The sequence below is a fragment of the Talpa europaea genome (assembly GCF_964194135.1).
Source record: "Talpa europaea genome assembly, chromosome: 12".
NCBI lineage: Eukaryota > Metazoa > Chordata > Mammalia > Eulipotyphla > Talpidae > Talpa > Talpa europaea.
In genome coordinates, this window is record NC_140079.1 from 3,809,342 (window position 1) to 3,953,520 (window position 144,179).

General features: G+C 46.6%; 1 protein-coding gene across 2 annotated transcripts; it reads right to left on the reverse strand.

The window, feature by feature from the left end:
* Positions 1-32,709: 32,709 nt before the first annotated feature.
* Positions 32,710-99,626, reverse strand: TRPC6 (transient receptor potential cation channel subfamily C member 6; the record flags this gene model as incomplete). 2 transcript variants are annotated; one of them, XM_084250934.1, is made up of 13 exons in its annotated part: positions 32,710-32,861; positions 33,315-33,390; positions 34,623-34,706; positions 38,126-38,200; positions 39,636-39,839; positions 40,602-40,797; positions 41,958-42,222; positions 44,029-44,262; positions 48,554-48,770; positions 51,701-51,865; positions 53,932-54,117; positions 62,699-63,473; positions 99,460-99,626. In XM_084250934.1, 13 exons carry the CDS (start codon positions 99,624-99,626, stop codon positions 32,710-32,712), a joined length of 2,796 nt encoding a protein of 931 aa, XP_084107060.1. The 2 variants fall into 2 exon arrangements, with proteins under 2 accessions (XP_084107060.1, XP_084107061.1); XM_084250935.1 differs by lacking the exon at positions 38,126-38,200.
* Positions 99,627-144,179: the final 44,553 nt, after the last annotated feature.

The following is a 144,179-nucleotide window of genomic DNA, read 5'->3' on the forward strand; positions in this document are numbered from 1 at the left end:
GAAGAGACTCTCCTTTCCCCATTGTATATTCTTGGATCCTTCCTTATGACTTAATTGACATGTGTGCCCGTGCTTACTTCAGGGCCCTCAGTGCTGCTCCATTGATCTACGTGACGTTTCAGTGCCGATAACCATCCTGTTTCTCCTACAGGTTTGTGATAGGATTTCACGTCAGGAAGGTCATTACCTCTAACCTTTGTTCTTCTTTCTCACGGTGGCTTTGGCTATTCAGGGTCTTTGTGGTTCCACACATGATTTAGGATTGTTTGTTATATTTCTGTGAAAAAATATCTTTTCAAATTTTGGTAGGTATTGCTCTGAACCTGCCATGTCGCTTTACTCAAAATGGCCCTTTTTTTTCTTTAAAGATTTATTTATTTATTTATTTATACAAACACTGGGTACAGTCAGAAGCGCGGGAGGGTGAGAGAATTCACCAGACCCAGAGCAGGGAGCAGAACAGGCAGACTGACGAAATGCACTGCTGAGGGGAGCAGCAGGCGGCAGGTGAGGTCTGCGCACCATGTGGGACCCTCGCCAACAGCCAGGGATTGAACCGGTGCTGCAGAGGCTGTGGGCAGCTTTGCAACCCAGCACTTAACCACTGCGCCACTGGAGAGGCCCACAAAATGGCCCTTTTATTAACAATGATAATTCTGCTACATGAGCAGGGAAGCACTTGCTCATGTCTTCATGATCTTTTGTTCTATATGTTATCACAGATTTTTGTATATCGATTCTGTTTCTGTACCTATACTGAATTCTTTGATCCTAGCAGTTTTTTTTTTTTTTGTGAAATCTTTAGGGTTTTCTATAGCTAGTATTATCTGTAAATAGCGTAAATACTTCTTCCTTTCTGAAATGGTTGCCTTTATTATGTTGAATATGGCAAGAGTAAGCATCCTTATCCTGTTACTGATCTTATAGAAAAAGTGATTGGAGCACAGAGAGTAGAGTGCCCACCAGCTTCTGCGTCTGGAGAATATCTCAGTAGATCCTTAGCTGAGTATTAAATTAGATGCCAGCTCCTCAAACCAATGTTTTAAGATGCATAAGTAAACCTTTTTCACAGAAAGTCTTGGCAATTTTCAGTAGGCTGCCCCTGCACTGGCCCTGGGGTGTCTGAGTCTGTCACCCTTTAAGAACTACTTTTTAGCTTGTGGTAGCCTGTGGGACTCATGGATGCAAACCCTGTTGACTTTTGAAGCTAGATGTTTTGGGGGTTCATCTCAAATCTAGGTCTCAAATTTTGGGGTGCCATATGTGTCATTGAAATGTTCCTCAGGGAATAGCTCTGAGTTGTGAGTGTTCTGCTAAGCATGGGTCATCTTCTCAGGAGCGGGGTGGACAGTGAGGCCCCATCTTAACCTCTCCTCCTTGCTTCACTGTGGGTTTTCTCCCCTCATTTTCCTGACGTATTGGAGTTTCTCAGCTAATACTGGTGGTTTTGCTCAGAGGAAATTATTCCATATTTAGCAATAGATTTGGTGTGTTTGGAGATTCTTTTTTTCTTTCATAGCAAGTGTAGGGGTCACTCAACTAGTTTTGGGGTATTTTTCAGAGGAAACTGTTCCATTCTTTGCTATGGGTTTGGTAGTTTGTGGGAGGAGGTTAGTTTAGGATCCTCTTGAGTCACCCATGTCGAATGGGAACTGGTTTTGTTTTTAACCCCTGAATATCTGACAGTAACAAGGGAAGTTTCTGTGTCTTTAACTTTACCCTCTGTAGTCTAAATATTGCCTTTTCAAAAAATGACTTTTTAAAAATCATCTTCCTCCTATGTTCCTTGACATTTTTGATTTTATTCCAGTAACATTTGTGGTTTCACCAGAAAGAAGCAGCCATGCGTAGATAAGTACTCTTCAGAACACACGAGGCAATTTTGCTGTCCAAAACTGAAACGACAGAATAATGTATTTCTCTTCTCTTCCTTCTTCATTGTGCGCGATTAGACAGGCATGAAAGGGTTCATGACAAAGGCAGTTATTTGTGTACAGTTATTATCTGTAGGTAATTCCCTTGGCCAGTTTCGTTTTCCTCTTCAGGTCGGGCGTCTGTTCATGATGCTCCGGTCAGGGGCGCAGGGGCTGCACTCTGTGGAGCTGCCTCAGACACAGCTCACTGATGATTGTAGGTCCGAAGGTTGCCGGTCCGCCGTGATTGGGGGCATGCTACTAATGACATTTAGAATTCATGTGAACTTGACTCATTTCTTTCCGTTTTGTTGGTCTTGTGAGGAATTCAGCAAGTTATACATAAACCCACAAGCAGGACACATGGAAACCAGGGTTGTCTGCACTTAGACTCTTCTCTTTAATGTTTGGCTTACTGAGGGGTATAGTGGCATCACATTGTGGCTGTAATTTGCTTTTCCCTGATGACTTTTTTTTTTTTTTTTAAAGAAAAATCTTCCCACACAGAGGGTTTGCTTTGTTTCTATTACGCAGTTAGGGGTGGAACAGATTGTTTAGATTTACTCAGAGATTAAAACTGTTTCCAAACTGGGCTTCAGGGTTTGTATTAGTTTCTAATCCTTCCACCCTATTCGTAGAGTATGGCCCTTCAGAGCTGACAGTCTGGGTGTTAGCAGCCCCCAACTCCTTTTGGCCCCAAGTTCTGTTTTCTCATAGTCCCATGAGAAAACAACTGAAAACTGCTCAGTTTTCAGTCTCCAGCCATGCACTTGCAAGTCAGAAAAGGCTTCTAGAAGAAAAGGCACAGAGAGTGTAAAGACTGATTCTCTGCACCTGGCCTGCAGGTCCTCGCTGCTGGCTAGGGCAGTGATGCAGATTTTGTTCAGCTTTGGTTTGTTACTCAGCCTGTCTAGTTGTTTTTGGGAGAAGTACTGACCTTCAGCCATCTGACTTGCAATTACCAGAAGCATCTGGTGAGGTATTTTGGATTGTTACTTTCTTTTAACAGATACAAGATTTTATGTCGTGTTGCTATCAATAAATCAATTAATTTTCAATCTGTTATCTTCAAAAAAGTATATATTTTGTGTACTTTTAATGTATTATTTTTATGTTTGGTTTTCAGTACTTTCATTATACATACTTCAATATATGGGCTTGTTTTTCTCTTTGTGGGGAACTATAGAACTTCTTAGATTTGTGAATTGGTATCTTTGATTTGGAAAAATAGCAACAATTTTTGCTTTAAATATTGCCTCTGTCCTAGTTGGGGGAGCCTGGAATGACATGTATTGGTTCTCTTGCCTACTGGTGAGTTTGGACTTGCCATTCTCCACAATCAGGAAAAGTTACTTACAAGAAACCAGTCTGTGTGTGTGTTCATATTGATTATGTTTTCTGAAGAACCTTGACTAATACATTATCCTAAGTGGCATCCTTCTGTCTTTATACAGTTGTTCTTATAGTTTTATTCTTCTTTATTTTTTAATTGACAAAATTATATATGTTTATAGTGTGATGATTTGATGTATGTATGCATTGTGAAATGATTCCCACAATCAAGGGAAAAACATGTCACTCTCATCACCTATCACATGATGGATGTCCTTTTCAGTGCACCTGTGGCAAGAGTGCTTAAGAACTGCCCTCTTAACAAAATTCAAGTATATAATACAGTGCCGCTGACTGGTCACCGTGCTGTACACTAGATTGTCAGGACTTAATCATCTTGTCATTGAAAGTTTGTGCAATTTGACCAATATCTCCTCATTTCCCCAACCTCTCTCTATTGGCAACCATTGTTGTACGTTTTGTGGTTCTGTAAATTTGCCTTTTTCAGGTTCCACAGGTGAGTACAGTCATAAAGTATTTTGCATCTGACTTCCCTTAGCATGAGGCCCTCATGATTCATCCATGTGGTCTGCAAAAGGCAGGATTTCCTTCTTTTTTTCTGACTGAGTAATATTCCATGTGTATACATACACAGATGCACATACATACAGATACATGATCTTTCCCCATTCATTGTTGGCCGAAACTTACATTGTTTCCATATGTGGCCATTGTGACTAATGCTGCAGTGAATATGGAAGTTCAGATAATTCCTTAAAATATTGATTTCATTTTCTCCAGACACAAATCCAGACATGGGCTTGCTGGATCATATGGTAGTTCTATTTTTATTTTCTTGAGAGACCTATGTACTACTTTCCTCAATGGCTGTATCAATTTAAATTTCCACTAACAACGTGCATTTTTGTCAACACTCACTGACTTTGATAATAGCCATCCTTGTGCCTTGGGCTTCTTGGCAGTGTGAGTCATATCTTAGGTGCACCTCCTGCAACTGGCCAAGGAAGGGAGACCCTCCAGTCCTGAGGCATGTGCGAGCTTAAGGGTAATCTCGACTCCAGATGGAAGTTTACTGCTTTACCATCGCTTACTGGCTTTGGGGGCAACCCTGGTTTTTTAAAAAATGAAAGAAGTTATCTCATAGCATAGGGATTGCTGTGCCAACGGCCCTTCCAAGTTATTCCCATGAAGTAGATACTTGTCCTCTCTATTAGCATAATTTTAATTTTTACTAGGCTAAAGAATGTTCCCTTGCAAACTTGCTTTGCCTTATAAAATTTTCCTCAAGTCACTTAATCTCGAGGGCATCACACTCCTTTGCTTCTTCTGCATTACTGCCTCTGAGCTCTCGACTGAGGCAGGAGGGGCACTCTCAGCTCCTTTGGTTTTTCCCTCTCATTGATGATTTTTTTAATCAGTCGTGAGGAAACTTCATGAGTATGTAGTTTTTTTCCATAAGCTGCTTTCTGCTTTCTTTCTGCTGTAGGTGTTACTCACAGCTACACCAAAACATGTGTCACAAGGGCGACCATCTCATCAGTCACACGTTCATTTAAAAAGGTGTGTGAACATATATGTGAACGTACTTACGTATTTATTGACTGAGCAGATGCAGGGTGTCACGCGGTGTTCCAGTGACTGAAAAGAGGCAAGCTAAACGGGGCCTGGGGAGGCGGTAAAAAGTTCAAGCAAGAAAGGAGTCATGAGGTCAAAAAAGAAGGACAGAGGTTGGGGAGGGTCAAGTGCAGGTTGTGAAGAGAATTGTGACGAGATGGCACAGTGAGGGCACAGGAGAGTGGGGGGAGTTGTGACTTCACACCAGCGGTCTTAGACTACAGAGGTGGTGCCTGAAGGTGACTCGACTCCGAGGCCACAGTCAAGGCTGAGGGTGACTTCCATTGGCTGGTGTGGATACGTTGCCAGAATCTAAGGACTGGTGAGGTGTTATTCCCTGAGGCGGGCTGGTCTTCGCTGCGCCTGGGAGGGGCTGTGAGCCTGTCCTGTCAGTGTGTCCCAGACCGCCTTCCCTCGCCTCCAGGCCTCCTGCGCTGGCTCCCGTGTGCCATTTACTCCGAAGGAAACGTGTGTTCCATTTGATGTCCATGCCGTGGGCTGTGTCACGAAGAAGACTCAGTCTTCATAAATAATTAAATCGTGCATTTTGCCACCAGGTATTCCTTGTCTCGGACCCTTTTGCCATTCTTTTTTTTCTTTTTTTAAAGATTTATTTATTTTTATATAAGAACTAGGGTATCGACCAGAGGCGCAGGAGGGTGAGAGGACTCACCAGAGACAGAGTGGGGAGCAGAACAGGCAGACTGACTGAGATACACTGCTGAGGGGAGCAGCAGGGAGACAGGAGAGGTCTGCTGTGTCATGTGGGTTTCTCCCTGGCCGGCTGGGAATTGAACTGGTGCTGCAGAGGCTGCGGACAGCTTCACAGCACTGCGTTCAATCCGCTGCACCACTGGGGAGGCCCTCCTTTTGCCATTCTTGATTTTTATGTTCCTTCTGGAGTCACAGTTTTATAAGTTATCTCAGTTTGGAGATGCATTCTGACTTTCCACCCCACTTGACAGAGTCTTCTTGTAAAGCTGAACTGGAGGCACATGAAAAGCCGGCGATGCTCTCCATGAACACTTTGCATCTGGAGGTATCTGCGGTTGTATTCACTTGTCTGTGTAGACCAGCCACAAATCAGATTAGTATTTGCAATGATACATTAACAAAAAACATCCCACATTACTCAGACAGCCCTGTTTTCTTCTTGTACTGATTAAATAGAAGTGACTGCCAGATTTTGTAGCCTTGCCCCAACTTGAAATGTGATAGACAGGAACACAATGGGCTTTTATTAAATTGCTGTGCTGGCGGCAGGCTGGTTTTCTGCCAAGGAAGAGAGTGCTGCTTTCTCCACTTGCTTTATGAGCTATCAGTGAGTTAGCATAACATTCTCTCCTAAGATTGAGTGACAAATGGTGAGAAGAGCATTTGAACTATATACAGGTAGGTTACCATATAAAAAATATGCCCCTGCTCTGTTTTTTTTTTTTTTTTTAAACATGGGAAGCATAGAAGAGAAGCTGCTTCTTGAAAATAAAGAATTAAAAGAAAAAGTTGCCCTGAAATTGAGAAAAAAGTAAAATAATTACCTCCACAGACATTGTTACCTAATTTCTAGGCCTCATGCTAAGTGCGGAGAATACCAGGATAACAGCATATGAGCTCTGGCCCCAAAAAGCTCGTGGTCCATGAGAGGAGACGGGCGCTCAGCTTCATTTTCCTTGGGGCATGTTCTGGTATTGCCGCAAACATGTAATAAAAAACCAGGAGACACAGGAGCAAGGCTGAACATCTCTATGGAAGTGGGATCCAGAAGGGTGTTCCAGAAGATACCTGAACTGCTGCCGACACACTGGATTCGAGTGTCAGTCATGGTGGATGGGGGCGGCGGAACAAGCTTCCCAGGCAGAAGCTAAAGCTGCCTGGACTCAGCATCGGGGAGCATCCCGCCCGGCCTTGCTGGTGTTGGAGGTGGAACTGCAGGGACCAGTCAGACCAGAGACTCACTGGTGACACAGGAAGGGGCCTGGGTCATACGCCTTATGTTTTTTTTTTTTTTATTTTTACTATTTTTTTTACAAAAGATTTATTTATTTATATAAGCATTCAGTACAGTCAGAAGCGCGGGAGGTTGAGGGAATTCACCAGAGCCAGAGGGGAGACCAGAGCAGGCAGACTGATGAAGTACACTGCAGAGGGGAGCAGCGGGCACGGCAGGAGAGGTCTACGCGCCATGTGGGACCCTCGCCTGGCGGCCGGGGAACGAACCAGCGCTGCAGAGACTGCAGGCAGCTTCACAACCCAGCATTCAACCGCTGAGCCACTGGGGAGGCCCATATGCCTTAGGTTTTAAGGAAGAGACTTGGATTTATTTTTAGGACTATGGCTTAAGTATGGCAGCATATTAATCACCTTGGGTAGTTTGAAACATATTCTATGTCCTCATTCCAAAGATTTTTTAATTTTGTATGAGATAGACATGGGCACCAGTATTTTTGTGCTCCCCAGTGTTTTTGTTGTGATGAACCACCAGGGTTAAGAATCCAAGTCAGCAAAGGGTAGGAAGCATGCACTCACTGGCGAATCTGTAACAGCCCAATCCCGCTGGAGTCTGAGAGGGAAAGTGAATTCTAAGAATAGGGGGACAGGGCCTCCCCGGTGGCGCAGCGGTTGAGCGCTGGGTTGCGAAACTGCGCGCTGCCTCTGCGGCGCCGGTTCGATCCCCGGCTGCTCCCCGGCCACTGGAGGAGGGTCCCACATGGCGTGCAGACCTCTCCTGCCGCCCGCTGCTCCCCTCAGCAGTGTACTTCGGTCCTTCTGCCTGCTCTGCTTCCCGCTCTGGCTCTGGTGAATTCTCTCACCCTCCCGCGCTTCTGACTGTACCCAGTGCATGTATAAACAAAACAAACAAACAAACCAGCAAACAAATAAATAAAGCATGCCTCTATAAAATAAAAAAAAAAAAAAAAAAAAAGAATAGGGGGACAGTTGGCAGTTCCGCTGTCAACAGTGGTCACCTCGCTGGGCCTCGGTTCTGCATGCGGCACTGGGAATTCAGTGACGTCCCTCTGATGACCCTCCAACATGGTTGCAGAATGTGGGCAAGACTGCATTAGGGGGGGTCACTTTCCAGGTGGGCTGGTCGAGCTGGAGTTGGCGACATTCTCTGTTATTTGGCACTCGTTACACTACCTCAGCCCACCAAGGCCAAGGAGAAGGCGGTCTGGGAGGTGCTTCCTCTTCTGCCACTGAACCCTCACTGCTGGGGATGGCACTGCTGCAGCCCTTTTGCTGCTGAGAGAAGACTGTGATGACTCTGCTCTGCAGACAGCACTGAGGACAGGACAAGCAACCCTGGAGCCTGCGCTACTTCTGGGCTTATTGAGATAATTTATTTCCATATTGTTTTGCTAACTTGAGCCTTTTGCAACAAGAAGATGTGCAAACTATGGATCAAAAAATGAGTATTCATGGGGCAAATACTCAACTTGTTGAAAGCAGGTTTTTTTTTTTTTTTTTTTTTTAACTTGAGCTTGAGCAGTTTACACTGAATAAAAACAGACCTGAGGAGGGTTCCTTGAATAATCTGATTTCAACTCACGAAGAATGGAAAACTGACTTTAGTTAAAAGTTCCAAGACCGTACTGGGAGCATTCAGGAGACATGGGGAAACTGAAACCCATTTCATCCCAGCTCCCTGGAGTCAGTGTGGCTTTCCTGTGCCGTGTCCTCAGTGTCAGCCTGCAGGGGAAGCAAACGACGTGATACAAAGCAGAAATTTTGGGTTGATTACTGACTTGGCTTGACTCGACTGCTTTCTAGCTGTGTGACCCTCGCCAAGTTGCTTAACCTCTCCGAGCCTTGTTTGCTTTAATGTCGCATGAAAAAAATACCACCCATTTCAAAGAGCGAGTATTAAGTGGGGTAGTATAAAGCACTTAGTGTAGTAGATGGTGAATAATATCAGCAGAAGCAGTGTTAGTGGGAATATCCACTTGAGGAGTCCTTAGAGGAAGAGGAGACATGTTCGTCAGTAATGGCTCCACGAGGATTGTCCCAGGTTAAGCCTAGTGTCCACGGCTGTGTCTGACTGGACCAAGAGCCAAGAAGAAAAGGTTGGAATCATAAGTGCATCTCTTTGTTCAGTGTAGAACTTCTACAGGGAGCTTGAGAATGCCACTATTAAAAAAAAAAAAAAACAGAAATTGCAGTGACATAATAAAGTCATGCAGGAAAAATTTGGTACATACTTAAAATGCATAAATGATTACCTTCCAGCTCGACTGTTTGCCTCTCACACTAACAGCCTGAATTTCAGGAATTAAGGAGTTACCTTATGGTAATGAATGTCCCCCATGCTTAAAAGATATTCAGACTCTGAGAATCCAGAGATAACAGGATAAGATTTCCCTTGGGAAATGGAACATAATTTTCTTTAGGACCAAATGGCAAAATTGTACAATTTGGAAGGATGTTAGGGAAGATAATAAAAAATAAGAATACTTTTTGGAGTAAGAAAAAAATGTTGGAGCCAAGCTCTGTTACTTCAGAAGTAGGTTAGATGATAATTCTTTCAAGGGCTGCAATTGAACTCCAAATCAAAAAGAAGCAAAGTTTCATGAACAGCAAAGTCTGGAATGAAGGGTATTGATGGCCTGTTAAAAGTTGAGAGTAGCAGATTTAAGGAATGAGCTTCTTCCTTTCAAGACTGTTCCCGACCTCTTTTTCATTGTCATCAGAAATCTAATCTGGTCAAAATCCTGACTCAATTTAACTGCTGGGTCGTGCCTCTCAGCCAACTCTATAAAAATGCTCAAATTATGTTGGCCTCGTCCTCGGGGGCCCTACCCCTCCCTGCTGTGTGTGGCCGCTGCAGAAACTGCCCAGCTTCTGCTGAATGTGCTTTTAACTGTGCTGTCTAACGTGTCTCCTTATGTAAAGATGGAAGAAACCGATTTGCTGCTTTATTTTTCAAGTGGAAAGTAAAGACAGAAATACAAGAATTAGAAAAAAAATATATATATAAAATTCTGATTGTGCTACAGGTTCGGGTTTTTTGTTGTTGTTTGGTTTTTGCTGCTATACCTTTAAAGATACTGCTTTCCTCGATGGCATAAAGTTCCGGCATTCTTTACTACAATAATTATACATTTTAGGTAATAAATCACTCTGACTAGCAGAGGGATGCTGTGATCCATATGAGAACCTATTGAATAACTTTATATCAAAATAAGCCCATACGACTTAGCACAGTTTTTAAAATTACATATTTTATGGACTCTTAAGTACTATAAACCAGACCACACTGTAATTCCTCAAATTATACAGACGTAGTTCACCCCTGTCATTTTACTAGTAAGGTAGAAGACCCAGGGAATAAGAAATGACTCGAACAGGTTTGTACAGATCCTGGGTGAATCAGCGGCCCACATGCTCCGACGCTTAAAAACCTTTCTAAAGTGAAGTTCACCTTGGCGCAACGGATGTGCTCGGTCATTTCCTAGAAGCAAGCTAGGCATTAAGACTTCATTTTATTTCATTTGGTTTCTCTTTACCCAAAAGGAATGTTTTATCTAAATTTGGGTTAGGTGGTTATGGAAAGAGGCGTTAGGATCAAAATTTAGGTGAGTCCTTGAAAACTCATTAGCAGTTCTGAGTCTTTGAACCCAGCCAACTTTAATATACTTAACTCTTCTAGAATTCTCCCATGAGAGAGTTACTATTTTGTGAGGTATTGCACTATTCTCCAAAAATGGAAATGTCTTTGGGAGGTATGAAGTGGAATCTCAGTTATTTACACCTTACCATGATTCATTTTAATGAGCCACCTACCCGCTCCCGCCCCAACTTCAACCATAAACTAAAATTATGGTTTTTTTTTTGAGGGGGGGTGAGAGGAAAAAAGATAGTAATGTGGCCATTAGGAATGGATTTCAAAGTAGATTTTGAAAATTGCCTGGTGATGGTAGATGTGGGCTGGTAGCGGAGAGCGGGCAGCCACCGAGCGGGTGGGGTCATGGCCTGGAAAGGTAGCACAGAAACCAGAGGCAGAAGAGCGCTAAATTTAGGTCTAACTTGCATGATGATGCCAAGGTGATGGTCCTCTCTAGGTCCCTACTTTCCTTTTCCTGTGGGGCACGTGGACACAGGGAAGAGCTCCAGGGACAAAGGGGGGCAGCTTGGTCTCTGCTAATTGTATTGGAGCGGTCTTGGATCCTCTGGGGCAGACAGCAGTGGCCTTCCCTCCTCAGCCATTCTGGGGAGTGGGCTCGCAGTGCCCAGGCAAGGCAGCGCCACCACGTCACCAGACTTGGTGTCTGTCTGCGGTGGCAGAGCCTGGTGAGCTGACAGGGGAAGCCGCTTCAAGGGGCCAGGCCAGAGCGGAAGGGGAGGGGCGGTTCTCGCCCCAAAGTGGGCTCAAGGCAGCCCTGCCTCCCCCTGCCTGCCCTCTGGCATCTTCAGGGAAAACTGAAGGAACCTGGGTGCCCTAGAGAGACCTTTCCCCTCTGAAACCCTCAGGTCAGAGCAGCCGTCCTGGCCTGGAAGCATGAGGAGGCGGGCTCACCTGGTCTGCCAGTGAGGGAGCCAGGCCCCTGTCCAGGCCTCCCCAGATGCTGCTCACAGGGTGCTCGGGGGTTCCCCTGGTGGCAGACTCTGTCCTCCTGGGGACCTTTAACCCCGGGGCTCCCCGCCTGGCCTGCTCTTTCTTAGCCCTTCGCATTCCTGACTCTTTCTAGGCTGAAAGACCACTTTCCCTGACTGCTGCTCTTAGGAAATGTCTTCTCTTTCTCTCTCAGCCCCCATTTAATTATTTAAATAACTTAAAGGGAATAATTCTAAGCCCCATTGGTGGTTCTGTGTTCTCTGGCTGCCTCTGCCGTATGGGACCGTCAAGGCTGCGTCTGCTTTGCGACTCTTCTGGCTCCTGCCCGGGGTGTGCTGGTTTCAGTGGGAGTCAAGGGGTGGTGTTCTCAGTTCCGGAAAGGGCCAGGCTGAGGCTGTGGAAGACAGAGCAGAGTTTGTCTCGCCTTGAAAGAGGCAGGGGCTACCCTGTCCTGAGGTGGAGGGAAGCTGGAGGCAGAGCTGCAGCCCGAGGAGCTGGCTTTTTCCTCAGGAAGGAGCTTTGTCTGTTCTCCAGCGCTGGCGCAAGCTTTGTTGAGGCTCTGGAATGGCACACTGTGTGGAAATTTTGGACTCTGGTCTTAAAAGTGGAAGGAGACATGGTTTGATCTGATGTCACCTACGGGTTATTATGTTCAGGAAAAAAGCAAAAAGCCTTTTGTTCCCTGTGTGAACCGGGAATTTTTAGGAGCTGCTCTCTCAAGACTGTAACCGCCTTGAAGGCAGGGCCTGCGCGCCGATGGAGCATAGAGCTCTCCATCATTTAAAAAGCTATTAATGCTAAATTAGCTGAACACTAAGGTGAACTAAGCACTAGCTCCTCCCTCAGTGAGAGAAGGCTGCCAAGGCTGGCAGTAGTGGGGTGTAACCCCCCGGGAAGAGGCTGGCTGAATTTCAGCATAACCGACAGCCCTGTTCCTGAGGCGGTCGCCATGCTTACCACCCTCTTTCCCTTGCCTTTGTCCCCCGGACATTGAAATAGAACAGTCCTGGGGACAAAGGTGGCGGGGTAGCAGGAAACGAGTTACCAAGTGCTCCCCACAGCCACCCTGGGTCTCCATGTAACCCCCAGAGAATGATTTGAGACACATGAAACAGTCCTGCGTGCCCTTATTTATACTGTGACGCAGGTGGGGAGCAATGCAGACAGGGATCCTGTCACTTGCTTCCAATCGCAAGGCTAGAAAGTGGCAAGGCTGGAAGCCTAAATGAGATCACATTCATGTGGTGAGAAACACATTCTGTTTCCATTAAAAGACACTCATAGTAAAGTGACCTAAGAAGCTGAAGGCGTCACTCACGTTGTAGCTGGACCCGGGGTTCCCCTCCGTGAGAGCGCCCCCTTTTAGAGGAAAAGGCAGAAGAGAGTGGCCCTTAGACCTCGGAGCTTCTCTGTCCTAGTGGAACCCTAGACTTTGTTATGCCTGCCCTGGGCGGCTGGGGGAGGGACCCTGCCTTGGCCCGTGCGTGGTGCTCACACATTCCTCATCGGGCCAGCCTGGGCGCCATCTTTGCTTTCAGCCAGTCTTGTTTTACAGCTTTCCCCCTTGGGCTTGGTCATCCCACATTTCCAGTGCCTGATGGTTTTGGCAGAATCGCCTTAACATTCAAAAACTCTCAGTATCCAATTTCTTGAAATGCTACTAAGCAGCGTTAGTTTGGGTTCTTTATGCAAACACAAACCCGGCTGGCGCTCCCAGTTGCATTTACCATCTGCCTGCCCGTGACGGCGAGCCAGGCCCCGTCCTGGCCTGTGTTGTTTCCTCCTTGAGGATCAGAGTGACACACTGGCCGTGAATGCAGGCTGGCAAGCGCACGTCAACATGTTTTGTTTGAAACTCAACTATGTCACGAAATTGCATGTAACCCAAACTTGAATTTCTAAGAAAACATCAGTGCACACAAGCAGATTCAGTCCTGATAGCATCTCTCGGTGTCCACTCCCTGGCACTGCGGCCAGCTTGGCCCGCACTGCCCCGGTGGGCACTGAGAAGTGTCCAAAAGTCTAAACATTTTCACTTCCACATCCATTCTCTTTGTCTCTGTGTCTCTGTCTCTCTCCCTTCCTCCTTCCCTCCCTCTCTCTCTCCTTTATTTTCCTTTATTGAGCGGGCACTGGTTTACAATACTGTGCATGATGTGGGGGCTAGGTTCTCAGCTCCTCAGGTGTGTGTTACCACCTGCCATCAGAGCACCCACAGCCCCCCCCCAGACCACTGGCCCCCTCCCTGCCTGGTTCCCACCCCACCTCCCCCCTCTCCAGCAGCCTCTATTCTGCTGCCATATTTCTAGGATTTGCTTCGGTTTAGCTTTGTCAGTTTCTTTGTTTTGTTTCTCCACATTATACATATGAATAGAATCACCTGGAATTTGATTTTCTCTTTCTAACTTATTTCACTTTGCATGATACCCCTGCCCCAGTTCCATCCATGTTGTGGCAAATGGTACGAGTTCATCCTTTTTACAGCTAAATGGAATTACATTGTGTACTATGCCATCTCTTCTTTTAAAAATATAATTTATTTTTAACTGAGGTGACAGTGGGGCACCCCACCAGGTATTACCACCATTGGACACCCACCACGAGCTCACCCATATTCCAGCACCGTGGACCATTGTGCTTTCTCCCCCTTTCTTCTCCCTTCCCGCTCCCTCCCCTGCTTGGTGCTCAGTTCTGTTGTCAGCTTTCAAGGCTTAGTTTTTCTTTATCTGACTATAATTTAGTTACTTATATTCCACATATTAGTGACAGACACCATCTAGTATTTATCTTTCTCCTGACTTATTTCATGTAGTGTTATCCTTTCAGGCCCCACCCATGTTGCCATGAGCGGCATGCATGTCTCTTTTTTGATCACTGAGTAGTGTTCCCAGAATAGCAAAAGTGATCTTGACAAAGAAGAAAGGGAGTGGACGTATCACACTTCCCGACCGCAGGTATTATAATTATAATAATTAAACAACCTGGTATTGGAACAAAACTAGACATACAGATCGATGGAATAGAATTGAGAGCCCACAAATAAGCCCACATACATATGGATAGTTCATCTGTGACAAAGGAGCCAAAAACATGAACGAACAGACAGCCTCTCCAATAAGGACTGTGGGAAAACTGGACAGCTGCGTGCAGGAGAACGAAACAAGATCCCGGTCTCATACGTGCACCAGAGTCTGCTCAAAATGGCTCAGGCTTGGATGTAAAACCCGAACCCATAAAATACATAGAAGAGGACATTGGCAAAACATTGCAGGACATAGTCTTCATGCGGCCTTTAGGGGTCTCCAACGGCCGGGAGAATAAAGGAGAACATGCGTCAGACTGTAACGGGTCTGTACAGCGAAAGAGACCACTAAAATGAAAAGACTTCCTGTTGAGTGGAGGAAGATAATTTTCACACCATACGTCTGACAAAGGACTGATTTCAAAGATATACAAAGAATTCATAAAAACCTAGCTCCCCCGCCCCCCAAAAAAACACAATCAAGAAATGGGCAAAAGAACTAAACAGACTCTTCCCCAAAGAAGACATTCAGATGGCCTGCAGGCATATGCCGGACGTCCACAATCACTTCTTACTTGACAAATACACACCGGGCCGGCAAGGAGAGACCGCCTCACGCCTGTGAGAATGGCCCATGTTGAGAGACTGGAAGCAGCAGGACTGTGGGGAAAGGGAGCCTCCTGCCGGCGGCTGGGAGTGCAGACTGGCCCAGCCCCTGGGGAGCAGAACTGTGACCCAGTAATGCCATTCCTAGGCATCTATCCAAGAACTTCAGAAACCACTCATTTGAAAGGAAACTTGCACTGCCATGTTTATTGCCATGCTCATTACTGTCGTGAAGCCGTGGAAAGCGCCTCAGTGCCCCGGAGCAGACGAGTGGGTCGAGAAGCTGTGGCGAATGTACATCCTCTCTTTCCCACCAAGGGCCTCTCATGCTCCCCGGGATCTGGTGTAGGTGTCTTCGCCCTTTCTCCTAAGACACAGACAAGGTCAGCGTGTCTTTCTCTGAAACTGCACCTCCCAGCAAGAATGGGATTTGAGGCCATCTTTGTGCTTAGATCATGGCGAGCAGTTTCCTTGATGACTGTGAAAGTCAGGTATTAGGTTTCCTCTGGCTGCTAGGAAAGGTATATTCTTCCTTTAGCCTGTCAGAATTCCTGGAGTTAAGCCCCCTTCCGAGGCCGGAGATCCTCAACCGCAGGCGGCCACGGTCCCTGAGCATCCGCAAGGGAGAAACTCGAGGACTCATGTGGGCTGTAATCAGAGGAGCGGTGGCCACAGGCTGGCAGAGGGCGGTGGTGGGAAGGAACTTCTTTGTAGGCCCCTGAGGCAACCCGGAGGAAGGAAAGGGACCAGGCTTAGGGCAGCTGCACAGAGGTGTGTGGGGGTGCTGGCAGGAGGTGTGTGGGGGAGCTGGGGTTGTGATGGTGAGCAAGCCCTGACCGCACGGAGGCCGGTGTGCCCTGGGTGCCGCCTTCCGCCTGCTCTCAGCTCCCCGCTGCTGGAGTATCATTGTGGAGCTCCCCAAACTCACAGAGATGCCCCAGGGCGCTGAGGCCCAGCTCTGCGTGGGCTGCCTCCAGCCGGAGGAAGGAGGAACGCAGCAGGCTTGCCAAGTGGTGAGCGCCCTGCCTGGGAGAATGCGGAGAGCAGCTCTTTCTTCATTCCTTCCCCTGCGGCAAAATGAAAGTGCACCCAAGGCCACGGAGACCTGTGCTCGGGACAGCGTGACCTCTCCTGCTCAGTCTGGGCCAGGAAATGGTGCAGAGCCTGTCACTTCAGCTCTAACTCCAGTTTAGGAAGTTGTTCTGCATTCATTCTGGTCTCTAGAAAATGCTGTGTTGCACATTTGTGCTTTTTTTTTTTTTTATAAAAAAGCTTCTCCATGTTTAAGATTTGATTCATGCCAACATTTGACTACGAGATAAAGAGATTCGAAAGATGAAAATTAAAGGGCAGAATCCTCTATTTATAATGCAGTGTCATCTTCAGTGACCAGCCCCAAACACATAGCTTTCGGCTTATTCCTCTCCTTAATTCCACTTTTACGTTGTTGTCAAAACTAAAAGGTGATTAACGCCTTCGAGCAGATGTATTCAGGTTCAAGTAACAACTTTTGTCAAATGTTCACTTTGGTGGTACGAGGCGCCATCTGTGTAAGATTGAATTGTAGCTGGACGATGTCTAAATTAAAATTTGACCAAAGGGAATTATTCCATTAAAAATAATTAAGGTGATTGTTGTTATAAATAACAATGCAGAGGAAGACGTGAGCGGTCCCCACACACTCAACGTGAGCTGCTGCATTCTTTCATCCCGTGCCGTTGGCAATATTAAATAATATCACCCATTGAAATCATTCTAAAGATGAGGACTATCACGACAGTCCTGCTTTATTTCTAAGAGAAAACTTAAAAAGAAATCGTGCGCCTGTTGGCACAGTCAGCTGATGGCGGCCCCTGTGGGCCACAGTGCAGTGCTCAGCGGGCACAGCCAGGCGGGCCCTGCGGTAGAGCCGGGGAGAGACATCTGGGGAAAGGCTCAGAGGACTATGTCTAGAAGTGATGTGACGTGGCAGTCACTGCAAGGCGGCTGGAGAGGCTCACAGTGCCAGTTAGCTTCTGCTGAGCGACACCTTCCCGTGCTGCTCTGCACCAGCCAGCCTCCGCGCGCTTCCCAGGCTGTGCGTGCCAAGAAGCCTCAGCCTGCCTTGATGTTTCGTCACAAGGATGCCCACCACAGCCTTGAGAGTAGCTTTTTCCCCAGGTAGCCGGATGGGGCCGGAGGCTGCTTCTCTCTTTGGAGTCGGGTCACCTTAGACACGCCCATTGGCCGGTCTTAGACAAGGGTTTGCTGCCTCAGGGTTTGCTTCCCCCCTTCTCCTCTGCACCTTCAAATCCCAGACAGACACATGCGGTGATTCTGAACCCAGGCTGAGGTCACCCACAGGGAACAGTTGCAATGTCTAGAAGACTTCTGTGATTGACACAGTTATGGGGTGGGTGCCACTGGCATCCAGTGGGCAGAGGTCACGCCTCCACCCACCAAAGAATGTTTCCAGTGCTGAGGTTGAGAAGCCCTGAAGGGGAGAGAAGAAATTAAGTGACTAAATGAAGGAATAAGTCTTAAATTGGCAGTAGCTCTTGGTAAAAAGAACAGAAGCATTTTAAAACCCTCTATCTCAACACATCCCTTCTTCTGACAGCCCAAAATTATTCTGGGGGAAGCAATGAACACAGAGTTCCATTTATACAATATTTATTAAACATCAATTCCAGCCAGATTTTTAGGAAATTCAAACTCAGATGCGAGGAGGCTGATGGAGACTCCAGTCAGTTTTATGGCATGTGTGGTGCTGTGGTAGAGGTCTTGTTCGGGAGGTCAAGAAACCCTGTCTGGGGCAGTCGGAGAATGCTTTTAGTCATGAAAATTTTTTAAAGAAACCATTTTGAATACTTTGGGCCTTTGACTACAACTTGAGATTTATTGTACGCTGGTGGAATCTCTCTGTCTATTGGATTTTTAATGTGCTTAGTCACTATGTACTTTCTGGTGTGCTTTTAAGATTCTAGAATTCATTTCAAATTCATTGAGATGGGCTTATGCTCTTATCAGGCATGGGGAAAACTGCTGTTCTTGTGAATAGGGCCATAAATCTGAGTTAGAGTCTTTAGAACAGTGACCACCCCATTGTCACACACACCACAGAAGATCTTAGAATTCTGGCAGTGCAGTCACCACTGTCCTTGGTAATGAAAACAAGAGCCCTGGTCTGATTATTCAAATCTCTTCATTTTCTTAGCAATACTCACATCTAATAAAATTTAATGACCTTTGCTGTCTAGGTAGTAACCCACAGAAGATAAACAAGCATCTCCTCGGTGTTATCTGAGTGTGTGTGTGTCAGTGACCCAGTGACCGCCCCCAGGTCAGCGGCTACGTAGCACATGCTCGAGGCTTGCCCCGCAGAGACGTCAGAGCCCAATGAGGGAATGAGCAGGGCCCATTGCTGTGTGCAGGCCCATCCTTCCCTCCGCCTCCCGGCCTCCCATCTCGCTACTGACCTTTGCTCCGCCACTACCCGTCCAGGTCCTCAGCCTCCTTCTTGGTGTTCTCTGTAGCTTCTCCACTGTGCCGGCCTTCCCTCCAGCCCTGGGTGGGGGCGTGGCGGGTGGTGTGTGCAGTGTACATGTCTTTTTCAAAAGTAACCTCCAGGGTTTCCCTGGTGGTGCAAGGGGTTAAGATGGAACCTATGAAGCTGTCCGCAGCCTCTGCAGCACGAGTTCGATCCCCGGCCAGGGAGCTACCCGCACGGCACAACAGACCTCGCCTGTCTCCCTGCTGCTCCCCTCAGCAGTGGATTTCAGAAGATCCACCTGTTCTGCTCCCCACTCTGTCTCTGGTGAATCTCCCCCACCCCACCCCCCTGCACCTCTGGTCTGTACCCCAGCTCTTGTATGCATAAAAATAAAAGAAATCTTATAAAAAAAGTAACCTCCACCCAGCCTTCAGAGCCTCTCCCATGAAATCAACCGTTTGCCAGAATGACTTTTTGGGGTGGCACATGTTTGCTCCCCTATAGTGTCCATATGAAGTCATAAGAGATTCAGTATGAATGTTGGAAAGGGAGGAAGGACATGCAAGAGACAGGAGGCACAGGTGGTTTGGGATAAGAACTTCCCCTTGACTCCAACTTAAAGGGGAGAATTAAAGTCCTTGGAGGGTATCTCCTTAATACTCACCCATGGGCTCACTTAGGGAATCACACCCCGCTCTCCTCTCTTTTTGTCCATTAAGCAAAGAGCCATCACCTTCCTGCCTGAGGATAAAATATCTGTCTTCCCACTGACACTCATCCCCATTTAAATGTGCTTAAGTGTCTCAGGGTGCAGCGGCAGCACCTCCTACGCACAGGCGTGCCTGTGGGCCTGGCCAGGTGGCGCAGAAGACTAGCAGCCTGGAGAAGTGGGGCTGGCAGGTCCCAGCTACAGGGCAGGCAGCCCTGTCCCTTCAGCAGTGCCATCCATCTGATGGGGTCACACAGTCGGGGCAGAGGTGGAAAGATTCAGTGCGGGGTTGTGGTCAGCCCAGTGGGAGCAGCACAGTTCAGACCCTTGGCATTCTGAGCACAGCCAGGGCTTCTGGAGCTCAGAATTAATCACAAGGCTTTTGACACCAGCTTGCAGCGTGGACTCAGCCTGCACCCCACGTTGCCTGCTACAAGTTGAGTTTTCCTAAAGGCACAGCCAAGCACAGGATTGCTGCAAGGCCCTCCTCCGAGAGACTAGACTCCCACCCTGACGTCTGGCCATCCAGACCCTTCCTGCTGAGTGTGGGGGCTCCTCCCACCCAAATGTCCTTCTTTCTCATAGGGGTCTGTCTCTGACCGCCCCCTCAGTTTTGCTCCCCTTTGTCCTTCTAGGCATTTCCCCCCATGCCTCTGTGGTGCATCCAATCCTGTCTTGAGTCCGTTTTCAGGAGAGCCTGGACTGATATGGGCAGCCCCAAGGGCAAATGCCAGAAAGAGTTAAGAACCTCCGTAAAGACTTGTTTTCCTAGAGGAGTTTTTTCCCCTTGAATCCTCTGTCCCCCAAATTTCTGATAAACAACATTAACTAATGAGTTGTTTATCTCCAACGACCCCTAGACTCTCTAAGAGCCGTTTCCCAAGGCCTTGCCCCTGCACAACAGTGTTATAGGCCACAGTGCTGTCAGGGCAGGGCCAGGAATGCAAGCTCCAGCCCAGGCCTGCAGGCCAGAGGGTTCTCATACCCTTGGGGGCTCCCATTCCAAATCTGCTTTAACTAGTGATCATTAAAAGTGATCATTAAACTTGAGGGAAGGGCAGATCTGAGGCCTGTGTGGTCCCTCTCTCCCTCCCTCCCTTCCCCCACCCTCCTCCCTTCAGGTTGTAGGTGGCCCCGGAACCTGTGCCCCCGCCATCCACCCTCAGTGGTCACTGTGTGGTTCTGATGAGGCTTCAGGAGCCACCCTGTGATCTGGTGGAAATACCTGGCGGTGGGCACCCGTGTGGGGGCCTCCACCCAGTGCCCCCAGGTCCCGCCCGGAGCTTTGTGCTGCCTTACTTACCGTTTAAGTATGTGTGTTTGCTTTTGCTGTTTATTTCTTTTCTTTTTTTCATATCCCTTAATTTTTGTAGTCCAACATTAATTTTTGTCGAGTCAGCTCATTTTATCGTCTGGAGTCTGCATATTGCACATGCGTGAAATCACAGGGTATTTGACTTTCTCTACCTGCCTTACTTCACTTAGTGCACACCTGCCAGGCCCGCCTGCGTTGTCACAAATGGCAGGGCCGCATCCTTTCTTAGAGATGAGGAATCGTCCCCGGGTGTGTGCAGACTCACCTTCTTTCTCCACTCATCTGTCAGTGGCGTTGGCTTCCAGTCCTTGGCTGTTGAGGGTTGTTGCAATCAACATGGGGGTAAAGAAGCTTCAAAATAGTGTTTTTGTATTTTTCAGGTAAATATCCAGAACGGGGAGAGCAGGATTGTATGGAATTTCTGTGTTTAGTGTCTGGAGCCATCTCCCCACTGCCTTCCGTCGTGCAGGCGCGTGCTGCTATGGCACGCCTTTCCCAAAGTGTGTGCTGTGGAACACTGATTCCCAGCGGTGGTCGTAGTTGTTCTGCAAAAGTGGCTCCAGGGTGTTCGAGTCATCAAACCAGGAGGCCGCCGGGCGGGCGGCTCTCTTGTCCCGGTGGCCTGTGTCACTAACCAAGTCTCAGCCCGTCGTGCCTCAGGTCACAAAACCAAACCTAGGGGCAGCCTCCGGCACAGAGCCAGATGGGCTCCCAGCCTGCCCCTCCCGTGCTGTCTCCTTTGGCTCCTGCACCCCCCGGCCCCCGTGTGGGAGCAGCCCTGACCGCTGCAGTCTACCAGTACTTCAAGACTGCGAATCGGTTCTTGCCCAAGAATAAAAAAAAACAAAACAAAACAGAAACATGTCTCACTTGTCTTTCCTCATCGGTCAGCTGCGATTTGAAAATGCTGGACTAAAAATATAGAAAAGAATTTAAAAGTAAAAAGATTTTAACCACAGGTCTTCTTAGGTTGGGCTTATAGCTAGAGTGTGGTGAATCTTCAAGAGGGCAGTAGACAGGGCGCCCCAGCCCAGGGGTCCCTCTGGGCCCCGCGGGGGCGCTGTCACGAGTGAAGCTCAGAGCAGATGCACGGGGCACGGGAGAGGACCGGGTGGGCGCTGGGTGGTCAGGAGGGCTCAGCCAAGCCAGGCTGCCCCCCTGGCTCCTGCAGCCGGGGCAGCGGGACTGGGCATAACTAGCCCGGATGCTCCTCTGGCAGCAGAAGCGTGTTGAGCTGGCCCCGTCTTCAACTTTAAATGCTGCCAGATCAACTGGGGGCGCCGCTCATTCTTTCAGTTCCTTCTGCCCAGGTTCAGTTGCGACCCCTCAGAAAACAGAGCTCGCGGCGTCCGAGGAAAGCAGGTCACAGTCTGAACGCATTTGGCAGGGAAGGGTGTTGGGTTCTAGCCCTGAACACCTCCTTTGGCAACATTCAGACGTCAAGTTTTTGCCAGGTCAACTGTCCCTGTTTCTGAGAAACCGCGGAAGGGCCATGTCTGCACGCCCTCGTCTGAAGGGCTCCGGGTTCGCATCTGAACTGCTGCCCGTCAGCGGCTGGTGCCAGCACCCCCTCCTGGGCCCTGTGCGTGGGCTCTGGCGTGTGCTGTGGGCTCCACAGGGCTCTTATCACACCCCCCCCCCCCGAGTCTGGGTTCCTTTCCACCCAGACCAACAGGACAGACACCGGCAGGGGAGCTGTCTAGACCCAGCGGGAAGGATTTCAGAATTTCAGAGCAGGGCTGACAGTCACAGCAGCTCCAGGGGCTGGTGTGGTGGGGTGGCCTCCTGCTGGCTCAGCCAGCAGCAGACCCTGGCCCCAGGCTGAGCCCCTCAGGGCCTCTGGCAAGGGAAGGGAGCAGCTGCCACCCCGCAGCTTCTTGGCAAGGAAGATCTGATTCACTGCGTGCTTCCTTCCTTCCACTGATGATCTGAGGGCATCGATTATGCCAGAGATGAGCGATTTCTCCAGACACGCAGACTCGTTTCCATCTCTGCAGTGCTCACTGGGCACCGGGACCCCAGGCCATGGGACCCCGCTGTGAAACGTCCCTCTGCGCTTCGCGTGTGGGCGTGTAGGGGAGGCCTGTCTGTGGGGGTGTGTAACAGGAGGTGGGGAGGAGGCTGTGGGGGCCGGTGCAGGAGGGGCTGGTGATGACGGGGGACTGAGTACAGTGGAGCAGCAGGAAGGTGTCAGGGAGCTCTGGTCTGAGGGACGCGCGTTCACCTGTTCTTACCTGCGCAGAGGCTGGCGATGGCCCTGCTGACCAGCAGGACGAGAACGCTGGCGGAATGCCTCGTCCAGGATGTTTTCTAATGTCCTAAGGAAATAAAATGATCATAGTTTCTTAAGAAAAATCATGACGTGGAATGAAGTTGGGCTCACAGAACTTGGGGTTCCCCACCCTCCAGGGGTTGTGGGTGGGGCAGCTGTGGGGCCCGGGAGGCTTGGCCCTCCCTCAGCGTGGGTGTGTGGGAGCGGGATGGGAAGAGTCTGGGCTTTGCAGGCGAGACAGCCTGTCCCGGGCTCTGGTGAGGGCATGTTTGGTTGAGGGGCAGACGCCGCTGACGTTCCTTCTTCTCCTGTCCATGGACTGGCAGGTTTTCAGCAACTGCCCTTCCTCTGCGGCTGTGTACTGTGCAGCCCCCGTGCCATCCTCGCCACCCGAACTGACTGCAAGCTGCCTTCAGTGCCCAGTCAGCCCCAGCGGCCACGGCGCTGTCGGGCAGGGCGGGTGCTGGACGCGAGCTCCTCTGTGTTCGCTGGACCTGAGTGGATCGCAGCCCCGCAGTGCGAGAGGAGAGGGGAAGGAGGTGCAGCGCCCGCCTACCATTGGCACCCAGGGGGAGGTTAAGGGCAGCTCTCAGGACATGGCGCTTCTGTCCCGCTGCAGCCAGGACTCGACACCCCCAGGGAGGGCTGCGCGGGCCTGTGAGCAGGAGCCTCCTCTCTGCCCAGCCCCGAAGCCCAGGCGCGGGCCCTGCCGTTCAGTCTGAACAAGCCGGTCTGCGATTGTTCCTGCCACAGCTGCTCCTCATCCTTGTCAGACAACGAGGTGTGTGACCCACGGCTGTCACAGATTACCTGCACAGGCCGCGTGGCGGGACAAGCTGTTCCTTCTTTTCTCAACAGTCAATCAGCCTGGCTGTGAAGAGCCCATTAGGGCGCTCGGCTGTGCTTCTCCTGCCTCTCCTGTCCTCTCCCGCATCCCTGCAGAAAGACCTGCAGGCCCGACTGCTTCGGCGTTAATTAAGGTGGGGGCCGAGCCGCTGCCACTGGTGGGTGACAATTACACACACGAGCAGACGTTCCCATTAGTGCCTCCCCAGCGCTGTTCCCGCTCTGTTTCCGCGGCTCGGTGTCTTCTGGGACTCGTGATAACAGCCGTTCCTGCCTCCTCGGTCTCTCAGCTTCTGCCGTGAGAATAAAGCTGTGTCTGAAACTGCCAAGAGGAAAAGGATAATTTGTGATGTTTTCTGTGCCTGACCTCACACTGACACACAGTGGAGAGGCACAGGCCGGGTGGGCGGGTGGCTGGGCCAGGTGGGGTCGCCGCCCGCATGGCCCAAATTTGTTCATTCATTTGTTTATGTATCCAGCTGGTGGCTACTAAATGCTCACTGCATTGGCCGTGTCGGTGGCAGTGGCGGGGATGGATTTAGTCTCTCAGGAGTGCAGTTCACCCGCTGCGTCTCCTCTAGGTGGGGCCTGGCTGATTATTCACACACTAATCCTCTCTGCCTAAAAGAGGAGAAATGTGTTCTGAGGGAGACAGAATGAGCTATTGGCTTCCCCCTGGGGCTCCTTAAGTCCTTAGAAATAGTTTCTAGTGAGTTAAAAAATCTTTTCAAGTTTCGAAGTTATCTGTAGCTGCAGAACTCAATTCCCTCTTCGCTCCAAGGGAAACTTTATTACTGAGCTCCCGTAGTTTGTGGAAAGCGGATGTAGAGGCTGTATATGTCCTCAGAAGTGGGGGACCTCTCCCCGGCACCTCCTCCTCCAGGCCTCGCAGGCAGACACCCAGGGAGGCCATGGCGTTGCCGAGGGACAAGGGTGCCCTCCAGTGGCCCACCGTGTCTAGATGCTTTCGTCAGCTCGTCGCCTGGGAATGGAAAGACAGTTTGTTCTCTACCTGACTTCACTGCTGACAAGCGGGAGCAACTTGACCTGGTTGGTGATTACCTCAGCCCTCTTCCTCTTGGAGATGGTCTCCTCTTGGAGTGGTGTGGTGTGAGTGCCTGCAGAAAGTGCCGTCTTGGCGCTGAAAAAACTGGAATTGAGAGTCCGTCTTAAACAAGAAAAATGAAACATCTTTTCTCTAACCCTCAATAGGGGACTGTGCGGGCATTCAAATAAACAAATGTGCTAATGCCTCATGCGCGGCGCACCCCGAGCAACAGAGCGCAGCACCAGTCCTCTCCGAGAGGCCCGCTCCCTGCTCTTCCTCTGGTGTCAGGTCCTCCACATGTCAGTAGCTCCAGGGGACGGGAGCGCAGTGAAATGCCTGGAGGGGCACCATGATTCTCAGCAAGCCCCTTAGTCCCCTTTATAAAGCCCTGAGTGAGTGCCCGGCAGGCAGGAGACCTAGCAAGACCCCTGCCGCAGGCTTGGGGGCGTCCGCACGTCTTTGAGCTCCAGTTCCCCCCTGAGCAGCTGCCAGCGCTGACCCACCTGCTGGGGCACGGCGGGAGCTCAGGACCGTGGCAAAACACAGCGTGTCCCCGAAGACCTTTCTTTGTGTGTCAGCGTCATCCGAGCCTGGGGGACCTTGGCCACTGACCAAAGTAAGTACTTTGGTAACTGTTGGGCCAGTAGCGGCCGGTCCACGGCACCGCCAGCCACTCTGCCCCGCCGCTCCTCCAGAGCCTGGGCGCCGGGGCCGGGGCTGGAGAGGAGCTGCGGACACTTTCTTCCTCCCGGCGTGACCCGTGAGCCCGAGCCAGGCCCGCCGGGCCTCCCCACAATCCGTAGCCCCGGTGCCCCCCAGCACCCCCTCCCGCCGCTCCCAGAGGCGGCCTGCGCGCGTCTGTGTGTTTCCTCCCGGCGGGGCTGTCCTGCCCTGGTGGACCGTCCGCGCGAGGGTGTCTGAGATTGAAGGTCACGACGGAGACTTCGCCCCGGCGTGCGCGCGCGACGAGCTGCTCCCGCAGGCAGCGCGGATCCTCAGGCGACGGAACTCCGCAGCGGTGACTGCCGACCGCGGGACATCCTCGAGGCGCCGCCTGTCATCCGCGGCCGGCCCGGCCCGGCCCTGCCCTGGGCTCCCAGCCGGCCTCGGCCCCCGCGCCGTCCCCCGCTGCGGGGCGCGCACCCCTCAGGGCCACAGGGCGGCGCGCGAGCCGCGGCGAGGCCCAGGCGTGGCCGAAGCCGCCGCTTCCCCAGCAGCCCGAGGTTTCCTCTCTGCGTCAGGCCAGGGCGCCCCGGCCGGCTTGGGGTCGTGGGGTCGCGCTGCGCCCGGAGTCGGGGCAGCTTGCTGGGGGGCGCGCCGTGGGGGGGGCTGCGGCGGGGCGCTGCGAAGGGGGCCCCGGCCCCACCCACGCCCCACCCCACGTGGCAGCGGGCGCAGGGCCTCGTGGGGGCCGGGAAGGCGCCGGGTGGTGCGGGGCTGGGCCTGGGGGCAGGGGAAGGGAGTGCATTGGGCGGCCGCAGAGACGTGGGGCGCCTTGCCCTAGGCGCCCGCCCTCCTGCTTGGCCGGGGCACACTGCTGGGGGCACAGTGCTGCCAGGCCTGGCTTGAAAAGGGGCTCGTTGGGTGGCCCCACGTTCTGGATGTTTTCTTAAAGTCACCCTCATCTAAAGCCCAGGTCTGGGGTCTTACTCTTTTGAGGTCCAGATAAATTCAGTCAGGTTTATGTAGCTCCCTGGGCGATCCACTGCCCTTACTAAAGTTCTGTTTGAGAAGAACACACTTCATGGCTCCGCTTCAGGGACGACAGCTGATGCCCCGCCAGGGGCCCTGAGGCTGGGGGTTAGGTGCGGGGTCCTTAGTTCAGTGCGGTGAGTGTCCCCTGAAGAGACCGTCCTGCTTCTGGGGGTGCAGACCACCTGTTAACCCCAGGAACCCAGGTGCCCCGGTCCCCAGAGGCTCCCATCCAGCCTCACTGCAGACTCACAAACAAACTCTGCTTCTCGAATTCCACGGGAAACATAACATTTTAGAATCTGATGGGATCCACGACTGCAAGGTCACTGCTCGCTGCCCGCCGCGTGTGGAGAGCGTGCAGGGGGCTCCCTCCAGGAGCCACGGGCCCTTTCTAGGCCCTCCGTTCCTTTCCCTTCGTATGTGCCTGCTCCTGCCGCTGTCTGGAGGGGCTGTCCTGGGGCTCCTGGAGCCTTTGCTGAAAGCACTGGGGTTCCAGCCCTGAGTGCCCCTTAGCAAGGTCTGAGGGCCGGCGGCTCGGACGTCCTCTTCCCAGGCTCAGAGCCAGGCACGCCGGGGGGCGGGGGGGGGGTTGCATTGTTTTAACCCTGACAGTGCGTTTGTGTTAATGGCTTTGCACGTTTCATGAGATGCTCAACACGCTGGCAGGTCGCAGGTCTGGGCCCCTCAGAGGCAGGAGACAGGTGTGGGATGAGGCCAATGTCTCCTTGGATACAGGGGCTGCGGGCGGTTCCCCTTAGTGCTCAGATTCTCTCTCACACTGAGCCTTGTGAATGGTTGAGGGAAAAACATTATTGTCCCGTAATGTCCCCTCAGCCCAGACTACTTGCTGGAGATTTTTTTTCTTTTGCTGCTTCTGTTACATTAAGTACTTTTACCGGTTAATATTTCAGGACTTCTGATCCGTGCCGAGGGGGCACATTCAGAAGGCTGCAGGAGGGCTTGGCCGCACGCCCCACGGTTTCTTTGGAAGGCTGCCCTGAGCTTTTCAACCATCAGCCAAATACCATCGATTTAAGAAAGGGAAGCTTAAAGGTGTGCCGGGCCAGACCTGGCTGGGGCTTTGTGAGAAACAGTAATTAGGCACCTGAGTAGGCAGTGGGAACTGCCCGTCTGTGTCCTCCTCGTGAGGCCGAGGCCTGACCAGTCCGGAGTCCCCGACCCTCCAGTGGCCATGAGAGACGACCCGTCGTGACGGAGCCCTCCCAGGCTAGGCCGCAGGTGAGTGACAGCCCGAGCTGCACGCTGCTTATTCACTGTGGGCTTCCTCAGTCAGAGGGTAACTTTGACTCAAATGATGAAGTGAATTAGTCAAGATGCTTTTCCTGTGAGAGCTGGGAATTATCGTGGCCCTGGTCAGTGACGGGGCAGCGCCAACGTGCTCCCACCTGGGCTTGGTACGTCCTGTAAATGACAGGACGACGCCACACACCAAACCCAAACAGATTGGTGCAGTCTCGTTTTCTGCTGTATGGACCGAGGAGTTTCTCCTCAAGTGCTGTATGGCCACAAGGACCTCCGGGGCGGCTGCTGCTCTGATGGCCGCCGTGGTCGCGCCCGCACATGGCAAGGGGTGAAACCTGTCCCAAGCAGAAAATGTTCTGAGTGGGAACTAAATGGTACCTGCCCTGAACTGTCTCATAATAGAATTATAAAATTATATATGATGATTAGATTCAGAAGTAATAAAAATGCCTTAAAATTTTTCCTAATGTTTAGTTCAGATGTGATTAATGTTTTTCACGGGTGGGGCACGCGGCTTGAAGACCAGCTTCCCATGTCCGCGGCAGGCGTGTTAGCTGGCTGTCATTCTGTCCTCCTGTCCTGCCTGGGGCCTCAGAATCCAGGCTGCACACACATGACCCTGACCCTCACTGGGTTTCCTGAGGTCCATGAGGGGTGGCTTCTTGAGGTTGGGTGGCCGGGGGGTCTGAGGGCCACATCCTTTCTGTACAGTTGTTAACGTGAGCCGACGCTGTGCGCCACATGCCATCCTCTGCCGGCCCATTTCATCTTTGCAGAAGCTCTTTGCAAGAGATAATTTTCTCTTTTTTATGTGTAGAACTGGGATAATGAGATTCTGGAAGGCCGAGGCATTCTGGAAGAATGCTCAGCTGGCATCGTCAGAGCTAGGACTCAAGCCCCAGGACCCGGCGCCACTCCTGTATGCCGAACTGCGAGGCTAGAGCAGCCCTGTAAAATAGTTTGATGATGTGTAGAGACTAGAAAGGTTGAAATTATTGAAATGAAAACAAGAAAAAACAAGCGACAAAAGGGGAAAAAAATCCATATTTATGTTTTTGTTCTACAATCATGGCTATTATTTGAAAAAATGCCTTTGATGGTAGATGTGTAACGTCCATACGCTTGTATTATGTGATTACATGATGCATATCACAGCAGACTGCACAAATATCTGTGTGCATACAGAGTCTTCAGGGAATAACACTGTTCCACAGCGACAGTGTGGTGACGTGTTCACCTTTTTGGAAATACAAGGTAACACTGACATCGGACCTTTTCCAATTTTTCTGAGGGACAGTCCATTTTCTGAAGAAGAGTGAAAGGTAAATGTCAGATGAGTGAGTCAGAGAATACTGAAAAGGTTAAGGCAGGAGGCGATTACTGCCGTGGTCCTGTTAGCCTGAGACCTGAGGCGGAGCAAACTCGCCCTGCTGTGAGGTCGTCTCGTAATGGCGGAGAGTCTGTTTTCATGGATGGTGATGCGGGTAGAAATGTAGGGCAGCGAAGTTCAAGACTCATTTCCTGAATGTCATCAGCAGGGTTTTCCCAAATGATTTAGAAAAACATTTGTGATGTTCTGTGTGTTTCCTGGAGGACACTTCGCTGCACCTCCTAGACACACGTGAGTGTGTGAGTGGACCGCACCTCTCACTTGCAGGCGAGGCTTCAGAAAAAGGGACAGATGAAAACTTCTTAGGTTCTCTAAATGAGAGATTTTTCTCCTGGCTTTTACTTCGGTGTCCTAGATAACGTTAGGCTGAGGGAAAGTAGGACCGTGCTGTCGCCTCCTCAGTGGCCGTCAACCCCCTCACCGTTGACGAAGATGGCTGCTCAAGATGCCGCTTTTGTGAGTTTGAAAAACATGAATCACCCTCCCTGTGATCCTCTCACAGTGGATAGATTCATTATCCACCCAGTGGCACTAATGTGTGTGTGTGTGTGTGTGTGTGTGTGTGTGTGAGGAAACCACCTGTCAGTCACTGTCTCTAGCTGTTCACTGGATTGAGTGAGCAGTAATCTTGGCAAAAGTTCATTCCAAAATGAAAGCTTCCTGTGACGTGAGTAAGGGCTGCCCTCACATGCAGCATAGGGAAATGATTCAAGAAGTGTCTGTGGAAACCTAGCAATCATTCTAGAAAAGAAACATTTGTCTTAATTACCCAGTTTTCAAGAGCATCTGTGACGTGTCTCCCACTACAGCCAGTCACTTCTAAACGCAAAGACTCAGAGCCAGAGCGGGTGTTTTGTGGGATAACAGATGTTTAGCTGAATTTCCAGTGTCCCTTCGTGAGGGAGCTGGGTTGCTCTCCTGTGTGACCTTGGATAAACTTGCTCACATGGAATAAACAGCACAGAGCTCTGGGGAAAATTCACATCCTTTCCTGCGTCTCCATGGCCTCAGTCTGCATGTTCTGCCCTGGCCTGGGTCACACTCCCTGGCCCTCAAAGCAGCCCTCCCCTCTGTTCATTCTCAGTCTCTGGAATGACCATGCGATGGAACTTAAGGTTCTCAGGTACCACCCACTCCTGAAGATGGAAACAGAAGTGTCACAAGGAGACAGGCACACCCCACTACAGTCAGTCAAGACCACAGGGAAGTGGTAGGCTGGAGTCCTGGGCCCGGCTCTCTCACGCACTCAACGTGTGAATACGTAGCCTCTAAAAGCCTCTATCTTTTCATTTCTAAAGTGGGGAGAATACTAGTGCTTCCCTCAGACAGTTGCTGGGTTACAGGAGCTAACGCGTGGGGCATTTACCCCAGTGCCTGGCACAGGGGAGGGGCTCAGGCTGTGTTTCTCCTGGCTGGATTAAGTCCCTAAAAGTTGTCTTTTCCCTCTGGTGGCAAGCTCCTTGAGTTTACACGCTGGTGTCCTAGTCCTTTCAGTACCTGGCAAAATGCTAAGCAGATAGAAGATTCTGGCAATGCATTTTGTTTAATTTCATTTAATTTAGTACGATTTCATCATATTAAATGTGTGCATTTTGCGGCGTCGGGTCATGAGAATGACAGAGAGCAAGACAAGGTCCAGGACGGGTAGAGGGAACCACCATGTTCTCTCTCGTGGGGGTGGGGGGGCAGGCGGGGACCTTGGGCCGGGGTGCTGTTCCATCCCGCTGTGGCAGCAGCCCTCCTGGACAGGAGATCTGACGGAGGCTGACCACAGAGAGCAGCTGGACAAAAGCACTCTGGCTTATCACCACTTTATTTTAACAGTGATGCTGACAGCTGCTTACAGGGGCAGGGCAGCGGCCTTGAGACTCGCTCACGGTCATCCTTTGACAGTAAGCCTTTAATTAAGCCCTTGCTGGAATATAGTTTCTTGATCCATATTCCAATTCAAAGGAGATTGGAAGAGATGACATTTGTCTGCCCTCTGAGGAAGATCGGCCTCTGGGAAATGTTAATTTCGAACAGTCCCAGGTGGCACGTGATGGCCATCCCTCTTCTGAGGAGGGCCCATGTTCATGCCTGTTGCATTTCCCAAAACTCACATCAAGTTCCTGCAACTTTAAAGACACTGGGGAATCTGAGTCTGTTTTCTCGAGACTTCTGGCGTCAGGCCGTTTACTGCCATAGAGCTGTTGTTGGCACGGAGGCCAGCCTCCTTGTTGTTGGCACAGAGGCACACAAGCTTGTGGACATGAGGACATTTTAATTTGCTGATAGCGCGTTTGACACAAGACTGATGACACCGTCTGATTCAAATGTTGTCACGAAACTTTTGGAAAAATACTTTTCTGTGTCACCAGATAAGTTCTCAATAAAGAATACCCACAAACACAAAATCACCAAACATAAAATATCAACTCTATTTTCTGATCTGTTTACATAAAGGTTCTTTGATTTCAGTAAATCAGAGTTGGAGATTTTCTGTGACCACTTTAAGATGAAGTTGGTACTTTGCATTTCCAGGCTCTCTCCTCTTGACTGTAGAGTAGGACTTCCAGGAACGCCCAGCACCATCTAGATTTTGGTGGGCAGAGGAGCCGCCTTCTCTTTCTCAGCTGCTGTAGCTGATGCCTCCTCACATCATCATCATCATCGGGGAGTAAGACTCCCCTCAGTGACCGCCCACGTGTGCAAATTCCATCTTCTCTTTTGTATGGAGGAGCGCATGGACTGAGAATAACAAACATGTGCCCACAAGTTCCCATAGCACTGGTTTTGCTTTACAATTGATGCCAAATGTGGAACTCCACCTGTCAGTATGCTCGGAAATGGCACAACATTGCGCTATAATTGGGCCAAATAACCAGCTGTTTGTGGCTTTGATCCTTTGCTAGCAGAAGCTCCTTACTGGGCAAATAATTTTCAGCCACAATAGAAAATAACACAGTAAGTTTTTCAGTGTCTATACTGGTTGCAAAAGAAGCAGGACAAACATTTCATCTGCATGTGTGCTCACACGCACACACACGTACACACGCGCACACAGCTGAACCAGGTGTCAGGTTCAGAAGCATGTTTCACTGCGTGACATTTTCAAAGTGGTCAATCAGAAAATTTAGGAAATATTTAACTCCATTTTGCACAGACATTATCAACCACCAGGGCAGAGGGGGGTGGGGGTGGTTCTTTGCTGTGAGGGATTAAGTCAGTGTCTGGCCAGAGATGCTTTTGCCCTAGCTTCAGGAGGCAGGTCGCCCCCACGCGATCCACAGGTGCAGAAAGGTGCTGGCACTCCCGGCAGGGGGATAGCACACGGGGAGAGCTCCCTGCCAGCTAAAGCAATTCCCAGGCCCACGGCCCGTGTGCTGACTGCATCATGGCGAGGACTCTACCCAAGAAAGTTTACAAAACAAGCACCACAGCTGGGCTCAACTTTCGCCATAATCTGTAGCTTTCAACTTAATGATATTTAATCACCAAGAATTTAAACATCAGGGTCCCAGAGAATAGGGTGATTCAAGTTATTTTTGAATTTTCTCGTTTAAAAGGTGGTCACACTGGCACTTAAAAAAATAAATTGGAAAAATAATATGGCTTCAAGTGGACAAATAAATATGAATTTTTAAAGGGAGTCAGCATTATCTATTGCTTTCCTCTTGATTTGGTTCCAATGATAATTTCTCCCCAAGTTTTCTAATAAGTTCTGCTAGGTCTTCTGAATTCTGCGTTTTTTCTTCAAGGAGTTCATAACGGAGGCTTGAGATGTCCTGTTTAATCTCCTTCAGTTCCCCTTTGAAGAACAAGAGTGGTAAGAAGTCAGCTATAAATGCACCATGCAGAGAAAACTGTAGTCCTGGCCAGACTGGATCCACCCTAACTATACAGCCGGTCCTCTGAGTCCCTCCAAAGGACACAGCCTACCTTTTTGCATGCAGAAAGTTTCTATGTTCTCAGCTAAGCTAGTGGCAGATGAGGCAGGTTGGGGGCACCAGCCCCTCGCCTTTCCCAAACACCTCCTCTCCCTCCAACCCCCACAAAAATAGCAGTTACTATGTTCAAGCAAGTGGCGCCATCCCCGGCTGGGGAGACGCACCCCGTCCCGAGAGTCCACGTGTCCCAGGCAGGCGAGGTCCTGCCTTCTTTTCCCCTTGCAGCACGCCCTTCCTGCGCCCCTGCCCAGCTCGCCCAGGCTGGGCCTCAAGGCCCCCGCCTGCCACACCCACAGCCCCTGGGTCCAGCTCACCTTCGTTGACCTCGTCACTCTCTTTATCGATCTGGGCTTTTAGCACGTATCTTTTAATGAGCCTCTTCATTATTTTCTAGACAGAGAAAGAAACCCATCTCAGCTTACGTTCATGACAGAAGTCTCATGTGGAATGAGTTTCTCGGAGTCCTCTCCCTTTAGTAAGCTCTGGGGAAGACTGCCTGTCAAAGACTAAGGTGACTGACCTGGAAGGGAAGACGTAGCACCTTATCTGTGATTCAGTTGTCACATCACCTGGGCTAGTAACTGTTGGTTCTCGAGAATACGTCTGAGCAAAGCTCCAGCCCTTGATGTTGGCTGATTGTGTTTCCTCTGGAAGGTATTAGAGTAACCCCGGCTGTTCAGTGGGGCAGGGTAAGGGTGTGAGTAAGTATGAGCGTGTTTTTCTCCCCTTCTCTTATTGCTGGGCAAGCAGGCAGGGCGAGGGAGGCTAGGCAGGGGACTCGGGGGGGGGCAATTGAACCTCCCAGACCCCCACGGATCTTTACTCTTTTTCTCTGGGCTTTCTCAGTCTCTCTTGTTGTCTCGTGGTCTCCTGTCTAGTCAGGCCGCTGGTCCTCTCACTGCCACCACCCCATGGTGGCTTAATCCCGGCCTCTAGGCCCAGCCGTGCACACTTAGACATGCGTGCACTCTACGCTCCAGGCGTCCACAATCAGACACATGTGCCCATGCCCACACTCCCAAGTGCCTCCTGCATCAACACCATGATGCCTGCAGGTAACAGCCACAGAGGCCAGGGGCTCAAAAAGCCTGATTAATTCACTTACTGTACAGTAAGGAATCATTTTAATAAATTATCCTATATTGTACAAAGGAACACTATACAGCCATCAAAATTAACGTGAGTATATGTTTTGTGCGATGAAAAACGGTTACTCTATAAATATGGTGACCAATTTCATACTATTACATGTGTATTTATACAATATCAAAAATATATGTAAAATACTTATATACATGTAATCAGACTATTCACCAAAAGTAACTAGTCTTTATTTCTAAGTGGTGGGATTTGAGATAAGTTTTATTTTCTGTATGGGTGGACTTTTTATCATGAGCACATGGGCACTAAGCGTCCCGAGGCCAAGGCTACGCCTACTGTTCATGGAGATAACCTGCTACTTACACCTGAACGTGCAAGCTGCTCAGTACATATTTGTTGAATTGATGCATTATTTTGATATTAAGAAAAAATGTAATAGTTCATTTTCATCAAAAGTATTGCATAGTTTAAAATTCTACATGTCACTAAATAGTCATATTTCTCTAAAAATCTATGCTTACCTGATACTGTCTTGGAGGATTGTTGAAACTGTTTAATTGGAAATCTTCTGAGCTCCTTATACTTGATTGTTTGCTGTGTCCAAGCTGCAATTTGAAAAGAATTAAAACTGATTCTCATTTCAGTTTTCTTTTAAACAATGTTTGAGATTTATTAGTTACATATATAAACTAGCAATCTCATTTATAAACAATCTCATCTCTGTGGGAAGTGGCATAGAGACTCGCTGAGTATTCTGCTTTCCAAGACTAATCAGAGGCGCTTTGGGGTGGCCTCTCAGTGGCCTGCAGAGGTTGTCTGAGGAGTCACTTTGATGTGCCACTGGTCGTGTTGTTTTGGGAGACATGCTTCACCTGTCCACAGATACACCTGTGGCAGGATGAGGCATGGGCTGTGATGTTGGGAGTCCACTGATGAGGTGGCCGCTGCATTGTGCAGGTTGCCAGGGTAAGGCTCGGTGTGGGCCAGAACAGGTGCCAGCAAAGCACGCATTAATCCACTTGGATTTTAAGGTCTGTGTAGTATCCCATTGGGCAGCACTTCCAACTAAAGGCTCTGCTCAAACAGGTGAGTAACAAAGAATTCTCATTGCCTGCTAGCAAAGTGATAACAGACCATATTAACTAGCTAAGAGGGAAATTAAGGGACTCATAAGGCACTTCCTAAAGTGAAAAACTGAAATAAGAAGTAGAATCTGAACAAAACAGACAGCTTCAAATTTGTATGATTTGGGTGCACAGATGAGAAACTTGAAGACTGTCTTCAAAGGCATCCGTGATTCTTTTCCCAGGACATCTGAGTTGTTGTGAGTGAAGCACAGTGAGACTGAGTTAAAAATCCTTCAGCTTTGCTGTTTAAGTGGCCACACGCTGGGTGAAAGCAGCTGTGCACAAGGCATCCTTGGAGCAGGAAGAACAAAGTGGCCCCTGGGGACCTGAGGAGATGCGGGGGTGCTTGTTATATAAGCCCTGTCCAAGCTGGGTTCTCAGCCAGGGTAAGCCCTACTGCATGACAGAGACATGGCCCAGGACTGCCTGCACTGTGGGGGCAAGTGCTGCCCCGATGACCCCGAGGGGCCCCGCATCAGAGCACGATGCTCTTCTGTCCCTCTGAGAATGCGCGCGATGTTCATTTCCCTGCCTGAGACCTTGCGGTGGCCGTGGCCGCAGCCACGGAGCGACCCTAGTTCCCACAGGCGGCGCTCCAGGCAGTGGGGGCGTCTGTTGTGACTGGGGGCGTCTGTTGTGACTTTTTTGACCCCGTAGGCAGGACGGCTCCTTGTGGGGGAGAACTTCCCGCGCCCTGCGGACCGTGCAGCCGCACCCTGGCCTCCACCCACTCGGTCCCAGTGGCTGCTCCCCTCTCTAGTGCCGTAGATGCACCCTGGGGTGCTGGTGGGAACCACTGGAATAATTAATTGGCAAGTGACTAGACAGTTGTGAATTCACTCAGGTCATTTCTCTGTGGCCAGTTCTGCTCTCTCTTGAGACATGAGCTTGGGTAAAAATAAGGAGTTTTTTCTCAGAAAAAAAGTTCTAATCAGCTTTTAACACATAGTGAGTATTCAGTGAATGCTAGTTAGCAAATGGAGTAATACAAAGACATAGGGCATCAGGAGAAATTTACCCAGTGGTGCAGAGAGACAGCATTGCCACTTGGTGGCAGAAAATTCTAATATAGAATTGTGTCCAGGTACAGCTGCTGACACGGACTAGAAAGTCATGCTTGTAGCCCCTGCACACACAGGCGGGCTCAACTTGCAGCGTGGACAGCTCTTAGCCCTCAGGGGCTGGTGTTTTTGGCGGCGCTGACGAGCAGGGCGGTGGGGGGAGGGTGCTTGTGGGAGCAAGGGGGAGGGACCCAGGGCCACGCAGGCAGGACCCTCCAGTTCTGCACAGACCTCTGCCTCCCCGTTTTGTGTCTCGGCCACATTTCCCTTCTCTGTAAGCTTTCTCTTTCTCCCTTCCTAGTCGTTAGTTCAGTTTTTTTTATTGAGTTATTTATAACCAAATAAGAAAAAGGTACTTCTCTCTAACTTGTACTTATATTTGTGAAAGTGTTTGTAATTTACAAGGAATTACAAATTTAATTCTTCCAGCGATGTTGTGTGTTGATTTCCGCAACTTGATCACCCCCATCTCGTAGATGAGAAAGTGAAGTTTCAGAGAAGTTCACTGAATTGCTGGAGGGATCGGACACTCTGAGGGCCCAGCCTCCTGAGTGACGGCTCATGCATCCACACTGAAGGGAATTCCTCTTCTGAAGGGAGAAGGCAATTTTGTCGCATAAGAGCAAAATAACTTCTCCCGGGCACAGGGGTGGGGCTGGAGGCCCATGAGCGGTGATGACAGCAGTCGCGGGCCCATCTGAGGGGGCAGCAGGCTCAGGGGCCTGCCCTACTTTTACTTTGGTTTATCTTTCCTCATGGGTGAAGGGCGCGTGTGAGGGCTGCAGGGAAAGCTGCCATCAGGCCTCAGGCTGTTATAATAAAGCAGGACGTTTCCCAAGCTTGCTGCTTGGGGGAGTCTGCTGCTTAGATTCTGCTGCTTGCTGGAGCGGAGAAGTTGCTGGGTCTCTGCTTGTCCCCAGTGGCAGCCACGGCTACCCTGACTCCCTTCCCAAACAATGAAGAATGCTTGCGCTGTGATGGATGGGGTGACAAGTTTCCTCATACAAACTCTCAAACCTTACTCTTCCTGCAATTCGGGGCTCAGCCCGTGGGGAGCGATCCCACTGAGCCCACCGTGTGACAACGGAATCCCGCTCTCCCCCTCTCTGAGTGCTGCCTGACTTCTCTGGGAAATTGCCGCAACAATGAAACATCAGGAGAATTGACAGTGCCTCACCTGACATCAGTCTTGCAGAGCCTGACAGCAGGTCAGAACATTCTGGGAGAGGCTTGGACAGCTGTCTTATTCAAATCACTGTGTCTGGGTTTTTATGTGCAATGGCATGCAAGTCCTACTTGCTACACTGCCCTTCTCATGCACTTACTTATAGTGTCCCTCACAAGCGTTCACTGCGCTCCTGCCACGTGCATGCTTCAGCGCTGGGGACCGGCTCTCCTGGCAGGGTGGTGCGGCTCCTGGCAGGGTGGTACGGCGCCAGGCGTGTTGCCCATCGCACAGCGTACCCACCCAGGGCTTCCTGCTTCTCCTAGTGCCCTTCCCCACCTTCTTGATCACTGCAGGGGCTCTGCCACATGCACCCTCCACCCCCACGCCTAGGGTTGGCGGTGTCTCTATCGGGTCCCTGTCCAAACCCTCTTTGTTTGAGATTTTCCTTCCTTACATCACTCTCCCTACATCCCATCACCCATAAAAGACACCCCAAACTGTGTGTCATGTGTATTCAGCATACAGGTAGCCCCGCGTGCTGATCCTCCCTCGCAGGGACAGGGTCCTTGAGCATTGCTAACAAGCATCCTTCCGTGGTCTATTATCTGCTCATTTCTCCTTTTTTTCTGATCACATGTATGATTTCATATTTTCAAGCATGTTCTTACCTGTTTTTTGTCAAGTGATAATTTTGAAAGATCTTCTTGACTTCCCAAAATTCCAAATTTCCTTTCTTCATTTCTCTTTTAAAGATAGATAGTAAAATGAGTACAGTTGCTAATTGTACAGTTGCAATTACAATACCAATTCCACTCTCTCTCTATTCCATGTTGTAAAGTCATCTGGTCTAATTCTCCAGCAAGTTTCCATGAGAAACATATTCTTACTGGCTTCTCCCTTCAGTGAATGCTCAGTTTCCTGGGACAAGGAACCCTCTCAGGCCTCAGTTCTGATCAGTCCCATAAACTCTAGACTTGAAAGACATTAACGGGCAGTTTTGCTGCCCTACCCAGCGTGGTCTGCGAGTCCATCTGGAGAGATGCTGTGCATGGCGTATTTATCCAGAACGCCTGCACAGGATGGCATCACGGTCACTCCCCGGGAGGGGGCCTTAAATTCCCAGGGCACTTTGACATATGCGTTTGATTTGATATTGATGATGCCATGTAAATTTTGTTCCGGGGCACTAGAGCTCAGAGGGTCTACTGCTCACTTGAGAACTCCGAGTAGCTAGTGGCCAGCGGAGCAGGGCTGGGACAGCAACCTTTTACTCAGTGATGGGATCTCATCATTGAACAGCACCTTCCAGCCCGTGGCCTCAGGGCCTACCCCGTGTAGAAAATCATCTGTAAATTCCTGCCGAGGGTCACCCAGCACTTTCTGATTATTTGTAATGATGGGTCACGCGCTACTTCCACTCTGTGCTGGGAAGGTCTTGTGACAAGTTTGTTTTTACACAAACTAAAACCAAACGGTTTGCAGCTTTTACCCACTGCCTCCCTTCTTGTTTATGAGGAGACAAAAAACAACTGCAGTCCATGGTCAGACGTGGGAATTTGAAAGATTTTCATCCTCTTCCCCTTCAGTCCTACGCCTTGGTGTCTAATAGCCAGCTCCTTCAGCCCCCCTTCCTGTGACCCCACGGCTGCCCCCATCCTGGGACGCCCCCCCCAGGCAAGCGCCTAGTCTTAGTGTGTGGTGCGGTATTCTCTGTGCCCAACTAGATCCTTAGATCCTTCTCCCTTCCCTGCTCACTGCTGCGTCCAGCCTCCCGTTTGCACGTGAACAACTGATTTCCTGACTTTTCAGCATGGACATCGCTTAAGAGTCTGTCACACTCCCCTGATGCACAACCAGATACTGACACCATGCCAGGCTGTGGACCTTGAGGTGAAGGGAGAGACGAATGGCTGCATGGAGCAATAATGGGACCCAGGAGAGCTCTCCCTTTCAGTGCCTGCTCCACCCGGATCACGTCATCATTAATGACAGATCAAGAGTTCTTACTTAAGTAGCAAATGCCCAGTGTGCTCCTGTTAAGCAGATTCAAACCAGAGGGCTGAGCTAAGTGACCGTGTTTGGGGACAGATGGACAGGTCACCGGGCTGCTTGCTTTAAAGGCGTGTGGCACAGTGGTTAGAATGGTTCAGCATTAAAATATAAATCAAGTCAAATTACCTTGTTCATCTCTGCATCTTCTTGGAAACCTTTTTTATGGCCCTGGAACAGCTCAGAAACGCCCTTTTTAAGCCTCAGTAAGAGATAAAACAAGGACTTTGGACTCGGCACCAGGTTGAAGGGAACAGGAAGAGTTCTTCCCTCCTCGAAGTAGGAAAACCAGAGCTTGGCCCTTGCAAATTTCCATTCCACATCGGCATCATCCTAGACAAATACAAGTCACAGCTCAGCAAGGAAAGGCAGGCAGGGAGCTCCTGGACGCTGCTAGCATTGGGTAGGGTGGGGGAGCAGGGAGATGAGGGTGGGGGCGGAAGGGGAAGGGAGCTGGATGCTGGCAAACACTCTCAGATGCCAGCTCCAGGTCTTTTCAAAATGTTAATGTTCGATACTCACTCATTCCTAGGTCTGTCTCCATCTGAAAATCCTTTACAGGACTACAGAGCCTAAAACTTGCATGTGTTTACAAAAACACTGACAGTTACAAATATATTTTACGCATTCTCAGCCACACTGTGCAAAGTTATTCATTCTTTTATCCTGTAACACATCCCTTCTTTGAGTGGACACAGGTAAAGATTTGAGAGTAAAATCTTACACTCACTCACATCTGAGAAAGGGTCCATTTTGAACATCACTCAAAAAAGACTCGGAGAATAGCAGTACTTATAAATGATAACGTTTTGAATAAAATATAAAATCATGCTGATAGAGTATTTCTAAAGTTTTTTTTTTTTTTAACAATGAATCAGGCATTTCTCTTTTGTCTATTTTGCTAGCTCTCCACACCCACTGAATCTGTGTTTAGATGCAAATACAGAAGGGTTAAAATTTTCTAGATTACTGGTAAAAAAGTAGATGAGACAGGAAAAACCATTGCTGAGTTGGTTGCATTAAGATATAAATTGCAGATCTCTGGATTAGTTAATACATACAGGCACAAAGTATAGGAATGTATAGAGCTTATACCTCAATTTCCTGGAAGGAGCTGTTGATCATTGCGATTAACATATTCAGCAACACAATGACCATTGTAACGTTATAGACGCCGTAGAGAACATAACCGATGTTTTCAATGAATTTGTGATTATTTTTGATGACCACTGATTTCACTTCAGAAAGTCCAAATATGGCCCAGAACAGTGTTTTAAAACTCTCCTCGACTCTGGGGAAGAATGAAGAGAAAAAGGAAATAATAAAGTGTACAAGTAAATGAGAGTGGTATCATGATAAAACTGAGTTGATTCCGTGTCTTTGCAAATTGCTTTTTGGTATTCAGGAGAAAATCCTTCACTTTCCTGAACCTCAGATTTCTCTTCTGTAAAATGGGTGCAGCAAGTTTTTATTTCCAGGAGTGTTGCAAGGACAGGTAGTGTTTTGTGTGAGGAGCACCCAGTTCAGTATCCGTCACATAGTAAGTGCACAATAAATGCTTAAGTACAGGCACTGACTCTCCATAATCCACAGCAGTGGCAATGGAAGAGTTACGTGTATTACTTAGTGAAAATGAGTTTGATAGAGCCCTTTTAGGCTTCCTGCTCATCTGCACTTCCGTCTTCACTCATGTCTGGTAAACAAGTGATAGTGTGTGTCCTAAGGAAACAGGACAAAGCAGCCACGGGCAGAGCTTCCAGAGTCACTGGCATAACTTCAGTAGGGGTGTAATGCTTTAGGCAGACTTCTTGACTTAAACTTCGCCCCTCCACTTAAAGCTTTTCTGTGATAAACTGCACTTTACTGCAATGTGGATAACGATAGGTTATGCTGCAGCCAGCACTTCTAATCCTACCACTGAAGACTAATAGTTGAATAATCTATTCCAAACATACCTAAAAACAAAACCACGTGTGTCCGTAATGAACATAAGTCAAAACTTTGATCACTATTGGTAAATTGGGTCTTCTTAATAGGATCTAACAAATAGAAATAGGAAAACAGCTGTTGTCGTCGTCAGAACCAAGGAGTCTCTCGCAAGCCAAGTGATGAGCCAGCTGCCAGGTCAGTGGGCGGGGCTCCGTGCTGCTTATCCTGCTTCCTCACACTAGTAGCAGTGCAGCACTACACGCGTTAACTTTCCTCAACTTCAGATTCCCCTTTGTGTAAGATAGAGATAATAAAGTGGCATCTGTGAGGAGTCAATTGCAATACCTGACTCCAAAAATGCTGTTATACTTCAAGTTCTTTCAACTCATCTAAAAATCCTTTCACTTAGCTAAAGAGGAGCTTTATCTCATGGACATATGTTCAAACTGTGACGCTAACATTTATTTCATCTGTGATCTCTTTCTATTATCAAACCCAGCATCATCATCTGAGATCACCTACGTTGTGAAGGCTTCGTTTTCTTTTGCACCGATGTAGTAGGAGTAGAGGTTGAACATTCCAATCATAAAGGCTACGAACACCATGATGAATATGACCATGAACTTAAAGATGTCTTTTACTGTTCTTCCAAGTGATATCTGCAGAGGGCCAAAGCTTTCATTTGCTGGTAAAATATAAGCTATTCTTGAGAAACTTAAAACCACAGCAATTGCATAAAGGCCTTCAGATATAATTTGAGGATCAGAGGGGTCCCACTTTATTCTGGCTAAGAAAAAAGGGAAAAACAAGAGTTACAGTGATTATCTTCGTGTTATTGATGTAGGTAACTTCTTTCCTAGGAAACAAATCTAATCATACTAGCAACCCAATGCTGATAGAAATCTCTTGTAGGGTTTCATAAGTGTCAGGTATATTTGAACTTCTGAATTTATTGGGAAAATGACCCGTGGGGTATGCTGGCAGTTTTCCATAAGGGAATAATGTGATGGTTTGGAGCTCAAACTACAGGCTGCTGGAAGAACTGTAACAAATTATTTAACGTATGTTAGCTCTATTTAATCTTCCATCTTTAAAAATGAGTTAATGCCATGCCTACCTCATTTATCTGTTGTGAGAATTCAATAAATAATGGCCCGTGTTTAGAAAATGCTTGTCACTAACTAAATGGTAGCATTTATTATTTAATCTTAAGCTGTAATAAAAGAAAATAAGTCATTTAATAAGTGATAGCATGTATTATTTAACCTTAAACTATGCTTACACTAATACAATTTTTGGCTTGTGAAATACTTGCAGTTATAGCAACTTAGTACAAGTCATCTTTATTGGTTACACAGACAAGTGTATTTTTATCTTAAAAACAGAGCAGGTCTTCATTTTTGAATTTTTCTGGCATTTTTGGGTCATGAAAACTCAATTAAGAAATCAGTATGAAGAAACCATGATGTGTAAAGAAAGAAGAAAAATATGATTATAAATCTGTATTTGCTTTATTTTCTGAGAAGCAGAATTAGGAAAAGATGCAAGAAACTACTAAAAGCAGTTTCCTTTTTTAGAGTACATTGCATCTAAGTACTAATATAAATAGATCGCTTTGACTTTTCAAATTTTGTATATTGAAAAAAATTAAAATTAAACATTCTGGGAATGAATAATAACACAGTAATCCTTATGTAATAGAGCCAGCAAACCCATAGAGATGTCAACTGAGTGTTAACTGATTCTCATCAGAGGCATGGAAATAAGTATTCAGAGGAAATCTGTTTTCCCCAATCCAGCAGATCATTGAGCTATTTCTGCCCCTTTGTTGCTTTCCTCCTGAGGCTATGGAATGACTTATCTGGTTGCTGAATTGGATGGACGACTGGCATCCTTTGTTCCACGGGCCCTCCTTGTCTAGGGAATTATCCTATGATCCTCCATGGTGGAATCTCCATGCTCGGGAATGGACTCTGGAGAGAACTGCCTGCCTGTTGCATCTAGAAATTGGAGGCTACATCTGCTTAAATCTGGGGTTCAGTACTACTTCTGTATTGATTAGTAGGCTCAGAACTATGTCAGCCACTCTGAGTTTGTTTTTCTCAGAGGGGAAGATCTGGCCTCCATATTCTTCTGTTGTATTTCTCTTCCAGTTCAAAGTCTGGGTGCGAAGTAGTGCTGTTGTTTACCATTTCCTCTCAGCAACTTCAGTTCCCATGTTTTCATGTAGTTTATGTGTCTTTAATGAAAATGGTACTCAAATGTGCACTATTTGTAATAGACAAGAGGAAAGAAATTAATCCAGGACATGACAGGCAGTCTCAGTGGGACTTGGCGTTATCCAGTTGATCCCAGAGAGAAAGTACAATGATTCTTGTGAGTAAGAGAAGTTTCCTGCCAGTTTTTTTTTTTTTTTTAATCAATGGAAGAAGCAGAAAGAACGCCTCTTCAGATACAGATAATCCGAAGAAGCGAGAAACTAACCAACAGTTTTATGAGGGTAGACTAGTAACTGGACTACTACTAACCTTCATTTTTATAAAAGCATCCTGCATTTCCATTCACTCAGGTCAGCTGTATCCTGCAAACTCACCCAAGTTGTAGTATTTCACATTGTCTCCCAGGGCAACTTTGGTCAAGTCCTTTAACGTGTCGTTGGCGTCTATGATGCTCTGAGCTTTGGATGCATGCCAGAATGCCATGAATCTCGCAATGAATGATGCTGCAAAGATTGCTAGCATGCCAAAATCAAGCATATTCCACAACTCAAACAAGTATTCCTTCGGCCCTTGAGTCCAGATTTCTTTACATTCAGCCCATATCATGCCTGTGTCGGAAAGGGGTTAAGATATCAATTCAGCTTCACTCCAGCCCTTGTACTTCAAGCAAAACAAGATCAATTTGAAAGGTTTCAGCCTGACATTCACCTCAGCTCACCCAGCCAGCTTTAACCCGCACTCTCCACAGAGGCCATGACTGAGCCTTATCAGGGCATCATCTGAGGGCAACTCCATAGTTTACCAAAGCCTTAAAACAACACGTGAGCATCCAACCACTGATTCATACATTGAACAATACATTACAATATGTTCATTAGAGGATTCTTTATACTAACCAGAGCACACAACACACCCACTTCACGGAATCAAGACAGAAGCCAGCAGGGGAGAGCACAGAGTTAATACAGTGTCTCATCTCCATGGGGAGTGGCCACAAGCAGTACTTGGAGAGCTCCAGCCCCTGTGCTCTGAGGACTCTTTCCATTTGCCCTAAGGTCATACTTCCCTATGAAGTGCTCCTAGCTAATGATAGAGGGCACCTCCTCAGGGCACTTGGGACTCCTCTGATGGCTGTTTTGGCTCAGGGATTTCCTGATGGTCTTGTGGAATTTTCCTTAGGCTGTGTGGAGATCTGGGCTGTTCCTGCTTGGCTGCCCTTCCCTGGGGATTGGCCATGCATCCTGTTCTGACAGTCCCTGCAGCCTTCCTTCCCTCCCTCCCCAATTTCTTTAAAATACATTACCTTAAATAAAACTGCTGTAATGAACCCCATCTCTGCCTGTGCATCTTGGACTACTTCATACCAGAAAATGTTCGTATCAAAAACAGACATGTTAAGTAAAAGTCAGAATGGTACCTATTGCAGGACTTTGTTGAAAGCAAACATACTTCTATGATAATTATAAGAAAATACTAATAGTTGTCTCTTGCTGATGGAATTGGTAATAATAATAATAATGCATGGTCTTTCTAAGCTTTATGTCTTTTTTTCTTTAAGTGCCATATTTGAGAGCACAGGTTTTGATCTCATTGCCATGGGTTTGAGGTGTACAATCTTTAGCAAGTTTTTTAAACTTTCTAAAACTTTACAAAAAGGGCATGATATACAGATGGCCCTTATGTGAAGAAATGGTCATCGTTGCTTATCATCAAGGAAATGCCAGTCAAAACCACAGTGGGACCCCATCTCATTCCAGCGAGCATGACCCTTATCAAAACAAGCAGAAACAAGTGCTGGCGAGAGTGTTGGAGAAAAGGAGCCCTGTGCCCTGCTGGCAGGATGGACCTGGAAGGCAGTATGGAGGTTTCTCGGATATTAAAAATAGGCCTGTTACATGATCCAGCAATTCCACTCCTAGGTATATACCCAGATAATGCAAGGACATTAATTTGAAGGGCTATATGTACTCCTGTGTCCACTGCATCACCATTTACAATAATCAAGTTATGGAAACAACCTAAGTGCCCAGCAGTGGGTGAGCAGGTTAAGAAGGTGTGGTGTACGTACACAGGGGAATACCACTCAGCCATTAAAAAGATGAAATCTTGCCATTTGTGACAACGTGAGTGGCACTTGAGGGGCTTATGCTCAGGGAAATCAAGTTAGAAGAGAATGGCAAATACTGGGCGGTTTCACTCCTGTGTGGAATATCAAGAAACAAAGCAAAGGAATAGAAAAAGACAAACTGAAGCAGATCCTTGAAATCTGATTGCATATCTAAGGCTACCAGAAGGGTGTGTGTATGGGGGGGTAAGTAAAGAGGGGTTGGGGCCCAATGGACTAGGGAGGCTTATGGCTGCTTGGTGGGGATGGGGTAGGGTAAGGGGTAGGGTAAGGGGTAGGGTAACACATCTGAAGAGGGGGGATCCTATACATCTGAATTATATAGTGATGCAAACTAGTATTACCTCAATAAAATAATTTACTCAAAACACTTTAAAACATGGGATGGTAGTTTTCTGTGGCATCTATTATCTTCTGATCTTGAAGAATGGTACTTTATTAAAAAAGTTATTTTATCCCATTCTCTGACATCCTGACTCTTCTTAGAGACACCGGGGGAAATTAATCCAAACTCCAACCATTGGCCAAAACCCATCTCCATCAAGTCTTTCATCATCCCTTAGTTGAAATTCATCTTCTGTCTGATTCCCAGAAGCCACCTGGGCCCAGTTCTCTGATTTTTCATGAATGGCTGTGGCTGAACCCGCTGGGCCCTGGTCTCTGCTCTGCTGCCTCATATGCTTTTCTCAAGACCAGCATGTTTTGGGGGTGGGGTGGTGGACAAACTGGGTTAAAGAGTCAATTCTATGGGTGAAAGTCAAACCTTTGAGGGTGAACGTGATGTCATGCGTGCATCTGCTGATGTGTGTCTGTACACCTGAAACTTATAGATGTGAGGCATAAACCCATGTTACTTGGAAAATGGCATTTAGTGCAGCACAGAAGACATGGTCTCAGGAGTCAGCACCTTCGATACTTATTTTGAATTATTCCCAGGGAGAGGAAAGGAGGATTGGATTAATATATATAATATAATGGATAATATATATAATATAATTGGATTAATATATACTTAATGGATCAAGGCTAATGCGGGAAATGTTGACTGCATGTGCTCACGCGCACACCTGGCCTGAGACCTGGGGTGGAAAAACCTGAAGGCCCCTCCTTTATGTGCTGCTGGGTTCCTGCCCTCCTGCAGGACAAGAAGGGTTTGGTGACTGCAGCATGGACGTAAAAGGGGCAGTCAAGCTCCTACAGTCTTGTCTTCAAAGCATCCTCTCGTGCTTCCTCCACGTTCTCTCTCTAAGAAGTAGAAATCTCATCAGAATTTGAGAATACGAGAGAGAGAAACGATTTTGCCTGAAGGACGAATTCCTGTCTTATTTCTCTGAGTTGCCCAGGAGTTACCACGCGTAGTTTGAAGTCCCGCTCTGCTTCCTCTGCTTTGGCAAGCGGGGCCTCCCCACAGGCATCGAGCCTTGGCTGGGGTGTGTTGGGGGCAGGGGCTGACTGCTTGCGAAGCTGCTCACCCCTCGCTGGGCTTTCAGGAAGTGCCAGGCGGGCCCTCTGGAGCAGCAGAGAACAAGTGTCCTCCCTCTGCCTTTACCTTTCCTAAGGCAAGAACACCATGTGCCCATAAAGTCTGCCCTGGCAGAGGCCAGGTGACCCGGAGGTGCTGAAACGTGCTTCGGGCGTCGTATTTGGCCAGGCTCCTTCTCGCACCCTGTTCTGTTGTCTTCTCTAGAGGAGAATCTCCACAAGTAAACCTCAGGCCCTGCCTTCCCTGGCACTGCCCTCCAGAGTCCGCTCTCCCTCTCCCCTCAAGTGCAGTCGGGGGGACACTCACCCCCTTCGGTGGCCTTCCTTGGGTGGCTCCCTGTTTTGCCAGTTGTCCGCACGTGGAGGCTTAAACCACACACACTCCGCAGAGGGCTCTGGTCGAGCCAGGAGCAGCGGGGCAGCCCTGGCCCTGGGCTCGGTCCCTGCCTTTTGCATCTGAGCGGCTCCCTCTGGACTTCATGTAATCGGTGCTCCTGGCCTGGAGCTTTCCCATGTCTGTGTTTCTCCTGACTAGGTTTCAGCCATCGCAGTAGTTGCTGACCTGCTCCTAGACCCAGTGTCCTTGACCACCAAGACTGTGTCCCCTTCCTGGGGCGTCCTCAGATCTAACAGAGGCACTCATCGCTGTCACATTTGTTCATTCAGAAAGAACCAGTTGCAGCCCATTTCTCATTTACGTTACACCTAGTGACAAGCCATATCTGTGATCCTGTCTGTAAACAGTGCAGTAGTTAAGACTGTGTTTCCTCTGTTTCGTCTAACCGTCTAGGAGATCTGAAGCAGATGACTTAATGCTCACATGAATGCAGGGAGGGAGACGGTATTATTAGAGTGGGAAAAGGACGCAGTAAAAAAACGATCCACAGAGAGATTGTGTATGCAAAGCCCCACCCCTTAATAAATGTCTAGTAAATGTGAGTGGCTATTAACTTCAGTTCCTCTTAAATCTCAACATAAAATCATCCGTTGGCTTTTAAGCTTGAAGTCACAGATCTCCTGGAATATGTGCTGGCAGAGCTTTTTGCTCACTGGTGTGGTTTAGTTAATATTCTCCTGCCTGTTTCCGCCTGGGTGTTTTTGGAAATGCAGAAAACATGAGGCGCGTGAACCGACTGCGGCACTGATAATGACCCCAAGGTAACGGTCACAGTGTGTGGTGCGAGGTGTCGTGCCGTGCAGTTTGTGTAACTGGTGTGTGTGGGGGGAGCCAGCATCGTCAGCTCAGCTGCTAAGGCTTCGTGAGTGAGTGAAGCTGGGAGAACAGACTTTACCTACTACCCAGGACATGATGAGCATCTCCATCCATGAGAAGCAGGAGGTTTTCATCCGGAACAGCTGCTTGGCGTTGTCGGTGCTGGTTTCATTGGGAAGGAGTTTGGTGCCTTCAAACCTGTCCGCTGCGTTCATGACCAGCAGTCCCAGGAAGATGGTGAAGGAGGCGGCGTGTGCCACAAACTTCATGAAAGGTCCACGCATGATCTTGCCCATCTGATGCGACACAGAGAAGGCGGGTTAGCTTTGCGCGCTCTCCACACACACTCCCACTCCCAGAATAAGCACCTGCGCTGCCGTGTCCCCGAGCCCACGGCGTGGCTGGGGGCAGTCATCACTGTTACAGCATTGGGGGCACAGTCCTCATCGATACGTGACTGTGCCCATGGTTAATAATTGAGTAAGTTACTCTGCCAAGTGTGATGTAGATGCGTGAATATTATATAACACGGACCAAATGATAAATGTCATTACTGTAACGATGATGAGAGGCGGGCATAGTGTCAGCACGACTCGCGCAAAGCAAACTGACGCAGGGGCCCGAGTATTAAGGGGGTGGCTGTGAAAGTGTTAAACCGAGTTCACGCTGCAGGCCTGGATCCTTGGGAGATCTCTGCCTGGCCGCTATGCTCAGCTCTGGTCCATGGATGTGAGTGCAAGCCAGGTCGGGGGCGTGGCCATGTGGGGGATGCTGTGAAAGGAGTGAGTCCTGGGTACCAAGGGGACGGCTCCCGCCTGGGCAGCAGGCTGATCTCCAGTGCCCTGGGGCTTAGAGTCCATCATTGTAGGTTCAGGTTTCAGTTTCATTCCCTCATTAGCTGAGTGAATTTCCTAAATGATGTGAAAATCAGATTCTTCCTATTAAATGTGGACACAGTAAAAGCCCTTGTGCCTCTGACATGGGGGTGTCCTAGCTTGGGGGTGCTGCATGTGCAGAGGGGTCTGCAGTGCTCAGTGCATCCCATGGAATTGTAAACACTGGAGTGTGTGCGGGGGGAGGTTTGTCATCAGAAGAGAGCCCTTAGCTTTTGACAACTTTTCAAATGAGTTTACTAGTCAAAAGAAACAAATGTGTGAATTCATGGTGGTAGTGCCGCCCTAGCCACACTCAGGTGTGCAAGCACTGTTTGAGAGTTTCACCCCTTTAACTCCCATAAATATTTACAACAATCCAAAGAGGTAGTGGATACTCAGTGCCCACTTTACAGGTGAAGAAAATGAGGATGTGAGACCCAGAAATTTGCCTAAAGGGCACACAGCTCATGAATGGTACAGCCAGAATTCGAACCCTGGATTTCGTACTTTGCAGTTCATGCTTCCATTTGGTTTACAATGACATTTCATGTTGCCCCATTAAAATACATGTGTGTGTGCCACATGTAGACATACATCTTATATGAATTCTTTGAGCAAACAAAGAAGCCTCTTCTAAGACTGAAACAGCTGATGCTCCCTGGGAGCAGACACGCGTGGCCTCTGTCCCCACAAGCCAGCGGTCTGCGCGGTTTCCAGTAACATGGAAGTTAGAACTGCATTGAGTCTGTAGTTCAGCCTTTCTCTCTTGAAAAAATTAGGAATCTTAGACCAGGGAGGACATGAGGATGTTTGTGTCCATGTGTCTGTGTCTGATCTGTCTGGTCTGAGCCTCGCTCCTGACTGGCTTGGCCACCATCTCTGTTGGGTTACCATCCCTCAGTGCTCTTCCCCCTTCTTTATCTTATTCAGGAAGGAGAGAGGACAATTAAACCAGGCATCTTTGCTGCTTATTAAATGTTCTGGTTTAAAGAAAAAAGCAATCAAGCAAACAAAACCAATAATTTGTTGGCAGGAAACTGAAATGGTGGCTCTTCATATCTTCTCCTTACTACAGATCACCAAGAGCTGAGTTTTGTCTTTAAAGTGAGGGAGATTTTGGCATCACTCAGTGGAGTTCGGGAGTTTGGGAATGAGGTGAGTGATCCCTTTTAGTGTAATTTGTCATCTGTGTGTTCTGAGATGCACAGATGAACAGATGCACAGTTGTTTCTAAAAAACAACTTGAAAGAAGTTGGAACAAGGTGATCAGTGATCACTGGCAAACGAAAGGGGGTGAGCTTGGAAAGGACAATGTGCCTCTGAGCATTTTTCATCATGCTCTTCTCAAGTTCTTACTGTTGACCGCGTGCCAAGAGAAACAGAAAAGGCTGGAGCTCGCTTCAATTGTGTGGACAGTGGTGATACATGTGCTCGCACCCACAGTTACAAATGTTCCAAAATGAATAAGGCCCGCAGTTAGAACAGCAGGTGATTCAGCTGACATTTCTACACGGCGCAGAAATAGATGGTCCTCAGACACTTGAGCCCCGTCCTTTAGAATTATTTCAGTCTCACTCTTGGAGTTGAAACTTAAAGGATTCCAGACATGTACTTTCAAAAACATGAAGAATAAGATTGGTAGACAATGTAGGAAAGACATTTTTCTGTTCCTGTTAAGAGAATGACAGGTCAACGTTTTTCAAGCCTGTTCTTCACACTAATGAAAGCCCAGATCCATTTGAGCACTGTGTTCACCAAAGTCTGGGAAGATAGATTTTGCCAAGAAAATAGGTTGTCCTGCTGTCAGTGACAGTGTGCTTTGTCCACAAAAGAAATATTCTTCACTGAAGCAAGCCGTATGTTCATATTTTTATGATTGTCCTTCCTTAAATTAAGATTCATTTTGATCATATTCGCTAAATTATAAAACAAAACATTCATCTCCAGTTTTGCCAGAGGAGGGGGGAAAAAGATAGGAAAGATACCCTGCTTTCAGGATGTTGTATGGAATATTTTCTCAGTGCTTACACACTGCATTAAAAATAGAAAAGTAGATGCATGGACGTGCCCAGGGAGAAGACACAGGAACAGCACCAGCTTGGGTGCCGAGGATTCTGCCACATGGTGGTGGTGTTACAGGAGAATAAAGAAAGAGAAATCTTTCTTTATTTTCTCTTTTTCCTATAAAAAATGCATGCTACTTGGTAACAGTCAAAATTCTAAGAGGATTTAAACTCAACTCTTATGTCCTTGATGTTTCCATTTGGGATAAAACAATTTTCCCTGCCTAACTGGCTCCACACATCCAAGCAGACGTGCTTCTAGGATGTACCCAGGCCTCACAGACGTACCTTACTGCAAGGAGCGAACCAGTAAACGAGGGCCAGGAAGGGCAGCCCGACAGCAACGGCGAGAACCACGAGGAACTTGACTGCCATGGTCTGTTGCCGCAGCCCGGAAAGGTTCTCGTACCAGATGGAGAGGAGCTGCTGCTGGCAGTTTGGATGAGCCACAAACTAGTAGGGGAGGGACAAGACATGGAACAGCTTGATTAAAGGAAGATTCAGCGTAAACTAGTCTGGTGTTTAATGTTTTTTTCCTGTGCTTTCTGATGAAAAATATTGTTAGAATTAAAGAATAAACATAAAACGTCCAGTTGACGGACATCAGGAAGATGGCAGGAGGTTCTGAGATGTTCTCTATACGTATATCCTCAAGGGCCCCAAGTTACCACACTTTTCATTGATAGCGAATGGGCTTTCTTTCAAAGCAAAGGAAAAAATTGGAAATTTAATATTATAAGTAGGTTTAGCAATGTTCTGCACAAGGACTTTCATGATTAAATGTTGCTTTTTTTTTTTTTCCATCTAGAAGGAGTGATGGGAATATCCTGCTGGCTCGGATGTCTAAATACTTTTTAAAGAAAGCATTTCACCTTTCCTACTGACCTAAAATACTCATCTTATTTTACATTATATTCTCATTTGTTGATGGGTCTGTTTCTGGACTGCCTGTTTTATTTCAGTCATCTCTCTTTTTCTTTCTTTCTTTTTTTTTTTAAGATTTATTTATTTATACAAGCACTGGGTACAGTCAGAAGCGCGGGAGGGTGAGAGAATTCACCAGAGCCAGCACGGGGAGCAGAACAGGCAGACTGACCAAGTACACTACTGAGGGGAGCAGTGGGCGGCAGGAGAGGTCTGCGCGCCATGTGGGACCCTCGCCGATGGCCGGGGATCGAACCGGCACTGCAGAGGCTGCGGAAAGCTTTGCAGCCCAGCGCTCAACCGTGCGCCACCAGGGGAGGCCCCTCTCTTTTTATATCTGTGCCATAAAATCTTTAAATTAAGAAAGCTTTATAACTTCACTGTTCAGTTCTCAGAATTTTTTTAATCTACTGGATATTTAACAAATGAATCCTTCATATGACAGAGGATAAGGTTATGTAATGTATAAATAGTACAAACCCAAAATAAAAATTGGAAAAGAATATTAGGTTAGATAAAGGCCGGCTTACATAAAGAAACTGCCAATGACCCTTTAACATGGTTAACCTCAAAGACAATTAAAACAAGGCACAACGTTTATCCTCTCAGCATGGTAAATTTTAGTAATGGTAAACTTTTACCCATGTGGTACAAGGGAGAAATAATATTTATTGGCGTGTGTGTTAACTGGTGCGCCTGTTTTGAAGGGAAACTTAGCAAACCTTTCTGAAATTTGAAAATAAAAATCTGCCATATTCTGTATCTAGGAATTGTTCTACAGATAAAATGCATGCAAATCAGCAAGCTTCATGAACAAGTTTTTTTTTTTTTTAATTATGGCATCTTGTAATGACAAAACCTAAAGAAAATAATCAACACCTTAACTTGTAAACAGATCAAATGAAATCAGTATATAAAAATGCATCCTTTAGGAAAAAATGAAATGGGTATTATTTAGTGCCACATGAGGATGTTCAGAATATAAATTTGTGGGGAGAAATATAATTGATTACGCCTCATAGAGATTTGATTAGGAAGAAAGGACACATATCTATACTGTCTGAAAACTTACTGGAAGCATGTATGAACTTCTATTATAAAATCTGGCTGTAAAAACTGTTTTTGTTAAGCTATCTTACATAACCTGAGAGAGCAATCAAGGATGGGATCCTGCAAAAACACTAAAAATATTCCACAAATAAAGAGACAGTCAGAGAAGATTCAGGGGTCAAGGAACTGATGGCTTTGGTCCCAAATTGCGATATGTTGGCTGATGGGGAAATGGAGTTGGATCCTAAATGATGCCATTCCCGTAATATGACAAGTGCCGAGTAATCTGGACACCTGAAGTTGTTGTTCTGTCTTTAGAGAAAGTGGCAATCGCTGCAATGTTCTGATCCACCAGGTAGATTTTAAATATGATTAAATCTTTAGTGCCTGGGCAGTGCCTCCCCCGAGGCTCCCGCATCGCCTGAAGAACCTGCCTCTGCTGCTGCTAATTAGAAAAACCCAACAGTGTCTCTGTGCCAGCCTTCACCCTCGTTTCATCCAGTAACCAGGGAAATAACTAAAAGGGGCTTCATGCCTGACCTTACTTTTTTAACTTCATATTTAATGGCAAGTTTTAAGCGGCTGAGGTTAGGCCGACCGTGGTCTCCGCTGCCTGGGCACCCTTCGACATCTCCGTTCAGGATGGCCTCTACTTCCTCGGTGTTTCTGCACAGATCCAAGAGCCCAACAACGAAATCCTTGCACTGCATTGACAGCTTCTTATAGTCATTCTAGGAGAGACAAAGAAACAAAACCTGGTAATACAGAACAGCATTTTTTTTAAGAAGTTTTACTGTGATATGCAGCAGAGTTTTTCAGTGAGTTGATAATTTCTCGGGAAAATAAAGAAAAATTCTATTTTTCAGTTTACTGTTTTTTTTTTTTAACATGCTTTTTAATTACCCTTTGCTGAGTGATCTCTGAAGTATCTTTGGGCCTTGAAGATTTTCTTCATATCTTAAAAAGGGAAATTTGCCTAAAGCATAACCAGAGTGATCAAAAGGTGGTGTTTGTGCCAGACTGCGTTGATTCAGGAGAACTAGAAAGCAAACACCTTTCCCAACTTCTTTGCACACATCGCATCTCTTATGTAACTTCACTGGCAGGCAAGTCAGAGCTTTGGAAGACTTTGTAAACTGTTTTCTTTAATTTGATAAATGGGCGGCTTGGACACACAGCACTAGTCCCAAGCACAGCGTCAAAAAACGGTATCTAATGAAAGTCTGCTGATGGAAATTCTTCTCTTTGGAGAACACAAAGTTTAATGAAAATGCTCTCGTTGTAACTCATCTCTGATGCTCACATTTTGTGTTGGCAGAGTAGAGAGCGCAGGTCATATTCAGACAGCAAAAACCCATGTCAGACTTATGTGTAGCATGCGTGTATGTCTTCTTGCCGGTCTAATACTTCTTTCCTCCTTATTTTCTTATGTTGAGATAAAGCCAGTTATAGCCCGGTGTTAATCAAGAAAACTGAGTAGCTGAGCTTGTTGCACAAAGAGTGGATTGTGTTATCTGTTACTTCTCTGCTGTATTGCTCAGGGAATTAAGTACGCATCTGAGATCTCGCGGCCACCCTGTGTCAAAATCAGGTTTTAAACCTAATTCTGTTTGGTGCCAAACCCTCTGCCCTTAAAAATGACACTCCCGGGGCCTCTCCTGGTGGCACAGCGGTTGAGCGCTGGGCTACAAGGCTGCTCGCAGCCTCTACAGCGCCGGTTCGTTCCCCGGCAGCTGGCGCGGGTCCCACAAAAAAAGAAAAAAAGAAAAAAAGACACTGCCGTGTCTCCGCTATGGTGAGTGTGCTCCTACTCAGATCTTTGGAGAACTGAGAGGCAAGTAGGTCAGATACTGTCTAGAAAAGCAAACTGATGAAACTTTATGACTGGGAACAGCTCAAATTACTTGTGAAAGGGTGTCTGTCTCATCAGAGAGTTAGTATAAACAGGTCACAGAGAAACAGCCTTGCCCCTTTCATGAAATAGTCAGTTAGGCTCACAGGGACAGACTTAGGTGTGGAAGTGCATACGGTGTTATGTTTTCTGTGTCTACTCTGGCCTAGTGGTTAGGGGTCCGGGCTTTTAGTGTCAAGAGATTTCTGTGAGCAAACCCAGCTCGTCTGCATTTTAACCACATGATCAAAGTCAAAACCATTCTATGAGGCAGGTGCTATTGTTATTCTCAGTTTCCAAATGAGAAAACAGGCTTAGTGAGGTGAAGTATTAAAGAGATCACACAGGCTAGGCATTTAGCAGGGCACTGAACTCAGTCAATGTTCAATAAAAAAATTGTTTCATTAAATAACATCAAAAACAAGATCTGAAAACCATTTCATGTCATCTAGGAGATGCCCTGGAGCTATGACAGATGAAGTGACCTGGCCTGTCCTGTGTGCAGAGCTAAGTCTGGACGTATCCTTTGCCTTTTTAAAGTGCTGTCTAACACCTCAAAACTCTTTCCAATTCCCCAAACCCCCCATATTTAAAAATTAAGACACTGGTTTTAGAAATGCATGCTTTTTTTTTTTTTCCCACCTTGGAAATCCATTTAAAAATGTTTTTATACTTAAAGTTCTCTCAAGCTGGTGTGTAAACTCCTTAAATGAAAAGTTGGCCATGGCTCACTGGCCAGACACAGTTCTGTGTTTCTGGAGCCGTGAAAGGAAAAGTGGAGCTGGTGGGCTGATTTAATTCGGGGTCATGTCTTTGGGTCACACACCCTCACTCTACATCAATAAATTGGAAGTGGGCGCTCACCTATTAACCTTTGAGTTGAAAAGAGACAACTGATAGTGGACTGATAGAGCAGAATTTAGAGATGATAAGACATAAATATGTCCTGTTAAAATTACCCTCTCAAAGGTCATCTTTTTTGTATTTAGTGAGAAAAGATCTTACGGTCTAGAATGTTAATGTCTGGTACTCTCTTTGTAGGGAAAGGACTGTGCTTCATAGAAATTCATAGAATGGGGTGGGGGGAAGTACATGCCTCAGTTTTTACTAACCCAGCACAGGAGCTTTGGAGGAGAGATCTGGCTTTGAAATTAGATGCAGGCATTGACCCGCTAATTGACTTTGGGCAAATGACTTAATCCTTTAAAGCCTCAAAATCCCCGTGGTAGAAAGGGGACATTAGAGCGCTCAGTTCCGAGGGATGCCACGAAGATTTTACAAGATAAGGAATGCCAGCTCCCCACATGGAGGGTTGCCTGACCAAAGCCATTCCTGCGATTGTTTTCATTACCTCACAAACAATACCCAGACAGCTGTCGTCCCTCATCACAAACCCATGCTAGCCAATGCAGAGGCATGTTGGGATCCTGTGGGTGTGCTCGAGAAACAGACTGAACATTCAGGCAGTGGCTCACTTAGGCATCCTTGCAGCGGGAGATCACCGCAGCCTTATTAGGAGGCGGCTTGGGAAGAGAGGCCACACACTTGGGGAGGAAGTGTAGGAGGACATGGCCATCTCCATGGTGGTGAGTGGCCAGCCGTGATGTTGCTACTTTTTTTTTCCAAATATTTATACAAGAACTGGGGTACAGGCCAGAGGACGGGAGGGTGAGAGGGTTCGCCAGAGACAGAGCGGGGAACAGAACAGGCAGATGGACTGAAAACACTGCTGAGGGGAGCAGTGGGGGAGTCAGGAGAGGTCTGCCACGCCGTGTGGCTAGCTCCCTGGCCAGCCAGGATCGAACCCATGCTGCAGAGGCTGCGGACAGCTTCCCAGTGCTGCGCTCAACCCGCTGCGCCAACGGGGAGGCCCAGCCGTGCTTCTTGGGACCACCTGTACCTCCAGGGCTTCCCTGCTTATCAGAGTGGTTAACTGTTCCTAAATGGCCCCTTGGTCACTGAGCTCTCTCGTAGCTGACATGGGTGATCATCAAGCATTTGCACAGCTCCTCCTGTGTGGCGTTGTGTGACATAAAGTCAACCAGAGACTAGAGAAAAGGCAACAACAGATGAGATGCTGCAAATAAGAACTGAGGAAATAATTTCCCTAGCTCTGTCAGATGCTGTGGACTTTATGGCTAATGGTCGCCACCAGCAAGGCTGCGTAGTTACTCCATGCAGTGCTGGGGACTGGCTCTCATTCCCCCCTTGCATGGATTCTCAGGTCCCGTTGTAGCTGGGACACGCGAGAGCAGTGAAGAAGGTGAACCGGTGGCTTCAGGAGCCATGGCCCTCACGGAGCAGGACACCTGTTAACTCCCCTCCCTAGGTGGCCTGCCAGAGATCCAAAATTCTGCCAGAATGAGATTTTGTCTGCCCATCTATTAAAAAAACAACTATTTTTGATAGAATATTCAAAAGTAGAAATATACCCCCTCACCCTTCACTGCATTGTGTGAGTGTGTGTGTGTGTGTGTGTGTATCTGCCTCTTTGGAATAGAGTTACGTCTTTCATCACAAGTACTGTAGCTTACTCATCTTTGAGTCCCCACAACCTAGCGTGGTACGTGACACATAGTAGGTCAACCAAAAATTCCGTTGGGTGATGTAAAGAAGGGAACGTGGCATGTGTGCAAGACATAGCTGGATTTGAATTCTTGCTCTGCTACTTAATAACTGTGTGCTCTTGCAAAGGTAACTTTATTTTCGCTAATTTCTTTGAATCATGGAAAGGGGAGAGCTGCTGTGTCCTAAGGTTAGCGTGCAAATCTCTCAGACTAAATTACAGGGTTCACAGAGGTTTGTTTCCTCTTTCTCCGTGGTGGGGGGCAGCGCTCTGCTTCTGAAGCTGGGGTTCTGCCTCGCAGACCAGGGAGCTTATAAGTGACAACCTTTGTCACCCGCCTGCATCTGATAACCATACCCCTGCCTTCCTGCTAACAAAATATACTTTCAGCTCAAGTTTTTAGAGAATATTTCTGCTTCAAACAATGCCAGGCCCTTCTGCACACCAGAACATAGCAACGGTTTACCAACAGACACGGCAGTAGTTTCTCCACCTTCCACTTCCTCAGAGCCAAAGGCAGAGGCATCTGGAGGGCCATGTGCAAGACTAGGCCCAGGCCCCGGGAAGGCATGAAGGGTCTGGACAAGCTCCACCAACACTGCTCATGCAGCATGGCAGAGCAGACGCCAGTCCCCGCAGGGTAGGGAGGTGACTGGAAGGTCATTAAAGAAACACCATCACCGCCAATGACCCAAAATATAAACAGGTTCAAGAAAAGGGTTTAGAGATGTAAGTCAAAGGTGCAGACTGAGGTACCAAAAGGACATCAGGAGTTCGGGAGAGCGCCTTTCCTGACCAAGCAGTCGGGCGCTGGCGCCTCGACCCGAAGGCTCGTCTTTCTTGTCTGAGCCAAGTCTTGAGTGGAGGCAAGAAGCCAGGAATGATCTCTTCTTCAGTATCAAAGACAGCCACACTCTCAGCCTTCTTTTTGGGGTTGATTTGGTATTTTTGCCAACATTAGGCTTAGCCCAAGTTGAAGGTGGCGGAGGCCTCGTGTTACAGAAGCAAAACATTCGGAGCTGAATGGCTGAGACCCTTGGACTCTGTTTCCTCCCCATTCTCTTTCCCCTCCTCTCACTGTCACTGAGGCGTGACTGACGTGCTCCGGGGTGCAAGCCCAGCACCATGACTGGACTTGCATGCATTGTGACATGATCACTACAGTTAGTGCAGTGACCTTCATCTCATTTAGATGCAAAGAAAAATAATAATAAAAATAAAGGAAAGTGCTTCTTCCCCCTTGGGGTGAGAGCTTTTAGGATCTACTCTCTTAGCAGTTTTCAAATATCGCACACAGTGATAGGAATGATGTTGTGCATTAAATCCCTGGTAGTTGTTTGTCTTATTCCTGGAAGTTTATACATTTGACCGCTCTCGCCAGAGCCCCGGCCCCCACCCACCCTAGCATATTCTCCACAGGTCTTGACAGGCCAGTTTGTGCCCCACTCCCTTTAAAGATCTACTTCTCCTCGGGCCTATTGCTTTCCTTCTTGTTCCTCTGGCTCCACCTGTAGTTTGGTTTCTCTGCTGTGGTCTGGTTGTCGTCTTTGCATGAAGCCAGCCACACACCTGGTGATATGGGCAATAAATAAGTGTTTGGTGCAGAAGATTCAAGGTGCAAGACTGAAATTGCCTGCACAACCCTGTAGCAAGTCCTCTCGCTCTTTTGTTAATGGACAGTGGGCTGTTTTATGGAAAGGGAGAATTTGGGGGGAGCTTAGTGAAACTATATAGTGGAACTTACAGAATCCCTGTGAGAGTCCTTACTATCCAGCTCCTATAAAATCGATGAGCTGTCTTTCATGCAGCGTGTGTAAACATGTCCCATAAAACTGTTGAACACTGATCGCTTTAAGGGACTCACTTTCCACACTGACTTTCCTAAAACTGATTTCCTTGGAAATGTCTTTCACCCCTTTACAAAATAACTCCACACTCACCCAATTATGTAGCAAACGACAGAGCTTTCTGTATTTCCCTGCCCTAATCCACATTTCTGTTGAAGATGAAGCTTAGTGGCAGAAGTTAACATGCTGGTTCATTTTGGGGTGCTCTCAATTCAGCTCTCTGGTGCCTTGTGGGGATCAGAACAACAACTTAGGTTTCATGTGCTTCCCATCTTCATTCACGGATGATTGTCAGAGAATACACCCCTCCTGAATGAGAGTTCAACGAGAGGCATCTGTAGGAAATATTGATGCAAAAACCACTTCTTCCTGTGTTTAAGTGTAAGTGATTCTTTTAAGCTATTCTGGATACTCATCTTTAGGATGTATTATTTTACCTAGAATGAAAGGCCTCTCCAATGGGTTAGGCAGAAAATTATGACTAATAAGATTTGTCTTTGTTCTTAATGCACAGTTCCTGGCTCACAGTTCCTGGCTCAAAACCCTTGAAATGTCCTAAGTGCCGAGAGTGATAAAGGTGCTTTACAGTACGTGGATGGAGGGACTTTCGGAAAACACCTAAGGACCGGTTGCCATGAGAACCAAGGTGACTAGTAGGTTTGGACTTTTCGTCCCTCCCCTTCCCCAAAGGGAGAGAAGTGGGGCTGGATGTTGACTCAATAACCAAAGGCCAGTGAGTTAATCCATCTTGCCTAAAGAGTAAGACTGCTATAAAAACCAAAAGGAGCAGGATCACAGAGTCTCCAGATTGGTGACTACCTGGAGGTGTGGGGAGAATGGCACACCTGGAGAGGGCATGGACGCTCCATGTCCTTCACCCATTACCTTGCCCTATGCACCTCTTCCAGCTGCTGTCCCCACGTTATGTTCTTTGTAAGAAGTTGGTGATCTAGTTAGTAAACAGATTTCCTGAGTTCTGTGAGCCACTCTAACAAATCAATGGGATTTGAGGAGAGGTCATGAAACCTCTTATTTATAGCTTGTCAGTTAGAAGCACAGTGACATCCTAGGCTTGTGATTGCTGTCTGGAGTGGAGGGTAGTTTGGAAGCAGCCCTTTACCTGTGGAGCCTGATGTTGTCTCCGGACAGATAGTGTGAGAATTAAGCTGTCTGAGTTGAATTCTCAGACACCCTGCTGTTAACTGCCTGTTGGTGGGGGAAGCGTCCAGACACACCTGCACTGGAATTAAGTCCAGGACCCCTTTTACTTAGTGAGGAAGATTCTTTTTTTTTTTTTAATTGACATAGCACTGCATAGTAACATTATTTAAGTTTCAGTTGTGCCTCATTGAAATCAACATGTGTGTATACTGCTTTAAATCCGATTCTTTTAATGTGACTTGGGAAGATTTTTAGGACTCAAATTTTCACAGCATGTTGGTTATAACACATGGATAAAGCTTTCATGTGATTATGGAACTACAAGTGCCCCCAGATTGCCAAAGCAATCCTGACAAAAAAGAGGAAGAATGGTGGCATCATGCTTCCGGGCTTTATCCTGCAAAACTATAACAATCAAAACATTTCTACTACAAAAACCATAATAATCAAAACAGTAAGGTATTATAACAAAAAGAGAGACACAAGCTAATGAAATGCAGTTGATATCCCAGAAATAAGCCCACACTTACATGGACAGTTAATTTATGATAGAGGAGCAAAGAATATACTTTGCAGAAAGGAAAGTCTCTTCAATACATGGTGTTGGGAAAACTGGACAGCCAAACGCAAAAGAATGAAATCAGTCCTCTTTTTCACTCCAAATAAAAATATAACTCAAAATGGATAAAAGACTTGGTGTAAGACATGAAACCATAAATTACATAGAAAATATATGTGAAAGTCTCCAATACATAAGCTTCAATGATTGATCATTTTGTGGATTTGTCTCCGATAGCAATTCAAACAAAAGAGAATATAAATAATTGGGACTCTGCCTTGCTACAAAGCTTCTGCATAGCAAAAGAAACTTGTTAACTTGCTAAAAGACACCTTACTGAATGGGAGAAAATATTTCCTGATAGTCACAATCTACGAAGAACTAATGTAGTTCAACAAAGAGAAAATAAATAACCAATCAAAAATGCAGAACTAGACAGACACTTTTCCATAGAAGACATGCAGATGGCCAAGAGGCACATGAAACAAAGCACACCATCGCTTATCACTGGGGACATGCCAATCAAAACCACAAGGAGATACCACCTCCAGCTGTGAGAATGGCCCACATCAAAAAGACCAGAGACAGCAAGTGTTGGTGAAGGTTTGGAGAGATAGGAGCCCTGGTACACTGTTGCAGGCAGTGTAGACTAGCGAAGCCCCTATGGAAGCCAGTATGGAGATCTCTCAAAATATTAAAAGTCCTTTCCCTCCTTCTCTGCCTCCAAAGTCCTGCTCATCCTGCCATGTGCAGTTGAAATGTCACCTCTTGAGTCCGCTCCCCAACACCTACTCCAGTTAAATGCTGCCTTCTCTGAACTGCTAAGCACATGCCTTGCTGCTCTTTCAGGTATCTTCATGCCTTCACCCCATATTTATTTACAGATGCATCTGCTCCCAAGTCAAACTCTGACTTGCTTTACTCTTTCTGGCCTCAGTAGCATCTGTTACCACGTACTGAATACAGAACAGTCTGGATTCTGACTCTTGCTTCATTCACAAGTTGTTTATCTTGAGCCTTATCTTATCTTTCTACCCTTCCATTTAAAAAGCAACTAATCCCTTTCCAGGTTGTGCTGGGGATCAGATGGAGTAAATGTGAAATATTTAATGTACAGTAGATCTAATTAGCTGGTATTGAGCACAATTACTACCCAAAATACAATGAAAAGATTGTTGGAAAAACCCATGAAGTCTCCGACTGTCCACAGTGGCAGCAGACAGGGGAAACTCAGAACATGCCTCGACTGGCCAGTGGAAGGTGTGGTCCTCCCCGGCCAGAGACCTACCTTGAATTCTTTCTCGATGTTGGCCAGCACGGCAAGCTCATTGCTGAGTTCTAATGCCGTCATCACCGGGTCTTCGCTGGACAACGACAGGTACGCAGGACTGGCCAGGCCCTTGTAGGCGTTGATCCGTGACCTGGAGTGGCTGAAGGAGTCATGCTTCTGCTTCTGGTTACATTCGCCACACTTGCAGAAGTAGTCGTGGGGCCGCTCGATGCGCGCCCCCTTCCGCAGGAGGGTGTGCACGATCTCGTATTCCTGGCAGTGGGCGGCCAGGATGATTGGGGTCACGTCGTGTGAGAAGCGTGTCCCGTCCTCGTCGTAGGCATAGAAGTCGTCTAGCTGGAGCTCAGACTGGCTGGGGCTGATGGCCAGCCGCTTGCCTTCGGCGAAGGCGGGGTGACTGAGAATCGCCTCCACAATCCTGACATAGCCTTTGCTGATAGCCAGAAGCAAGGCATCCCCCACCCGGGAGAGATTCTCCTTCTTGAGAAGAAGTTCTGTGATTTCCAGGTGCTCGTTGGCCACTGCCAGCTGCAGGGCATTCTGGCCCATGTAATCCATACAGTTGACGTTGAGGGAGAGGCATTCTTCCAGCATCTTCCTCACCACAGGGATGTTGCCATACTCGGCTGCGTCTAAGAAGCGCTCCTCCTCCACGGACAGGCTGGTGGAGCGGTCGCTGAACATGTAGGCCGGCCCGCGGGTGGCCAGCCGCCGCCCCTTCTCCCGGAGGATGGTCTGTCGCCGGTGCGTCAGCCTGTTGTCTGCGCCCCAGCTGTAGGAAGAGAGAGAGATGGTGAACGAATCCTGTTCTGGGCATTTCAGTGTGCTAAGTGGACTGACTTGCATCTAATGTAGCCCTCAAGTATATTAGATGCTGCTGCATCCTCTCGAGGCCAACTCTGATATCAAATGGTGATGTGTTGATTTCTTAATGGAATCCAAGAAAGAAGCACTTTGAGAGTGGAACATTCATTCCAGTTTGGGCTTGAGAGGCTGGCAGTTCCCTAATTTCTCTGTGCCATTCACAGAGATACTACTGGGTGTTTTTTTTTTTTTTAATTTTTTTAAATAGAGGCATATTTTATTTATTTATTTGTTTGTTTGTTTTGTTTATACATACACTGGGTACAGTCAGAAGCGTGGGAGGGTGAGAGAATTCACCAGAGCCAGAGCGGGTAGCAGAGCAGGCAGAAGGACCGAAGCACAGTGCTGAGGGGAGCAGTGGGCGGCAGGAGAGGTCTGTGCGCCATGTGGGACCCTCCTCAGGTGGCCAGGGAGCAGCCGGGGATCGAACCGGCGCCGCATAGACTGCAGGCAGCTTCGCAACCCAGCACTCAACCGCTGCGCCACCGGGGAGGCCCACTACTGGGTGTTTTTTAACCACATATGGTATAGATTTTAGTAACGCCCTCCTGAAAGAGTGTGGAAAAATTTTTTTAATAGGTTTGAAAGTAGATAAAACAGCAAATCTGTTCAAGTTGACACCTGTTCATTCGAGCCCCTCTAAATCCAGGACCAGGACCAGACACTCTGTGAGGCCCGTGAAAACCAATGATGAGAAAAGAATCTTTCCTGCCCTTATAAATCTTACAGTTTTATAAGGAGAATATAGCAACTAGCCTTGTTAACAGCTAGGTAATTTGTCAGGTAAATCTCTAGCAAGGACATGTAGCCTCGCTTTGGGGGAAGCTACGAGGGGGGCTGGTGTCAGGTGGGAGTGGGTTTGGAGAGTGAAAGGGGTCAGGTGCAGGCCGAGCGCCCTCCAGCAAGGATCAAGCAGACGCCAGCTCACAGGTTTCATCCACAGCATCTGTTCATTCTTGGAGCCTGCTGGGCGTGGTTCACGCCGTCATCGGGGACGTGAGAACATTGTGGTCAAGGTGGCGTGTGGGAAGGAAGGCGTCTGGGATGGAGACGGTGGTCAGAGGTGGCCAGCGCCAGTGCAGGCCTTCATTCTGTGATGGAAGAGAAATGGACTCCTCCTCTGAGCAAAACGTTACCACGGGGGTCTTCTCCTTACTGAGCCACAGCTTATGTCTGAAAGTCTCGGGCAAGGCCACCGTCCCCGCCTGGAGCCGGAGGACGCCCTCCCGCGGACCCGTGGGCCCGGGCTCTGGGTGCTGACAAGACAGGAAGGGCGTGGTTGGCACTAGGTGTGCAGATGCTCTCTGGATGCTGTTTCTCAGTGAAGGACTGTCACCCACTTCCCAGCGTGATGGCGGACAGACGCGGGGACCCGTGAACTCTCCTCCCCAGTGTGGCCCAGACGGCAGTGTCCTCGCAGCTGCTTCTGGGGACACAGTGAGAAAGACTTCTCGCGGTGGAAGCACTGCAGAGAATTGCTTTAGTTGCCTAAGTTGCTTTCTTTGCAGGATTTGTTCCCTGAGCCGCCATCCACCATCTCCCTTCTCGGATTCTGAGCCCTCCCCGCTCCTCCCCATCACGTTTCTGGCCTCTCGCAACCTCTCCGGTCTTCCGCTTCCTCCCTGTCTCCTGTACGCATTGCCTCTGGTGTCTGGTCGTAACAAGAGGGGGCTGATGACTAGGGGGATGGCAGTGCGTCCTGGAAGCGGATGCAGGGAGAAGGGAGGAAAGAGCTTTGAGGAGAGGGCCAGGGTCAGGGGGCTTGTGCAGGTGAGATGACGCTTCTGGGAGTGAGAACTTGTTAGAAAACTTTTCATGTAACTAAAAAAAAAAAAACAGGGCCTCCCTGGTGGCGCAGCAGTTGAGTGCTGGGTTGCGAACCTGCCCGAGGCCTCCGTGGCGCTGGTTCGATCCCTGGCTGCTCCCCAGCCACCGGAGGAGGGTCCCACATGGCGCGCAGACCTCTCCTGCCGCCCGCTGCTCCCCTCAGCAGTGTACTTCGGTCCTTCTGCCTGCTCTGCTCCCCGCTCTGGCTCTGGTGAATTCTCTCACCCTCCTGCGCTTCTGACTGTACCCAGTGCTTGTATAAAACAAAAACAAAAAAAAAAAAAAAAAAAAAAAAAAAAAAAAACAAACAACAAACCGCACCAAATAATCCCAACTATCAAATGACCAAGAGCCAAGTATGTTTTTATTGTTCTCGCTCCTTTAACCATACGCAGGCGGTGACTAAAAACGTGTCAGCATATGTCTTCCTCAGAGGCTGGTCCAAATACTATTTCATGTAGACTGAGGGGGTGGGGAGACCATGGATACATGAATGTGGCTTTTGTGCAAAATGTACTTGGGGGGGTTTCATCACGTCGGGCACCAGTGCTGGCTGTGACGCTCCCCGCACTGTGCTGCCCGCGGAGCTAGCTTATGCGGCACGCAGGAACACTTGCTAAAGGAAGCTGCACTTGCTAAATGTTGGCCCAATGGGACCTTAAAAGTGTTTTAGTTTTGCAAACGGTATGATGAAAAAGTAAAATAGATTAGGAATGTTTAGAAAGCTTGTGGTGTTAAAGGAATGTTTTTAAGAAAGCAGTATCACACTTGGAGACAGTGTACATGCTTTTCCAGAGGCCTCTTCAGGGATCAGGTATTTTGCCTGTGATTGATTTTTAGAAAGATTTTCCAGGTGGGCTTTGTCCATTTGGTATACTATACATGTATACGATACAGATGGAGTTTTCAGTGCATTTATTACATATTATTTTGCTCAAAAAAAGAGTGAGGAAGATTAGTCCCACTTACATCACAGCACTAGTTCCAGTGTCAGTGGAATTATGAATGTGGAAAGTGCTTAAATTGGGGTTCTGTTCTTTTTTACAGCCTCAGGAATGTGCGTTTATTTGAAGGACACTGGCCTTACCCTTCTCAGCGGTCATCCAGCTAGAAGACCTGTGAAAAGGCAAGTACTCCCGGGGCCTTGATGCCAGTCGTTTCTCATTTGGGCAGAAAGAAAAATTATAATCAGTTACTTCACTCATATCTCCGTTGTTAACCTAATGGCCAGAGTGTTACTAGTTCATGTCATCCCTCTACATTTACACTGAGATGGAAAGCATCTGAGTTGTGACCTCCTTAATTCTAAAAATTTTAAATAACGAGTTATAATTTTAGAGCCTGTTACTTTGAAGGACAGCCAGGTCTATCTTGGCAAACCTCTACGCCTGCAGGAATGTCCTATTTCCTTCAAAGCTAATAGGACTTCACCTGCATTCCTTCCAACCTCTTGAAGGAACAGCAAAGATTATTTCCATAGAAAATATTTTCTTCAGTTTTAAAGCATCTCCCATCTCGACATGTCAACCCCAAATATTCTAATCATATACAGCCACATAAATTTCAGATGTTTTTTATAAAAAGAGCATGGCTATTCAGCACTCTGTCAACAGAAGCACATACGGCATACCTCTAGAAGCCCGGACTGCTTTAGGAGGGTGCCCACTGCATACTCTTTCCTCCTCGCCTGGAAAGAGAGAGGAGCTGCTGTTTGCCGACAGGCGAAGCACCTGCTGGCAGCCCTCCTCGCCTTCCCCCTGCAGGCTGGAGAAGCAACAAGTCTCTGTGTCTGTTGCTTTGGCAGAAGTGTTGTTGCTGAATTTTACAAGCAATAGCTGTATGAGAAAGTAACTCTGGAAGTCACAAATATTGGAAGCCTTTCCAGAAAGATACTAGATATTGCTAGATTGTGTTACCTCTCTGGCAAGGGAGTGTTATAAGGCTGCACTGTAGAACTGTTCATGAATTGCAAGTGTAACCTAGAAAAATCATCTGCTGAGAAAGAACAGCCCAAAGCTCTAGGACAACAACAGAGATATTCCTTCCACCTCATGGGCACAGTTCGCAAAGTCAGCTCTTCTAGTTAGGAAAACACTTAAGAATTTTCTTCATCCATTTAGCCATATCTAGTAATCTACATTTTCATGTCTGTGTTTTTAAAATTTGTTTTATCACAACACACACATACCACTTCCAGGAAAGAACTGATCATAAAACAACTAAGAACCTAAGCTACCCAAATATTGATTAGGTCATGAAAATCATCAGTCTCTACCTACCTCATTTTCCTGATTCTTTTTGCTGGCGAAATAGTGCCTGTGGCCCCAGCTACTGAGAGATGGAGTAAGTCATCTGCACTGAAAATGCCAGCAGCCAAATTAGCGTCTGCGCTGAATGGGCTGCGTGCCTGACCTGGAGAAGGGCAGCGACTTCCTCTGCTTCCTGCTCCCCACCATCCGCTTTATCAGGCGGAACCTCCTCTGCCACTCACCCCACAGGCAGCATCGAGCTTGGCTTTTACTTTTGGCATCAGAAGTCCTAAGTATTTTCAATAAAGCACAGTCCTACTAAAGGAGAGGTTTTAAAACTGTAAATGGCACGTCACTATTCCAGGCAGCAGGAAAGAGCCACAAGGGCAGACTTGCAGACTCATGCCAAGAGGGAGGAAATAAAGGAAATTCTGGAATATGTACTTTGTGTACAATTCTTATCCAGGGGAAAATTAGGCTTGGGTGTTGGAGTTTAACCATCACACAACTAGCAGTTTGCAGACTGCTTGGGGGGGGGGGAAATGAGAAAAGGAGCTTTGTTCTAATTTTGTAACCATGAGGCTGGTTTTGCTCTGTCTTAATCTCCGACCACACCCCTCCAGTGACCACAACCCCCCCCTCACCACGCTCTCCCCTTCCTGACCACACACCCCCTCCTGACCACACCTCCCTTCCTGACCACACACCCCCTAGGGCTGAGAAGGCAGTAAAGGACTAGGGTGGTTTTCCTCGTCCTTGGCAAGGGCTGCATGGATAAGGATCCCCAGTGCTGAGCCAGAGGCGCAGTGGAAGCACCTCGTGTCGGGGTGTGAGTGCCTGAGCCCCCTCAGAGGAAATGCGCTCAAAGCCCCTTTGTTCCCTGTTAAGCTGACAGCAAACCACTGTGATGTACAACCTTACAAACGAGAGACCCAGCCAGGCAGGCGAGCCAGTGTCTATGTAATATTTCATATTCATTTCAAATAAGCAGCAGGCGCAACAGGGCAGGGAGGAAGCCGCAGCACACATTTTTAAGGCATTAACTTAGGACTTGTCCTGGGTGCGAAAGCGAAGATTTTCTTGTCCTCGGGGCAGAACTCGGGCCTCCCCCACCCCGTCCCTCCTTCACGCACGTGGGCAGCCGCCCATCTACACGGTGCACACCCCGTCGCTTTAGCTCTCAGACAGTTTTCGAGATAGCAGTGCTTTATTGTGATCCGATTAGCTTCGATTCCCCCGCACTCCGCGGCCGCCATGCGCTGCCGGCTGGGGAGGTGGGCGGTGGCGGGGACCCTCTGGCGCTTCCCTGGGAGCCAGCGGAAGTCTGCCTGAGAGATCTTCTGGGTGTCACGCATCTTCTGTTCGCTTTTTTTTTTTTTTTTTTAATCACCAGTTGGTGTCTTGCGTGTGTAAATTAGAACCCGAACTCCGGGGCAGAGAGCAAGCGGGAGTGAGCGGCGGAGCAGGTGCCGCCTGGCCGGGGGCCTGTGCTCGCCCCGGCCTCGGCTCGGGGCTCCTTCCACGGGTCCCCCCGGCCGCAGCCTTCGAAGCGGCTCCGGGACGGCTCGGGCGCGGCGGCTCCTTTGGTCTGTGTGGACGGCGCGGCCTCGGGAATATTGGAACGTGTCTGTGTCACACGAGCAACACATGGCCCGGGGGCTCCTCAGCGGCGGGGCTCAGCCCTTCCCGGCGGCCGGCAGCCGCGCCCGCGCACCCGGCGGCTCCCCCGGACCCCGCGGGCCCCCGGGAGACGGCGCAGGCCCCCCGCCCGGGGCCGGGGCCGCGGTCAGGGCGGGTGGACCACAAGGGAGCACGCGCCACAGTCCGGCCTTCGCGGAGGGACAGACGGCGCCGGGGGCGCCCGGCCTCGCCCTCCTGGGCTCCTCGGAGGCCCCAGGGGTGCCGTGGGCTGCCCAGCGCAGGGAGTGGGGCCGGGGAGCCCCTCGGTGCGGCCCGCGGGGCCTGGGGGGCGGCGCCGCCGCGGGCAGGGGCAGGGCCGAGAGCCCCTGGCCGCGCGCCCCGAGCCCGGAGCCGCCCGCGGGGCTGTCCACGAGGCTGTCCACGAGGGCCGGGGCGGCCGCTGCCCAGCTTGACCCCGCGGGCCCCGGGAAGACCCGCCTGCCTTCAGCAGCCCCGCGTCTCCCGACCCGCGGCTCCGGCCCTCGCGGCTGCTGTGTGTCTATTACAGCGCCTGCCATTGCGCACGGCGCGTGTCTGCACCTGGTTAGAGTCCCGCGCGTCCCCTGGTTCCATCCCGCCCCCCGGCGCCGCGTCCCGGGGCTCGGCCGTCTGCGCCCACCGGCGCGTCGGGGGCTCCTCTTTCTCCACGGCCGCGCGGCGCTGGGTGCTGCCTGTGGTTCTGGGTGCGCCGTCTCCCCGGGGTGGGGGCGTCTCGGGGACGTCGCCTGCCCTTGGAGTCCATGTCGAGGGTCGGGAGCGCGGCCGGCCGGGCTGTCGCTGAGGCTGGGCGAGCCGCGCCTCGGCCACTCGGGCCTCTGGCCTCCGCCGCGGGCCCCGAGCCCCCCCGCCCGTCCGTCCCGGGGCCGGGTGTGGACGACAGGAGGGTGGACAGCGGGGCCAGGTCACTCTCCGCGAGGCCGGAGCGTCTGGTCCGTGGCTGCTGGAGGCCCGCCTGTCTCGCCGGCCGCGGGGGTGCGGACATGGCCGGCGAACCCGCGCCCCAGGGAATCGGGGTTTCTGCCGCCTCCCAGTTTAACCGGGTTCTGCAGGTCTCAGGCCCGCGCTCAGTGCAGGGCTTGTTTATACTGGGGCAGCTGAAGGGAGGTAAGCCTCGGGCTGGGGTTCCCCTGCTTGAGAGTGCAGCCCCCCTCCCGCCCCACCTGCTGTCTCCGAGGGGCACCTCCTCCTGGGGAAGCAGAGGCTGGTGTGAGGGTGGGGCTGGGGTGCTAGTCTGCAGGGCCCTGTGCCCGCTGTGCAATGGGCGATGTGCAGAATTCAGCCTCAGGTAATTTGATGCCTCATCTATACGGACTTCAGATCCTTCTTAATGAGAAATGTCCAGTGCTTGCCAGTTTGCAAATATTCCATTTAATAAACAAGATGGAAGCTAAATGGGCATTAAATAGCTTTCCTTCCCCAGTGCCATCTCTTAACTTCGTAATCAAAGCACTGGGTGACCCTTCTTGCTCCTGTTGTCCTCATCAGAAGGCTCAAAGGCCTTTTCCTTGTCTTAGTTTGTTTTTCATCATCAGTGCTGACCTTGCTCGCGCGGCCGTCCAGAAGCTGCCGTCCAGCCTTTCCTCCTCCTGCCAACTGTGTGTTTCCCTTCCTGCATCTGAAAAGCTCCTAAACTTGAACTCATCTCCACACTCCAGTGCCCAGGCTGCTTATAACTCTTTCACTCCAAGATGCTGTTGCCATAAAAGAAATTTATTATTTAAAGGAAATTGTTTTTTGGCCCTGTTGCGAGGATTTTCTTAAGACCAACAGCAAATTTAACAAATGTATTGCTCCCTAGATAACCCTATAGTATTTAGATAATCCTAAATCTATTTCCATTGAGATTATAACCAGATAAAGTAGAATAATTGGCCTAGACCAAAATGTTGGCTAGGTCTATAGTCCTCAGTTTTTATTTTTATTTTCATTTCTATTTATTTATTTATTTATTTTTACTTGCATATTTTTCATTTTTATGAATTATTTTATTTTATATAATTCTTAACTTCATTTTTCATTTTTGTATAATGTATGCATTTTCATTTTGGTTATATTCCCCATACAATTCCCACCCCCTTTTTCTGACCCTAATCCCTCTTCTCCTCCCGCTCCCCTACTATAGTGTGTCTCTGGTCTATGGCTGCTTGTTGATTTTGATTTTTACTTTATTGTAATTAGTCTTTTTCCTGGTCCCTTATTTAGGTTTTCTAAATTCCTGCTATGAGTGAGACCATCCGGTATTTTTCTTTTTCTTTCTGGCTTATTTCGCTGAGCATGATCCCTTCCAGCGCCATCTATGTTGCTGCAAATTGCATGTGTTTATCTTTTTTGAATGCTGAGTAATATTCCATGGTGTATATGGACCACATCGTCTTGATCCAGTCATCTATTTTTGGGCATTTAGGTTGTTTCCAAAGCTTCGCTATTGTAAACAGTGCTGCTATAAACATAGGGGTGCAGGTGCTCTTTGGAATGGATGTTTCTGTGTCCTTTGGGTAAATACCTAGGAGTGGAATTGCTGGATCCTATGGAAGCTCTATGTTTAGTAGGTCCAGAAATCTCCACACAGCTCTCCATAGTGGTTGGACCAGTTTGCACTCCCACCAACAGTGCAGGAGAGTTCCTTTTTTTCCACATCCTCGCCAACATTTGCTGGTGCTAGTTTTTTTAATATGTGCCATTCTCACTGGTGTAAGATGGTATCTCATGGTCGTTTTGATTTGCATTTCCCTGATTACAAGTGATGTTGAGCATTTTTTCATATGTCTGTTGGCCATTTGCATTTCCTCTTCAGAGAAATTTCTTTTTAGCTCCCTCTGCCCATATTTTGACTGGTTTGTTTCCTTTTTTTTTTTTTTTTTTTTTTGAGTCTCATCAATTCTTTGTAGATATTTGTGATCAGTCTTTTATCATTTGTGTTGTGTGCAAAAATTTTCTCCCAGTCAGTGGGGTTTCTCTTTGTTTTGGTTATTGTCTCTTTTGCTGTGCAGAAGCTCTTTAATTTGATGTAGTCCCAGCTGTTTATCTTTGCCTTCACTATCACTGCTTTGGGTGATGTGTCTGTAAAGATGTCTTTGAGGTGCATGTCATGAAGTGTTTCACCTATATTTCCTTCTATATATTTTATGGTTTTAGGTCTTATGTCTAGTTCTTTAATCCATTTTGAGTTGGAAAGATATCCCCTGCTCATGGATTGGAAGAATTAAAATGATCAAAATGGTCATCCTACCAAAAGCAATTTACAGATTTAATGCTATTCCAATAAAAATTTCAATGGCATTCTTCAAAGAAATAGAGCAATTATTGATGAAATTCATATGGAATCACTAAAAACTCTGAATAGCCAAAGCTCTCCTGAAAAAAAAAAAAAAGAAGGAAATGGAGGCATCACACTCCCAGATTTCAAGCTATAGTACAAAGCCATAATAATCAAATCTGCATGGTATTGGAACAAGAACAGACACATGGACCAATGGAACTGAATAGAAAATCCAGAAATAAACCCACAGATTTATGGTCAACTAATCTTTGACAAAGGAGCAAAGACTATGCACTGGAGCGAAGAAAGTTTGTTCAATAAATGGTGCTGGGAAAACTGGGTTGCTACATGCAAAAGAATGAAGCTTGACTACTACCTCACACCATGCACAAAGTCCTCAGTTTTTAACTAACGAGTAGTGCTATAAAACATGAGCATATCCTCAAGGATGTCATGTAGCTCTTAGCCTAGTGGATCAGATGTTTACCCACAACTCAAGCCAGAGAAAAGCATCCTTCACCCCCCCTCCTCTTCTGTTTTCTCTCTTTTATAGCAATCGCTGAGTGCTATTCCAGTAAATACAACATTTGGTTATGTTTATTTTCATTTTCAATAGCTTTGAGGATAGAGTTGAAGCTGAATAACTGAAATCAGTTGAGAACTTGGGAAACATTCAATGGAGAGAATGTTCTCTCTGCTCTCTCCAAAATATGCTTTTTTGTTCCTGCTGTTTCAGTTATAGTCGCTCAGGAGAAAGTCCTGGTGGCATCATTGACTTCTGTCTTTGATACCCCAAAACACTTATTAGGAAAACCTCTCAATTTGACTTTCAGATGAACCAGCATGTGAGTGCCTTTTACTCAGACCATTGGTGTCCAGGCCATCTCATCTAGATTATGCTTGTCTCTAACTTGCTCCTTGTAATCCCTGCCATTCACAAAAGTCTATTCTTACCAGAGCAGTCAGAGTAATACTTTAAAAACATTGGTCATATCATGTCACCTCTTGTATTGAAAACCTGCGATGGCTGTCTCATTATAAAAGTAGAGTCCTTATGTTCACCATCTGATCTTGTAGTGGCTCTCTGTACTAACCGGTGTTGGAATGCCTCCTTCTCAGACCTTTTCCTCCAGTCATACCTGCTTATTCTTTATGGACCAGGCATGCTTACACTTCTGCCTTTCCTCTGTCCTTTATTTTCTACACTCCTCCTGGAAGCTCTGAACCTGATACCTGAGTGTGTGTCTCCAATTCCTTCATATCTTCACTTAAAAGTCACCTTCTTATCAAGACTTTCTCTTGCATCATTTAAAAGTAAAATCCTGCGTGGCAGACCTTTCCTGTCTCGCCTGCTGCTCCCCTCAGCAATGTGTTTCGTCAGTCTGCCTGTTCTGTTCCCCACTCTGTCTCTGGTGAATCCTCTCACCCTCCCATGCATCTGGCCTGTACCCCAGTTCATGTAAAAAATAAATTAATAAATCTTTAAAAAAATAAAAAATAAAAGTAAAATCCTAACCCCTAATAGTCCAAGTCTCCATTCCCTGCTTTCCCCATCGCCTTCATTTTACCACATAACATTAACATATTTATGGTTTACTTATTTATCTTGTTTATTATCTGTCTCTCTCACAAGAATGTAGACTTTGTTAAGGCATGGGTCTTTTCCCCATTATATTCTCAGTACCTGCATTAGTAAGTCACAGTGAACATCACAGTGAATGTCTGCTGAGTGGAAGGAAGCTTGCACATATATAATCTGGATTGATGGTCTGTAGGAAGTATTAGGTGCAGCTTCAGTGTCTGCATCATTTAATTTTTTGGAGATTAATAAAACCTATGAAGTTCTACTAGATTAGAAACAAAAGAGAGAAACACATATCACTGATATCAAGAATGAAAAGGGTGACATCACCACAGACCCTACAGATGGCTAAAGGCTCATAGGAGGTCATTATGCATTTGACAACTTGGATGTGCAAAAGGTTTTTAGATGCGATACCAAAAGCATGGCTCATGCATTTTAAAAATTAATAAGTCAGATTTCATTAGAATGAAGTACTTGAGTTTTTGAAAGAATCTTAAGAGAAGTAAAGATAAGCTGTACACTGGGAGAAAATGTTCATAAAATCACCTGCCTGCTAAAGAACTTATTCCCAGAATGTAGAAGAAACTTTCAAAACTCAATAATAAGGCTCTAATATAAAAGGGCAAAAGAATCCAATTAAAAAAAGCAAAGATCAAAAAATGAATGTGGGTGACAAATAAGTACAGGAAAATATGCTCAATAGTTTTTGGCCATTAAAGAATAGCAAGTGATAATATTTACTAGGATGATTAAGATTAAACAAAGAATGATAGCACAACATTTTGGTGAGGGTGCCAGACAAATGGGATATTACTCTGTTCCTTTTTCACATTGTGCAAGGTTCCTAGCATAGCAGTACCCTCTCGTGTCAGTACTGTGGGCTGCTGGCTGTTTTGGTGGTTGGGAGCTGGGTATACCTCCAGTTTTCTGTTGCCTTCCAGGACAAAGACCTTTTCCCCTTCTGCTTCTTTTCCATTACACTGCCTAATAGCCAAAAGGTACTTGCATTTCATTGTTGCCTTTTTCTCTAGAAGGTATACATTTTGTTTTTGTTTTCAGTAGAACTAATGTTGCTCTCATCTATTTATTTTATTATTTTTTGTTAATTGATGTAACATTGGTTTACATAACTATTTAGGATTTAAGGGTCCTGGCTCACACCACACACACCACCCAAACACCATAATTACTCTGCCACAGTCCATTGGGCCTCCTCTACCCTTTGCTCCTATTGTTTTTGATTTTTGTTTCAAATTACTAACACCCCAAGTTTTCCTGAAATGTAATGAAGTATAAAATATTTTTATCTGTATCTGTTTGTAAATGCAGAGCTATAGCCAGATTTACATCCGTTTGAACAAATAAAGGTATGTTTTATTAGAATATTCTGAATTATTTTTAGCATGTGTTATGTAAAAGAGCTCAAGCTAATGTAGTTTTAGTCACCTATTAGATCCTGAGATGCTGACATAGAAAGATGTTTACCATATATGACCTGTAATACACAGTATATGCAATGTGACCTAGTTATGAAATACTTAGATTAAGTCACCTTTAAAATGTCTTAGAGCACTGTTGTCCTCTATCTCGATAGCACATTATAAAGAGCTATTTATCTTGGTACTTGGAACACATTAATTATTTGATCAATACTATTACCATTATTTTATTATTGATGTTTTTACTGACTGTCATAGATGGTCTGTTTTATCATAGAAATCTGCGGGGATGCAGGAACATTGCCTTTGCCATGTGGTGTTTTCTCAGCCTGTGCCAATTAGGAAAATAAAAACATGTTTGGGGTGAGGTCACAGTGAATGTGCCAATAAAAATTCTTTGGGTCAAACAGAATTTTGACAGACCACAAAGATTCTTAGATGTTTTCTGTAAGGCTAAATTGACCTAAGAGTGTATCTGAAGGAATTATTTACAAAATAATACCAAAGGGAAATTGGTATCTGGAATCATGAAAATATTAATGATTCTTTCTAAACCACACATCCTGGAAAATTCAGCTAATGAGTGAACTGCCCTATTAGCAAGCAGGAGGCTCAGGCCATGGACAGGCTCCAGTTTCCTCCTTTTAACTACTAATGATCCGAATCTCAGTTGAAAGAAAGGAATAGTAAGTATATTTTCTAAGGAATTCCCATGTACTTTAAATACTAGGCTTATGAATCCATAAGGCTTCACTTGGTGACACAGAGGCTTGTAGATCAAAAGATTAGAAAACCTTCAAACTTCACAGCAAGCCTAGAAAGATCAGGAAGGATTAAGGGAGATCCAGTACTGAGGAAGGCAGGTGGGGGATAACGCACTCGCTGTCTGTTAACGGGAAGGATGGCGCCACATGGAGGACATGGGGATGGAGGCCGGGCACCGGGGCAGCTTCCTGGCACGACTGCGCAGCCCTTGCGCTCTCCTCAGGGAGCTGTGGCTGCAGGGCAGGCGTGACATGGAACAGGTCCTTTGACATACTTGGGATTTTTAACATTGTTTATCTCCATGCATAATCATCTTAAGGCAAATTAAAGCCATACTGGAGATCGGCCAGAATAGACGGCCCTGGAGTATTGGAGGAAATCTGAATTTGGGGATGCTAGGAATCACTGATTTATGAAATATTTAGCGCTCACTTGCTCTGTACACGCCAGGTTCTAATTCTAAAGCTATTTTATCGATAATCACTCAGTCCTTGCAAAGAACCCCGTGGGTCATGCTGTTAGTGTCTCCACTGTGCAGACGGGAGCTGGGCACCAAGAATGTGAGTGGCCTGCTGAAGGCAGGGCAGGGACCGGGCCCAGATATTCTGGCCCAGCACCCGTGCCCTGTGGGGATGCAGGAGCCACCTTGCCCCGTGAGGCCTGCCGTCGGCGTGGCGTGTCCTGGGTGGGAAAACCCGTGTCAGTGTGTCTGGGCCTCATGCATCGCACGTGTCCACAAATGCTTTGGCTCATTATCTTGACTCTGAGAAAATCTGAGGTACTGAGGGAAGACTATTTGCCAGTTGCCCTTCCTGAGTCCCATGATGGAGGATGTGGACATAATTTGAGGCTTTTTGTACTTAGCGTAATTTTACCGCCCGCGGTATTTTCAGCCAATCTAAATACGTAGACCCAGATCAGCAACATTGCCACGTCCCTTCCTTGCTCCCGGTCATTCAGCTTTGACGGGGTTGTGCATCATGCCTGCCTTTTTCTACTCCCTGTGGCCAATCAAGTTCATTCTCTCTCTCCCCATTCTCTCTGCTCCACAGCGATTCAGACATTTATCACCCAGATTACTGCACAACTGTCGCGAGCACTCTGTTTCCTCACTGAAGGAAGGAAAGTCTGAAGTCTAGGGAAGACTGAATGTCGGGGGCTTGGGAGAATGACAGCCTTGCAGGCTAACGGTGAGGCAAGCCGTACCCCAAGGTGGCGGCAGAGTGGCTGGACGAGGACCCACATCAGACCAGTCACTCTTGGGCTATGGTTTTAATCAGATCGGTGATGTAGAGTTTGATTCAGTTATTGAGAAATTAGAAATCAGAGAGAATTCATCTGCTTCCCACTGCCTTTGAGTAATTCTTTGTTTTATAAATTACTGAGGCTAATTTGAGCTTGAGGTAGACATTCCCCGCGTGACCTGTGCACTGGCTAGATGCAGTGATGCTGTGTGCTCAGCCCGCTGTCTGGAAGCTTCTGTTCTGTCTAGCCCAGGAGGCTGCAATCCCTACAACCGGGACATTTCCTCACTCCCTGTCCCTCTCCAGTGTTTGGATTCTCTCCTCAGCCTGACCTCCTTTCACTTCTCTCAGTAATAATAATCTGTGTTACTGTCCATACTCAGTTTATCACGACGAGATAGAACACAGCTTTGGTGTAAAGTGTTTCGACCACATTATCCTAAAACAAACATTCACCTACAGTGACGTTTTGACAATGTTGAGGAACTTTAAAAATAAGTAGCCAAATAATACCCCAGGCAAAAGATGAATAACTCCGTCCATTCCTAATCTAGTTGAAGGAAAGATGAAATAACAACTGATAGACATTTAGAAATAATGCTGCATTTAGCAAAAACACAGCAAGGCAGAGTTGAATGCAATAAGACTTTCCAGAAGTGAAAACTGGCTTATTCAGAAATCTTAATGTGCCCACCAGAAACAATGTACAGTTCACCCATAGTTGCAAGATTTACATGAGAAATAAGTGCGTGAGGTAACAGAATGATCTAAGGAATGACAGTGACACAACAGAAGAGGTCAAAGCTCCAAAATGCCAACAAATGATAGGTTCCCATCAACTTATTTAGGTACTAGTCAAATCATTCATTATTATATTTGTGTGTATTAGCCTATGTTATTGAAAGTCTTTGCAAAGGTATTTATTCACTTTTGTTCCAAGACAATTAAAACGCCCCCCGCCGACCCCTATAACTTGGGACTTCAGAGGACTAGAGGGTCTTTACTCGGAATGTTTGTGTTCACCTCAAATACAGAAAACTGGGCTGGCTTTGGGATGTGACTTAGTAGCTTGTTTTCCATTTTAGTGAAAGCCTCATAATAGAATTTTTCCCATTGTGGTCGGACTAGTCTATTAAAAGCACAACATAAAAGCAGTACTAATTGGGGGGTACTCGCTCATCAGCTCATTGTAGTTAGACGTTCGAAAGGAAAGATGAAATATTTTGCAGATAAATGGGCTGCCTAGAAACACTTAATTTTAAAAAAAAATTGATGCTAGAATAATGACTACGAAATACTATTCTCTAAATAATAATTCCTGTAAACATAAAGGACATGACATCATTCTTGGTTTTAATAAATGCAGCAGCTGGAACAAGCAGGACAGCAGATGTTTTTACATCCCAGTCTTATCTATTTAGACGGTTTCTCCTGTGCCCAGTCAGTGAACACATACCCACCACATGCTAGGTGTAGTGTATGGGGCGATAAGGGAAGAGGGCGGGCAGGTTCCTCTCCTTGAGGGACTTGCATGGTGATGTGGGCCTCTGCCTCTGGGGCATAGTTACCAGTGCTCAGAGTGACTCACATGCAGGAAGCCTCCTGCAGGGCCTCCCTCTTGGTGGGGGCCAGGACAATCCAGCAAGTGCTCTGTGGGGTGCTTCTTCCCTAGTGCCAAATGCCTTTTTCTTTTTAATGCCTTTCTTTACTTCTAATCCCTCAGTTGTGTTGTCTCTGAGATTTTCTCATTCTGATTAATATTATTCTCTAAGGCCTTGGCATTTGTAAGTCTTTCAGCATGGTTTTGAAATAAAAGGGCAAGTCTATACTTTTCTGTTGCTCTTTTATGTGAAATTTGTTTCTTTGAATTTGTGGGAGAGAACCCATTCAGGGTAACTTTTCTGACACCACAGGGCTTCTCTCCTGCCAATTTTTGGACCTCATTTTGCTTCCTGAAATTTCTGAACTTTGTGTCCCTCCCCTGGTGGGGGAACCTGAATGGTCCCCAGAGATCTGCCTCCTACTCCCTGGGACCTGTGGATGTGGATGTTACGGCATCTCTGCAGATGTTGTCAAGGTTGTGCACCTAAGTCACAGTCCAGGGTGGTGCCTGGATGTCCGTGTGAGCCCAGCCTACTCGCTGCCCTTAAAACCACACGCCGTTTCCCGTGGGAGGCAGAGCCCGAGTCAGAGATGGGGGAGGCATTTGCCCACCTGAGATTTTGCTGGCCTGAAAGAGGGCCACAAGCCAGAGGATGGCCCTGGCTCCCAAGCTGAGGGTGACCCTTGGGACAGATGGCAGGGAGGTGGGTCCTTGGTTAAGCAGCCACCGGACAGAGCTCTGAGTCACCCTGAGTGAACTTGGAAGCCAGTTCTTCTAGAATCTTCCCAAAATGCCAAACAGCTAATATTCTGGGTTTGGACTCAAAACAGAGAACCAGCCAAGAGTATATGAAATTCTGACCTACAAAACTATGAGATTTTATTTATATATATATATATATATATATATATATATATATATATATATATATATATGCTGTTACGTCACTGTGTGACAGTGCCGTGCAGTGGTAATTGAAAATTACACCCACTTTTGTAATAGACTTTTTAAAAGCAGTTTTAGGTTCACAACAAAATTGAACAGAAGGCAGATTGTCCCCAACCCCGACCCCCACGCATCACCTCTCCGGCCATCGGCGTCCTCCACCCGAGCCGCATTCCCCCCAAGGGAGCCCACTCATCACGCCTGTCACCCCGCGGTCACAGGTTGTGTTAACACTCGCTCTCGGTACTGCATTCTGCGGGCTCAGGCAAATGTGTAAATGATGTGTGTCCATCATTCTCATAACCTGCACGATCGTTGCCCTGCCCTAAAAGTCCCCTGTGCTCCGCCTGTCCATCCCTCTCTGCCCTCTCACCCTGGCGCCCAGTGCTCTTCGCAGCTCTGCCCCTTCCAGAATGTCACAGAGTCAGAGTCACACAGCAAGTAGCCTTTTCAGATTGGCTCCTTCCGCTCAGATCCCCTTAACCTGCACGTACATTTCTCCCCTGCCACGTAGTCTCACCCCCTTTGCTGTGGCTTTCTTTCCCTTTGTCTCTGTCATCCTTGCCAGGCTTGGGTGTGATGCTGCTCTCCACGGTGAGGTCCTATCTCAGCAAGGAGCTGTCAGTCTTAGTCTAAAGCCTGAGCCTAAGCCACTCAAGTCAGACCCCCTCGTGTGCAGGATTTACTGTAGCCCCTGCATTCTGCTTTTGGAGGGAGAAAAGCCCTCCCAGTTTCAGCTACTGCTCTCTGCCTGGGCCTCCAGTCTGTACCTGTTGGCTGTGGAGGCTGTGGGCCCAGGACGCTGGGCTGCGCCTCCTTCCTGCAGTGTGGACGCTGGGGCCAAGCAGGCCCAGGGCTGTTGCTGGCTTATCCACCAGCCTGTGCTCTGGGGGCTTGGGGAGATGCCTGGTCACCAATTTTGCTGTGAATGTCCATCAGCTTTTGGCTTTGCTAAACAGTTGCCGTGGTTGTTTATATGTGGGAATTTGAAGATATTTTAAAAGCCATGTTTCTCATGCTGGTATTTTCTCTGCAGAACGCTGGGCAGTCTAGTCTAGATGTAATTTTTGGAAAATTGCTTGTAAATATTACTCTTAAAATTTCAATTCACCCAGTGACTCCCCTTGCTAAAAATATATATAGTAGTAAGTTTCTCTGTAAAGAGAATTACTGAAAAATATATTTAATTACATCCCGGCTATTTCTTGGATGGCCTGAGGGTGCTAGTGAAGTGAGGCACTCTGCGTCATGCAGAGAGATTGTCCATTGAAGGCAACAGCCATTCGGAGCCAATCAGAAGTTTCAATGGAATCATTTATTTTTGTTCTGTGATTCATTATAGATTTAAAATACTAAATCATTTTTAAGCCTCCAGTTATGTCAAAATTCAGCAAGGAGTTGAGCCAGTTATATAAGAAAATGAAGAAGTTATTCAGAACTTCCTTAGTTCCTCTCAGCACTGAGCGATGCATGTGTGTGAGGCTTTCTGTTCTCTAGGAAATGCTGAAGTAATTATGGACAGCGGAAATGAGACAGCACAGGGTTAGAGGCGGAGAGGACTGCCCCAGGCCTTTGCTCTCCAGCTGCAGGGTGGCTGGGGCTGGGGAGGACAGCAGCAGATCAAGAGCAGATGTGGAAACAGAACAGCATCCGAGAGTCCAAGGAACAGTTTGACAACTAAGTAGATTTAGGTGGTCAAAGCAGTTGTCTTTTTAATTTTTATTATTCTGAAAGACAGAAAAGAAAGGAAATATGGGATATTCTTTACATTTCATTATAAAAAAGATCAGGTACGTTTTCCCCAGGCTTGTGAAGTTTTAAATGCCCATATTTAACATCCATACTTGAGTGTAATGAAATTCATTCTTGTTTAACGGTGTCCCCATAACTAAAATGATTGTTTCCCATAGTCTGTGTGAGAGAGAAGTCTTAGGCCGTGGCAGGCTGAGTGGGTGGGATGTGATAAAACCCTCCACACACAATTTCTGATTAGGGGCTCCACTCATGCTTGCTTTTGTCAAAGACAGCAAAACTCCTCAGAGTCTGCTCGCGGGAGGATGCCATTCCTTAGTCTCACTCCGTGCTGGATAAAACCAACATTACCCTATTTGTATTCTTTCTCTTTGTGTTCGCATGTTATGCAGCTGATAAGGGTGCGTAACATCTTGATATCCAAGATCTGCAAAGAACTCATATAACTCAACAACAAGAAAACAAATAATCTAGCCAAAAATAAAGAAAGAAAGAAATGGACAGAAGACCTAAATACATAGTTCTCCAAGAAGACATGCAGGTGGCCAAGGGGCAGATGACAATATGTTCATCATCACTTATTAGCAGGGAAATGATACCAAAAAGTGAGGCCTTTACCCAAAAGTGAGACGAGAAGTTTTGGGGAGGATGTGTAGGAAGAGGAGCAGACTTCTCACACTGTGGGGGGGGCAGGTAGGAGGTGGGGAATGTAGACTCGCCCAACTCCTGTGGAAAGCAGTATGGCGGACTTTCAAAATATTAAAAATAGATCTACATAGATCCAAAATTTCCACTCCTGGGTATCTACCAAAGAATGGAAAAACCTGTTAGTATTCAAGTAAGTCAAGAACTAAAGCTCAGAGCTTGCTGTCACACGAGCATGTCTAACTCTGCGACTCACAGTGTTCTCCGCACCTAGAAGGGGGGGACCTGCACAGAATTCTCCAGCAGAAACGGCCTACATAGTTTCTGTTACCTTCTAAAGTATCCCGACTCTGGAAGCCTAGAGTATCTGGAAATGGGTCCACTCTTGGACAATTCAGATGGGATTAGCAGTTCTGCGCTCTAAACTGTTACTGGTTGGTGGATTCTCTGCTAGAATCAATGACATATCCGTAGATGAACTCATAAAAGAATTGAAATTGGTACCATATTGTGTCTATTGGTTGACCATGCCTTGGAGTCTCGTGTCTTGACAACGGTAACTCAAGTACACAGCCAGCTGGGATACAGAGTCAAACAGAGGAGCAGGCTCCCTTGGGCACCTTCCCTGGACACCCATATGAATAGGAAATAAATTAATATGGGAATAAATGATAACTAACTCCTAGGAACTGAAAAAAGGGTAAACGGATTCAGTCCCACCAAAGAAGATAGTGTTCCTAACTGAACATCTAAAAGCATACTTTGCTAGGACAGAACAAACCCTGTTGGGTCCACTTGCAGACTTGTGTTATGTAGAGTAAATACTGATTTCAGCTGGCTGTGGGTCACCATTAGAATTTCCTGGTTAGACCCAGTTGTCTCCAGAAAACAATCGATGCTTTTATCATTGTTCTACCTTGAGTGAGTGCTTCAGTATCTAAAATTTAAACTATTATGCCTCCTAAAAAGTCACAATAGTTATAAAAATAATAATGTATAAAATATATATTATATAAAAATAATAACTGAAGAGAGAATAGTGTCTCGTAAAAAGTCAGAATATTTTTTCCACTGTGAAAGCAAGAACATAGTATCTAATTCAATACTTGGTTAACATACCAGAGTGTCCTAATGAAAGCCAGTTAGATAAAACTATCTTATGCTTAGCTTTATTTATTCAGCCCTAATATATCTCTTATAGTTTAGCTAACACACTAGAAGTCCCCCTCCCAAATATTGAAAGTAATTTTTAGTAGATGAAGGAGATCTTTGTCATGATTTGCATTTTGTTTTGTTTTTTTCCTGTATCACTGCATGCTTCAATTAGCCTTACCAAGATAGACCTTATTTTTGCATCAGTTACTAAACATAGGCATCAAATTTATCAGACTCATTTGTCCTGTAAGATCCCTGGTACTACCTACTTTCCTTTCATGCATTTGTTCTGCCTGTGACTATCAGCTTGTTCCACTCCATGAATAGGTCAATAAAGAAAATGAGAACATGAAGATGAATTTGAATTCACAGGAAACAGAAAAGTAATGGATCTAGCATTTTATGTGAGAACTCCTTATCATCACTCCGAAGTGCTAGGAAATAAAGTTAGCAACAACAAAGATTTCAATGGACTATAAAAGTCCCTCAACAACAATTTATTGAATAAATATATCCACAAATTAATAAGTGACTGAATAAAGTAACCAAAGAAATTCACTCTTTCCTGTAGTACCTAGAAATTTGGACAACTATTTCACCGCTTTGAGCTTTGGATTTTTCATTTACAAGATGCCATAATAGTACTTACTTTGCAAAACAGACCGAGGATTCAACAGGATGTATATAAAGCAGCCAGCACATCATCTGGGTAGCAGTAGATTAAAAAAAAAAAAAAAAGGGGGGGGGAAATGCAGCTGCAGGAAAAATTGAAAAAAAAAAGTTGATAAAATTCAACATCTATTTATGATGAAGAAAAAAGGTCTCTTACCAAACCCGGAATAGTAGGGAACTTCGACAAAACAAAGTTATTTAAAAAAAGAACTAGGAGATGCAAAAAGCCAATCGTAGCAGAGAAAGTCTTAAAGAAAAGGAACAAGCCAGGGAGACAGACTCACTTTATCCAACAAGGCTTATCTAGCACAGCAGAAAAAGACCAGGGGAGCAGAATAAGGTGCTATCAACAGACCTACAGACATTTTATAGGTAGCAGATGGTATCGCACATCTTCAAAGAAAGAACAGAATTTTCAACAGATGATACTGAGAAAATTAGTTTTCCTTATTGAAAAAACAACAAACACAAAATTTTACCTCTACCTTCCACAAAAACAATCCCAGGTAGAAAAATTACTTAAATGAGGAAAAAGAAACTACATGACTTTTAGGAGACAATATAAGAAGAAAAGTCTTTAGCTCAGTAGCTTTAAATGTCAAATTTTTATCACCAGACCTGGCCTCATCTCTCAGTTCCAGACTTATCCATCTGTCTCCTGATGCCTAGCAGGCGTCCAAAATGTAATATGGCCAGAAAGGCAGTCTTCTGTTCTACTGTTTTTTTTTTTTAAGATTTATCCATTTATGCACTCAAGAGCTGGGGTACAGGCCAGAGGTGTGGGGGTTGAGAAGATTCACCGGAGACAGAGTGGGGAGCAGAACAGGTGGGCTGAATGAATACTCTGCTGAGGGGAATAGTGGGTGAGACAGGAGAGGTCTGCTGCACCACGTGGGTTGCTCCCTGGCCGGCCAGGGATCAAACTCACACCACAGAGGCCGCAGACCGCCCACTAGGGCAGCGCTGTTATAACCCCTTGTGTCACCAGGGAGGCCCTCTTCTGTTCTACTTTTTTGGGTTACTCAGTTTTCCTTAGCTGAGGAAATGCGCTCCCTTACACCAGAATCCTTGGAGTAGTCCTTCATCTTTCTCTTCCTCACATCCAGTATCTGTAAGTCAATAAGCTTTTCAGTGGCTCAACTTCCAAAATGTATCTTCCAAAATGGATTTCTCTGGTCACTTTATTCAGTCACTTAGGTAGCACTGAAATGAGTCCATTCCTTATCAATACATGTTTCTAAAATCCTAAGCCTTTGTCCCTGTGTCCCCAATTTCTTAGAATAACTCCCTAACTGGTCTCTTTGCGGCCATCCTTGCCCTCTGTGCAAAGGTCCAGATAGTTTCTCAGAATATAAAACCGGACTGTATATTTACTTTGGTCAAAGACAAACAAACTCTAATGGTTTCCCATCACAACCTGAGAGTGTCAAACTCTTTCCCAAGGCTGATCAGGAACAAAACAAATAGGGAGGGAGGAGTATCTGTGACCCCCACTTCTCCCCACCTCCACTCTTCTCCAGCAACACGACCTTTGTCATCCTTGTATTTCTGGAACAATCGGGCTACTCCTGTCTCAGCGCTTCTCTCTTCACCTGGAATGGTCTTCCTCCAGGCCTCCCTGCAGCCGCCTCCGTCCTGCACTTCGCTCTGTGCTCGGGCAGCACCTCCTGGCCCGGCCTGGCCCTTTCCATCCCATCAAGTGATGTCCCTCAATGTCTGGGTTCGTTTAATGTATGTATGTAACATGCAGGCTCCAGGAGTAGGAAGTTGGGTGGAAACACTGGCTCACATCATGACTGTGAAAGTTTTGATAAACAAATAAATGATTGAGTGGATGAATAAGAGAAGAGACATAGGACAGAGTCTCAAAGCCATGGTCCCAGGTGGCGGGACACCAAAGACCCGTGGCCTTTTACAGCCAATGTTCTCAATATCCCCTAAGTATCTAGGAGTCCAGGGGCTCAATGTCACCGTAGCAAACTCAGGGAACAGCAGAGCAGCCGGGCCCTGTGGAGAGCCAGCCCCACGGCACAGACAGCGCTCTGCTGCCGCCAGTGGTGCTTCCCAGAACTCTTCTGGTACCTGGCTCAGAAACCCCCAAATCTAGGTTCTGACTGCTGAGAACATGGCCTCTGCAGATGTCGCACAAGCCCACCCCTAGGGCCATCCCTTCCTGTGAGAGCCCAGCCCTAGAAATGCCTCCTCTTGTCTGGAATTGAGACTGGACAGAAGACGGACTGTCCTACCGACTTCCAGGAGGCAGTCTCTGTGAGTGTTCCAGGTTTCTGACCCGAGAGACTGCCCCGAGCCAGACATATGCTAACAAGGGGCATATTCTTTCTCTATAGAGAAAGAAAATGCCTCTATAGAAAGCCCTCGAATTAGCTCATTTCATTTGTCATCATTTTGACACTGAGGAGGGAAAAAAAACATTGATTTCCTGCAAGAGCCACTGTCTGTATGGCCTCGTCAATTTGCCCCAGGGCAGTGTGGATTTTCTCTGGGGACCCAGTTCCCCCACAGCCCAAAGTTGTGCCCGAAGGTGTGCAGGCCTGTCTGGCTGCCCCAGTGGTGTGGGGGTGGTGGTGGTGATGTCCTGTGAAGGAAGCGGGTCCTTCCAGGCCTGGGTCCCGCCTTGTGCCTGGAGCTGCTGGCTGGGGTCCTGCTCCCAGTGACTTGGAGCTGGGGTAAGAAGGTGGGAAAATGAACAAATATGTTATTGTTTAACGGTAGAAGTGTTTGGGGTCTCTAGAGGTCTGGTGATGGTTTCATGACCAGAAATATGTGGTAGGAACTTAACTCTTGCTTCTATCAGTTAGCCCAGGGCGAAGCGGTTTTGTTATAGGACATTTTGCTTTAAGTCGCCATTTCCAGGAACTAATTGATAGTGAAGCGAGGACTCACTGTGGAGGTGTGTTTCCTTTTGTCTTAGCAGGTACTGTGCTCCTACGCTGCATTTCTTCCCTCCTACTCATTAGTTCCCAAAATTCAGGCTAGCACTAAGGAGCACTGAAATGAAGCGACTAGCCAGTTTTGACACTGAAATGCAACTGGTATGTCAATAAATACGCTACATTCAGGTGTCATCACACACACCTCTCACATATAACTGTCTCTCGGAGATGCCAATTATGACTGTAAGATTCCTTAAGACTCTTCAGAGCAGGCAGGTTTTACTACATACCCTTGTTATTTTTTTCAGTAATGGGCTAAAATAGCATCCTTAGAAAACTTAACACGGATCCAAATGACCTTCACCAAATTAGCCTCTGACATACAGTTCTCTCCATCCCTCTTGTCCAAGCTTTTAAAATTTACCATCTCATCTAATCATCCCAACAGCAAAGAAAATAGGTTTTATATTTGTCTCACAGATGAGGAAAGGCGTGTTGTCTCGCTGTGTTTTGTGGAGGTAACATTACTTGATACCACTGTGTGTGTTAGGTGTAGAGGTTCACATGTCTCCAAATAGGTGTCACCACGGCAGCCAGCACAGCGCCTACGCCCCACCACAGTCCTGTGCATGCCCCGCCCTTTGCCCCAGCTCTTCTCCCCTCTGGTAACCTCAGTTCTGGTGTCAGAGCCCGCAGGTTTGGATTGTTTATCTGTTCACTTGCTTCTGTATCATCTACTTATGACTGAAACCATCTAGTATTTATCTTTGGAAAGATAACCACTGTCTGCTTATGTAGAGTCACTGCAGCCTGGCTCATCCATTGCAATAAAATTGCTGTGGACCCTCCAAAATAAATAAATACACGATATAGTAAAATACACCACTAATATAAGAAAAGTAAGTTTGCAAATGAAGTAAAATCTTAGACCCTTCCTAGTTCTGGACACCAGTGGGGTCAGATGATTTATAAATTTGCAGTTTATCAATTTGCATGCAAGAACTAGGTGGTTAGAATTTTCCTGCACTAAGTGAAGTCAGGGCCCTCAGTGCACATTTCCCACCACGCAGCAGGCTAAACACAGCCCATATTTTTTTTTATTAGGATTTTATCTTCATTTATTTGTGCATATAAGAACTGGGGTACAGGCCAGAGGTGCAGGGGGTGAGAGGATTTGCCAGAGGCAGAGTGGGAAACATAATACGTGGATTGACTGAAATCCACTGCTGAGGGAAGCAGCGGGGAGACAGGAGGTCTGCTGTGCCATGTGGGTAGCTCTCTGCCCAGGGATCAAACTCACGCCTCAGTGGCTGGTGAGCTTGAAAGCACTGAGACTTTAACCCCTGTGCCACCAGGGAGGCCCCCAAGCCCATATTTGAAACACGCAATGACTTATATTTTGAAAAATAGAACAAAACCACCACACATCAGAATTTTCTAATTATCCAAAATTACTTGGCTCAAAATATTTTTATCACCTTCTATCTTAGTTGTTTATATGTCAAGAGTCAAAATAGTGCAGGAAACATTTGGACCAGGTGATAAAACTTCAGTCCATCCATTCTGGCATAGATATAACTAAGGAGGTGAGCCAGAAACTTCAGGGTTTGCTTTTGAGACATATCTTCTTTTCTTCATTTAGGCTTATTTATTTTACTGTTCCAAGAACAGATAGAGCAGTGGTTGATACTCCAGTTACAATTTGTGAAAGAAATTCGGATTGCCTAATTTAAAGACTTAGGTTTAATTAAGGTTCTAAAATGTCTCAAGCTGTTTATATTTTTTCTATAGTTCCCAGGTAGTTATTTTTCTGTTGGCATTGGGGACTCATACATAAGTTGAGTACGTATATTCGGGTGAAGATTGGGTCTAATTCAGGATTCTGGGCAGTCACTAGAGCAACATATGTGTAGGTGATATGACGTGAACATGGCTGAGAATTATAAATAGTCTCAGACTTTATCCAGCGTGATTTGTTTATGTTCAGTGACAGAAACAAAGTGAAAATATCAGGACCAGGAAATCATTCTTTTCGCCAAAAATGAAAAAGAAACTGAACTATGTATTCAGTTAACGTGAAAGAGAATCTACCTTAAGTCTGGGTTTACAGAGATTTAGGAGTAGAGTATTAAGGAGGAAGGAATATAGGGGTAATGGGGTGAAGCCTCATCAGAAAGAGCCCCTACATTCCGTGCCTGACTCAGCAGCCAGTGCCCAAGACCGTGAGCCTGTCTGAGTCTTTGGCATGAGCCTGCTCTGGCCTGTCAAGCTAGGATTTGGTCAGAAACCAAATCTCTCCTGACCTGTATTCTTCCCCATAACCTGTCCCACATCTGCCAACATCTGCCTACCTAGACTCTAGCCCCCGGCACCCTCTTTTTATGTTGGTTTTTGTTCCTCTCTGACTAGGCTTTGTAATTCTCTCCTTGGATCTTTATTATCATTATCATCCTTTTGCAAATTGGATGACTAAAAATTAAGATTGCACCATAGGCTGAATCCAAGCACCTCACTTCCAGTCAACACCTGCTGCCTTGCCCACCGTCAGGTCAGATCTTGTGGATGAGGATGTCAGTTGAGACCTAGCAGTGTCCGTCCATGCCCGTGAACATTACCGCCTCCACTGCTGATCACCCTAAGGTTAAGTCTGGCAGTACCATTCACAGCCAGAGAAGAAAGCATTGTAGAGAAAAGGACAGTCTGCTGAATCACTTTGAGAAGGGGGACATTGGCTCATTTGCCCAGCACATTTGTGGAGTCCCTGCCAAATGCTGGGAACCATTTACAGATTAGACCCTGGCCTCATGGAGTTGCCAGTCTACTGGGGGGTAAAAATAAGCCAGCGAACAGCATGAATCCAAGTAGTGGCTCACGTGCATGAGAGCCAGAAATTCTTAGGAAGTTATTTTCCTTTTCCGAGCCTGCACCTCACTTACATTGTAAATAATATAAACACAGGTTTGCTGTGAGATGCAAATAAGCCAATATAAGTAAGGCAAAAGATTGTTTTAGTCTTATCTGTGCTTGAAAGTCAGCTGGAGAATAACCTTCAAACCTGAGCTCTGGACACATCACAAAGGATAACATTTGCTTGTAATCTTTCACGCCTTGCCTTCTTTCTCTTTACTGTAACTCCAGCACAGAACACCACATTTCACTGACTCTAAGACACCTATTTCTCCCATTTTATCTTCTCTGGAATAGAGCTGTTTCATCTTCTGGCCCTCGCTGGTGTCACTCATGATCATGACATAGTTTTCATGACGAGTGCACATAGAAGCATTAACAGTCTCGGCATCCACATTTTCAGAATAGGTGAGAGTAGCTTAAAAATAAACCCTGGATGTAGTCGCTGAGTATTCCTCCCCAGTGTGAGACGCACATATGCATGCATATGTGTGCGTACGTGTGCGTACATGTGCGTGTGCACAAACTGGGGAAGCTTGGGTGTGGGAAGGTGAGGAATTGGATTGGCTCAGCTGTCATGGTCATAGGCGAGCTCTATGTAATTCCCAAGTCAGCTGAATTGCGTAGCACTGAAAGATTACAGTGGAGCCTTAGGAAAGCCTTAATACATTTCTGTTGTTTATATTTTCTTTATATATATATATATATATATATATATGCTTATATGATTCAGATCTGTATCTAATTAAGTATAAAGAACTGTTTCCATGGGTATGAAATAAATATCTAAGATATAATTGATAGCATTCTTTGCTTTTTCTTTTAAGGTAGGTAGCCTATCAAGACAGGTTAGAATTGCTAGAACCTTCGACACCGTGGAATAGCACATTCACGGCTGTCAACACGGTGCCTTGCTCAGAAACTCTTCGACAGGCCTTGTTGAAGGAAAGTTGTATGTCCTTAAGGATGGAACAGCGTCTGGGCCTGCCTAAGGCGCCAAGAACAGGGGTCTGGAAGGAAACGTTGCCCTCAGTGGTAGTGGGGCTCTGCACGCCAGCGTGTCATAGCCCCCTGGCCCCTCCCATCTGCTCACAGCAAAACTCTGATTCCAGGAAGCTAACATAGTAATAACTGGTAAATGTAAGTTTTATCTATAACCGTTTCACTGCCCAAAAGGAATTTTTGAAATGAGCTTTAGAAATCATGTCATTTCCATTCTATTCTAACTCTTGAGATAATTTGTGGGCCATTACCAAGAAGAGAACTCTCCAGCTCCTGCCCGGCCCGCCCGCCACCTGCCTGCCCGCCACCTGCTCGCTCGCTACCTGCCCGCTCGCTACCTGCCCGGAGAGATGCTGTCTGCGCTGCAGACCAGGGCTGCATCTGAGATGCCGAATCCGCTGGGCTGGGCCATCATTTTAAGATGACACCCCAACGCCGGGACTGATTTCTGGCATCATACAGTTTCAGATGAATACTCTGTAAACCGATTTGAACCTGATGCGGACCCCACAGCGCCATCTCCAACCCGGTGCTGTGTGGGGGGCGTCTTTTCTCCTGATAGAGGCTGCACCTGGGCACAGGCGCAGTTTCCTCCAGCCAGAGCTCAGGGACAAGGACAAGAAAGTTTCCTCTCTTGCAGTCTTTAAAGAGGCATTATCGGTTTGCAGACCCTTTGGCAAAAACCTATAGATTACTTAGTTTCAGGCATTCATAATCTGCCTTCTGGTGGTGACTGGCAGTCTTCAAGACCTAGTGTCACTGTCTATCAAGATAAATCATAAGGTGGAATCGTCTGTCTGTTTCTTCCCATTTCCATCTGCTATTAGCTGTATAACCTTTGGCTAGTCACTTAACCCCTTTTGGTATGACTTTTTCTTTCTTGTCAGTAAAAAGAAGCTTTAAAGTCGTGAATGTGTTTGAGCATTAGGTGAGTTGATGCCAGGAGCCCGGCCAGGAGGCCAGGAAGCCCCTCTGCCATTTCCATCACTGGGGACATAATTATATTAGACCAGCATGGAAAGGAGAGACAGATCAATAAACTCATGACAGAAATGGACTGGAAAGCTTGATCTTCAAAGATGACTAAGATTTCAATAGAAAGAGAGGGCAGAGGTTAAACACATTTATCACTTTTACTCAAACCTCTACTCCGTCTTCTCCCCGCACCCAGAATATGACTTAGTGACTTAGTTATAATGAGCACAGGGCAAGGCAGAGAAGAGCCAGTCTGCGGCTTCTCAGGTGCCCGTGAGAAGGGAGAAGGAAGGGAATGCCCTCCCCAGGAACACCAGTCGCCTCCTGCCCCGCTCTGCGCCGGCCCTGCCCCAGCAGCGAGCTGGTGTGGGAGGCGGGCGGGCTGGGTCGTGGCCAGGGGCCCACCAGGCCAGGCCACACGGCCTGCACCATCTAAGATGTGCTGTTTGGCAATTTACCAGCTCTGTCATTTTCTGAACGTTGTTTAAACATTTGCAAATTTCAGCATTGGCATTTATAAAATGGACATTAAAAATAGCCAAATGACTGCTCTGGAGACAGCTAGGAAAGGGCCTGTGAGAGCATAGATTTAAAAAAAAAAAAAGAAAATGTTGGTGCTCCCAAGTGTGTGTGAGTGTTCCGGATCAGTCCCCCGCAGACACAGCTACTTGGATTAAGCTGTAAATAACTACTGGGTTAAGCTAACATCATTTCTCCTCTTTGTCCTGCCCGAGTTACCTCAATTAGGTGGGGACACGTAAGCCACAATCATGTTGTCGGCGTGTCTGTCACATTCATTTCTTTATGCTTCTCTAAACAGGCACTCTGTAAGAAATGTGATTCAGTCCGTTCAATGGCTTAAGTCTTGAAAGGCATACCGAATTCAAATGCCAACGTGTCATGGAAATTTGGCATATAGATGAGTCCTTCTCCAAATCCTGAAAGTCAGCAGAAGATTCCTAAACAAAGAGCAATCACAAATGGTGATTTTCTCCAACTGGGTCCAATTATATTTAGCATTTTTTGTGAAAGAAGGAGAGAAACAAGAATGGACTAAGAAAACACTTCCCTTTTGTGACGTGCTCTCGGAGAGGCAAAGCCGAATTGCCTTATGAAGTTACTTGTAATAACTCAAGGGATATAATTGTCTGGAGAAAAAAATCACGCAGTGACTTCTTAGAGGGAAACAGACATTCTGTCCAGGACTGAGTCAGGCCTTTCAGCACATCTGGCCATAACCACACGACCTACAGAGTTGACCCCCGACAAGAAACATTTCATGATGATCATCTTAGAAACAAAACAAGGGATTCTTGCCATGCAGAATACAGACCTTCAAGGTGGTCAATTAGAAGAACCGCCACCCCGGTTAAGCCACATGATAAATGACTGGGGATGTTCATTCCTAAATGAGGAAGGGGAAGAAAATCCAAAGGTGATTTTTACACTTGCTTTTCCCCTACTGGTGGCTTCGAAACTGCAAACCATTAAAAGGACATATATGAACAGATAAATATAAAAAAAGTATAAGAGATGTTCAAAGAGACATATCTCCCAGATCTATGGAGCAAAAAATGGGAAAGAGAGAAGTACTAAGTGTATAAAAATTTGATTTGAGGGGCCTCCCTGGTGGCACAAGGGGTTAAGACGCAACTTATGCAGCATGACTTCGATCCCCAGCCAGGGAGCTGCCCACATGGCGCAGCAGACCTCTCCTGACTCCTCGCTACTCCCCTCAAGAGTGAATTCAGTCATTTCGCCTGTTCTGCTCCCCACTCTGTCTCTGGTGGACCCTCTCACCCTCCAAACCTCTGGCCTGTACCCCAGTTCTTGTATGCATAAATAAATAAATCTTTAAAAAAATTTGATTTGACTCCTAAGGAGGCCTGCAGTGTAAAGTCCTTGTAGAGAGTAGTGTGCCCTATCAGAAATTAATGTCAGAAAACATTTGCTAGCCCCCATAAGGAAATTGTTCATTTCTTTATTTATACATGAAATGTGTTCAAGACACATGTTTTTTACCTAGAGAAAGACTCTGGGGGATTTTATTTATCCGTGGTCTCTGACACTGGGTAGGTTGTCTCTTACATCAGGAGTTTGTCCACAGTGCGGATCTAGAGTTCACAGATAAATTTCATCCGAAACCTTCCTGAAGTCGGAAAAAAGGATCTGTGACCCATTAAAAAAAGAACCTCATTTTTATTTCATCATTTGAAATAAAGGGTAGAATTTAAAAATCTCTGGGTTTCGCCTAGGGCTGTGATTCAGTGATCTGCTACCCTTTAAAGACCGATCCCTTTTTGTCCATATTCATGTTTTCGAAGATCCCCTCAGCAGTGGGTCACCCACTGACTGTGTAAAACACTGCAGCACTAACTAGAGAATAAATGATGCCTTTATGTGAAAAGAAAGACCACAGTGCTTAGAGGCTACCCGGCATATAACCTAAGTATCAGAACATACTAGGAGTACATTTCTGCTGTACATATTTTGAATTTTAAAACTTACTCCTTAAAACCCCTGTATTTTGGTTTATCTGAAATATTTTTTTTTCTCCAGTAATCTGCAACTTCTCTATGACTTGCTAAATGGGTGTGCTTTTTTGATTCACACTAGTATTACCTTCTGTGATAAACATGAGAGTTCATCCTCTCTGGAAAGTGTCACACATTATCTATTCAAATGCCGCCTCTCCCTGTTTTCTGCAATTTCTCCTTCTGTTCCAGGACTCAAAAATGTTTCTATTTTTATTTTTTTATGTCTCTACATTCTGAGTATTGTCAGTTCTGCTGTGGTTTTGCATTTTAACCCTTCCATTGAGTTTTTATTTCAAAATGATCTTTTGTTTATAGATGTTTCTATTTGTTGTTTAAAAGATAATTCTTATTCTTTCATAGGGTTGAGTCTCTTCTTGGGGACTGTCCCACGTTACACATGCTCACTTGATATTCTCTGTCCCCTGCTCCCGCCTCAGGTTCTCAGAAATCTGCTCTGCCGTTGCCTCTCCTGCTGCCTCTCCCTCTTGGTTGATCATCTCCCTGTGCATCTTGTCAAGCACGCAGCGGCTCCTTTAGCAAGGAGGGGCTGGCTGTGTTTTTGGAGGTCCTCGGCAGTCTAGTGGGCTGGTGCTGTTCTTTCAGAACCATCTTGTGTTTTATTGTTTTGGAGGCCTGGGGGTATATTTTGGCTTGAAGACGAAATGCTCATGTGCCAACTTCACAAGAAGAGGCCCTGGGGAAGAGCTCTGTCCCTCTTTTCACGACAGTTTTTCATCCATGTGCTGGGGGCAATTTTCTAACCTGACTTTCATTAAAATATGGTCTGGTTTATGCAGGAGGCAGGGAGGCCTCAGTTCCACCTGTTCACCCCATCGGGGCAGAGGCCTTCTTAGTTTTATCCCACCCCAGAGCTCATCTGGACGTCCTGCCTCTCGGGGTCACTCAGACCCAGAGCCCCCAGCCAGCCACAGTATCGGGTCCCAGATGTGCTCTGGCTTTGAACTTTCTGGCTTGGGCACAGGGCAATAACCCTTTTTTTTTTTTTTTTTTGTTTTTGAAACTGGGCAGTGTTTCAAAATCACTTAAACCATTTTCTGTGGTATTGCTTGGTATGTTAGTTACAAATTTTTCAGTTATGTCAGACTATTCTCTAGCCAGAGCTTCAGTTTCTAGACAGTTTATTGCTTCATTATTTCTAATGAAAAGGACTAAATTCAATACAAGGACAATATTCAATTAGATCTGAAGCAGAATTTTTAGTGGACTGTGTTTCAAATCTTGAGAATTTAGAAGCCCTTAAGGTTGGTGTTTTTATGTCCTTATTCTTCCCTGTGCTCAAAAGTGATGGACTAGAGAGATTTGTTTTTAAGTTCTAAATAAAGGGACTCTCTAAAATACCTCCTGGAATCCTGGCAGGACAGGGACTGTTTCTTCCTAGCCACCATTAGAAACTGACCACAATAGAGAGTATTAATTGATTTCAATTAAAATTTGCAAAACGAGAGAATCTGAATCTTTTTTCTTCTAAACACCATTTTAAAACGTTACTTACTCTACTTAGGCCTGAATTGAATATGTAGCTATTCTTAACCAAGTAATTTGCCACAATACTCAGAAGTAAAAGCCTCACATGTAGAAATCTTTCTACGTTATTGAACTATTCGATATTAAGTGATTTTTAGCACACAGTGTTTATCCCACAGAAATGACAGATTGAAAAATGCTGAGATCTTTTAAGGGGGAAAAATCTCACTGATTTGAGAAAATAGCAATACCCATATTTAAAGTGAACTCGCAACTGCCATTATCTCAAATAATGTACCTCCCACTCTGGGAAAACATAAGAAATTGTGTAAAATTGTAAGACAGAGCACAGGGAAGCCTTATCTGCCCCCTCTAGGAGAGGGACTGGTTTTCTTTACCCATGCTCAGTCTTCACAGGTGTGAAGTGCTATTGTTTATTGGTTAAAACATTCCAGGTAATTGACTGGAAAAAAAACAAACAAACCCTAAAAACTGACAGTGTAAACTGGTGAAAAGTAACCATTTCCTTTCAGAATGATAAATTCACACACGACCACACTCGATCCTGAAGTGTGGCTCCCTCTTAAGTTGGTCCTGGGGCCTCTGACTTGACGCGTCATGTTCATGATGAACTGAAGCACATTAAAATATTGCTGCTTATCCCTCTGTTGCCCAAGTGTTTCCATGGAAAGTGGCCTGGGATTCTGAACAAAGGGGGGAAATGCTTATTCTCTAGAGAATAGATATTGTCAAGAAGTAGATAAACTAATAAGATAGAGAGCCGGCCTTGAAAACATTGGGAAGTTTTTAGGACAACATGAAATTACTTTTAATTTTTAGAATGTTTTAAATGAGGCACCGTTGTTTTACATTCTTGTTAATATTTGGCAGGGTGGGATTTCTCTCCTCAGGTGTGGTCACTGAAGCTCTCCCGCCGCTAAAATACCCGCAGTCCTCCATGGCAGTCCACTGTGCTCCCCCCCTTCCTTCCTGGGTGCCTCAGAGCCATGGCCTGCTTTCAAGGGTTGGTTTGAAACTTCGCCTGGCCCTCTGTTAGGGCCTCTGTATTCCACCTGTAGTGACATCATCTTGTATTTGTCTTTCTCCTTCTGACTCACTCCACTTAGCGTCACCCCTTCCAGCTCCACCACGCCACAAAGAGCACATGTTTATCTTTTTGATCCCTGAGTAGTATTCCATTGTGTAGATACACAGCATCTTCTGGATCTACTCATCTGTTTTGGGGCACTTAGGTTGTTTCCGTATCTTGGCTGTTGTAAACAGTGCTGCAGTAAACACAGGCGTGCAGGTTTCCTTTCCTATAAGTGGTTGTGTGTCCTGGAAGTAGAAATGCTGGGTCATATGGCAGATGGATTTTTAATCTTTGGAAGACTCTCCACACTGCTTTTCACAGGGGCTGGGCCAGTCTGCATTCCAATAGGAAGTTACTACTTTATTTGCTGTTCATTTCTGATTTACTATGCTTCAGTCTCTCATCACTACGATGCAAATGCAAGTCTTTAAAATCAAATTATTTTTTCCAAAAAAACAGTTCCTGGTGATTATAGAATCATCAGATGATAAATAAAAAGTAAAGCTTTTATTTAAAAGACAGTTTATTTTTTTTAATAAACAGCACATATTTTTAAAGTGGCTTAACTTAGCCACAGGTAACACCGCAAACATCACCCTCGGGCGTAGTGATCTCAAGCGTAAATCGAGAAAATGGACCATCTATGTTTTATTTTAATTTATTTTTTTTTTTTAATTATTTTTTTTAATAGAGGCATGTTTTTTTATTTATTTATCTATTTGTTTGTTTGTTTTGTCTATACATGCACTGGGTACAGTCAGAAGCGCGGGAGGGTGAGAGAATTCACCAGAGCCAGAGCGGGGAGCAGAACAGGCAGAAGGACCGAAGTACACTGCTGAGGGGAGCAGCGGGCGGCAGGAGAGGTCTGCGCGCCATGGGGGACCCTCCTCTGGTGGCCGGGGAGCAGCCGGGGATCGAACCGGCGCCGCAGAGGCCGCGGGCAGCTTCGCAACCCAGCGCTCAACCGCTGCGCCACCGGGGAGGCCCGGACCATCTATGTTTTAAACATGGGCCCTCAAAGCCGATTTGAAAATAGCATCTTCAGAATATCCAGGACTGGTCTGTTTTTCCATTTTTTCCCTGGCCTGTGTCTCCGTGCTCACTCAGAGGGGGGCCCCCCCGCAGGGCCTGCCAGATGACGGGGTCCCGGGCCGTGGCCTGCTCCACAGGCTGCGCTTGGGGGGTCCCGGGAAGGTGAAGGGCCCGGGGACAGTGTCCTGGAGTCGCTGGTGCTGGTTTCACCATTTCGTGGGTCAACTAACGATCACTGACGTCTGCAGCTTAAAATCAAGGGTCAGTTTTGGGGCACAAGAAATAAGTCAACTCTTTCGAAAAGGAGGAAAAGAAGTAACAGTAAAGGCTTCCAAACTGCAGAGCGCGGCACAAGCAGAACCTGAGCCAACTTTTTTCTTTGATCTGGGGGGAAAGTGAGGTGTCCTGATCCCGCGCAGGGGTGGGGGCGCCCCCACCCCTCTCGGGAAGCAGCCAGAACTCTCTTGCGAGGAAGCCCCCCGAGCTGGACGGCCAGCGGGGCACGGAGGGGCGGGGTGCCCGCCAGCCAGCCGCAGGCTACCCCGGGCGTGGGGAGGGAGCGTCTTTGCCACCCCGTGAGTCTGCGCCCCCACATTTCCAGACTCTGGAGTACGGTCGGCGGTGCCTTAGCGCACCGTGCAGTGCCCTTCCCCGCGCTCCTGCTGCGCGCGAGCTTCTGGGCCGGCCCTCGCCGTCCGCCCTGGACACTCGGATCAGCCCCGAGCAGGGGCCACTGCCCGGGGCCCGCGCCCGCGCCGGGGCCGCCCTCCCGCGCGCCGGAGCTCCGGCGGCCAGCGGCCGAGGCGGCGGGTCCGGCGCCCCGGGGTGGGGCGGCGCGCGCGGTTCCCGCTCGGGCGCGGCTGCGTCCCGGGCGCGGGCCTGAGGCTCCGGCGCTGACCGAGCCGTCGGCGCGGCTGTCGTGGACGGGGCGGGCGACGCGCGCCAGCACTGCCCGGCCCTGGCCCGCGGGGCGCGCGCTCTGCCGGCTCGCCGGGGCGCACACGGGCGTGCAGCCCGCCGGCCTGCCCGGCCCCGCGCCCCGCGCCCCGCGCCCCGCGCCCCCCGCCCGGCCCCGTGCCCGGCCCCCCGCCCGGCCCCGCGCCCCCCGCCCGGCCCCCAGTCCCCCGCCCGGCCCCGCGCCCCACTTACTGGAGCGGGTAGTAGCCGCAGGCGGGCGGCGCGGGGGGCTGCGCGCCGCCGTCGTCCGCCGGGCCCGCGTCCAGCAGCAGGCAGTCCCGGCTCTCGTTGCGCCGCGCGCCGCCCGCCGCCCGCGGGGAGCTGCCCCTGCGGGCCCCGAACGGCGGGCTCCGGCTCATGGCGGGGCGCGCGGCCCGCGGCCGCTCCGGGAGGCGCCCCGCGAGTGCGGGGAGGCGAGGCGGGGGTGCGCACGCCCGGCCGTCTGGCCCCGCGTCCCAGCCCGAGGAGCGCGGGGGCCGGGCCGGGGCGCGCTGCGGGGACCCGAGCAGGCCGCGGGGCGCCGGGGGCGACTCGGCAGCGCTGGCGGGCGGGAGCCGCGGAGCGCGGAGCCGAGTTTCTATGTCAACGAGCCCGGCCCGCGCTCCCGCCTCCCGCGGCGCCCGGCGCTCCGCACCTTTAAAGGCCAGTGACGCGCGGGGGCGGCGGGGCCGGCGGGGAGCCTGCGCGGGGAGCCGCGGGAGGGTCCCCTGCCCCCGGCCTGACGCCCGGACTTTCCAGGAAGCCTCCCGGAAAGACTGGAGAACCGAAGAAACTTTCTATAATTTATTTTTATTTTATATATTTTGACATCATTTTTCATTTTTGCACAGGGCATGCATTTCCATCTCGGTGAGAGTCCCCGTGCAATCCCCACCCCCTTGTTTGAGCCTAACCCCTCCCCCTGGAGCGCCCCCCTTTATAGTTGCTTATTGATTTTGATTTTTACTTTATTATAATTAGTCTTTTTTCCTGGTCCCTTATTTAGGTTTTCTAATGCACATGGCCAACAGGGTATGAAAGATGTTCAGCATCACTTGTCATCAGGGAAATGCAGATCAAAACGACCATGAGATGCCATCTTACACCAGTGAGAATGGCACATATCAAAAAAACTAGCACCAACAAATGTTGGCGAGGGTGTGGAGAAAAAGGAACTCTCCTGCACTGCTGGTGGGAGTGCAAACTGGTCCAACCACCATGGAGAGCTGTGTGGAGATTTCTGGACCTACTAAACATAGAGCCTCCATAGGATCCAGCAATTCCACTCCTAGGTATTTACCCAAAGGACACAGAAACTCCAATTCCAAAGGGCACCTGTACCCTGAAGAAACTTTTTTTTGAAGGACACAAGGGAGTGACTCCTCCCTCCAGACTCCTTCATTTTCCCAGCGTGTTCTCCCCAGTTCCCACCCACAAAGTCATGACCTTCTTACTTTAAAGTGGACCCGTCCTGTGCTCCCAGGGCCGGTGCTCAGCTTCTGAGCAAACCAGCAGGAACAGGCGAGCGTTTTCCGATGGTCCTGATAAAGGCGCCAACCCCTTGCTTACTCCACAGAAAATCTTTCCCTCCATGTGTGGAAGCTTGAGGAATTCTTTCTTTACAGATGTTTCCCCCATTTCCCAACTGCTCGTAATTTTAAGACATTTAAAAATTCGGATTCACTTTTCATGCACCTGAGAAGTAGAAACTTCTCAACCAGGACGAGCGGGTATCTGCAGCAGCTCGGGGTTCCACCAGGAGCGGGGCGACACCCAGGACAGCCCAGGCTCTGCCCAGTGCGGGGCCAGGAGGCAGAGCGAGCCAGCCCCGCCGCCCTCACATGGCTCCTGGGAGAGAGGAGGGCGGATTAAACTAGAGAGGGAGACAATATCAGGAACAAGGGTAACAGGGAAGATAAATGGGTTGCCTGACAGTGACTGGTGGCTGATCAGGTCCCAGCAGGTGGCTCCAGGAGGCCTCTCCCAGGAGGTGCTAGTCAGATGGAGGCCTGCGGGGCCAGGAGCCGGGGGTGCGGAGAGCGGGGAGTCCCCTGCCTCTGGGCTGCAGAAACCAGGCGGGCAGAGACTGTGGGTCACCAAGCCCTTGTTCGCCAAGACCGCGTGGATAATGTGGTGGATGTTGGGAGGGGGAGCAAGGCAGCCACCTCAGTAGAGGAGAGAAGAGGCCACAGATTGAGGGGCTCTGGCGCGGCCAGCCACTAGGACTGAAGTTGCAAGAGGACAGGCCACTGTGTCCCGAGCTCCCACTTCCACGTCTGGCGCGGGCTCGGGGGTGGGTGGGTGGGATGGGGGAGTGTGGGAAATAAGAAAACATTCTTGCCCGCTCTAGAGCAGTTCAACCTTTTTTTTTTTTTTTTTAAAGATTGATTTATTTACGCATACAAGCCCTGGGTGCGGGCCAGAGGCATGGGGGTGAGAGGACTCACCAGAGACAGAGTGGGGAGCAGAACAGGCAGATCCACTGAAATGCACTGCTGAGGGGAGCCGCGGGGAGACAGGAGAGGTCTGCTCTGCCCTGGCATGGGGTGTGGGTATCTCCCTGGCCAGGTATTGAACTCTTGCAGCAAAGGCTGCGGATAGCTTCACAGTGCTGGGCTCAACCCGCTGCACCACCAGGGAGGCCCTAGAGCAGTTAACTCTTCAACTAACTTCTATTCTACTGAGGTCTGTTATCCTGCATTTGGGAGTCTCCTTTCTGGTCTCTCACTCAGCACGTGGGGCCTTGATGGGGGATTCCTATTATTTCCTGGTCACCTGCATGGCCGTAGGATACTCTGCCTGAGTTTGCTTATGACAGCCGCTCTCAGTAAGAACTGGCCGGCTTTGATGCTTGAATGAATTAGAAAATGTTTTGTTTAAACGGTGCCCAGGTCGTCTGTGTGGGAACACAGCCTAGAGGAAACGATTTAGTGGGGAAAGTAATATTTGAACGTTTGCTCCCTGTGAGTGAAAGCCGAGTTAGAAAAAGCTGGTGGGGTTAAGTAAAGTGTTAGTTTTTAACATAAAAAACCAAAAACTGAGGCTGAATTAATTTATTTTGTTGTTGTTATAGTTAGTTGAGCTGTTTGTACCTTTTCTCCTAACACTGTTTTTCATCCTCCGGTAGCAACCTTCACGCTGAAAAAAATTATTACAGCAAACTTATAAGGTGGCAGCAATTTATCATTTTGCAAGATAAGACATGCCTTTCTCTATTATTTCAAATATAGTTAGTGCTGGACTAATACATCCCAGGGACATTTTATTTCCCCAGGAGGGAGCAGGTGGTGTACAAAGGATGGAAGATTCAGAAAGAGCTCATAATATGATGGAATGGAAAGAGCCTTAGATTGGAAATCCGAAAGCCCAGATTCGCCTCTGAGCCATGCCCCACTGCAGCTGTGTGGCTTCGCAGAGGACATCCAGCTTCTCTGCTTCGTTTATTCTTCAGTAAGCCCGTCAGTCATTAAGGAGGACCTCTCATTCCCTGACTTTCTGCATGCTATGCTTACTGTGCAGTTCCGCCACTTCAGTTATGCTAAAACCAGTGAGAAAGAGACTTCTCAGACAATTGATAGAGCTGTGAATCAGGCAGTGGTGAGTAGTGAAAAGTTCGGAGGAAGGGATGCCATTAAAAGAGGACTTTCTCTTCCTTATACACCTCTGCCTTCTGGATGGATTGATTTTACAAAAAAACTGGCATTATTTTTATAACCCGGTGTTTTGAAAAGTCAGCTGAGGCAAAATGAGCCAACAGAAAGGGTTGCCCTCTGGAAGGCTCAGGCTGGCCACCCAAAGGGAAAGAAAGAGAAATTTTATCTCAGGCTGGCATCTGGGATAAAAGGTTGAGGAAACCGTTTTATTTCACCTTTTCATGTATTTATTTTCTTCCAGTTATGTTTAGTGAGGGAAGTGAGGAACGCTGCTTTTCCACACGGCGTTTGTTTCAGGGGTCGCAGGTTCAAATCTCTGCAAGGGTGTGCTGGTCCTTTGGTGGTGGGTGTGGAAACGCGCGTGTAGACAAAGCACCTTTAGATGCTCAGCGACTGGAGAAATGAAGAAGGCTTGTTACAGGGCAGACGCAGCTTAGGGGACTCTGTCGCTGCTGGAAAATCACTGACATGGAAACTTGTGTGGGAAATGCAGTTCGGGGCTATTTGGCTGCAGCTACAAATAATAGTTTAGTCAGGAATTCATCTGGCTCATTTAAAGCCTGGAAACCCTGATGTTTTCTCCCAATGCCTGGAGAAAAACAAAATCACTTTAGAAACTTCATAAAGCCTGGTCCTCTGTGAGTGAAGGGCTCTGTATTCCCTGGTTTGCGTGAATTAGTTGCAGGTACTATAAGATTTTTGAAGTACAGTCTCTTATTTTTGAAGAGAAAGGGTTACAATAATTATATTTAAGATCTCTCTTGCATCTGAAACTGTACATATTAAATATTAGAAAAAATAAATAGCAATCTGTTTTAAATTTTGCTCTAATTTGACTTAACATTGATGTCCCAAATGCCAGCATTATGACTAGGTCGCTAAATGCTGGGATTATCTGATTCAACCTGAAAATAATTATCCAGCCTATGTGCATGGGAATAAAGTCATACTTAAAAAAAAATAATAACAACATAGAAAGCTGTAAGCAGTGACCTTGAAGATGCGACAAAAGATATAATGAGATTCAATAAGGCAATAACTGAAATTAGGAGTATAATTCAACGGGTGGTTTTAAAGGAATAGTAGACCTAGTTGAAGAGAGATTTGTTAGTAACCTGGCAAGTACAACATGCCATCCAGAGTGAGGCCTGCGGACACGCGAGATGGGAACACAGGGAGACGGCAAGAGACGCAGAGGGGACCGTGAGCGGGTCCAACACACGTTTAGATTGAGTGCCAATGAGGAGAGAAAGAACGAGCAGTCGCTGTTTGAAGAGATAATTGCCTGAGAGCATCCCAGGAAAGATGGGTGCTATTAATCCTTGGATCAAAACAGCCTGGTGAACCCCCCAAAAAGGAAAGAGGAAAATAAATCTAGACTAGATTTGAAATGACACAAAAGCAAGCAATGAAAGATTCTGAAAGCAGGCAGAACAGACAGATTACCCATAAATAATTGCTTGTTTTAAAAAGAGGATTATGCTGTGGTAACAAATAACCCCAGAATGTCAGTGCATAAGCAACACGCAATCATTTTTCAAGGACACTGCATGTCCTTCTGGTTCAGATCGGGGTTCTACCATTTCCTTGCGCACGAAGGTGAAAGGAACAGCAGCTGTTCAGAACATCCCCGCCATAGTGACAGAGGGAAAAAACTTGGCAGGTCTCAAATTGATACTGAAAGTCTCGGGATCGAAAGTGACACTTCAGGGCTTCCCCTTGTGGCGCAGGCGGTTGAGCACAGCACTGTGAAGCTGTCCACAGCGACAATCCCACATGGCGCAGCAGACCTCTCTTGTCTCGCTCACCTGCTGCTCCCCTCAGCAGTGTGTTTCGCCAGTCTGCCTGTTCTGTTCCCCGCTCTGTCTCTGGTGAATCCTCTCACCTTCCTGTGCATCTGGCCTGTACCCTAGTTCTTGCATGCAAACAAATAAATATTAAAAAAAAAAAGTGACTCTTCATGAACTAGCCAGTCATGTGGGGCCATCCCAGGGTGGGACGTGCAGTCCTGCCAGCACCCTCAAGTCGAAGAACCCCTGGCCTTGCTGGCCACTCTGCTGCACCCACAGACACTGGACTCATGTCTCTTCCAAGTGTAAACCCTCAACCGTCAAGAGAAGCCACAAAAGTCCCAACCAGTCACAGTGTCACCTTCGAATCCCCTTTCCAATGGTGAAGAACAGTAGTCAGCAAACTCTGGGACTGATGCGTGTAGTGTCTGCCAGGTCCAGTGTGACCCTCTGCATTCAGAGACCGAAGAACTGCAGGGGGTGAGAGAGGATATCATATGCTTAACATGTCCAATATGCATGATTAAACCGGGTGCTGCCCAAACACAAATAGTCTCTGTGTGTGTGTGTGTGAGAGAGAGAGAGAGAGACAGAGAGGAATGTGTGTGTGTGTGTGTGTGTGTGTGTGTGTGAGAGAGAGAGAGAGAGAGAGAGAGAGAAAGAGAGAGAGAGAGAGATTGTTCTGAAGCATTTCTGAAAACCTTCGGGGCACCCACTGCGAGGGACCCCAGACATGGGGAGTTTCCTTGGGTAGGTCTTGTTCAACTTCCAATAAGAGCTTCCACAGTCACTGGGCCCTGGGCTCTGATCTGGACATTAGCTCCTTTCCGCCATCTGTTCATTATCTTTTCCCTTAAAATTTGGCCATGTTTTCCTGTTTTTTTGTTCATTAATTTTGTACTGTATCCTGGGAAGTGATCATTTTGGGGACTCTGGAAAAAGTCTTTTATTTTTTAAAGCATTTAATTTGATTGAATTTAGATTGCAAATGTTCCCCTCGGTGGCAACTCCAATCTCAGTTCAGATTTTTGTTTTTTAAAGATTTATTTATTTATTTTATACAAGAACCGGGGTACAGGCCAGATGCATGGGAGGGTGAGAGGATTCACCCGAGACAGAGCCGGGAACAGAACAGGCAGACTGATGAAATACACTGCTGAGGGGAGCAGCAGGCGAGACAGGATCAGTTCAATTTTTTTATACTTAAATGCTTCTGAGAGTCACTCCCTGTATGGTCATTCTAGTGACGGACACAGCTGGAGTTGACTCAGAGAGTGGGAGGATAGCCACACTTGATGCTCTTCTTTCAAGAATTGCCCTGACTTCCCAGCAGCTGGGATTGCCCCGAACTCTGTCCTCTGTCCTACAGGCCAGAAACACTGTGGCTCTTTTCTGGAAGGTTCCTCCACCCTACTGGGTGACTGCTTTGGCTTGTCCTCGGATAAAGCCATAGACAGAGGAAACCAGCTCCCCATGGACCTCTTCTTTCTGGATTTGACTCTCCTCAGGAAGTTCCGCGTGGATTACTCATTCCCTCTGAAGTGCCCTTGTGTGTATCGTGTGTCCCGACAGAGCTCATCACGTTGCATGTCTCATGCTGGTGTCTTCCAGGAACTTAGTTTGTGATGCAGAAGTCAGCACATCATAGTTTGCTGAAAACCAAAACCAGGAGAGAGACAATTGGGAAAGTGGCGAGTAGCAAATACACGTTTATGTGGGGAACAAAAGCTCAGATAGCCCCTGACTTCCCCCCGAGGACGGTGGCACAGCTATCAGTCTTACCGAGCCTGAGTTTGAGTCACAGCTCAATTGTCTTTTCCTGTAGCCAGGCTGTACAGAAATTTCCCTTCCTGCAACTCTCATGGCTTCCCTTTTCCGTTTATATACCTGGTCTGTTGGGGAGTTTATTCTTGTGGATGGTGTGGGGTACAGATTCACTTTCATCTTCTTCCAAATGACTAGCCTCTTGCCCCAGCACCGTTTTTTACAAACTTCACTTTTATAATAATGTTTTAGATGCCATCCATATCATCTATTAAATTTCCGTGTGTATTTGGTCCTGTTTCTTGTCTTGCTATTCTATTCCATTAGTGTGGGTTTTTTTTTGTTCACATATGAGTTCCAAACTATTTTGCCTATAGAGGATTTACAATATACTTTAATATAATGTAAAACTCGTCTCTTCTCTTAGTTTACTTTTATGCATTTTCCAAGCTATTCTTGTGTAATTATTTTTCAGATGAAATTTGATATCAACTTTTCCAATTCTAGAAAACATTGCTTCTTGGTATTTTTCTTGAGATTCCATTAAATTTATAAATCAAGCAAAACTGACATCTTTATGACTCTGTCACCATCTTCAAATACAAGGGATGTCTTTATAATTTGCTTATGCCTATTTTTGTGTCTTTTTAAATCGTGTTAATGTTTTTTATAGTTTTCACACATTTAATGCCAATAAGTACATTCCTTTTAAAAATTTGTATCTATTTTAACTATAGTTTATCTCCCTTTGTATTGTCTACTTAATTTTGCTTAAATGAAGGCCATCGTTTTTTTGTTAATTGTATATCCTCATACCTTACTGAATTCTTTTATTTTTTCAGTTTATCATTGATTCTTCAGAGATTTCTAGGAATGTGTCATAGTTTTTCTGTGTTTTCCAAATTTTTATCACTCTAGCTATTTCCTATTATCTATTTGTTATTGATAAATACTTAGTACACACTAAAATAATAGAACTTTATTATTTACTATGCACACTAAGGAAATATCTATCAATTCCTATTTTCTGAGGTTCTAATTTTGTTTAAAAGAAACTTTCCAAGCAACTTTGAAGAAAATCATGTGATATTTCTTTTTGAATTTACTAATATGGTCCATTATATTAATGAATATCTTAATATTGAACCATTCTTGTAGTTCCAGAAAAATCCCATTTGATTATTATATATTCTTTTCTAATGATGGCACAAGATTTTGTTCATGAATGCATATTTTATTTAGAACGTTTGCACCAATATGGACAAGAGGTATTGATCTGTAACATTATTTTTGTGCTTTATAAAAGGGAACATTTTGAAACGCGTTTAGTGTCCACATAAGGTGATGTCTATAAGACACATTTTTTGGTGCTAGAAAACACTGTCACTTCATACAGAGCAGATACCGGTAGCAGATACTGGTAGACATATAAGTTAGCTGTTGATGATTATGAAGTGGTATTTCAAACATTTTGTACTGTTACATGTTCATTTATAACCATATAACTTATAAATAACTTCTTTACTGTGTTTTAATAACATTTAAGGAAGATTGTAAGGAAATTTGGCATTGACATGAACATGTTATAGTTATTTTTACATTTAAATCATGGTAAATAGACTCTCTGCTGTGTTTTTGCATATAATATCATTTTCCATGGACATATTACTGATGTTAAGCAGAAATTGCTCGCATAACAATAATAAGACCTGAAAATGTATACAGCAAAAACTAACTGATCTACAAACAGCAATAAATCTGTACTCCAGGTGCTAAGAGTTAGAATAGTTGCTTAAAACCGGGGCAAGAGAGTACTTATCCAGGAAGTACTTAACCCTGGAGAGTGCGTGCTTGCTATTAGTCTTTCTGGAGACAAACACTGAGAGAATAACAAGCTGAATGTTCAGAAGAAGCCCAGATCTTCAAATAACTCAGACAACTCAACGCAAAAGAAGACAAATAACTCGATCAAAACCTGGATAGAAGAGCTAAAGAGACACTTCTCCAAAGAAGACATGCAGGTGCCAACAGGCACACGGAGAGATGCTCGTCATCAGTTATCATCAAAGAGATGCAGATCACAACCACAGAGAGGTAACAGTTTGCCAACCTGTATGTTGCCACACACCGGAAGAGGTGTGAGCCTGACGCCCTAAATCGTACCGTGCTGTACACTGCTGCCTTAATCACGTATAATACATTTTTTATAAAGAAGCCTTATTAAGAAATAGAGAGGAGAGATTTTGGAAAATTTGAAGGAAGGACTTGAGGGGTAAAATAAGACATGTGAGCATGGATGGAGCTTTAATGACTGGTGGTTACAGTGTGGAAGGGAGAGGATGAAGTGTCGTCACTGAAACAAAAAATATGTATGTGAGAAAGAACCAGAGAAACCTCAGATACTCTCTTCATAGTGACCTACAAAACCCAGCAATTAAAGAAAGGAAAATAAATAAATCAGTCTAATGTACATCAGCTAGGAACAGCGTGCTCAGATGTTGAGAATGGCCTTGTTTGCACAACTGAAAGTGTCGTCCATTCATTTGGCAAATGATAAATGGTTTGTGCTTGCAGCATGGCAACAGTGTGTGGTAAGGTGTGTGTGTGCAACACACGACAGCGGGCACGCAACACCAGCTGAGTGCTTAGAGGGGCTTTGACGGTGGTGACGTAGTGCGCACGGCCGTGCGGTTCTTGCCTGACGGAGCTTCCATGTGTTGTGTGTTGGCAGAGTGACTAGAGGTCTGAATGGGGTGGGGTATGTAATAGACGATAAACAGCTTCCCTAAAGGAGCCTAAATTAGTCTAGGCAATTTTTAGTCTGTGATTCTGCCCTAGAAGGCCCCTGGGAATTGGAGGGAAATGTGGAGAGAGAAAATTTGTTTTTTTCCCAGCTGAATGATACCAAGATATTCCTGAAATACATTTTAAAAGGCTTTATGTTCCAAAGATAACTCGGTTTCTGTCAGTCACAGAGAAAATAAAAAGGTGGACGTTTATTTTTATAACACAACATTTCCTCCCGTGTGCCTTCTCCAAGGTGACTGCGGCCTCGGCTCTGGGGAGTAGAACAGCCGAGGTAGGGCTGGCGGTTCCAGGGGTAAACGAAACATTCGTAAGTCAGACCAAGAACGTGGTTTTGTTCAGTTTTGGAAAAATTATTTTTAATGTATGTCTGTGTCTCTGATCACCCACTCAAGTCCAAGGCCAGAGGACACTCAGTTCCACACGTTTGATATTTTTCAAAATGTATCGAGACTTCCAGTTTCTGGTCCAGCATGTGAGGACCTTGGAAGTTGACACTTTGTCCTAAGGATAAGGAACAAGCAGAGCAAACTGAAAAGTCAGCAGCTTTGTAAGAAGGGAGGTCCCTGGGCAAACCCCAGCCCAGCCCCGTCAGGGGAACCGAAAGGAATTGCAGATAATCACCATCCCTGGAGCAGAGACCTGCTTGGGAACCAGTGCTGGGGGAGGAGAGTCTTATCTGGAACTAAGCAGTGGCAGGAGGCACGGTGTGGGCAAGGCTGAGAGATAAAAACTCCAGGGGGGGCATTTTTCAAGCTCTTGTTGGCATCTGTAAGTCTCCTTTGCAAGAGTGTGTATTTAGTTCCCCTCCTTTCATTGGGTTATTTATTTTCTTGTTGCATTTTGCAAGTTCTTTATAGAGCTTGGAATTAGCCCTGTGTTGAAAATCCGATGTGCAGATATTTTCCCCCATTTTGTAGGCCGTCTTCTCATTTTAGTGATTGTTTCTTTTGGTGTGCAAAAGGGAAGGTGTAAACAGACACTTCTTCAGAAAAGACAGACAGATAACCAGTAGCACATGAGAAAATGCTGAGTGTATGTCCATCAGGGAACTGTCAGTCAGAGCCACTGCGCCCCTGTGGCAATGGCCCCCATCAAAGATGAGACACAGCACGTGGGTGAGGATGTGGAAAGGGGCCTCACACACTGTGGGTGGGGTGGAGACTAGGGTGACACCATGGACAACAGTGTGGCGGCTTCTCAACACATTACAAGTAGTTCTGTATGATCCAGCAGATTCACTCCCAGATGCCTGGAGAATATAAATCACGAATTCAAAGAGATCTCTGAGCTCCTGGGCTCCCCGCAGCACTGTTTACAGCAGCCAAGGTTTGCAACAGCCTAAGTGCCCAATAGCAGAGGAGTGGATGAGAAGGTGCGATCTCTATACACTTAGCTATAGGCATCCGTCTATAGATTTCCATTTGAAACAGGAAATCTTGCCATCGGTGATATGGGTGGGCCGGGAGGGGGGTTGTGCTAAGTAAGTAAGTTAGAAGGAGGAAGCCAGGCACCTAATGACTTTGCTTGGATGTGGAATATGAAAAAAAACAACAATAAAGGAACAGACAAAACTCAATCAAAAAGCCCTAGAAACAGACTGTCGAGTTGAGACTTTCAGAAGGCAAGGGTGGGGGTGGCACCCTCGGCGGGGAGGGGGCTGTGGACTGCGGTGCGTGCCTGTGGGTGCCTGGGTGGTGGGTGCGGGGTGGGGACATACACCTGAATATTTTCGTCATGACATATTTAAGGTCTGGATGGTATTCCTGCTGTCATAGTGGGTTAAGAGTGTTTCATCCCATTCATTGTGTACTGTTTGTCTACTTGTAATCTCAGCCCTTTTCAACTGTTTGAATTGTGCCTGTCTCAGAGTTTGACAGTTTGAGTTTGTCCGTATTTCCTTCTCTCCATTTAATATATTTTTGAGAAATTTCTTTGTAGGTATAAGTAAACGTTAGGCTTAATGAGGACAAAGACCAATACTTTCCTGATTATAAATTACACAGTCCCTAAGAGATCTAACCCCCCGTAATCCTAAATTTACCGGTGGAAGAAAAGTGCAGAGATGAACTTTAATGAAGGGTTGTCTGAGTTGACGTGTTAAGGAGTGACTGGACTTGGACTGAGAGACACGCGTATTTCTGGCAGAGAGTGTATGTCCAGAAGCCCCAGGGTAAGAGAGGCTGTCACCGGGGGACTAGTGTGGTACCCCCACTTGTGAAGGAAAGGCCGGGCTAGAGAGCTGGGGCTGCAGGATCGCACGGGACAAGCCATACCCTGAGGCCCAGTGAGAATCCTAAAGCATGTGGTGAATCTAGAAAAGTTTTCAGCAGGCAGATGACATCATTGGGTTTCAGAAATGCACACTCTGGGATTAGGTTGTTTCTTTGAGTTCTTTCTTGGTGTGTCCCATACATTTAGGAAACTGGTGTCCTTCTTGTCATTCAACTCAGAGTATTTTTTAGTGTCTTCTTTGATCTCCTCATGAGCCCAGTGGTCTTCCAGTCGTGTGGGTTTCACTCTCCATGAGGCAGGAGGGTTCCTTGCCTGCTTTTTGTGGTTTAGTTCTAGTAAAGTGAAAATCAAAATCAACAAGTAACTATAAACCAGAGACACACCGAAGAGTGGGGAGGAAGGGGTAGGGTCAAAACAAGGGCGGGGTGGGAATTGTGTGGGGACTATAACCAAGATGAAAAGGCATGCATTGTGCAAAAATGAAAAATGATGTAAAAATATATATAAAATAAAAAAAATGAAAACAAATGCACACTCTAGTGTGCATGCAGGGAGTAGACTTGAAGGAAACAGAATAATTCAAAAAATGATGATTTTTTTATCTGCCGTTACCCTCCAAGCTGCCACCAATTCGTGGGCACCTCTGGATGTGGTCGCTGAAGCGAAGCAGAACCCTCCTCCCCTCCACAGGACACTGACCCCCGCCTGCCCTTCCCGTCTGCTCTGGAGGGCTCTGGTCTGCTCGGAACACGACGGGAAGCCCAAATAATACACTTCATTTCTCCCAGTGTCTCATCCGTGTTATTTCATGTTACCACAGAATTCTCTCTGGAGGACCAGGTCTGCCTGAGATTTCAAGCAGAACTTGAATAATATCCAAATATCATGAGAAGTTGAGGTCTCTGAAGACCTGCCTGTGTTCTTGCTATTCTCGTCCTGCAGGAAATCGCAGTTTTTGACTTATATGCATTTTCCATTAAAGGAAATTTCTTGACGTCTTAGAAGACAGTCATTCGAGCTTTTCACACAAGAGATTGTGTGAGTTTCTTTATCCTCTGGTGCTCTGACCCTCCTTGCCAGATGGAGCTCTGATGATTGCTGAAGACCCAAGATGTAGTATTTGCCATGAATTTAGCTTATTTGATCATTTTTTTTCATTTAATACTATTGTCAGCCCCCTAAATTTTCTCTAACTTCTCACTGCTACACTGATGGGACTTTGCACATCGTTATGAAAATCTGAAGCTGGGTCCCCAAGGAACTTAAAAGGGGGGGAGAGGGGCGCTGAGATAGCCTCTCGCTTTACCTCGCTGATGTGTGGTTGCTTGAAATATATTTTGGCTTTTCATCTCGAGTTTACATACAAAGGAATTCCATCTTTTCCATGGGCAGCGGTATTGAGCAAGAGCAATTGTTTACCATATTCCAGAAATTCCATATGAAATTGCAAGTTGTGTGTTAGATTAGGTTTTACTGAGAGAACTTTTATATGCTCTGATTCATGATAGGAAAGATTGACCATGACCTTCAGCAGTTCCTTGGCAAGGACACTCTGTCCGTGACAGACCCAAGGGGATGGGGAAGCCGCTGCAGTGGTGCTTTTAGGTCACGGGGGACCATCCCAGCCACCCCTCAATCCATTAGGATGTTCACCAGTCCATTCCCCTTCTGCATCACCTACAACCTCCCTAGGTCTGAACATACACCCTCCTCCACTCTCCTGCTCCCAGTGCTTTCCTGCCTCTGCCCTGAGGTCCCTTTGTCCATGCACAGGCCTGGAGCTCCAGGGGTGAAGAGCTGGGTGTGTGCTGGCTCAGCTCAGCTCACGCCTCACCTGTGGGACGTGGCCTCCTGGTACCTTGTTTTTCACACTTGGTGGCTTTCCTGTTCGTGAGAGAATGAGCCACCCACGTATGTATTTGTTTTCAGAAGAGAACTAAATTCTTTTATGTTTTCCTTGCTCACCTTGCAGTATCAGTAATCAGTATTTTCTTTTTTTTCTTCCTACATTTTTAAAATATTTATTAAACTTTTTAATTTTCTTACATTGTTGTTCATTTTTGTACAGTATTTTATTTCTCCCCTTAGGTCTTGAGTCTCCCACCCCCACATCACCCATGAACTGTCACCATAGTTCCTTGTGCTCTCCGCTCCTTTGTTTTGACCCTTCTCTCCCTCTCCCCTGCTGGATGCCTCCAATCTATAGTTTGCCTGCAAGTTTTGTCTTTTTTTTTTTTTTTTGACACTGGATTTCCTATATCCTTCCTGGTATGTGATACCATCGATATTTTTCTTTTTTCCTTCCGACTCATTTCACTGAGCATAATCCCTTCTAGCTCCAGCCATGTTGCTGCAGATGGCATGTGTCTGTCTTTTTGATTGCTGAGTAGTATTCCATCAGCACACACATTTAAAGAAATAGACTGTTATGTACACTTATCAAATTAGAGCTCAAATCAGTCTTTGATGAGTTATATTGGGTAGAGCGTCTTCACTCTAAAATATATATTTAAAATATAAATTTGGTGCTATGTTTAGATGTATCAAATTCATATTCTTAGCTTTTGTAGCAAAAGTTCACGAATTCACGGGTTTTTAGGGAGAGAGCTAAACTCTTTCAGAAGGTGCTGGGCTCAGGATGTACCTTGTTTCATGACATTTGCAGGTGATATTTACATATGCAAGGTCATATGCCCGGCATAGCCGCACTCGTAGGTTTGCTTTGTTTTCCACTGAGTCTTCGTGGTGCTCTGTCCTCTAAATGTTTTCTCAGGGTGGGTTTGAACACTTGACACAGACGGACTCTGTTTAGAATCTAGTGGAACTGAAAAAGTCCACCAGTCAGATAACCCAGACAGTCTCAACTTCGTTCTGTTTTTAAGCCCTTAAATATACTTAGGGCTGCCTGTTCTCTCCCTGAAGCAGCAAAAATAAGCAAGGATGACCTTTACTCTTCCACTCTAGCAAAACTGGCTTCTTTTGTGCTGCCCTCTGAGGATTTAGTGGCCGGTACCCTGCTAGCCCTCGTGCCTGGCATCCTGGGTGTATCTGCTCCCACTGTCCTTAGTCTGTCTTTTCACACACATGGAATTAATACTGAAGGGATGACTTGGGCTTAATATTTGTTTCTCTGACATGAGGTGCTCTATTCCATTACCAAGCAGGCATCCAGCTGACAGTTAGCCCGGAGGGTGGCGACTGTCAGGAACTCGTGCTCTACATCTTAGTAAAAGGACCATAAAGTTCCTGCTCCGCACAGAGCAGACAAAGTGAGTGGTACAAAATGGTTCAAGAGAAGGGAAATAAAGAAGGTGACTCAACCTTTAATTCTATTTTGTTCATGACTAAGCACCTACAAACAGCCTTGAAACGAAACGGCAAACTTTCCCACGCCTGTTCTTATGTCGAAAATAAAGCGATAACATGAGCTACCAATTACTGAGCGATTGTGACGTATCAGGACTGCATGTACGAGGCATCTTTACCATGGTATTTTAGGAAACTCGCTTGTCAGACAGCTGAGCAGTCGGCCTGAGTCTCTAGCAGGAGCTCCTGGGTCCAGAGCCCTGGGACATTGGCCTTCCACCTTTCTGATGTCTTCAGTGCTGTCACTGCATTCTTCCGTTCCAGGACTTGTCACTGCTGCTTCTCCATGTCACAAGATCCTAAAAACCTACACCCTCCTCTCTCAACTAAGGACTCCTGTCTTCTTACCCCTCTCGACAGCCCGGGCTCCTGGAGGCCGGCGCTGTTTCTTCTGTTGTCTGACTGCTACTGCTATCTTTAGGTTGTCTCCTTTCCAATTAATTTTCCATCTTTTTTTTTAAATTCCCACATCACCAATTTCCTGTATTAAATTTGTGCTGTTTGAAAGATCTAATGTGGTTTTTCTGTTCCCAGTTGCTGCACCCTGACTGATACAGCATCTGTCTCCTTTAAATCATTTGCATGATTCTAGTATCAAAGTGGGTTAGCTTTTATCAAGTGTCTGCTATCAGAGAAACATACCTGCAGCCAAAACTTTCCAAAACATAGACTTTCAATTACTGTAAGTGTTCCCCTTTTCAGAGTCACTATTGATGATAAGCGCTTATGATACTGTGTGGGATGACTAGTTCTATTCAATAACTGAAACATAATTTAAAATTCTAGTGCTTGTCCATAGATTTTAGGAGGTAGCTTCGTGGCTGCACCGTGCAGGAAGCGAAGTACAGGAAACGGAGTACTGGAGTGAGGCCGCTCATCGTAGACAGCACTGGCCAGTTCTGTCCTCTTTGTCTGTTGGAGAAACTGTGGTTCAGAGACAAGAGACAGGTGTGAGGCACTGGCCTTGTCTCTGACTGACATCTGCAGGCAACTCAGTGACATCGGAACTGGATGCTTTTGTGTCAAGGGCTGTGGGTCTGCGGGTCTTTGCAAGGACCGACTGTTACGCAGGAGGCAGTGATACAGCTCCGTAGTGGGGGACTTCACCACAGACTTCCAGAGTTAGGTGATATCGTTACAGTCTTCTTAAAACTACTGTTCTAGATTGATGCTCCTATTCTGTTACATTTATCTTAGAAATACTATCTAACTTTTCAGTCAGGTTTAACTTGGAAAGATCAACTGTTTAGTACCATTTAAAAATAGCGAAATGTTCTCTCAATAGCAAAATGTTCTGTCAATACCCAAGACAATACCAAGTCTCCATGGACAACAGATTTGAGCAGCAGCAAGGTAGAAGGATGACGAGAATGAAGCGGAACTCGGTCAGACTGCAGAAATAATCTCTGTGGTTGTGAAATAGCGCGGGGATCTTTGGCATCTGAAGGTGATTCAAATCTACGTTCCTTGGAGGATAGTCACTTCCTGAGTTCGTGGCCTGCACCCTGGTGTGAACGCTGAGCCCCATTCTCGGGAATGGCAAGGGGTGGATCACTGCCTAAGAAATCATACCTCGGAGGAGAAGTACAGGCTCGAGACTCCTGAATGCTCGTGGAGATGACTGAAAATCAGCGTATTAGTCTAGTCTCCGTCGATCCGTACACGCTGTGTATCTGCATTCTGAATTTTATTTTACAGTTGAGTACATTCTGGATAGAGGAAATTTATACTATCATGAATGAATGTTAACAAGAGACTGATGCTATCTCCCAAGTGTTTATTAAGAAGTCGCTCTATACAAGGCCCTACGCAAGTGTGTGGACAGACATTAAACAATCACAGCCCAGCCCTCCCGAGCCCTGCGACTCAGCTGCGTGGGAGACCAGAAGATAAACTCATAATTTCCCCCCCAGGCCCTGGAGAGTCACAGAGAGCCATGGAGGGAGGGGGGTGTGAAGTCAGGGAACTGAACAACTTTTGGGATGAGGGGGTTTGGGGGCTTCCTAGAGGAACTGACTGAGCTAACTTTGAAATATGGGACCTCTTTCCCCAGGAAAGGGGGAGAAAAGGAAATAGCAGACAGGGCGGGGCGTCTGCTGAGAAAGAGGGCGTGGAGGGCTGGAGCTGGGTTTGAAGGCTGGTCTGCCAAGGAGTTAGGAAATCACAGAGGCTCCCTGGGCAGCTCTGAGATTCCAGCTCATGGGTTTTCACTGGTCCCAGTCAACTTAGCTGTGCAGTGTCTCCAGCAGCCCTTGACCTGGGAGTGGAGGAGGTAGACACTTGGCAGCCGGGTAGGAGAGATGCAAAGGTCAGAGTATTGGGGAGAGATGGGGTCCCCATGCCCTCTCCTGGAGCTCCATTCTCCTCCAGTCTCCACATGCTCACCAGCCAGAAGTCCTCTGAACCCCTTCCTTTTGGGTTTTTATGGCGGCTTCATTACGTAGACAGGATTGACTAATTCATTGTCTGTTAGCAATTGACCCCAATCTCAGCCCCTCTCATTCCCTGAGGTTGGGGCTTGTGGGGGCTGGAAGTGCCAATCTTCCAATCACATGGTTGGTTCTCCTGGCAACCAGCCCCCCTCCTTAGATGCTTCTTCAAGTCATCTCATTAACATAATAAGAGACACCTTATCCCTCTCACATTTAGGAAATCCCCAGGCTTCTGGAGCGATGAGCCAGGAACTGTGGTTGAATACCGAATTTCTAGGACAGGTATATTTTGCTCACTTGAATGACCAAGTGCACATTTTTTATCAATCACAATATCCAGTTCTCTTTCTCTTTGGGTAATTTTATTCTTTCATAACCTTAACCTCCTTAGCTTGGTATTCTGTGCATGGTTACATACCAATAAATATTTGTGGAATTAAGAAAATGGCCTTGATAACAATAACATACCCTTACAAAAACAAACTCTTTTGTGAATAGAGTACATTTTAGTGTCTCAGGACTCTATGTCTGAGATATGGACATAGCCAGGATAGAAAACCACCTGTATCAGTGAAGAAATTAGCTCATTGCTCATTTTCTTCTTCTTCTTCGTATTTTCTTTTTACTTCATTTTCTTTTGGTTATTATTATTTTAATTTTATATATTTTTTACATCATTTTTCATTTTTGCACAATGTATGCATTTTCATCTTGGTTATAGTCCCCGTACAATTCCCACCCCAACTTGTTTTGATCTTACTGCCTCCCCCCCGCCCCCATAGTGTGTCTCTGGTTTATAGTTGCTTGTTGATTTTTGATTTTTACTTTGTATTAATTAGTCTTTTTCCTGGTCTCTTATTTAGGTTTTCTAAATTCCTGCTATGAGTGAGACCATCCGGTATTTTTCTTTTTCTTTCTGGCTTATTTCGCTGAGCAGGATCCCTTCCGGCTCCATCCATGTTGCTGCAAATGGCATGAGTTTATCTTTTTTTGAATGCTGAGTAATATTCCATGGTGTGTATGTACCACATCTTCTTGATCCAGTCATCTATTTTTGGGCATTTGGGCTGTTTCCAAAGCTTAGCTATTGTAAACAGTGCTGTTATAAACATAGGGGTGCAGGTGCTCTTTGGAATGGATGTTTCTGTGTCCTTTGGGTAAATACCTAGGAGTGGAATTGCTGGATCCTGTGGAAGCTCTATGTTTAGTAGGTCCAGAAATCTCCACACAGCTTTCCACAGTGGTTGGACCAGTTTGCACTCCCACCAACAGTGCAGGAGAGTTCCTTTTTCTCCACAACCTCACCAACATTTGTTGTTGCTAGTTTTTTTAATATGTGCCATTCTCACTGGTGTAAGATGGTATCTCATGGTAGTTTTGATTTGCATTTCCCTGATGACAAGTGATGTTGAACATTTTTTCATATGCTTGTTGCCATTCGCATTTCCTCTTTGGAGGAAGTTTGTTCAATAAATGGTGTTGGGAAAACTGGGTCGCTACATGCCAAAGAATGAAGCTTGACCACTACCTCACACCATGCACAAAAAACAACTCAAAATGCATTAAAGAACTAGACATAAGACCTGAAACCATAAAATATATAGAAGGAAATATAGGCGAAATACTACACGACATACACCTCAGTAACATCTTTACAGACACATCACCCAAAGCAGTGATAGGGACAGCAAAGATAAACAGCTGGGACTACATCAAATTAAAGAGCTTCTGTGCAGCAAAAGAGACAGTTTTGTTTTGTTTAACAAAAACAAAGAGACACCCCACCGACTGGGAAAAAATTTTTGCACGCAACGCTAATGATAAAGGACTACTAATCACAAAAATTACAAAGAGCTGATGAGACTCAACAAATCAAAGTAAATAATCCAGTCAAAAAATGGGCAGAAGAGCTAATCAGCTATATTTTCTTATAAGATAAAAGCCAATTACCCCATGTAGGGGCAGGACAGGGACAGTGTTGGTTATCTATGATTCAAGTAGACCACATGGGTAAAGTAGAGTCCTAGAACCCTCAGTGGCTTTCTCAGGCTTTTATTGAGCTTTTACATGTAGTGCAGCAACCAGGCACATGGCAGGCAGGGGTGCCAGGGAGCCAGGAGGCCAAGAGGCCTCCAAGCCCCCAGCAAGTCTTCACTCTGGGCTTCTCTCTCTCTCGTCTAGCTTTCCCTCCTATTCTTTCTCCCCTTCTCTCTCCTACCTCTGCTTCTCTTGGCGAATATCTCAATACTGCTGCCATGGCCCATAGACGAAAACAACACAAGTTACAACAATGTAAGAAATGCAGGTGCCCTATGAGGCAGTGCAATCCTAATGACAGGAGGGCAGAAAAGCCTGAAAACCATTTACCCTACACCCCACTAGCAATATTTAAAGTTATTCAGGCTTTATTTGTTCCCCATCTTTAGTACAAAGAGACACTCTCATTCCTTATAGGCATTGTTTATCATCTATTTTTACTAGCTCTTAAAAGTACTGATTTTTTTTTTTTTTTAAATCCTTGTCTGCTTCACATTTGCAAACATTTGGGTCTGTTTAGGTAAAGCTGCAGGAACCTTTTTATCAAGCCAGTGCCTTAGATGCAAACAAAGGCCCATTTCATATTTCCCAGCTGGCAGTGGACTGTAGTGAAATGTCCCTATTTCGGGTCTCTCCAGTCCCCTATTACCATTCATGGAACTTGCAATTGTAGCACAGTAACAAAACACTCTGCACTGCTCCTCTCATCGCAGCCTTTGTGTATACAAGTGCAGCGGCCTCAGATGCGATACGGAAGACAGCCATTGGCTGCTCACGCTCATTAGCATAGCCTGCAAGCAGCAGCGTCTGTGTTCTGGACCACTCTATTCATGAGCTATAAATGGACTCACCACATCTGTTCCACTTGTGGATTTACTCGCTGATTCATTCATCCATGTCTTCATACATGCATTGAATGGACTTAGCTGAAGCATTCTGCAGTCGCCTAGACGAGTCCTCATTATAAAATCCCCAACAACATCAACATGACAGCAGCCAGTCCGACGGAGGCGCCTTGTTCCTCTCTCACCTCTCTGTTCCAGACGGCTCTAATTTGGGCCCTTATTGTCCCTCACCAAGCCCGGGGGAGTCGTGTTCTGACTACGTTGCGGGTTGTGTTCCTTGGACACCAGACTCAGGGGTTCAGAGCCCTTGAGACCAGTACCCGTGGAAGGGAGAAGGAAGCCAGCCGGAGAGGACAGAGACACGTCAGCTGTGTCCAAGGACAGACTCAGCCCACACCCAGCCCCAGGCTCAGAAGCCGGAACACCCTGCAGAGTTGTCCCAAGTTGGGACAGGATGTCCAGGTCTTTGTCTCCCTGTGCGGAGGTTGTGAGTTGCTACTGCTAGGGCCGGCCTTTGGCCAAGGCAGCTCTGTGCAGGCGAGCCAGTCCATGGCGGCCTGAGAAACAGAGGCTCTCTGTGACAGCTCCCCCTTTGGGGCACACCCCATTGGTCGCCAAGCTCGCTCGCCTTCCCCTCCTCCATATTTCCCCATGTTATTCTGTGTACCTTCCCGCAGCCCAGTCTTGGCGACGGTCCTCCACTGCTCCAGACCTTCGCAGGCTTCCATTTGGCTGCCAAGTTCACTGAGATTAAACTTACTCGTTGCCCTTTATTGCACCTCCCCCCAATTTTATCCACAGTGCACACTTACGATCCTCCATTGGGCCAAACGGTTACTCCCTTAGCCCGTTCAGGCCCTGCAGTGGCCACGGGAATTGTGTGAATGGTGTGTGTACAAATTCAGAAGGACAACCTGGACAGGCATTTTTGTACGTGCCCCATCCCTTCTTATCTCTGCTTCTAACATCTCCTCTCCGAGTGTCCTTCTCCCGTCTGTCTATAAGATTTCTGTTGTTTCTTAAGTTTCATTAGCTGTTTCTTCCTCGTTGAGAATGTCGTCATTCCTCACTGGGGAATGTCTAGGTGACTTTTATGAACCAGGATGTGTGACATTACCTTTGGTGTACCCGCCAAGCTGCTGACTGCCTGCGTGGGGATGCTTCCGAGACCGTGCTCCGTGATGTGAACCCGAGAGTGGACAGTGCGGGAGGGAAGACTCAAATAAGACCAAGGGCTTTGCAGACGTCACACTGGTGTGCAACGGTGTCATGACCACTCACATACCTGACAAACTCTGCTGAACGAGATGCACTCCTCCCCCGCACAGTGAGGAGGCTTTCTACCCAGGGAGAGCTCAAGCATTTTACCAGGGGTCCTTCAGAAGGCCTGGGAACTGCACATGCCATTTCTCCTTGGGAGGGCCTCCCTGGTGGCACAGGCAGTTGAGCGCTGCCCTGTGAAGCTATCCACAGCCTCTGCAGCACGGGTTCGATCCCGGCCGACTGGCGAGAATCCCATATGGCATGGCAGACCTCTCCTGTCTCGCCCGCTGCTCCCCTCAGCAGTGTATTTCATAAGTCTGCTTGTTCTGTTCCCCACTCTGTCTCTGGTGAATCCTCTCACCCTCCCACACATCTGGCCTGTACCCCGTTTTTTGTATAAATAAATAAATCTTAAAAAAAAATAAAATGAGGAGGTAGACTAGGTGGTTTCCAAGGGCCCTTCGTGTGCTGTGATCCGAGAATACAGATACTACCCTCTGCTGGCACAGCCGTCTTGCTAATGTCCATGTGGTGGCCCGTGGCCATCCAGGCCTCCTTTCTCATCCTTCCATCACTGCAAGAACATTGTCTTGCACAGAGCAGGCGTTCCATGTTCACTGAGCACCTCCTTCATTACAAGGCAGTTGGCCGTAAAGCAGTTCCACGCAGGTGCTCTGTTTCAGGTGACAGATACGATTAGTGAACTGCAGTATGTCCAGTGAATGAGCTTCAAAGACATCCTGTGTGTGCCCGTTTCATTTTCTTATTTCCTTGACAGCTGTCAACTGAAAGGGTCAAGTGTTGCAGCATAAAGTTATATATGCGACTGCATTAAATCCCCAGCATCTGAGGGAGCTCCACTCCTTTTTTTCTTGGAAGGGGAGTGGTCGTAATTATGTGGCATAATGAATGTGAAGCAGCCATCTTGGTGTGTAGTAAACATTTGCTGAGTGCCAGCTGTTGTTAACTGTTTCCACAGCATTCGTGCCTCAAGGTTTGGCCTTATAAGACGCAGCACGCTGCATGGTTCTTCCTCCCAGGAGCAGGCCTCGTGGGGGTCCATATTAACTGTAATCCCAGGGCCCCAGATGAGAGCACATTAAGTCCCCACCCCTAGCCCGGGGAACTGCTAAGGCCACCTTATAGCCTGAGCGTGCAGATCTCATGAACTTGATCTCGAGGGTCAGCTGGGAAGGTGAGCACACACTTTGCCTGGCTGTACCTTTTGTCTGCATTGGTGGTTATGGGGCTGGATTGCTCTTTGTTTAAGAAGTGTGAGAGGAACATGCTCCTGGAGACTTCTAGTTCATCATTCCAAACAGCCGCGAGCGTGACCTTGTAAGCGCTGTGACCTCTTGCAGGGTGGGATTGCTTGCTGGCCTGGTGTGTGTAAGTCAGCTTTTAGGCGGGTGTGTAGGTCACTTGTCTGGTGAATACGCGCAGTTCCCTCTCACCCCGTGTTCTGTGATTTTGCTCGTAATTTCAGTGACTCCACACAACCACTCGCTCTCAACCATTCTCTCTGTCACTTCTTTTCTACCTCCAAGTCTAATTGTTATGATTTGAAGGAATTGAAATGTTTCCAATTTGGGGTGCTTGCGAGGGCCTCTCGAGTGTAAAAGTGCTGAGCCCCATTCAGCTGTTGTCTCCAAGAGCACAGAGACAGCCCCGTCCTTCCTGTCATTGCTCAGCACCTGACAGGGCCACATGGCCATGCCCAAGCCCCATGTGGAAGTCAGCCGGTGGCCCTGAGGTGACTGCGTTTCCCTCAGGCTCTATTCCTTACTACTAGCATCAGAAACTTCACTTTGGTTACCAGTGTCCAATTATTATAAAAAAAAATAACAGTTATTTTTCTTCGTCAGTTCATCTGCTTTGAGATGGTCACATGTTCAAGTCTCACTTTTTTTTTTTTTTTTACACTGAACAGGTTTTTTCACCCAGGTCTTGAGAGATGGCGTACCCCAAGAAAGAAAGCAAAGAGACTTCTATGAAGAGGTGACTTGAGAGGCTGTGGACACATTCCAGGAACCCACAGGGAACAGTGAAGACTCCTGGGACTGGAAAGGTAGGAAGCTTCTATATGCCTGTGGTTTTAAGAGATAAGAAGAGGAAATTTAACAGAAGTCAATGAAATTTATGGATGTAGGAGGTACCGAAATACCCCCAAAATAAATGTCCCCATCTCCTTCTGCTTCCACTCACCAGTAGCTGGCCACCAGAAGTCACGTGCAAAACCCATCAGAGTTTATGAGTGATGTAAGGTTACCCATCTCTGGGGCACAGAGCCCACTGTTAAAGCAGGAGTGTGGACCTGGAAAAGCAAATGGAGCATTAGGTGATTTCCTATTGATATCGTCCGTCAAGACAGTGGGTGATTATGAAGGACAGAACACAAGACACATCCAGGAAGGCTGAGTAAAGAGGCACCAGTAGGAAATGCAATAGGAAGTCATTATCTTGAATTGCAGAGGAGAGCAGGAGGGAAATATCAAGACAACAATATCTTAAGGGCTTAAAGGAGAATGTATGTGAAGAGCATGAGAACCAAAATGGGGAAGGGGTTTACTCTCATGAGTCATGACATGCCTAGTTGGGTGTCAGAAGCCCCGCCATGGGGCCACGTTTAAGAGTAGAGTGATGTGATTGTTTGGGGAATGCCTGGTGTCACCTGCTTCTTTATTGTTCCATCCTCACTTTCCATGAGAAGTGTTTGAGGTCTTCAGTGATGGTGTGACGCTGTGGCACTGGGAATTGAAAAGTAGGGGGTGAATGTGGGAGATACCATAAGAAGGAAAATGACAGATTTTGAAAACCAGACAGAGTGAAACAGTCAAAGCATGGTTTATAAATATGTTCCATTTTTGCTTCTATCAGATATAAGCTTTTGTGTAGCTTATTTAGGATGTGAAGCTGTTTATCTCGTGGAACCAGAAAGCAAGGCCATCTTGCTTTTATTGTACATAACCGCTGTCCACAGTTATTTCTTTGCAGTGGTCTTGACTGTAGGGCAGTTTGTGTTGTTCGTAGAGTAAAAATCCTGGCTTGCTTCTTTCTCCAGTTGAAAAGAATTTAAACTTTTGAGTTGAGATTCCAAATACAGGTTGTTTCTTTAGCATATTTAATGACTATTTCAAAACAATATGCAACATTTAGTGTTTAAATCACCTGAGATAAATGTGGTTCTAAAGGGGACGTGTATTTCAGCCTTGTTGAACACTTAGTTGTGAGTATTAAATGATTGCCTATCCTATCACTTAATATCTATTTTCTCCTTTTAGTGTGTCACTGAATTATAATTTTCATGCTGTAAAATGCAGTACTCTTAACTGGACAGCTCAATTAATTTTTCTTATGTATATATCCTTGTACCCGCCATTCCAATTAAAAAAAATTATATAACATTTCATCACTCTTTTTGCACCTTCCCAATTAATAATCCAAATAGATCAAATTTGTCAGTTCTTGATCCTCGGCAAAGGAACACATACTGTGTATTCTTTTGGCTTCTTTCACGCAAGGTGAAGTTTTCAGATTCTTTGAAAACTTCTTTAAATATCTTACACTTTGTAAGTCAGTTGCGCTTCAATAGAGCTGAATTGTTTTAACAAATGTTTTATGTTGGTCATTTACATTTGAGACCCTAGCAGGTGCAGAAGGAAGGATGTTCATGGGTATTAGACACACAAGACTGTAATTAAGGGATTTCATGCTGAAGTCATTATAAAGTAATGATATCTACAGTGATGGAATTAAGGTTGTTCCTGGAGAGGGTGCAGGAAGGCAGAAGGGAGTCCAGTGACCGGCCCTGTTCACTAGAAGGGAAGGGCCAGGCGGGGAAGGCTGAGAGATTCCTGGCCTGGGCTGAGGGAGACCAGAGTGAGACTATCTTTCTCCCTCATCGACTCCCCCAGCCCACCCCCCATACACTGCAAGCCAGCAGACTGCACTCCCCTCTCCCACCTCACCTTGCCTCATGAACAACCCCCGCACCCCCTGCCGCTGGCGAATGTCCAGGTCCTACCTTGAAAGAAACGGAGTGTGGGCTGAATTTCTGATGGTGGCTGTCGTCTCTGCTGCCCTTTGTTTGCTCCAGATTTGCCAGCGCTCTGTGAACTAAGGTGTTAAACCCTAACCCCTTCCTGGAAGTATCCCCAGAAACCACACCTGAAATTATTGGGCACGAGTATCATTTTAGTGGCTTTATTTGGGATCTAACATACTGACCCTAGTCCCTTTTCAACTGAGACTAGTTTAGAAGGTTGATTTCTTTAAGGAAAAAAAAAAACATTAGAGTTATCGTTCTCATTAAAGTTAATACAAGGACAAAGTCTGTGAGCTTCATATGTATTCAAAGTATTGTACTTTATGTTGCTTATATTCAGAGGGGTATTTTTACAGCCCCTGTATATAAACATATAGTCAGGGCAATTTTTAAAAATAATCTGTGTACATTCTGAAACCTTTGAAGATCTATTTTGGTCTAACAGTTCAGATTGTACAAATTAGTTTGGGGCTCAGATTTCATTGTGCCCGTGATGCCCAGATTTATAATAACATTTGAATGTTAACAACTCTCTAGTGGTGCATGTTACAGGGTTCATTTCAGGGTGCCACTTAGCATCATCCACATCTTTACCTCCAACACAAACTTGTGTCCATTGTTTCCCTCACTGTCCAGGACTCAGGGCTACTTGCCTCCTAGAAATCCGGGTCCCTTCCTAACTTGGGCCGCGATGACTACAGCACCTCTGGTGGTCCCCACCTCCCGGGATTCACACCCTGGTGCGATCCCCTCCCCCTGATCTGGACAGAACTCGGTCCCTTGCATGTAATACACAGAGTATAACAGATGTGCTGGCACGTCAGCTCTGAGATTCAGGGGTAAGCAGCCTGTCGCTTCTGTCTTGGGGGCTCTTTCACACTCTCTTGCTCTTTCTGGGATGCTCAGTCTTGGGGTCCCCAGCTTCCCTTTGTGAGGATGCTCAAGCAGCCTCAAGAGAAGTCCGTGTGGCAGGGAATGGCCAGCAGCTAGAGAATGAGGCCTGCCAACAGTCACGTAAGTGACCTTCAAAGTGAACTCCTCAGCTCTGGCCAAGTCTTGAAATGACTAACCCTGGCTGACACCTGACTGTCACTGCACGCGAGAATTTGAGCCAGAGATGCCCAGTTAAGTCAACACATCAACATTCCTGACCAACAGGAGCCATGAGAGAATATAGTGTTCATAGTTCTAAGCCACTTAGCTTTTGGGGTACTTTGTTGCCTATAATACAGTGAGTAAATAGATGGGGATTCACACTAAAGCGTTGATAAATTTTGTTTATAAAAGCTTGCTAATGACTTAATTTCTTAAGGCTCTGTAAGAACAAAGCTTAACCAAAGTTGGAGGCTAATGTGTCACTCGACACCATCACCTTCTTGATCCCCCGAATCATCCCACTTCTGCTTTGGAGAGCTGCTCTCAACCAGGGTAGACGCAGGGACATAAGTTGTCCGTTGACGGATTACTGTTGTAAACATCCAGTGCTTGAGCAAACCGTGTACAGGACAAATATTCCTCTGTCAGCTCTCACTGCCTGCCATGGTTGGCCAGCCTCACTCCAGAGGTTATGAGAACCTTTGGATCTGGCAGTTCCTGCTTGGCCTGAACACGGTGTTTTTATCTTGCTGTCTTAAAACAGCAGATGTCGACTAGGTCTTGATCAGGCCGGGTGCTGTCACCCACAGGCCTGCTTTGTTTTTAGAGGTTCGCTTCTCAGTTACCAGCTGATGGGTAAAAACCTCAAGAGCTTTGCCCAGCCTCAGCCTTGGTCTTTGGATTGGAACAAGGAATGAATGTCAGCTCTTAGTTTAATGATGTGGCATCAGACCACAAGCCGTCGATGTTTCTGAAGTGTTCTCTGATTGTTTTAAACTTGGACCTTTTTGAAAAACTCTTGTTACTCTTAGCCCGAGCTCTTACGCGACTGTCTGGCACTTCAGTTTCTCTCACACTTGACCTGCCTTGCTACTCCCTGGGCACGAGAGGTTTGGATCTTGGGCCTCACTGGAAGCCTGGGGAGTGCTGCATTTTGCCTTTCAATGTGATAGGCAGGGTCCTCGCCGCTGTACTAACGAGACTCTTGCCTTTCACTCTGCTGTCTCTTCCTGTCACCTGGGCTTACAAGCATTCAGCTCTTAAACTCATTGATTATGATGTGCCTGAGGGTAAGAGTCTCTATAGCTTGAGTTTTTTTCCTCAAATCTGTATTTATGAATTGCCTAGTTTTCAATTTTTCAGCCATTACTTTTTTTTTTATTTGTTATTTTTTAAAGATTTATTTTTATGCATACAAGAGCTGGGGTATGGGCCAGAGGCATGGAGGGTGAGAGGATTCATGAGAGTCAGAGTGGGGAGCAGAACAGGCAGACTGACTGAAATCCACTGCTGAGGGGAGCAGCGGGCGAGCCAGGAGAGGGCTGCTGTGCCATGTGGGTTGCTCCCTGGCTGGGGATCAAACTTTTGCGGCAGAGGTTGCGGACAGCTTCATAGTGCGGTGCTTAACCCTTTGCATCACCAGGGAGGCCTTCAGCCATAACTTTAAAAGTTTTTTTTCTGTCCCATATTATTTTCACTCCTCTTCCTGGTGTTACAGTGATGTGTATGGTATTTTTTGTAGCAGTATTCCACAGGTCCCCAAAGCTCTATTCACTTATATTTTCATTTTCTTTTCTTTGGAGAAATACAAAGACATTTTTCAAATTTAAGTTCAGATTTGTTCTTTCATCTTGTTTAATCTGCTACTATGTATCTTTGAATTTTCATTTTAGATATTTTATACGTTTCTTACTATATTTTATATTTTAGTCAGTCTATTTTTTTCACCTTAGATTCTCTGCTGAGATTTTCTATTTTTTAACCTGTTTTGGGACAATTTTGTATTCATTTTAAATATAGAATCCAGTCAGGAGGTATAAAAGCAAGCAAACAAACACGTGTATAAGTGATTTGAATGGAAAACATGTAATACAATTATTGGCGAGTTTTAAGGGGTTGACCTCTAAGAGAGAGTGAGAACTCAAAAAGTGTATAAATGGCAGGTGTAGTGACCCACGGCTCCAGAATGAGGTGTGAACAAACATCCCTGCGGAGAAAGTGGCTTTGGGCACCAGTGGCAGGAACCTTAGGTTGTATTTCAGGGTAGGGATGGCCAGCAGAAGCCACTTGCCGGGGTGCACATCGCTGGGGGAGACTGGAGGGGAGCCACCCACTGAGGTGCTGCTGAAACCCACGCAGACCACCTCATGCTCAGGGGTCAGCAACATTAAAAATAATAATAATAAAAACAGACTGAGAACCAGGAAGTGAAGCCCCTTCCTCCTCTGTGCCCCTGAACACCTTCTGTTCTATGTATATTGTTCTTCACTAACACTGACTGCGATGCAGAACAGGATGTTAATTATTCAGGAGCGTACTAAGATGGGGAAATATTTTAGTATATTTTAGTGTAGCAGAAATGTCCATTTATAACAACTTGTCTGATTTTCTTTCCACATCATCGTGGAGTGTTATGTGTAGATAATGAATGGCTTTGCTTAGTCAATTGCGCATAATTATAATATGTGTATGTACATTAGAAAAGAGGTCAGTGGTATAATCATTCATATTGTTCTTCAACTTGTATAATCTTGCCCTTGGGGACAGACTTTCTTCTCTGCGGACGGATTGATGCTCCGTCACAATCCACTGAACGTGGAAGGTCTCCCGGCCGGGGCGCCAGGTGACACAGCACAGCAAGGAGATGTCACTGGGGAAGGATTGATGGCTTGGTGACAGCAGACGCCCCCAGCAGGCTGCCTCTTCTCTCATTAGTTAGTCTAAGGTTCCATTTCTCTGCAACCCAAGGCTGTGCATGTTCAGATCAGCCACTAAAAAAATCTAGTCTTAGTTCTTAATCTTGTTGCCAAAACAAAGGGTTAAGAACAAAAGTTCTTAAGTACCCTATGTGCAGGAATGTCCTCAGCCTTTGCCTGCAGAGCGCCTTGGCCAGGCAGCTGTCTTCATCCCTGCTTCTCTAGTTCAAGTGTTTCTATCACTTTTCTGTTCTTAAGGGAAGGGAAAGTCTTGCACAATACTGAAAAAAATCTGAAAACCACTTTTTTTTTTTTTCCCAAAGATTTATTTATTTATTTATACAAGCACTGGGTACAGTCAGAAGCGCGGGAGGGTGAGGGAATTCACCAGAGCCAGAGCAGGGAACAGAAGAGGCAGAAGGACCGAAGCACGCTGCTGAGGGGAGCAGCGGGTGGCAGGAGAGGTCTGCGCGCCATGCGGGACCCTTGCTGGCGGCCAGGGATAGAACCAGAACTTCAGAGGCTGTGGGCAGCTTCTCAGCCCAGCGCTCAAGCACTGGTCCACCAGGGGAGGTCCTGAAAACCACTTTTTAAAAGATCACCCTAAACTCACCATGCAGAGACTGTCACCACAAGCATCTTGCTGCATAAGCGCGCACGTTCAGACCCAGACACCAGAACGTCGCGCCAGTGGAAACCCAGTGTGTGCGTGTGCTGGCGGGACGCTTCCCAGGTATGGAAACAGCCTATGTGTCTGTCGTTGGGTGAAAGGATAAAGAAAATGTGGCGGATAGACAAGGGTTATTATTCAGTCCCAAGAAAGAAAGGACCCGGCTGCCAGTGTGCCAGCCGGGTAGAACCGGGGGGCACTGGCTACTTGGAATAAGCAGGCGGAGAAGGACAAACTCTGTGTGGCGTCATCATCCCTTGGTGATTGGCATTTTTTTACATTCCAACATATTGTATCTATCTCATTTTTTAATTTTTACTGTATTTTTATTTTGTATTGAGGTCTAACTGACAGAACTCTAATATGTTTAAAACACGGTGTGATGGCTTGCTGCACGGGATGCGTGCACATATAGTCCCTGTGAAATGACCCCCACAGCCATGTTCATCAGTGCACCGATCCCCTCCCTGAGGAACTTGGGCAGGAGAGATTGAATGGGCTGAAGATCCTCTCAGCAACCTCCAAGCGCACGGTACTATCAGTGACTGAGGTCGCCAGGCTGTGCACTCCGTCCTCAGAGAGTATTCGCCTTATCACTAAATGTTATGTCCTTTGACCAAACTCTCCTATTTCCCTCTCCTCCCAGTCCCTGGGAATACCCATTCTAATCTCTGTTTCTATGAGTTTGACCTTTTTATTGCATGTAAGGGATGCCACACTGTGTCCATCCTTCTCCGTCTGCTTATCCCATCCAGCTAGTGCCCACCGGTTCTACCCGGCTGGCACATTGGCAGGTTCCCTTCTCTCTTGGGACTGAATGATACCCTTTGTCTATAGGCTGCATTTTCTGTATCCTTTAATCCAACGACAAACACATAGGTTATTTCCTTATCTTGGCTATTAGGAACAATTCCCAGAATATATTTTAATCCTCAGAGACCCTTCTTAATTACTTAAACCTAAGCCACTCGCTAACACAATAGCTTCATTCCCTACGATCCAGCGATCATTCCTTGATGTTCTTGTGTTTGTTCACCGTCTGTGTCTTTCTCTAGATGATAAATGACATGAGGTTAAAGACTTTCTTTTGTTTAGTGCTGTGCTCCAAACACCAAGAACAGTGCCATACACGAAGGACGGTTTCATAAATATTAGTACTGTGAATGGAAACTGAGCCGGTGCTGTCCTAACTGTTTTCAGTAGAGAGGAGAATGTTGGCTACTCTGTAAGCGGCTTCGTGCAAGGAGCCTCCAGGCAGGTCCGTGCAGGCAGACAGCAGGGCAGAGGGCAGAGCTTGACGGGAGAGATGGCGGAGGTAGTCACCGAAAAAAGAAGTCGAATTCCAAGGAAGAGAACTAGGTGTAGGATTTTGTTTTGTGCCGTCTCAGCCCGTCGGTGACCAGTGTTGTGACTGGCCTGGCCCTTGCGGTTCTCACTAAGATTGTAAGATGCCCTGCAGCACCCCACCAGGAAGCCTTGAGACAGCAAGGTTTGTTACGAGAATGTACAAGGCATGCGTGGGGCACTCAGCAAGGGGTGTGTGTGTGTGTATGTGTGTGTGTCTGTCTGTCTATCTTGGGGTGGGAGACACTAGGGCCTGGAATGTTCTTTTACTGGAGTTGAGGGTGAGCACTTAAGGATTTGCGGGTTCACACTTTATTGGTGAACTGAGATGTAAGAGCAGGAGTTTAAGGCTCAGGAAGAAACCAAAGAGCAGCCCGCATGGTCAGTTAGCAAATCCAGCCCCAGCTGCGAGTGTGGGTGAGGCCTGGCTCTTCCCCTCGCCCTGTGGCTGGCAGTGTATTTACTGAGATCACTGTCTTCGAGGGGATGTCTCAGCAATCAGAGTTTAAATCAGACACTTGGATTACAAAAAACTCCCCGCTGTCAGGCTCCGGCACACCTCCAGCAGCAGAGGGGAGAGTGTAGGAGGGACAGAGATTTCAGGTGAGAACAGCAAATATGAAGAAGGCAGGAGAAACCCTGGGCAGCCCAGCGAATCCTCTTCTTTCCTTCCCACTCTTAGGAGCCAGGGCACTGGGGGCTGAGTCCTAAAAATCACCCCCAAATAGCTCACCGCTGGCTGAGATTCCCACCTGAATTACCCTTGGCGTTGATAAAGCTGGATCCTAAGGCCGTTGCCCGAGATCTAAGTGGTCTTCGACTTGTCCTGGAATCTTGTCTGAGAAGGAAACAGCACAAGCTGAGAGTGTGAGCGAGGTTGGCGTGCCTCAGATCCGCGAGCCTTTCCCTACAGTGGAGTCATCATGAAACACAGTTCAAATGCTCCGACTTTACCCAGTACCCCCTGGGCACCAAGACTGGTGTTCCAGCCTCGCTAGTAAAACACTGCGGCTGCAGGTCGATGAAATGCCCGTCAGGACAGTGGGCATGGCAGGCCCTGGACTGTCGTGGGTGTGGGTGACCACCAGCCTGACACCAGGAGCAAGGGGCAGAGATCAGGACCTGCCCAAACAAGTATCTGGCATCAGGGACAGGAACGGGAGTGTTGTGCGCCCTGCGTTGGAGCCAGCGCGGGGACAGGGAGATTCCAGAGCAGGCCATAGGTCACCACGGGGAAGGGGGCTGGCCCCGCACTAGGGCTGCAGCCCAGCGTTTTAGGCTCTCCGCGGGTGGAGACAAGGCACGACCAGCACTGTTGATGGCTCCCTGCGATTTACCGATGCGGGAACTCGGGCAAGGTTGGGGAAGTCAACTTCAGGCCCTTTCCAGGGGAAACACACCTGGACCAACATGGGAGGGAGCTACATGTTTTCTGCTCTGGGGTGGCCAGAGGCAGGCCCAGGCTCCCGGTTTCCACAGGAGCTCGTATTGGACAGCGAGAGTCACCGCCGGAAAGCTTGGGAGGAGCTCTCGGGCGCGCGGCAGACACAGGCGGTAACTGGGTAACTGGGAGCCATTCCGTCCTTAGTAAGGGAACCCTGAGTTTATTGAGGAGCAATAGTAGCTCCAATGAGGGGGTACATCTCTCAGGCTCCTTCTGTTCTAGGTAACTGAGGGGTGTGTGGCCTCAGTGATGTGTCAGGCGTGGCTGAGCTCGTGGACTGTGGCTGTGCCGGGAGGCCGTGGGGCTGCTCCGCTGGCCAGGCGCCATTCTGGCTGCCTGCTCCCTTCTGCTGCCTGCTCCCTTCTGCTGCCCACGGCTGTGAGTGCCAGCGGCGCCAGCGCGCCTGAGCTGACCGGGAGGTGGGACAACGTACCAAGCGCTGCACACGACAGGGAGGCTGCCCGGCGTGAGGGCAGTTGGAGCTGCCGTGTCGCTCGTGGGAAGCCTTCTTCTGGGCTGATCTTTTTGTGCATACGGCAATTTTGTGTGGGCCTAGTCACGGTTAGCTTGGCTTTTCTATTCTGTGTAGCCGCCCTTGACCTCAGCGGGTGCAGGCAGGTTAAGGAGAAGGATGAGGAGACTCTAGGATCGCCCTGCGATCCCACCTGCTAGTGCTCACGGCCTTATGCTGCTGCCTTCCCTTGTGTGCAGGCAGAACCCGATACTTGGCAAAGGCGAAGGATGTCACTCTGTGTCTGTCACTGCCCTGTTGGCAGGTTCACTCTGGAGAGTCCCCCGGCTGACTGGGAAGCAGCACTCATGTTGGCGGGAGGTGACGGCGGGCTCTCTGATCTGAGGGCGGGCTCACCTAAGGGCCAACAACAGGCCACGGCCCTTCATGGTACACCTGAAAGGAACAAATTCTGCACCCCTGGAGTAACGTTGGAAGTGAATTCTTGCCCCGTCTCTAAAAGTGAACACAGCCTGTCTAGCACTTTGAGACCCTAACGAGAGGTCAATTTTAATGTGTCCGAGAGAGAATACCTGTGTTGTTTAAGCCTCTGAGTCGTGATCATTTCTTATCCAGAAGTAGATGGTTAACGCAAAGATTCTGCACTGAATCTGTGGGTCTCAAAATTCTCCAGGACTGTAGTTTGCCTCCACATTTAACACCCCGTTCCCCTGCCCAGTGTGTCCATGTAGATTTCAATTATTTGGCTTCACCTATAATGGGAAAAATATTAAATAGAAATAAAAATTGAAAGATGTGCTCTTACCCCCAATAAGTCCGTCGATGCAGCTGCAAGCTCCCTTGATGGCTTCACATCACCAGATGCAGACAGGAAGGTCCCTGACCCTCGCAGTCTCCTTGACAACAGCAGCTGAGCTACGCCCTCCTTTTATTTGCCCAATGGACCACACACGCACAGCCCCGGGCCAAAAAGTGGGTGCTTCAGAATGCTGCATGTTTTCTATTGAAAAAGAAAGAAACAGAAAACATCACAGATTCACATCTCTTAGAAGATATGATGAAGATAAACATTGAGATTCTCAGACAAACGGGTGCCACGGAGCGCAAGACATTGTTCATTAACATGAACACAAAACTTTGTGTTCTAAAGAGAGGGAAATCTTGGAAGCTATTCTGAAAGGCATTGTATAACACTGAGATTAAATAAACACGTCTCTTAAGAAAAACAAAGCACTGAGTTCACCCTTTGATTTTCCAACTACGAGTCATCCGTTTCTCCAGGCCTCACCTGGCGCTCAGTGGTATTGAAGAAATTGCAGTTGACCTAAGAAGCACAAGTGGTGTCTAACAACGTCACCCCATCAAATGTATGACATCGAGCATCCATGGATGACATAAATGTCATAGAAAGATACTTTCTTGATCACGAAGCAGCCCTGAGCCAGTGTTTTCCCATAAATAACATTTTGAGGGTGTGGGCGTGGATGAGAAGGGTGCATATATGTATGTAACCTCTATTTTTTAATTCATTAAGAAGTGGAGAAGTTTTAAATATGTCCCACTGTGTCCCAGCTAGAGATGGACTGTGTGAACCATCTGTAGTCACTCCAGTTCTCACAACTAAAATAAAGCTTTTGACATGCAGCATAATTATCTAGGGTAATATTTAGATGAGAACTAAGACAAAAGAGATATGTTTCTTCATGAGCCTTTTTGAAATCCCACCATAGGTTGTTATCACTTGCACAACATTAAATTTTTGTCTGAATTTTATTTATAGATTCAGTGCCTATCTTTAATGTTTGTTTATTTTATGTAATCCTCAATTCAGTTATTCTTACCTGCATCTTTTGTTTCATAGAATGCTAATTAAAATTTACCATGTACATTGAAGAAATAACTATATAATGTGCCATGTGTAATATGATTTATTTAATCAAAATCAATGGACAACGTTGTTATCAGAAAGCATCTGTTCTGTCACTGAAGAGATCAACAAATTTACTAATTAATGTTTTGCAGATTACCACCTGAATATTTGTAAGGTTAAAAGGTATGTGCATGTACATGTAAAACCTTTAAAAAATAAAAAAAAAAATAAATAAAGTAACTATTCCAGTTAGGAATTCTATCAACTTATTAGCTTACATCAAACATATGTGGTACGGAAGTGTCTGCCTCTTGCTCCATCCCCGCCCTCCCAAAGCAACAAATAACTAGAAGAATTGGTGTTAGGGCTCTTAATAGGTATTAGGGCCCTAAAACATTCCATATGGTTCTTTGGAAATAAAACATGTGGGTGAAAATAAAAACAGCCTTGTGAGGAGTGGGGAATTCCCCCATGTTCTGTTGTGTGTGAGGTAACACTTTGCATGTTTGAGAAAATGATGTGGTGGAAGTGGAAGGACGAGACACTGACAGACCGATGCAGGTGTTGCCGCCTCGCGGGAACGTGCTCAGGGGACATATGACTAATACCATGAGAACTAAATCCCCACATCTTTGAATCTCTCACAAATTAGAACATACAGCCCCTGGTATTTTGTACCTGCTCACACCTACCTCTGAGCTTGTCTGAGGTCACTTTTTGGTGTGATTGTTTATGTTAAGTAATTATATTGACAATAATAGTTAATTAAAATTTTTTAAAAGATTTATTTATACAAAAACCAGGGTACAGGTCAGATGCGTGGGAGGGTGAGAGGATTCACCAGAGACAGACCGGGAATCAGAACAGGCAGACTGACAGACGAAATACACTGCTGAGGGGAGCTGCGAGACAGGAGAGGTCTGCCACACCATGTGGGTAGCTCCGAGGCCAGCCGGGATTGAACCAGCACTGCAGAGGCTGCAGACAGCTTCACAGTGCGGTGCTTAACCACCTGCACCACCAGGGAGGCCCTAGTTAATTAAGTCTTAATTGATAATAGGTTAAAAACAGTAACACCATGCTGGCTCTTTCAGGATCCCTAAAGTGTGTCTGTGAGGGGGACGGGGGGCAGGGGGAGCAGTGTAAGTCAAAGAGTATGTCCTTTGAGGAAAAACAGGAGGTTCCTTAGCTGAGTGGAAGCTGGAGGCCGAAAGGATGCTTGGGTCACACATCCTTAGTGTACGATGACTCGGAAGTTACGCTCTCTCCACGAAAACTTTTTTGAAAAATACAGATGACTCTCGGGCCTCCCTGGTGGCGCAGCGGTTGAGCGCTGGGCTGCGAAGCTGCCGGCAGCCTCTGTAGCGCTGGTTCAATCCCCGGCTGCCGGGCGAGGGTCCCACGTGGCGCTCAGATCTCTCCCGCCGCCCGCTGCTCCCCTCAGCAGTGTCCTTCAGTCCTTCTGCCTGCTCTGCTCCCCGCTCTGGCTCTGGTGAATTCTCTCACCCTCCCGCGCTTCTGACTGTGCCCAGTGCTTGTATAAATAAATAAATAAATCTTAAAAAAAAATACAGATAACTCTCACCTATATATTGTTTGGTATTTTGTAAAAGGGTTTCATATCCATTAACTTGAATTCCAACCTCAAGACAGTCCTGTGATGCTGACAGCAGTCATTTCCGTGATAGAGTTCATGGCCACCAGCTCACAAGTGGCTCCACAGGGACTTATATCCCGTGCTTGAGCAGCGCTGTGCAAAGGTGGATGGGAGGTTTGTTGAACCACGCATCGTAGTCTTAGCCCACGTGGGTGGGTCCTGCAAGGCTGCATTTCTAACAAGCCCCTAAGGCCGACATGCTGGTCCGATGGCATCTGACTCATGAGCAGCATTTGGACCGGAGCCTGTGCTCTGTGGGCTGGACTGACTGCGCACATTCCCCTGTTCCTCTCCCATAGCTGCTGCCATCTGCACCAAGCATTTTATCACTTGACATGTCATGTTCTGTGCCCATTCATTTTTGAAAATTGCTCATATGTACATGTATCATTTTCCAGTAAAACGCCTGGCAAGGTTTAGTTGAATAAAGTGTATCACAAGAAGTTGAAGGACACAGCTCCTGTCATATGAACCTTTGATTTCCCAAAAAGCTGGGAACATAGAACCTGTTGGAACTGAATATTGAAATGAAAAACATCTTAACTAAAAAGCTGAAATAAAAACGGAGATGATAGTTTTGTATCCAGAGAACACTGCTGGCATGAGGCACAGTTAAGACCAGAGGCTGTCTCTAAGCCAGACTCGACTCGAGATTTATAAGGCACCAAAGCTGAACCTGCCTCTCATCACCACCTCTCGTTACCACAGTGTGTTGCCTCTCTCTGCCCTGACAGCTGTTGCGGGGCCAAGAACCAGTCTGCTGGCTGACGTGGGGCCCCCACGGGACACCGTGACCACAAAGATGGCCCCCGTGTGGGGTGACAGACCACAGCAGTTTCCCCACCCTGGGTCTTTCACCCCAACTCTCGACACCAACTCAGGGTTCCAGAACAGATTTCCAGGCACAGGGACAGAATTCACCCTGCTGTTTATTCAGCAGATTAAATAGTGAAGACACAAATAGGGGGATGTTTTGGTTACAGCGTCCAAGTCGTGTCTGCTTACGGTTCCCTCCACATCTTGTGGTAGGTCCTTCCGTCTCTGAGAGGCCGACTTGAAGCTCAGCAGGCTGTTCACAGGGAAGACAAACAGGATGTGAGGGCAGACCACGAGGAGGGCCAGAGGCCCAGGAGGAGCCGCCCCTCTTGGTGGGTTGGGAGTGGACAGCCGCCCTCATGCCACACCACAGAGCGAGGAGGACGGGAGTCTGCTCACGCCTCTCGCCTCCTGGTGCACGGAGCTTGGTTTTTAAAATGTTCTACTAGCTAATAATTTTTAGATTTATGACCTAGTTTTTCCACTTAGAGGGAAAATCTTGTATAAATCGAACCTACCCTTCAACTCATGAGATAAATTAGTCTTAGAGAGATTTGTTGCCTAAAATGGAGGAATACTAAAAATGTTTATGTTCTATGCTTCTGTCATCTATCAGGTGCATTGGTACAGGATGGTGTTTGTCTTTCTCCTGGGGCAGAAAAACAAAACATCTTGAAAGCAGAAAGTGATAAACTGTTATCTGACAAGACACTATTGAAAAAATAAATGAGGCCATTATTTTACATTTTTTTAACAAACCCAACTGTTCTTTTTCAGTGGTTCCAAGTTGCTATTTAAAATATTTATTAATTTATCAGCTTGGATTCAATTCTAAATTCTAAATTTAGAATTGAATCCAAGCTGATAAATTTCCTTTTAAGCTGCTATTTTCACACAGATACATGAAAAATGTAAATGTTCACGCAAAGAATTATGACTTTCTCTGTGCATTTAAGGCTTTATCAGCAAGTTGGGCCTCCCTGGTGGCGCAGTGGTTGAGTGCTGAGTTGCGAAGCTGCCTGCAGCCTCTGCAGCGCTGGTTCGATCCCCGGCTGCTCCCTGGCCACCAGAGGAGGGTCCCACATGGCGTGCAGACCTCTCCTGCCGCCCGCTGCTCCCCTCAGCAGTGGACTTCGGTCCTTCTGCCTGCTCTGCTCTCCGCTCTGGCTCTGGTGAATTCTCTCACCCTCCCACGCCTCTGACTGTGCCCAGTGCTTTTATGAGTAAATAAATAAATCTTTAAAAAAAGGCTTTATCAGCAAGTTGATTAAAGGTAACTGGCCAGGTGTTCTCATTATAAGAGGGAATAGGGCACTCTCATGTCAGGAGTCACTGGTTTCTTCACCTCTGTGCAGATGCAGTGACTGTGCCACGTGTTGGGATGGTGGAGACATGTACCTCTTCAGGGTGAAGAACATTTTGCTTAAGTTTCTTGACTTGACAGCCATGTCAGCTGTCCCCAAACATGTATCAAGAAGATACTAATGGAAATTCAAAGAAAGAAGAAATGAGACAAATTTAGATGTAGGTAGATTTGAATGAAAGATTTTTATTAAAGAACAATATGGAAAATTAACTTTTAAAAGCATCTTTCTTCATCGTTAATTATTTGGAGTAGCAATATTGAAGAGGTTTCACTATCTGTGACATTTTGTGAATGAGATTGGAAACAACTCAAACTTTATTTAAAATGTCTCCTTACATAAGGAGAGAACAAATTATGAGATTTTATTTGGTATTTTTTCTTGAAGGAAGTTTCTGTTTTGATAAATAATTTTAATCCATTTTAATTAAAATAGGTACTTGTGAACATTTATCTATGATACCCTACTAGATAATATCAGGCATTCGTGAAAAGCATTTAATATATCCTTTATATCAAGACAAATATCTAGAAGAGTAATAAGATTAATACAAGAAGCCAGACGCAAAATGCTGAAATTGGTCATTTAGATTCAATAATTGATATGGAAAACAGGAATGAGAGATACTAGTGTAGGCTGGTTTGATCAAAAATAACTTCCTTATAGGTTAGTACCCAAGTCACTGAATTTTTCTACCTCTGATCTGTTCTTTTTATAGATATGAATAATAAATTAATCCTACTTTAAGTGTTAATTTTCTCTCTCAGAGCTAAAGCTATTCTACCTTGATCAAAGATCATCAAACAGCATAGAGTGAATCTTTGCTACGGGCATGACCTACTCACCCTGGAAACACACCGCGCTGCTTCAGAGACAGGAAGCTGTAGCTGCCTCTCCAGCTGTTGCTTTTCTGTTCATTAAATCAAAATTCAGTGTGACAAAGAAATTCTGTACTTCATCATCAAATTCAATTTATTGGATTCTCTGCTGTTGGAAAGAGCAATAAAGGATGAGTCTGTGGAGGAAACTGACAATTCCTCTCGGGTACTGCTCTCGGCCAAGAGCATCTTCAGTCCCGGTCCTGCCACCCAGCTGAACGTCACTGCAGTTCTTCCCTTCTGTTCGTCCTTCCCTCCCTGCCGCCCTGCTCTCCTCTCCTCATTCCTTCTTTCCTCCCAAGCCAAATACATGGCGGAACACTCTCAGAAGCTTGGCTTTTGGAATTGGAAAGGAAGCAAAAATATTTTGTAAAAAGCACTGGGTTTGAAAATCACAGGTACATATTGACTGAGAGTCTGGCATTCACTAGCTCGGTGAATCTGGCCTGGTCCTCTGTGTCCTTGATACTAAAATGAAAAGAAAAAGTTTGATGATAAAATGTACCGAGAACAGTCTTACCATTTCAAAATCTATAAATTTAGGAATTATTATCAATTTATATTCCCTCAAAACAGATCGTCAGTAGAGGGCTAAGATTCTTTTTAGGCTACCACATTTGCCTAGCAAGATGCCTGAAATCATCACTTGTAAAGTTTATTTTTTAATAAAAAATATTTTTATTTGAAGTAACATTGCATTATAACTTATGTAAGTTTCAGGCACGCATCATTGAAAATCAATATGTATGTATGTACACCAGCATGCCCGCCGTCGGGTCAGTCACGTCCTTCACCACAGAATTGTCCCTCTGGGCCTTCCCTGGTGGCGCAGCAGTTGAGCGCTGGGCTGTGAAGTTGCCCGTAGCCTCTGCAGTGCCGGTTCGATCCCCGGCCACCATCGAGGTGGTGCACAGACCCACATGGTGCACAGACCTCTCCCGCCTCGCCTGCTGCTCCCCTCAGGAGTGTATTTTGTCAGTCTGCCTTTTCTGTTCCTCACTCTGGCTCTGGTGAATCCTCTCACCCTCCCGTGCTTCTGAGTGTACCCAGTGCTTGTATAAATAAAGAAATAAATCTTTGGGGAAAAAAAAAAAAGAATTGTCCCTCTGTCCCGACTTACCCCTTTTTCTTCCCCCTTGTCTTCTAGTAACTACCAATTGGTCTTACAGTCCAAAACTTTTGTTTTATTTAGTTATTTGTTCATTTATTTCCTCTGTGTGCCACATGTGAGTGAAATCATACAGTGCTTGTCTCCACAGCTGACTTATTTCTCTAAGCTATTACCCTCTAAGTTGATCCATGCTGTGTCAGTAGTAGGATTTCATCCTTTTTATAGCTGACTAGTATTTCATTGCGTATACATACCACATCTTTATCGTTCGTCAGTCAGTAGGGACTTGAGTTGCTTCTGGTTCTTGGCTATTATAATTAATGCTATACTAAACATGGCGGTGCATATATCTCTTTGGACTAGTATAGTGATTTTAGAGTTTTCAATTTTCAAGGTATCTCTGTACTGCTTTCCATAATGGCTATACCCAGTTCCCAACAACAGTGTATAAAGGTTCCCTTCTCTACATCCTCTCCAACATTTGTTTCTTATCATTTGGATACTGGTCATTTTCACAGGTGTGAGGAGATAACTCTGTGTCCCTACCTTTGGAGTCAAGTCCCTAAACACATCTCTTATGGCTGACATCAAGACGTGCATCACCTACATTTTCTATTTTATGGTTTCAGGTCTTACATCCAAGTCTTTAATCTGTTCAAAGTAATTCTTGTTTATGATGTTAGGGTCTAGTTTCATTCTTTTGCAAGGGGCTGTCCAGTTTTCTCAACATCATTTATTGAAGAGACTTTCCTTGCTCCATTTTAAGCTTCTGGCTCCTCTGTCATAAATTAGTTGCCCAAATGAGTATGGTTTTATCTTTGGCATCTCAGGTGTGTTACGTTGATCTGTGTAACTATTTTTATACCAATACCAAGTTGTTTTAATTACCATTGTTTTGTGGTATATTTTCAAGTCAGGGAGCATGATACCTCCAGTTTTATTCTTTTTCTCAGGAGGTTTTTACTATTCAGGGTCTTATACTTCGAAATAAATCTGACGGTCTTTTGTTCTATTTTTTTTTTTGAAAAATGCAATTGGAATTCTGATAGGGATTGCATTCAATCTGATAATGCTTTAAGTAAAGTAGCCATTATAATGATGTTGATTCTTCCAATCCATGAGCACAGAATATATTTCTATCCCTTTGTAGCTTCTGTTTCTTTCAACAATGTCTTATAATTTTCAATGTTCAGGTCTTTCAACTCTTTGGTTAAATTTATTCCAAGATATTTAATTCTTTTTGATGGAATTATAAATGGGACTGTATTACTGATTTCTTATTCTGCTAGTTTGTTATTTACATATAAAAACAACTTATTTTTATGAGTTAATTTTGTTACCTGCCACTTTACTGTGTTCATTTACTATTTCTAATAGGATTTTACTGGAATCTTTTAAGATTTTCTCTGCATATTAGCATTTCATATGCAAATAGTGATAGTTTTATTTCTTTCATACCCTATTTAGATTCATTTTAGTACTTTTTGTGTCTGACTGCTCCGCCTGTTTTCACAGCTCTTTGGGTGATTATTTGTTAAGTGCGGTTAGTAGTTACTAACGGTGAAATGCATTTCCAGTGACTGTGATAGATGGGAGAGGGGCCTGCAGCTTGGGCAATTGCCAAGAGTGTATATTTTCTGAGGACAGAAATGAATGACTCTGGCCCTGACTCAGCTTAACTGGTATGCCTGGGAAAAGGCCAGACCAAGTCATGATAAAATCAATTTACAAATGCTTCTAAAAGAACATGGCTCTGTGAAGAATAAAGTCTGGGAAAATAATCTCTTGTGCCAAAGCCCAGAAAGACATGAGCTGGTAGATTAGGAAGATATGTTGGAAGTTTAACTTTATATGGATTTTGAAACTTTCAGCATGAAACCACCAGCACCCTGGAAAGATCATGGAGCTGACCCAGGGCTCCCTGAGGTCACGCTGTGGACTCAGCTAAAAGCACATGGGGGACGTCTCACAGGAGGGCGTGTTGGTCCAGCCAGGCCTGACTTTCTGTTGCCACGTCGGAAGTGCCAGGCTAGGCAGCAGCCGTCTTAACTTCAACCCCCTCCCTTCACTCCACTTCCTCCTCTGACTCCATTTTTCTGATCTCATTTGCCTAAAATTCCTTGAAAGAGTTGTCCGCAATCAGTGTCCCCAGTTATCCATCAGTCCATAAGTGGAGAAAGTGTCAGTCACTGCAAAGAAAGAAATTCTGCCACTTGCAACAACACAGATGGACCTTGAGAGCATTGTCCCAAAATAACCAAGTCTGATTTTTACCCTGTGCCTGGCTGTCCTGGAGGTCAAAATTATCGTCTGGGAAAGAAGGGAACGCACGGCACTGAAAATGTATTTACTAGAAAATTCTAAGTGACCAGTTACTGAACTCACCAACGCAAGCGTGTGCGCTCAGTCTCGGTAGCCAGCTTCCTCTGTCTGACCTGACCTCCTGACTCGCCACTGAGAGCAGCCTCTACATGACACACTTTGACTCACCAAGAATGAATTGAGATATTTTATAGAGAAACATCAAATTCATTTGCAAGGTAAATTGGTGTAAGATTTTATTGCATGGCCACCACGTTAATCCAATTTGGAGCTCAGTGGCCCAAGACCAATGTTAATTCAAACTGTTTTTTAAAACTAGGTGAGATGAGATCTCATGGCATTGGGGTCAGTCTTGCCTGACTGATCCAGGCTTTGTGACGGCTTGGTGTGGTCTAATGTCTCGTATGACTTTGCAGTTTCTTCAGTGAGAACAACACAGTAACTGTCTTGTGCATAATTTGCAGGTTCCTTAGAACAACATGGCGATGTCTTTGTGCTAGGGAGGTTATATAACCATTAGTATTTTATTTTGTAAAATAAAATACACTCCAACTTAAGTAAACATTTCCATACTTAATAGAAAGGAGACAAAATGGGATTCTATCTCATAGGATTGGAAGGAATTTGATATTGCATTTCTTTTTTTGGGGGGGTTAAGATTTATTTATTTATTTATACAAACACTGGGTACAGTCAGAAGCGCTGGAGGGTGAGAGGATTCACCAGAGCCAGAGCGGGGAGCAGAACAGGCAGACTGACAAAGCACACTGCTGAGGGGAGCAGCGGGCGGCAGGAGAGGTCTGCGCGCCATGTGGGACCCTCCGCTGCCAGTGGCCGGGGAGCAGCCGGGGATCGAACCGGCGCTGCAGAGGTTGCAGGCAGCTTCGTAGCCCAGCGCTCAACCGCTGCGCCACCGGGGAGGCCTGATATTGCATTTCTTAAGCAAAATCTTTGCTAGC